General features: G+C 41.7%; 1 protein-coding gene across 6 annotated transcripts; it reads left to right on the forward strand.

Moving 5' to 3' along the window:
- Positions 1 to 747: 747 nt before the first annotated feature.
- SPEN (spen family transcriptional repressor) lies at positions 748 to 106,752 on the forward strand. 6 transcript variants are annotated; one of them, XM_073316860.1, is made up of 15 exons: positions 748 to 1,080; positions 30,515 to 30,835; positions 34,824 to 35,300; positions 69,642 to 69,802; positions 73,439 to 73,639; positions 74,974 to 75,125; positions 78,483 to 78,608; positions 79,246 to 79,359; positions 80,557 to 80,670; positions 82,030 to 82,130; positions 92,054 to 99,956; positions 100,784 to 101,197; positions 103,148 to 103,342; positions 103,901 to 104,059; positions 105,634 to 106,752. In XM_073316860.1, the coding sequence occupies exons 1-15, from the start codon at positions 998 to 1,000 to the stop codon at positions 105,763 to 105,765; spliced, it is 10,653 nt and encodes a 3,550-aa protein (XP_073172961.1). In that variant the 5' UTR covers positions 748 to 997; the 3' UTR covers positions 105,766 to 106,752. The 6 variants fall into 6 exon arrangements, with proteins under 6 accessions (XP_073172961.1, XP_073172962.1, XP_073172964.1 ...); XM_073316861.1 differs by having other exon boundaries at positions 69,645 to 69,802; XM_073316864.1 differs by lacking the exon at positions 748 to 1,080 and adding an exon at positions 1,301 to 2,138.
- Positions 106,753 to 116,434: the final 9,682 nt, after the last annotated feature.

Genomic DNA, 116,434 nt, shown 5'->3' on the forward strand with positions numbered 1-116,434 from the left:
CTTTTCTACTCTATGGCCAGAGATTGGCTGCTGTGTGTGTGAATAATTTATTCCTAGATGTATAAAAAAAGGGCCCGATGCTGTGCTGTTACACTGGTGTAAATGCTAACTCCCTCCATTTCCATGGAGTAACCCCGGCTTCACACTGGCATTTCTGAGATCAGCATGTGCTTCCAAGGGCTTTGTCGGTGCCAGAAAATTCAAGAGGCCAGGTGGGTGAGGTAATATTTTTTTATTGGTACGGCTCCTGCGGGCGAGAGGAGAGGAGCGCTGGAGCGAGACAGAGCTCTTCTCCGGGAAGTGCAGACCCTTAGTGTCCCTGGCCCTGGAGACCCAGCCAAAGTGGGATGTGGTGCTGCAGTAGGGAGGGCACCAAGTCATAAAGGGTTAAGCGGGCTCCCTTCTCCCCTGGATGCAGCCCTCTGGTGTAGAGAGAGCATCAGAGGCCCCAGTCCACTCCCAGGGCCCAAGTGCCCTCCTGAACTCCATAGTACCAAGTGCCCCCCTTGGACGCCAATGGGAGCGGGAGGAGCAGGGACGCCTCGCTCCCTTCCCCCTCTTTCGTTTTTTTTTTTTTTTGCGCAGGCGCAGTGGCGTGAGGAAGCAAGCCGTGCGGGAAACGAGTCATTCTAGCTCGGCGCGTGCGCAGTGGGGCCGGGAGGCTGGCGGCCCAGGGCGTTGGGAGCGAGCGAGCGCTCCCCCCTCCGTTCTCTTCCCCCCCCCCCCGCCCCACTCTGGGCCGGGAGTGCGCCTGCGCCGGGCTTGGCGGCCGTGTGTGAGGGAGCGGGGAGAGCGGAGCCGCCACAGAGCGCGAGAGAGCGCGAGGGGGGAGGGGGCGCCGCGCTGCCGCCGCCGCTGAGGGGAGCCAGGAGAGGAGCCGCAGCCCGCCGGCCCGGAGCAGGGGCCCCAAGGGATGGTGTCCGCCGCCGCCGCGAGGGGAGGCAGCTCCTGGCACTAGGGCACAGGCCGGGGCGCGGGGGGGCCGGCGCGGCGCAGCATGGTCCGGGAAACCAGGCACCTCTGGGTGGGCAACTTACCGGAGAACGTGCGCGAGGAGAAGATCATCGAGCACTTCAAGCGGTGAGTGACCGGGGGGGGGGCCGCTCTTGGGGGGGCAGGAGGGGCCCTGAATCCGGGGTGGGGAGCGCAAGGGGGTATCTCCGCCAGGCTCGGTGCGCGCTGCGCTCCCAGTGTATGTGCTGGGGGGAGATCTGCGTGTGGCTCCCCCCCTTCCTGCCCACGGAGCTGTTAAGGGAGGGGGCAGGGTCTGTGCATGCCCCCCTTTCCCCCCCCCAAAATAGCCCAAGCAGCTGGGAGAAAACAGGATCTTCTAGGGCTTCCCCTCACCCAGCCTGGAGCCAGCGGTGAAGGGATGGGAAAATCTGTCTCAGGGTATCATAGCAACTCCTGCGGAGACTCACCCCCATGGACTGTGTGTGGAAATCGCTCTGATCCCAGGCAAGAAGGTGTGTGTGTGTGGGGGGGGGGGTTGTGGGTGTCAGAGGAGAACAGAAATATCTGTACGCGTCCCTGCACCGCGGTGAAGATCTTTGTGGTCTCCTGTAAGATAAAATCCTGGAGGTTTATAATGCGGAAGGAGTTTCATGGAGAAATATTGGAGCCTCGCAGAGCCAAGGACTAGCAGGAGCAAAAACAGCCAAGGATGGAAAAGCCAGGTGAAAAGAGGGAATTCGCTATTTTCTACATGGATTGGATGTTTTGTGAGGTGCAATGTATTGGAAACAATTTTTAATCTCCGAGGCTGGTCATCTTCCTACTTGGTGCCATGATTTTAAAAATCCTTTCTCAGTGTTCAAATGAAAAGGGTTTTTGTTTTACATTTTTTTTTCTTCATATCAACCCATTCCATTACTGAAGGTAGCTGGATGCCCTGCACTCAGGTGTGAGCAAGTGACTGTAACAGCGGTGCATCTTTGGTTAGATGCTTTTTAATGAAATTAACTAAGAGGTTTGTAAAGTGGATGGTGGGAACTTAAGTGCTTGGAAATACAAAGGTGAAATTGAAGATCATGGAAGTGTTTGAAGAAGCCAACTCCCAGTGGATCCTTTCACTAAGAAACAGTGTTCTGGAATTTATAATACTGGAGCGTGGACTGGTATTGTTTTAGAGAGACAAGGTGGGTGAGGTAATACCTTTTATTGGACCAACTTCGGTTGGTGAAAGAATCAAGCTTACACAGAGCTCTTCAGAGCTGGTGTTGTTTTTTACGTTTATAAATTCTGTATTTATTCTCTCTGTCTCTCTCTATTCTGTAACCCCCATCACATAGGCCATAATGGAACAGTAGTTTGCATGATTTTATATTTTTCCTCACCTCTTCCATATCTTCTCTTAAATGATCAAAGTTTAAAAAAAAGGTTTGTGTTCATCTGTCTCTTAGTGGTATTTACGCAAATATTTTTTTTACCTGTTTTGAGGGATTACATTTAGTTGGGTGGAAGAATAAACAGCACTCTTTGGAAATGTGGTCATTATAAGGTGAACAAATTGCACTAGAACCTTGTTAAAAGTGTAAGGAAAAAAGTAGTAGTTCTAGGTGTGTATTATAAATAGCCAGGATTGGGTCTGCTCTCATGCTCCAAAAGGGTTCTTAGGCTTCTTTTTAATCTTTCTTACTACTGCTTAGTGTAGGAACATTATAGAGCGTCCTTAATAGTGAGTCACCATGGGAAAAATAGACTTGGTTACTAACACATGAGGAGCTTGGACAGGGAAATGGAAGAAGGAGCAGGAGAGCTGCCCTATGGCTTTTTTTAAGCCTGATTATTTTGGTTGTTGCTTGATCTAAGATATTAAATCTTCATCTTGGAAGCATACATGTCTGCATGTAAAGCAGGGTTTGTGAATAGTAAGTTCATTCATAACCACTTAAACTAGGCATAGTGTGTGTGTGTGTGTGTGCGCCTGCGCCCATTTGTAATCAGTCCCCCATTATTTTAAACTAGGAAGTGAATAAAGCAAGGGATTGTGATTTGAATAGGAATTAGGCAGGGTTATTTAGTAAGAAGCGTTAGTTGGGCTTTCCCCGCTTGCTACCTTAAAATCCTTGCATATGAAATATTTAATTTGTAGGCGAATGAGCAGATTTAATGCATATTGTTGGAGTGGATATATGTAAATGTGTTAGTATTTTGCTCTCAATCATCTTCCTCATAAGGGATGTCTGTCTTGTCATTGCACTGTTTTCAGTGGATGGGAAATTCACATGCATAAATGTGCAAACACGTGCATTGCAGCATTTGCTGATCGGTGACATGCTGCTAGCCTTGTCCCTTGGCAGCTCTGCCTATCTGAGAGAGGCATTTGCATGCTTTTTGGTGTGTCCCTTTTATAGTGCAGAGGCAGGGAAAGGGAAGGAGGAAACATTCAAAGAGATTTCTTTTCAAGTGGTGGATGGTGCAGTGGTCTGGCTTGTGTGAATGACTTTCTAAAATGGCGGCTAGGACTCAGTTTATGTGGGAAAGAGCAGAGCAGATCTCCTACTGCACAGAAGGAGGTGGGGAAACTGCAAAAGGAGGCAGCAGGAGCTGCGTAGCAAGAGGGTTCGCTAGGCTCCCTGATCATAACTGCATTTAGTTGCAAGACTTACTTTTATTTTCCTTTGCACATCTTAGACTGTCAAGAAATGAGTAGAGTTGTGTGTGTACAAGGATGTGATCTCTAAAGGAGTCCCTTCAGGTCTTTTTAGGCACCAACTAGGTGGTTTGGTAGAGGCTCATTCCTGATATATTCATACTTAGTGTTCAAATTTGGATTGTATGAGTAGTGTAAATTGTGTTAGGATGGGGCAGAAAATTAATCAAAATGGTTTAAAACTAGGTACTAGCATAATAATTACTCAGAGCAGGGAGGAAATACAGCCATACAGATCTGTTAACATTGTATGAAATTAAAGGAAACAACCCTTCTCTGCCTTTGGATCCCGATCATTAATTACATTGATAATATTAATCAGAAATTAATATTCCTGGGATTAAGTTTTACATACAGAACATTTACATTTCTCTTCAGGGTAGTGAGAGTCTGTATTAACCATAATTTTAGTTACGTAGGTGATCAGGGAATATATAAATACTTGGGTTACTCTAGAATATATACTCTAAAACTCTTAGTTCCAAGCACGATTGAATTTAAATAGCAAAGATGAGGAGTACTCAAATGAAATGGAAAATTTGGCATTCTGGTATTTTTCCTTTTTTCACGTGACATTTTTAAAGCAGGAAAAAGCTGCCATGGTACTGTTGCTTAGAGAGGGATCAAGAAAATGGCAGGATTTGAATTGTTAATTGCTTTTTTTTTGTTTTGTTTTTACCTTTCTGAATTTTGATCAGTGGTTTTGGAAGGAAATGCAAGTTCGCTTAGCCGAAACCTTTCATTTCTGCACAACCTGAGTCTTTTTTACAATTTAGATTTTTAGCTGTTTCTTAAAAACAAAAATCCCACTCCCAAACCATGCATTTATATATATGTGTACACACTCCAAATAAGTAAAAGAGGTGTGAAAATCTAAACATTTGGTCACTGATATAGGTATTTAATATTTTTATTTAATACATTGTTTTGAGCTGTGTTTAGCTCTCTAAATTACTAAATATTTGTTGCTTAAAATGGTTAAGTACATATCTGTTGAATGAAGTTTCAGTTAGCAGCGGGATCATCAAGGGTACTGTATGTGCACAATGGAGCAAGCCTTTCTTTGTATGTTGGTTAGTTGAGTGGGGGAAGGGCCAATTTACCCAATAATTGTATTGCAGTCTTGTTTTATTGTGGCAGCAGCTTAGCTGTGCTGGACATATACATATGAAAGGCAGCTTGCCTGAGCTTGGATATGTAATGTATAAGGTTGGCTTCTTGGAAAGACCAGCTCTTTAGTTTGGAGCTCTTTTCAGATTTAGCTGATCTTGGCTAAATCAAGTTCCCACCCATCCCCCAGTCTGAGAACAGGAAAGAATATGCAAAGAAGCTGACCAAGCAGTATTACAAAGTTGTAGTTACAGAAGCAGAAAAGAGAATTTGTCAAAAATACATCACTACAATAAATGCTTGCCAAGGAACAGCCAATGTCAGTTATATATATATAACTTCAGTGTACCAATATTTATACTAATTTTTCCAGTTGATACCTGTAAAATATATTGCAATTTCCATATATAAGCATGTGTGCAAATTAAATCTTTGCGATTACAATCTTATGCTAAATATTTATTTTCAATACTGTACTGTAACTGAAATGGCTGGTTTTAAGAAGAAAATTGATACACCCTTTAAGACGCAGTAAATGTACTCCCGTGTGAGAGACTTTCATTTTTATTTATTGTAACTTAGCCAAATTTGCTCACTTTGTTTTGAAGTCTGTCTTCGTATTTTGGGAGGGTTGTTTATCTAGGCACAAATATAAGTGCTTTGTAGCAGCAGTTTCTTCCAATATTTTATCTATACTGTTCTTTTTAAATTCAGTTTTCTTTTGCATAAATTGAAGTGAGATTCTTTGGTGGTAAATGCTGGTTTTAAATTGGAGAATAGTGGAGTTGTCAAGAATTGTGACTGATGGTTGACTTCTGTGCCTAGGGTATCTTTAAAAATCTTTTTTCAAATCATATTTCTGTCTTGCTGTTTTGAAGAGGTTGCTGATAAATTACCAGTTGTGAATTTAAAAATATTTGGGTCAGCTTGTGTGTGCGCACATCGTATTTGTGTAGTTTTCATGTAGGTTTCAAAATATACAATTACTGACCGATTACATTTAGTTTTCCATTGTGTCTCAGACCTTTTCTTTAAACTCTTGCAAGGCTTTAAACTAGCACAGGAAATCAGGGAAGCTTGTTCTTAAAATAGTATATTTCATGCTATGATCTCTGATGCTGGAATTCAGTCTTCATTAAAACAGTAGTTAGCTGTGAGTGAAGGTGTTTCTTCATTGCAATAATTAAAATGAGCCCAGATTATTGCACTCTTGAATAGTAGAAAAAAGTCATTCACCATTACTGAAACAGATGCACAGCAGCTTGTGGAACAAGGAGACTAAATATAGTAACATTTGTCCATAGCACAAATGCTACTCTTCCATACTTTTCCCTTGTTTTTACCCTTTGGTTATCCAAAGACCTGTTGCTTTGCCTCAGCTATTTGCATTTTAAATGGAAAAGACCAGTGAGACCCGTTAAATCATTAGGAGTCATGTAATTTTGATATGCAGACTTTTATTGTGTGCGAAATATTAGCCTGTGTAGAGGGAAGATGTTCTCAGAGCCAATATTGTGAGTTTGAGAAACACAAATACTATTTTAAATTTCAGTTCTTATGGTTACAGCTCAAAAAAGGCCTAATGCAAATATTTTACATAACTGTTAATGTTCTTCTAAGCCCGTTTTAGAAACCTTGTGTTCTTTGGCTTCAGGTTGTCTTCACTTCATTGTTGAGGGCAAGGTGGAAGTAATATGAATTGTTAAATAATAGATTCTACTTTGAAATATGGTTACTCTTTGAAGAGTCAGTCCGTAAAAGTGGCATTGTGGCAGTTCCATGTTTGTTTTCATTTACTTCCATATCTCATTTTGCTCAGTTTACAAAAAAACAATAATTTTTTTTTTAATGGCCAACACTGCAAACTCATTCTAGCCTTGCAACATAAAGTCAAGCTGTGTGCTTTATGGCTTATGAGTCGCCACTGGTAAATAAAGATTATACAGTTGAAGTTGGTCGTCAATTCTGTGAATGGTGTAAGGGGCAGAATAGAATCCAGTGTGGTCTCCAATGACTGTATTGGCTCTGTACTGCTAACCAGAGCAAACTTTGCTTTGTCAGAAAGCCAGGCAGATATGATCTGGAGCGTGTACAGGGGTCAGAACTGTTGACTAAGAAATTACCATTTTTTTAACAGAGATGCTTTTCTGAACATAGCATTGGCAGACTTTGCCATTGATTTAAATGAGAACCGGCTTGGACAATAATAGTAATAGTTTTCCTAGTAAAACTCTCCAACCATGCAACCAAAGTACTATGTTCCCAGGTCTGCAAAACAAGTTTTGTTACTTATAATTAGCAATGGTTCTTTGGTACGTCAGTTCAAATGTAAACATAAAGATGACCTCACTAAATCAACTATATAGTCAGAATAAAACTGAACATTCCTGTCCAGGCTTAATATTTGGGGAGAATTTTTTTATAAAAAGGGGGTCATAGTGAATTCTGATCTCTTATTTTGAATGAAATAACATTTTGTGGCTTGTTTTTAACTTCAAACAAGTAAAAGTGCTTTGGTATTTCATTAACAAATCCCCTCATCAGCAGTGAAACTTGTGAGTAGTTTATGGCTGTACTTCCTTGTTGAAAGCAGCCATTAAGCACATTTTAAAATATGCTTCAGCACTTAATTTAAAGGTGGGCTTTCTTAAGGTGCAGGGAGGGAGGAATAAAGCTAAGGGTAGGATGTGTTTTATTACAGTAGTGCCTAGAGTCTCTGGTCAATTTCAGGGCCCACTTTTGCTGAGCTCTGTACATATGCATAGTAAGACAGTCCCAAATCCAAAGAATTTAAAATCTAGATAGGGAAGATGGAGGAAAAAGGTGGGAGAGGAAGTAGTATTCCCATTTTTCAGGTGGGGAGCTGAAAGATTAGATGACTTGCCCAAGGTAATTCAGGAAACCTCTGGCATACAGGAATTTGAACCCAGCTCTCATGAGTCTCAGTCCAGTGCCTTAAACCACAAGACTTTTTCCCAAATAGGTTTCCCCATTGCTAAGGCTATGTCATCAGAACTTTTGTGGCTCAGAGGTGTGAATAAACAACCCCCGAAGGGACATAAGTAACACTGATGTAGGTGGTGGTGTGGATAGCGCTATGTCAGTGGGAGAGCTTCTCCCATCGACATGGCTTCTGCCGCTCACAGAGGTGATTTTATTATGCCGAGGAGAGAGTTGTCTCCCATCGGCATAGAGCATCTTTGCCAAACGTGCTGCAGCTCTGTATGTGCCTTAAGTGTTGAATGAAGCCTCATTTGAATATATCTATCCATGGGGCAGTTAGTGTTACTGGTCCCAGTGGAGTTTCTCCTGTTTCTTGATGATTTTGACTTAATCTCCTAAACTTGGTGTGCATCTGTTCCTAACTAAGCTTGATCCCCTGAAGGCCATGAGCACAGATTTCTAAATATCCTTTTAAGTTTCTGTGTTGGAGTTGCAAGTGGTTGTCTGCAACCACCCACTTCTTCCCCAAGACTTAGTCATTTCAATAGCTTATGATCCATGAATCTTCCAGCTGCTTCAGACTTTATTTCTCGTATATAGGTGAGGTGTTGCAGCTTGTTGAGACCAGACTTTGGTTTGGGAAACTCCTGTATATTTGTATTAGCAAGAAACTCATGAAAAACTGCAAAAAACACAAATCTTGACTGAGCTTCCATTAAGCATTTTTATATCATTAGCTGGCTAAGAAAGATGAAGTGGTGTCACTGGACTACAGTTTTCTGTAATCTGGTGAGCCTTTTTAATATCTTCAGTGAAGTATTTTCACAGATCCTTGTTACATTTGATTTGATTTAGCATAGCTTCTGTTATCACTGCAAGGGCTACTTCTAAGTTATGTCATATTTTAGTATTTCTGTGGGTCCTTCCAGCTCCCTTTGATGTTGTTATAAAGTAATCCCATGTTTCCATAATGTTTCCGTAACGGCTTTTCAGACAGATTGTGCTATTATTGATGCTTTATTGTATAAGTTGCTTGGTTTATTCAAAAACTAAGCATCGTACACACCTCTTTTGGTGACATTTTTGAAGTAACTGTTTAGAACAGTGTTCTTCACTGCAAGGCCTGTGAGCCAGTGGCAGCTCCCATGGACCCTAAGTGTGGCTCCCTGTTGATCACCCTCTCCAGTGGCACAGTGAGGCTGCAGCTAAGGCAGGCTCTCTGCCTACCCTGGCCCCACGCCACTCCTGGAAGTGGCCAGCATGCCCCTGTGGCCCTAGAGAGGTAAAGGGGGGAGCAGAGGTCTCTGTGCACTGCTCCCATCTGCAAACACTGCCCCCACAGCTCCCATTGGCTGGGAACGGGGAACTGTGGCCAATGGGAGTTGTGCGGGTGGTGCCTGCAGAGAGGGGCAGTGCTCAGAGCCATATGCCCACACAGATGCACGTTGGCCCCTTCCAGGAGTGGCGTGGGGCTGCCCAAAGTAGGTGCCGCCCCCTTCAATGGGCAGGTTCTGAATAGCTCTTCCAGCAGCCTCCCGGAGCCAGCCCCCCATATACCCTCTTGTACCCCAAGCCCTTGCCCCAGCACTGAGCCCCCTCCCAGAGCCTGCACCCCATAACCCCCTCCTGCATCTGAACACTCTGCCCTAGCCTGAAGTCCCCTCCTGCACCAAACTCCCTCCCAGAATTTGCCCCCTGAGCCCCCTCCCAGAGCCAGCCCCCCATGCACCCTCCTGCACCCCAAGCAATATTACCAATAATGGTAATATTACCATATCAACCAACAGAGAACTCTGAATGCTCAACTGTCTGTGTCGACTATGTGTTCAACCGTCTGTGTCGGGTTGATGTGACTCTCACATTGAAGGTTTCTTTGCTGAAGTGGCCCCCTCTTCAAAAATAGTGAAGAGCACTTGGTTAGATCATATTAACTGCTAAATTTTGGTTCTGTTGGGATAATTGTTGGACTCTGATTCCATTTGGATCCTTTCTTAAAGATTTATTCTCGTGCTGATTTGTGGTTATGGAGATTTCATAATTTTGAGTGTCTTGGGAGATGCACATATATTAAATCCATTCCTCAATTTACAGTAGTGGAATATTATTTACTTCAAAGTTTTAACGTTGCAGTGCAAACAGAATCCTGATGCCATGTCATTTTACATGCAGTGTAAACTCCTGTAAAGCTCTTTGGGCATGTGATCCTGTCATCCCAAGGTGCATCCATACAAGGGCCTTGGCTTCATTAATGGGGAAAAAAAAAAAGTGTGCTCTTACCTGGTCCACTAACAAGTAGTAAACACAAGGTAACATCCTAGTGAAGGTAAGGTAATTTGCAGTTGATGGATAATTTGCAGTGTTTACTTCATATGGCAGCTACAAACAGCTTTGTGTATGATTTTTACCTTGGGTTAGTTAACATATGTTGGCTAACATAACGTAAGAATGCACCTTGCTTCTTATTGAAGATGCACTGTTGAAATAGTGTTTTCTTACCATGTGTTAGTGAACGCATTCAGTTTGAAGTAAACACTCAAGGAGCAGTGACGGACAGTTACGTGGATGACTTAAACGTGCCAGGAGGGGGAAAAGGTAAGTCAGATTTAAGATTTTAGTAACCCAGAACTACATTAGATATGTTAGAGAAATAGGCATGTATGTCTCTCAGTGATAATGGATTACTCTGGATTCTTTACAATGTAATCTTACATTTTTGGATTGCATGTTGGTGATCAGTGACTTCCTGCACCACCATTGATTCTACCAGCAAAAGGAAGAATATAACCAAGAAGGGTGCTAGGTTGTCAGTAATATGGTATAAGGTAACCCATCTACTTAAACCACGTCAGAGAGCATGTAAGAGAGTTGGTCCATGAGCGAACATGGACATTTTTTTTTAATATTGAAAACTCAACTAACATCTAATAGGGTACTGTGATCAGTATAATTTATGCTAGAGGAGTAGAGTATACGCCGGGAGTCCTACAGACTTTCAGCATTACAAGAGGCTGCTGAGGGTGTTGATCATATTTCATTTCCTAGAAACCTGTCTGTATCCTATCTATCCAAATATCAGCGGTCTCTCTAAGAATGTGCAACTGTTTTCTCTAAGAAATAGAGAAGATGTGTGAGATAATTTCTTTTATTGGTCCAACTTGTTTTGATGAGAGAGACAAGCTTTCGCACTTACACTGACCACCTCTTCAGGTCTGGAAAACTTGCTCAGTGATATAGATACAAGTCACAGTGTCATACAAATTGGAACAGATTGTTTAGCATAAGTGGCATCCATCAAGGGTTGAGATGATTATATATCCGTATAGCTGTAGCACCTTCATGTTTTCCCAGCAAACAAGGACTGGCCTCATTAAATCCACTTCCAAAGTAGAAATAATCAGTTTAAAAAGATTATTCCTTGGTGAATCCTTGAGGAAGTGGGGAAACGTCAGAATAAAGTTGTACAGATATTTCTGTCCCTTCTCCACTATCTTTCAGCACTGTAGTGAAGAGCAGATTGCTTGGTTCATGGAGGAGGAGTTTGGAACTGAGACTTTCAGAAGCTGCCTTGTGAAGCTGCTGCTGTGTTGGTTGAGTTTTGTTTTTGCTACCAAGTGCCCACTAGCAAAAGCTGTCTTGTTAGTTATTTAGTGCATTCTTCATTGGAGGGTGATTAATTGTGAGCTTTCATGGTGTTCTTAGATGACAATAATTGAAGAAAAAGGAAAATATTTAAACAGTGAACTAAGGAATAAATTGAAAATATAATTATTTAATCACTATAATCTGATTTGTTTAGCCACCTCTTCAGCATGCCAATTTAAAACTCTTGGGAAACGTGATCCTGAAGCTGGAAAATCAAACATTGTGCAACCAGTTAATGGCTTACATTCATAAGATCTTTGTGTTGTTCTGTTGGTCATTGTAAATGGTTAGCTTTAGACAAAGGTCACTGTTTTGTAAACTGGACTAACAAATAGCTTGCTTGTCATCTTTAAAACCTAATGATCCTACTGGGATAATAGTGGAACTACAGAAGTGTTTCACCTCCCTGTTTGTTTGAAGTATTCTCAATATTCTGTTTGTGGGTTTTCTTTAATATTGGGCTCCCCCAGTATGACTAAAACTTCATTAATGTTTTACAGTGATGTCTTAGGGTGGAGTGAGGGCTTTACTTAAAGTGCTAATTGTGTCATAGCTTCAATATTTTGATGGTTTTTATTCAATCTGCTGTACTCTATAATTGCAGCACATGTTATATAAAAACTTGTAATGAAGGAATAAAAATCTAAACTTTTTTAGAGAGGCCTGTCCATGTAACAAATAAAAACACAGTGGTCCTTAAAAACACAACACAACATTAAAGTCTTACTCCTAGATTTCAAGGTCAGAAAGGACCATCATGATGATGTAGTCAGATCTCCTGCACATTGCAGGTCACAGAACCTCACCCACCCACTCCAGTAATAGACCCATAACCTCTGGCTGAGTTACTGAAGTCCTCAAATAATGATTTAAAGACCTCAAGTTACAGAGAATCCACCATTTACTACTTTAAATCTGCAAGTGACCACCAAGGCTTCTGCCGATCTGTCCTGGGGGAAAATTCCTTCCCAACCCCAAATAGGTTGATCAATTAGACCAGGGGTCTCAAACTCAAATGACAATGAGGGCCACATGAGGACTAGTACATTGGCCTGAGGGCCGCACCACTGACACCCCCCACCCTGCTGCCCCAGCCCTGCCCCCACTCCACCCCTTCCGTGAGGCCCCATCCCTGCTCCACCTCTTCCCACCCCTTCTCTGCCCCCATTCCAACCCCTTTCCTGAACTCCCCACCCAACTCTGCCCCCTCCCTGCCCCCAGGGGGTGCAGGAGGGGGCTCAGGGCAGGGCGTCAGGGTGCAGGAGGGGTGAGGCAAGGGGCTTAGGGCAGGGGGTCGGGGTGCAGCAGGGGGCTCAGGGCAGGGGGTTCGGCTGCAAGAGGGGTTCGGGGGGGGGTCTGGACCAGCGCACACCAGGGGCAGGGCAGTCTCCCTCTCCGCCCTGCCCCCTCTCCGGGAAGCGGCTGGGACCTGGGAGAGAGGGGCACAGGGGTCTGTGTGTTGCCCTGGCTGCTGCTCTGCCAATGGGAGCTTTGGGGGAGGTACCTGGAGGAGTGGCCAGGGCAACACACAGACCCCTATGCCCCCCTTCCTGCAGGTCTCAGCTGCTTCCCGGAGCGATGCAGGGGTGGGGCAGGCAGGCAGGGAGGGAGCCTGCCCTGCCCCTGGTGTGCAGAGGGCCGGAGCCGCTCTAGGTAAATGCTGGGGGGGGGGCAAGGGGGTCATGGGGAGCTGGCGGGCCACAGAAAATAACCACGTGCACGGGCCGCATGTTTGAGACCCCTGAGTTAGACCCTGAGTATGTCAGCAAGACCCAACAGCCAGACCATCTGGGAAAGAGTTCTGTAGTGTTCCTTCATCAGCCACTGTAGATATTTGCTTCTTTTTAAAGAATAAACTCCCATGTACCAAAGTATAAAGGACAACTGGTAACTAACCTGGTAACAGAATAAAATTGATAATATGAAGACTGTGTATGAAGTAATCTGAAACATATTTCATAAAACAGAACTCTTGGAAATGCACTCTGTGTAAAATTTATATTGTTGGCATCTGCTATACTTTTCTCTGGCTCCTACATTAGCAAAGACCCAAGTCTTCAATGTCAACCTAAAGGTAGGTTGTGACCTGGCCCAAGCCGGGGAAGCTAATGATCCATCCAGTAGACCAAATCCTGGTCATGTGCCACCTAAGGCACGTTGTGCATACACTGAGAAGAGTGGGGAATCATGAAATATGTAGTGTGTTTGAATTGGAAAAGTTTCTTTATTCTCTTAAAAACTAGCTACAAAAGCTCACCACATAGGCAAGATGGTATTTGACTTGCATGTGATCTAAGAGCCTTCATCAACAATGTTAGCTTCTGTTTAAAGATACAGACTTTTGTGTTAAAGGCAAAGGAAACTATGCTTTTGTTCGCATTTTTTTTTAAAAAGGAACAGTATGACAAAGACAACTTTGAAAAATATTTTAATTCTGTAAACTAATGCTAAAACTTTCTTAGTCTCATTTTTGATGTGATGTACTAAGTGTGTGCCTAGTCACAAAGCATGAACTTCTAAATCTTATCAAAGCAATATTGGAACTGCTCAGCATAAACCATTTCAAAGCCAGAAGATTAAATAGTGGCAGAGCTGTTTTGGCAGAATAATAATTGATCTCCAGCATCATCTTATACTACACCAAGTGGGTTTACTTCCGTATACCCATAGCTGGAGACAGTACCAAATTGGTTGTAGGGACCTCTTGTCCATGAGTTACGGAGGATGATGGTAGGCATATAAAGTACATAATTGGGAGTCAGATCTGGATGCCAGCTGGGTTTTCATCATTTAATATCATGGGTAGCTAATAAGTTCTCCTTTCTGAAATGGATCCTCCTTTAGCTACCTCAAAAAAAATCAGTGATTTCAAATTTATAATTTCATTTAGCATATGTTGGCTTTGGAGTGGTGTAAATTTGAGTGAGAGATTCATTCCATCTAGATAGGTAAAAGTATATTGCTTTCAACCAAACATGAGATTGAGCTAATATTAATGTCTCCACCACAGGGTGGATGAAAATAATTTAGGAAAAATGACTGTATTTGAATCAACATAATATTTTAATTGAGATTTTTTTTATTTATATGTTGCTGTTTCTTCCTGTTCTATAGTTGTAAATGACAAACATGGATGTTTTGTACTTGATTCTTGTTGGCAGAATTTCAGATTTTACATAATTGTTTTCTAAGAAGTTTCACATTTAAAATGCTCATCCATGCTACAAAAGATATGTAAAAGTTCTCATTAACCTCCTTACTGTGAGACCAACACCAACTCAAACAAAATTGATAGGCAACTACCCTCTATTATATTTGCAATCTACCTTCTGATTGAATTTTCATAAGTCAACAAAGCTGAAATACTTTAACCAGGCTATACTGCTCCTCCTGGGTTTGTAGTCAGTGGGACTTGTTCTTTTAAATCACTTAGGTTGTTTTGCAAATCCTACTTAAATAGGCTCATAATCCCATATTTAGGTGGGATTTCCAGAATTACCAAACACACAGTGGCTGTGAACTGAGAAATAACTCTTAAGTTTCAGGGTGATAGGGGAAGTTTTCCTCTTTGAATTGAAAATTAGTGAAATTCCAGGAGTAGGTGAACTTCCAGAATTCGTGACTATGCCTGCAAGTCCTGTGATATGTTGTAGCTTTTCCTACTTAAGAATACTCGGAAATGGCATGGAGGCTACCAAACTATCTTGGTTACAAGGCAGTTGATTAACTTTTCCTATAAAGACCACTTTACAAAGATAACAGGAATGGGTAGCCTCTCAACAGCAATGAGCAGTTGCTGGGAGGAAACTATTTATTTTAATAGGTCCATGTGAAATCTTCCCTATAGCTAGGGCACTACCACATCCAGGTCCATTTTGGTCAATTTCATGGCCATAGGATTTTTAAAATAGTAAATTTCATGATTTCAGTTATTTAAGTCTGAAATTTCATTATGTTTGTAATTGTAGGGGTCCTGACCCAAAAAGGAGTTGTGAGGTGGTCGCAAGGTTATTGTGTGTGGGGGGGGTTGCACTACTGCTACCCTGACTACTTCACTGCTGCTGGTGGTGGCGCTGCCTTCAAAGCTGAGCAGCTGGAGAGCTGCTGCTGCTGGACAGGAGCCCAGCTTTTAAGGCAGAACCACCACCAGCAGCAGCGCAGAAGTAAGGATGGCATGCTATGGTGTTGCCACCCTTACGTCTGTGCTGCTGCCGGCGGGGCGCTACCTTCTGAGCTGGCAGCCTGGGTAACAGCTCTCTGGCCGCCCAGCTCTGAAATCAGCACAGAAGTAATGGTGGTAATATCATGACCCCCTAAAATAACCTTGACTCCCCTGCAACTCCCTTTTGGGTCAGGACCCCAATTTGAGAAATGCTGGTCTCCCCCTTGGAATCTGCAAAATATAGAGTAAAAGCACACAAAAGACCAGATTTCACCGTTGATGTATGTTTCATGGCTGTTAATTTAGAGAGACTGGAGAAGAATTACAACTGTGTTCTTTCCTCAGTCTGCTACTGAATGGATGTAAACCCACTTGACTGGAGGTCTTGGAGAATCAGACTTACCAGATAAGGAGTGCAGCAATGAAAACTTCATTATGATGTACTGTGTCTTTAAATGTAATTCAGACAAATCCTAGCATATACTACAAAAAGGAAAAATTAATTTATGGAAGTTTTTTTATTTAGAAGATGTTTTATGCACATTACTAATTTAAACTTCTATAGAGTACATTCAGAATTTACACAAATGAAACTACATCTGAATGTGATGGCTCTTTTTCTTGTACACAGAATTGCAGTGTTACATTATTATTTCTAACCTAAACAGCTGAGTATCTCTTTGAGATTACAGGGCCAATTCAAGTTGATAATCTAATTCTAAAAACTAGAATAAAGCCAATGCACCTCTAATCCTAAGAAAAATTCATTGGGATTGTCGGGTCTTGTCTGCATGCAGTTATACTGGTATAATTTAGGATGTGATTTCTTCCCCCGCCCCGAAATGTATATGCTGCTAAAACCTCTTGTTTGAGTGCCGGTATGCTGGTATTGTTTATTTTCTTTACTGTATGGGAATAGATGTATAGTATATAGCACCTTTAATACAGATATAAGTGTCTTTAGTAGGGGATTGTACTGCTTAACTATACTTGTATAGTTAAAGCAGTACAACTTTTGCGTGTAGACAAGCTCTCGGTTACCACACAGTCAAAATTTTGGTTTTACCCCTGCAGCATCAGTATTCTGAATGTATTGTGAATTCAGTAAAAATTCTGAAACAATTGAATTGCAATTTATACAAGTAATGATCTATCACATTGTTAAACTAGATATAGCAGAGTGTTAAGGTTACATGAAAATGTGGGTGCTAAAAGGACTCCTTGTTTGTGTTGTTAGCTTTAAAAGTTTTGATACAAACTTAAGTTAATCCTGCCTTTTTTTAAAAAAGACACACATTAATGGAATTTGCTTCAGAGCCTCTTCATTTCAAGTCGTATTGCAGTATTTCCAAGAATCCTTTGTGTTCAGTCTTTATCAACCTTTCCTCACATGTGAATCACTACTGCACTGGAAATGTTCAGTGGCTCAGAGCAGGTTTGTGTGCATGTGTATGCCTGCAGAGCCATGCTATATTTTCTGTGTGCGCTAAGAACATTACACTGAAGGAATGAGGGCCAGAACTGTGGCTGGGAGTGGGGCTGGGGCTGCCCATGGGGGCTGGCCTGGGCTACATCCCCATACCAGGTTGCGTCCCACAGTTTGGGGATCACTGGACTAGATGATCACAATGGTCCCTTCTGGCTTTAAAGTCTGAGTCTATGGACTTCGCATCTGCAGTAACAACTCCATTTACTCCTACCGTTTGTTCTAACGCTCCTCTTTTTCCTCTTCCCTCTCCTGAAAAAGGCCCTAGCTTAAGAACTAACTTCCAAACTTTAATTTATTAATAGTGGCTAATGGTCTAATAGTAAAACTCTGCACAGAAAGATTAGAATAGCTTTTTAAAATGGCTGAGACAGCACTCCTTCAGTTCTAGGGGATTGGGGATAAGTGAACGTCTGTTCACTCAATCACAGGGCTTGTCTTCATGTACAGCGCTACAACAGTGCTGCACTTTAGTGAGGATGATCCTATGCCGCCGGGAGAGCTTCTCCTCTTGGCGTAGTTATTTGACCTCCCTGTAAAGCAGTAGCTATGTTGATGGGAAAAGCTCTCCTGACGAAATAGTTCTGTCTACACGGGGGGGATTGATTTAAATCAGGGAAATTTAAATAATCAAATTGAAAGCCTTGGTTTAAATAATATATTTTAATCAACTTTTCCATTTGTACTTAATTTCTAAAGAAAGATGCATTCTCATTGGTTGAGATAAGCATGTCGATTTGCAACTAAGAGCCTTCACATTATATTTGGTACATCTTTTTACTACCTAGGAGGGTACACTATAAGTATATATTTAAGCAATTATATAGTTTAATATTTTCAGATTCTATCAATTTTTCATTTTTGGTATGTTAGAAAATGGTGAAGAATATATTGCTTATTTACTAGATTAACTTTTTGCTCATGATTTGTGTCAAGTTGTATTAGGATGGTAACTGGAATTTATATGTTTTGTATGTTCAAATAAATTTTATTTTTATTGAACAAAATAAGCCCTTAATACAGTACATGAACTATTGTGCCAATTGGTGAAGCGTGACCTCAAAAGTTGGATGTTTCTTTTCCTGATTCTTTCTTTATATAGAAAAGTAGCCTTTAACTCAAAGCTTTTTTGATAGAGGCTCATGGACTTATGGATTTATTTTTTTGTTTAAATGTTTTAAGAGTTTATAATTTTAGGCCTTCTATTTTGTATTGTATTCAGATTTCATTTTAAGCAAGTTTATTTGTAAAAATTTATTATAACTTAAAATAAACAATTTAAATAAAACAAATTTTCTTTATTTAAATCATTAATATGTATCCACCTTGGCGGCTGGAAGCTCAATAAAAGCCTCTGTAAATAAATGTTGGAGAAGCAGAGCTGGAAGAATATTGCTATCCAGAAGCACTGCTACTGGAAAACAGTAGGAATGGGATAATTAAGGCACTTTTCTGAATCATTGCCTTCATACTGTCTATTCCCATAGTAAAATCAGGATGCTAGCGTTCCCATGATGTCAGTAGCTTAATTCTTGCATGGTATGCTGATGAAGCTAATATAAAATTTCTCAAACTTTTGTATAGAGTGAACCAGATCTAAAGAGAACTCTCCCAGTCATAATCATGCAGACCACCTCCCCTCTCACTCACAATTGCTTTAACATCCCTATGGCAACTACAGCTGCTTACAGGGAAAAGTAATATTAGAAAAGTCTTTGATATATATTTTAGCTGTCTTTAATGTGATATACCATCTTGGAAACATGGAAAGCCAGCACCATGAGACCAGTCTGCTGTACAGAGCCTTTCAGCAAGTACTCCATAGATTACTGGTTGCCTCTGTTACCTTTACTTTAAACCTAGTGCTTTAATTTTACACCCCAAGTTTCTCTTTACAAGGTGTTGGTCCAGAAATCTGCTCCACTTTGGACTTCTGGTGTTGAGAAAGATACAGTATTTGGATCAGTGGTATAAACTGGCCTTGCTGGTTGCTTGCCTCTTAACATCTATATTTGTTTTACAAGAATGTTTTAACATCATTTCAATCCTGCAGTATTTTGTTACATTTCAAAAGAAAATAAAAACTTGTTCAGTAGATCAGATCAAGGATATCAAAGGGTATCATTTGATATTTGTAATAAGCAGAAATGGTTACATTAAAGATATTTTCCACATTTCCAAAGTAGGCAGATTTATCTTGAAGGGACAGCAGCATGAATGAGGTTAGTAGTCTGCTACAAGTAGTCATTAAATCAAGCTGTTTTTGGTATATCTGTGATGTCAAGAACCAATATAGAACCTGATCCAAAGGTCATTGAATTCAATGGAAAGTCACCTATTGACTTCCGTTGACTTTGGATGAGGCCTGTAGTAATTAAGATTTGGATAGAGATGTTTATAGTAGATAGTGCTCTTGGCTTCTTTTAAGTTCAGCTGCTTGGCGGGTTCAGCAGCCGTATGTAAGTTTCTGTATTTGTAAATCAGCTTTTGAGATCTAATTTAACAAATTATAACACTCTCTCTGAGGTTGTTTTGAGTGGCGGTGCAGTAATGATTAGCAGCTGAATTCATCAGGTTACTTTTCTTTGAATGTTTATTTAAACTTGGCTTGAAATGTACATTTTAGTGGATGTAGTGAATTCAGTTTTGTATCTATGATAATGTAGACAGAATTGAATTGTTAAAATTTGTATATTTACAAGCTTGGGAATATAGTTCTGATTAACTTGTTGGTTTTTTTCCCTTATGAATGAAAACGCCATGGAAATATTTTTTCACCACATGGCTCAATTTGAAGTAAAGCAGAAATCAAATTTTAGGCCTGATATTTAAAATGGAAAATTTTGGATTTCCATTTGTTAGAAACCAGATAAGCATATTTCATTCAATTTCCAAAATATCTGATGGAGTGTTCTGTAGCTATTCACCAGCTATTAACGTTGAAGGAGTTGCACAGCTAAAATCAACCACCTTAATTTGGGGTTCTCTGAAAATTGAAAGAAGTTGGCATTTGTGTGGTGCAAAGAAATGTAAAATATCCTGTTGGTCTAATGAAAGTGCCAACTAAAGTTTTATGCGGGCTTTAACTGTAAAACTCAGCAGTCAGTCCTTGTGTATTTAATAACCTGCACTTTGTATTTATAACATCAGTTAGTTTTCAGGTTGCTTAGGGTCAGATTAACAATTATGAATATGCACTGCAGGATTAATTTGGAGACCAAAGAAAAGCTGATTCTAGCAGGAAAAGAACTCTTAACCTCTTCGTTCTCCTTTTATGTAATTTCAGAAGTCCCAATATAAAAATGCAGAGGTATTTTGTTGGGCTGTATTTTTCACCAGGCTAATGGAAATTGCATAATGATACTTATCTTTATATAGTGTTGTCTGTAGAGCACTGTGCAAAACTTTGCATATAGATATTTTGGAAATTGAATGAAATATGCTTATTCATAGATACTAAGGTCAGAAGGGTCCATTATGATCATCTAGTCTGACCTCCTGCACAACGCAGGCCACAGAATTTCACCCACCCACTCCTGTGGAAAAACCTCTCACCTATATCTGAGCTATTGAAGTCCTCAAATTGTGGTTTAAAGACTTCAAGGAGCAGAGAATCCTCCAGCAAGTGACCCGTACCCCATGCTACAGAGGAAGGCGAAAAACCTCCAGGGCCTCTTCCAATCTGCCCTGGAGGAAAATTTCTTCCTGACCCCAAATATGGCGATCCGCTAAACCCTGAGCATATGGGCAAGATTCACCTGCCAGATACTACAGAAAATTCTTTCCTGGGTAACTCAGATCCCACCCCATCTAACATCCCATCACAGGCCATTAGGCTTATCTGGTTTCTAACAAGGAATCCGGTGTTTCTAACAAATGGAAATCCAAAATTTCCTAATTGCCTAGGAAAATTGCCTAATATTTGTTTTCTGCTTTACTTCAAATTGAGCCATGTGGTGAAAAAATATTTCCATGGCGTTTTCATTCATAAGGGGAAAAAACCCAACAAGTTAATCAGAACTATATTCCCAAGCTTGTAAATACACAAATTTTAACAATTCAATTCTGTCTACATTATCAGAGATACAAAACTGAATTCACTACATCCACTAAAATGTACATTTCAAGCCAAGTTTAAATAAACATTCAAAGAAGGGTAACCTGATGAACTCAGCTGCTAATCATTCAATCAAAGACATCCTTTGCAAATAGACAAGGACACAATTAAAAAAAGAATCCACTGTGTCTTGTTCATTTGACATGTAGTACTTGATGTACGTAAATGCAAAACTCAACCTTAATTATTGGACTGCAACTGGAAACTTCATAGTGTAGTATGGTGGGTAATTTGGTAGAGTAATGAAGCCTTAATAATAGATCTCACTACAGCATCTGTTAAGTCCTTACTAAGAAGTAGAGTGCATCTGCCATTTTTCATGTGAATTATGGAGTTTGTAAATTAGAGCATCTAGAGTTGAAGCTTTTCTTTTTCCCTCCTGCCTGTTCTGAATTTTACACCAATAATCTGGGTAGCCTGCAAAGGATGGGGACCAAGGTTATATTTTTGTTTACTATTTGCCTCCCAGGCTACTCTGTCTTAACGGCAAACTTTTCAGTTTTGGCCCTGGGCAACATAACTGAAGTTGATACATTTATTTTCATGCCATCTTTCATCTCAGAGTATCCCTAAGTGTTACACAGCCTATATGTATCTGATAATTACTATGTAAATTGCTTCCACACCACTGAAATGCAGCCACTTCTGGGATGGAAAGGAAGTACACTCAATTTTTAAAATATTTTTATATTATCTTGCTTCTCCCTACCCTGAAAATCTTGTAAAGCCATTTTTAAAATTTATTTTTCCTTCCTTTTTTACCATTTTCAACTTTTTCACTTTTTTTTTCAAGTCACCTTGATTATTTTAGAGTTCTTGTTTTCTTCTGTTTGCTGCTTTTTGTATCCATATTTTAAAAGTTTTCTTCCAGATTCAATATTTTCCAGTATTTCTATCAGTGCCTCTTTCAAGCTTCTGTTTGTTTCAGATTTGCTTCAGGTCTTTTTCTGTATCTATTTATAAGCTCTCTTCTCTTTTTTCTTTCCTACCAGTGCATTACCATTTTGTCAGATTTCAAGGGGAGCACTGGACTTAGCAGAGTGGAATTCACAACACTTGTATTTCTGATGCTCCTCTGGTCTCAGGGTGACTAAATGTGTGCAGGGTCTTGTAAGTTTTGTGCCACTTTTGGCATAATGTAACTGTTGATGCAGAAAATAATAAAATTACAAACAGAAAAATACTTTGAGATATGTAGTATATAGGACAAGTAAATGTATGCAGCGATTAATACAGATGAAGATAAAAAATATACACAAGTATCAGGTCAGGCATGTTATTTTTATTCTGTGGTGTATTTTTATTTCATATTTATATTAATGCCCAAAGGCCCTAATCAAGATCAGGGCCATATAGTGCTAGACCATGTTCAGACACAAGTCACAGCTTTCTCTCTCTCTCTCCTCTCTTCCCCCCCCCCCCCCCCCCCGGAATCTCAGATCCCATACTGACTTGGGCTAGCACTATGGGGCTAAAAATAGCAGTGTAGCTGTTGCTGTTGGGGCTGGAGCCCAGGCTTGGAAACTTGGTAAGTGGGGAGGCTCTCCAATTCTGGGCTCCAGACTCAGCTGGAATGTCTACACTGCTATTTTTAGACCCTTAATGAGTCCAAATCAGTTGACCCATGCTCTGAGACTCGCTATGGTATTATTTTTTACATTGTTCTATGCATACTCTAAGTCTCTTCATGTTGTAGTCTCATGGCCTTTGTCTTCAGCTGTGGGTGTTGAAAACTTTTACAGATTGTGTCGACAAGACCGTTTTTGGTACAGTTCATGTAATGGTGCGGAAGATGGTTTTGTCCCTTCTACATTGTTAGACTTTTAAACCATAAACCATAGTTAAACCTTTTAAGCACTGCTTCCTTGGGATTTGTTCGTGACAGCTGTTGTCAAAAGTGATTCCTGACTCTGTACTAGGTTATAGACTAAGCTAGGGTGTGCAGTGATTCAACTGGAAATTCTGTTATTCCTCTGGCATGTAAGAAGCATTTACATTGATCAACAGTAGTTCCTTATTGTCCTGTTCTGCGAGGCAAAAAAATGTCACAAAGGATTTAGGAGTATAAAACTGATGTGTCCTGAATAGCGGAATACTCTAGAACTCAAGTGAATAGAAGCTCTGGATTAAAAAAGCTCTGCTAGGCTAGCTAAAAAAAATCCAAAGGAATGAATCTATAAGCCTGTGTTACAATATAGCATGTGTATATTTTCCATTGCTGTGCCTTTTAACCAGTAAAGTTTTCTTTAATATGAAAGAGAGCACAGATTTAGAATAGTCCCTGGCATCTAATTTTTGGACTAGTCTAAAGTTATAAAATGGGTCAGGCTGATCTAGCCATCTGGATAATGATTATATCAGTTAATGTTGTTTTATTATAAAAAATATCAGTGGGAAAAGAAGAATGATTGGTCAACAAAGCTTCAGACTGTGAGAGCACTCGAACAAGTCAGGATCTGTGTCCTTCAGTTATATCATAATTTAAAAAGAGGGAGAGTTTGGGCATTGCACAGGTAGAATAGCTGCATTTCTCAGGAGGCTGAAGGTATTTGCCTTTTCATTTTGTACCTTACAAATGAATTTCAGATGTACAGGTGTCCTGCTGTAACAGCACACCTTGTGATGTGTCATGGTCAATATCTAGTGTTGGAGAAATACATGGAAATGATAAATTAGTTTTTTGTTTGCTGTTGTGTCTTGTTACTGTAAGTAGGATTTTTATTATGCTAACTGATAATGAGATTGAAGCAAAATGTAAAGAGGCTTTTCTGCACCTGGGATTGAAATTACACATTTTTGTGGTGTTGAAAATATCTGCATATGGGGCTGGTGTACTTGCTGAGAGCTCCTCTTGAGATTACAGGAGTTAAGGGGATAAGGGAGGCAGGACATTTTATTTTATTTCTATAATATGTCTAATTCAAGAAATGTGTTTTTTTTTTTGAAATGTCAGTAAAAACTGGTTCTTTGCCTTCTATTTCTTAAAGCAGAATTTGCCTGAAATACAGGTAATAAGATTTGAGAGCCTAACTAATTTATATGAGTAAAACCAAATTAAAATATTTGTTTAAATCTTTTGCCATCCAGCTCCTTTACAGTAGCCCTGTGTTTAAAAATATTTACTTAAGGAATAGTTGAAACTGTTCAGAAGAGTGAATAGTTGTGATAAATATCTAATTTGTGGTGAAACCAAGTGGCTAATTGTTGCAGTGAAAAACGTCAGCCATGCAAAGGTACCCTTCTGACCCAGCAATGGCTATAGCCTTTAGCTTTTTAATTTCCTTGTTACTGATTTGCTTAAAGAAAGTTGTTTAGGGAGAGATGACTTTGGCAAACTGCTGCCTTGTCTCTTCTGTCTCCTCCCCAGTCAGCAGGGCTTTGTCTCAGTGACACGTTGGTCCTAGGGAGGAGGAGAGAGGCTGGCTTTGGATTGGTGGAGGGAAGTGTTTCCCAGACTGGCCATTGTTTGCCTGTTTGTGAGGCAAAGATGCGGGCGGGGGGATGATGTTGAGGGACGGAGAAACGGGCGCGCACAGCAGCCATATCGAGAGTCCAGAGACATTTTAGTTGCTTGATTATAGAGATGCTGGCTGTACAATGAATACAACAGAGTTTAAATCATTAATTCCTCTTCCGCGTTTGAAAAGCTGGATTAGTGTAGGTGGAGCTTAGTCGGATTGAACAATAATGATCTAGCAATAAAAAAAAAAAGGGCACCCCACTTTTGTTTACAGTCCCTTGTTGCAATCCTGCACTGACAGCGAGGGGGACTCAGTGACCTAATCGGTCTCTTCCATCTCTGTATTTTAGAATTCTAGTTTGCTTCTTCAGACAGAGAAAGATATGGCCTCTGCATTCTTCTTTACAGAATAATCAGAAAACAACAGTTCCTGAAGTTTCAGCTTCCTGCTGCGAGTCACTGAAATGCTGCATTGTGTAGCGAGATTAATAACTGCCCGTCGACACCCTGGTAGTTACTGATTAATCAGCATGAGGTAGACATGGGAAGAGGCATTAAAAAGCCTTGTTTTCTTTAGGGTTGGTAGAGTTTAGAGCACAGCAAACGATCTTCTTTGTTTTCAGATCTGTCTGCCTGTGATTGTGAAACAGTCTTATTGGAAAGGACTGACGCATAAATATAAATACACGACCTGAAGCTTTCAGAGGAGCCCCTCCCTCTGCCAACGTTACCGAAGGTCGTGACGGCTTTTGTTGTCCTCTTGTCCCCTCTTCCCAGCCCTTCCGATTGTGGACAAAGGTTGCACCACACGAAGTCCCTGTTTGCTCTGCTGCTGCTCCTTGCAGTGTATCTCCCGCCATCTTGCATTAACTTGCGACCACAATATTGAAATGTATCCTTAGTGCTGCTTCTCCTCCCCCAACTCTCTAGAAAGTATCATTTTCTTGTAATGTATTGTTCTGCTGCAGTAACCTGCCTTGTGATGCAGCATTGCAGATCTCCCCTCCTCTCCCTTTAGGATCAAATAGCATGGAGCAATGCAGTTCCCCTTCTATCAGCAACTGCAAAACCAGGAGCAGCCCGGAGAGCAGCCAATGGGTGGGGCTGGATCGGATCACTAGACAGATTAATCTTCACGATGGGGTACTATAGAATGTGTGTAATCAAAGGGCATAGACCGCGTTGGGGCAAGGAAAATGCAAATCTTCCTGTGTCAGCAACTGGCTTTGGATGCTTAGCGCGCGCTCTCCTCTTTTTTTTTTCTCTTTCTTTTTTCTTCTCCCCTTGCTTGCTTGTCAACCCCCGGCCCCCTCCAAGAAAGGCAATTATCACAAGTCATCCCCATTGCACCTCACGGCTATAGTGCAGCATACTCAAGCTGCACATACATTTTAGCATCTAGATGGTGGAGAGATTAAAATGATTCATCTCAATTAAAGTTGGATTATTTAGGACTATTGCTGCCATAGAAGTAGGATACCAGAGTAATTTAAATTGCTCATGCTTTTGCCTGCCTAAACAGCCCACTGGGAAAATCCATGGGTTTTTGTGCAGTGAAGTTATCTGTTCCTCTAACATTTAAGGACGACTATTTCAGGCATTCAGCAAAGATCAATTGTATTATCAGACTATTTAAAAGTATTGCACTAAATCTCCTGTAAATTTGTAATCTAAGATACAAGAGATTGAACAAAGTATTTTTTGTTTGAAATAAATAAAATTATGATTCTGCATTTCACAGCACTCAAAGTAGTTTTTTACACAAGAATTAAAACCATTTGTCAAGCAAATTGTTGTTTGAGCATGCCATTTTTAGTATAAAACTTGCTAATAGATGATTTGGGTATAAAAGACATAGTATTGTTCTTTGCTTCTTTGGTGTGCATGAGGATCAAATTCTGTTGATGTACGGCATGTACTGCACTTCTTGTTCTCCCATAACTTAAATAAAAGTATAGATGAACATTTGGTAGATTACTAGATCTCAGTTTATCCTATGGTGAGTACAAGCAGCTCCTGGATTTTTTTTAAATAAATTTTTATAAACTTGAAAGTGCCATAACTAGCAAAATGGGAAAATAAAAAGCTTGTCAGGATAGTAAGTGGAAACCAGTATTTTAAGAGCACTTGTGTGAAATGTAACTGACAGATGGCACTACTTCATTGTTAGCTAGGCTATATATAATTGTACTCACAAAGGTCCTTGGGATTATATTTTTTGTGAGGAGTTCATGATTCAGTTGTTGCTGAAAACAAAGTATGGAAAAACACTGTCAATTTGGATTTGTGAATGTTGAGAAAATAAAAATGCAAATTGATACACTTAGTACTACACGCTGAATTCATAAACTCAAAGGAAAACAAAATCGAAACACTCAGCGCTGTCTCATCTTTTCCTTTTTTAGTCTTGTAGGGGGCCAGTGTGGTGGGTTTTTTTTTTGTTTGTTTAAATGTTCTGGTGGGAATCAGATGATATTGACTGGTTTGACTGAAATACTAGATTGCCATAAATGACCATGAGGACAGTTAATCTCACTTTACCCAAAGGGCCTCTGCTCACTTTTTTCCTTCCATCCTCTCCTTTTTACTCTTAAACATCTTGTTTCTTTGTACGTTCTTATTATCCCCCTCACTATTTCTCTACCATATTCCTTTTTCTTTTGGTCTCTGCAAATATTGTTTTAAATGCAAGTCCTAATACAACTATCCCACGTACCACAACCTCTGAGCTGGCGGGAAACTTTGAGAAGCCCCTCCTTCTGAAAGTAGCCTTCGAATATTCTGTAAATACAGAAAAACTGAGAGTGAAAATTGTGGATTTTGAGAATTTATTCCAGTGCAATTTTTCTAGTGATTTTGGTATAACCTTCTGAGGGTTTTTGTAAAGTGCTTTTAAATTGTAATATTAATATCTGTGATACCCCCCCAGGGTGCCATCTGGACTGTTGAACAACTGTGTCCCGTCAGTTCTCCGACCGAGGGTTCCTTTTATGCTGCGAGAGCAACCATTCCTGATCTGCTCTGACAATATCTAGCATGTAAATTACTCCCAGCTACGTTGTATGAGTTCTGTGGCCAGCCACTCTTGAATTACACTGCAGAGTAACACCAGCAAATTCCCAGTCCCAGACTTTCCCCAAGAAATGTGTGTCTTGGCCAGGAGAGGGCTGGGTAGTACAACACAAGCGCATATAAAGTCTGTCTTTTTATTAATAGAAAATGATATGCACAAATCCTGTTATCTCAAATGGAGTTTCCCAAGCACTTCAATCCAAGCACACTGGTTTAAATAAAACAAGTTAGATTTTTAAGTGATTACAAGAAATGAGGCATAAAAGTCAGAATTTGTATAAGAAAATGAAAAGTAAAACGTAACTAATATCTAACTTAACACGCTAAGTGAATTCAAAGCAAAGGTCTCTCACCACATGTTTTAGCAGTCTTACTGGCTGGACTCTTTTCGGTCAGGATCTCTTCCCCCAATTCAGTGCTGCCGCCTTTGTTCTTCAGATCTTGTTGATGTCATGTGGGTAGATAGAGAAGCAGAGATATAACTTGAGGTCTGACCCTTATTCTTATACTTGAAGAATTTATTCTTATTCTTAGAGAATCTTCTTCAGTGAGGGTTCAGGAGACGACAGATTGTGGGGATAGGAACCTCCAGCTGTTTGTTTGCCAAGGTGTAAATTTCTCTCTCACCGTTTTTCCTGCCAAAGAATTATCACTAAACCAGGTGGTGGTCCCTTGGATTTTGTTGACCCCTGGCTAAGGCATCAGTTTGCCTTTTGTCTCTGAGGAACTGGTTTGTGGCTGCTTTTCTAAACTTGGACTATGTCTCAGTAATGTCATAAAGTAGAATTTTATAATTTTACATATAGTGTTGCTGATCATTATTGTTCTGGTAAAATGTGTGTGGCAAATTGTGTTTTCAAATGATACCTCACAAGGCATACTTTGTACAAAACTTCATAGTCTTGTAAAAGGGGTGAACATCAAGGTACAGACTGTTACTTTTCCTTTAATTTAAGGCAAATGGCAGTACCTGTATCTGTTTTAAAGTGCCAGACACTGGAAGCTCTGTTTTCACACTTAGGCAGTCTACACTGCCAATTTCAGCGCTAAAACTTTTGTCGTTCAGGGGTGTGAAAAAACACCCCCTCGAGCAACAAAAGTTTTAGCTCTGAAAAGCGCCATTATAGACACTACCACCATTCATTTGGGGTGTGTGGTGTGGTGTTTTTGTTTTTTGTTTTTAAATTGCTGGGAGAGCTCTCCTCCGGTGATAAAGCGTGACTATACTGCCCTTCTCACAGTGCTGGCGCTGCTGTGGCAGTGCTGTAATGTGGGCAGTGTAGACATACCCTAAGTTCTGTCTCCTCCATGCTGCTTTTCATTCACAGTGCTGCCCAAAGCTTTTATGGTTAACCAGCAACCTGTTCACTTAATTTTAAAGATGCTTTTGTTAACTACATGTACTATTTACTGAATAGTGAATAGTATGTTTGGTACTGTATGAAACAGAGGAAGATAGAATCTACATCTAGATTTCAATAGCATATGATTGGGAAGTCCACTCGTGGAGTAGCTTTTGCAATTTTATTTAAACTGTTAATGAAATTCATGCATGTAACGCAGTTAAACATAGCTCCTGAAATAATCTTCTCCCATGAGATGCTTGCTATTGATTGTGACCTCTTTTTCCTCCTGGAGCAAGTAGCTGAGAACAGTTTTGATATTGCTTAAGGTTTAACTGTGTGTAATTTTACCTTTTTATCACAAATTTTATAACAACTTACTGTATCCTCATGAATCAGTCATACTAATTTTTGTAATCCTTGTCTTTACGATTTATAAATATTTCTTACTCTTTCTCTTGCAAATTCCAACCCAGTTTGTCAAGAGCTTCCAAATTCTACATTTTACATTTTGGAACTCTTTTATTTTTTGTAACTGATTAACGTATGCAATAAAATGCCATTATCTGCTTTTTAAAAACGTCTTGACTGAGTGAATTGGCTGTTCAAAATTTTAATGTGGAGCTTGGCATACATAGTGCCTCTAAACTGTTTCAAAAATATACTTAACACTAGATAGTCTTCATCTTCCTGTCTTTTAAATTTTTTTGTTTATCAGTTTATACAAGTTATTGTAGTATGTTGCTTGTAGTTTTTTTGCAAGGAGGTGAATTCATATCCATAATTGATTAAATCCTTGCTATTATTAATAAGCCATGGTTACAACTTATACTGCGTTGCAGTTACTTAACATCAGGGTCATGTCATATTACGTAAAGCTTTCATGAATGTAACTGGTGTGTTGTTGTTTCATAGTGGGGAGTTTAAAGTTGAATTCTAGTAGCATAGTTCAGTGGTGAATTTGTAGGTCACACTTTAAAATCAAACTGAGAAGCTATTGTAAATAAGTTTGAGATCAGAAATCAGTATCAGAATTAACAACATTATTTTAACACTGAATTATCTAAATTTAGATCAGAGTAGTAAAATAGCTGTCAAGTTTTTTCTTAGTGTTACAACTTTATTTGTAATTATTTTTGCAGTTTTGGAAGGTTAATTATGTCGAGATTGTCAAATCAGATTAAAAATTAGGAGTACGTTTGCAACTATAAATGCCTTTTTATTTCTTAGGATGTTGTTGTTTGGGAATATATTCTATTAAGATGGATCTCTTAGTAGCCTAACCAGAAATGCTTCTCTGATCAAAAAGGAAAGAAGCCTGAAAATAGTTACTGAAAGTATAAATGGTAATTTTCCTCTTAAACAGCCACCTAGAAAAACAAACAAATCCTTATTTTGAAATTAGTTTACTTACTATTTAGAAGACTCAATTGTTTGAATATGTATTTTTTTTACACTTCAGTATTTTTAATGTGATCTTTTGTATTAGCATTAATATATTTGCTTTGCTTTGTTTTTTTGCAGATATGGACGTGTTGAAAGTGTCAAAATTCTCCCCAAAAGGGGGTCAGAAGGTGGAGTGGCGGCCTTTGTGGATTTTGTGGACATCAAAAGTGCACAGAAGGCACACAATTCTGTCAACAAAATGGGAGATAGAGACCTACGGACGGATTATAATGAACCAGGAACCATTCCGAGTGCTGCTCGGGGATTGGATGATACAGTTTCCATAGCATCTCGTAGTAGAGAGGTTTCTGGGTTCAGAGGAGGTGGGGGGGGCCCCACTTATGGCCCCCCACCATCACTTCATGCACGGGAAGGACGTTATGAGCGGAGACTTGATGGGTAAGTTCCAAGGTTTCTCTAGGCAGGTATTTTGTATTTGATATGGTGAGAAACGCAAACTCATATATAGGGCCCCCAGATGGATTTAAAAGTTTGGGAATTATCTATGTTTCCTATTTTGGGTTGGAAACGGAAGTGATTCCTATCCCAGTGGCTGGTATCTTGTGGATCCATAGAGGATGTTTTCTGCAGCTGGTTGGATATCTACTCTTGAAATAAGGTGATCTTAAGATTGAAGATTTCCTGTGGCCAGCATCGATATTGGAGTTATTCTTCTAGAAGTAATGATTACATTTTTTTGGATAAAATTCAGGCCTTATTCGGATGTATCCCGGCTACCAGATGGAACTCTATTGCTGCAGCACAAGTTCTATATGGAGTATCTTCGGAATATTAGAAAATAAGATTTGAAAGCTTGATGCTTAGCCCTCAGTTTTTACTATATACAGTTTTTATATATTAATTGGATTGTCACCAAAAATTTCTAGTAGACTTCAGTGATGCAGCATCTTGGATTCTACAAACAACATTTAGGCATGGAAACATGTATTGGATGAAGAAGATTGAAGGCAGCTTTTGATGTTTCCATTTTGGATCTACATCAGTTCCAGATTTTTGGGATTATTCTTCCTGATGGTATTGTCAAAAAAAAAAAAAAAGATGAACATTTCTAAAATTTGGAAATTATAGTCATTCTAAAAGTACTGGAATAAGAACCACTGCCTTGAATTTATGGGATGCTTTACAGCCAAGATGTATATGATGGTGTACAGCCAAGGGGAGTGGATTACTATCTAGTATCTTAAAAAGCCATTTGCTACTGCACAGTTAAAGGTACTTTAGTTTTAAGGACATGGTGCTAATTATCAGTTTGTGGATACATCAATCAAAATTGACTGGGCTGGATGGTTACAAAGATGGATAGAGGATACCGGCTGGCCAGCCATGATGCATTCCCTCAAACATTGGGTGTACTTCTACCAGCTGCTTGATTCAGACTTAGGGCTGGAAATTAAAATAATGGATGCATTTCTAAGTGTCAACTCTCAAGAAAGAAGTCTGGGGGTTTCAGAGTTATGGTTTCAGTTTGGGACTACTTGCTTCCTGTGGATTTTTTTTATCTTGTCACTCAGATGTTTTTCTTGTTGGTTCATCTAAAATATCATTTGACACCCTTACCCATTAAGAAGGTGGATTACCCCTATAAGAGGGGCCAAAATTGGGGAAGTTATGGTCACAGTTCTCTCCCTAGATTTAATTGGGAATATAGGTCGTGTTTCCACACTTGGAAAAGGTTGGTATGCCCTGCCCTGTGTATATTAGCCCCTCTCCTAACCCAAGTCAAACCCTCTCTTTCCACTAACTCCAGTAGTTCTTTGTACTAATAGATAAATCAGAAAAGCACTGTAGCCATTAGATGTTCAGCTCTGCTAGCTCTTGTCTGTCTTCTGTGTCCTTTTAATGGATAAGGACTTTGTTCTTTTATGTCAGCTATAACAGTAACCTTCTAGCAGTATTGCTTTTTCTGTTACATCATTAAATTATCTTTCACTGGCTAACATTTGATAGGATGCTAAATGCAATCATTGATAAAATTGTTGATCTTGTTCCTTCAAAAGGGTGAAAGAAAGAGAAACTCTTATTTGTTAGGCCTGGAAATAGTGTTCTAATCCATAGTTACAAGCAACAGACATGTAAGTAGAAGAATATGTAATGAATTTTAAATAGGACAGAAGTTTGTAAAATAAAATTCCAATTTTTGTTAGCGTCGTTAGCTTTTTTTTTAAAGAGAGTTGGGAGGAAAAAATGCAGTCTAGGCAGGCACTTACTGGTATGCAACCTTAAGGTGAGGCAGAGTGTAAGAAATATAGGATAGGTATAGTGTAGGAATTATGGATCCAGGGCTTCCGTGGGGCATATTTGTAAATTACTGAGGTAACTTTTGAAGATATTCATCAAGGAAGATTCTAATCCAACTACCAGTTTGAAAAAACTGAAATATTTCCATGATTTTTGATAGAAGACAAATCCTATGATGTGGCAGAAGAGGAGGAACTATGGAGTGAGTTGGGTTATTAAGATCCAGGGAATTGATAATTAATTGGTTCTCCAGGAAGAATCTGAGACGGTAGAGGGGAGAGGTTAAAATGTTCCTCATAAAATGGATAATTAGAGTTTGAAGTTAACATAGACACTGGCATATTTATAATTGTGAAAATATGTTTTTCAATCATTTGATGTGTTCTCTATCATTCTTAATCTGTCATTTTGTAGACATGTCTTGAAGACGTACCGTCCTGGTACCTGACTAAAGTAGAATACTAAGCTATCTGAAATATTCTGTTAACTTCATCTTTCAATTTTTGTTTTACCCTTAATTGAGATAGCACACTAACATTCATAGAACATACAGCTGTCCTCCAATGATGTACAAAATGTTTTTAATATTGAAACACAGAATGGGCCTTAGCTACTTTAAACCAATGTGTTTCAGTGGCAGAGGGAGGATATATAAATCCTTTGACTGCAATAACGAATTGAAAATCTTAATTAAATTAGCTTTTTTGGGTATGTTTATATCTCTTCATGTGAGGTTTTAATACTTTTTGGGACTTCCATCCTCTTTGATAGTTAGTTATCCTTGAGATTTAGCCATTTATTTTTTCTGATATTAGCAATCAAAATATTTGTTTAGGAGGAGCAACATACCCAGGACTCTAGGTGTAGAATTCTGATAATATCAAAACTCCTTGTAATGAGGATGGAAACATTTTAAAGAAAACCTAATTTTCTGGGTTTCTCTGTGGGAGCTAACTAAGACCGTATCTGAATCACGGAATGATCTTCAAATAATTGTGGCTGATTTGTGGACAAGACATGGACAATTGTGGAAAAGTAATAATGGGCCTTTATTAACAGCAATAATTTGGAAAAGCCACAGTAGACCTATTTGTTTAAAAAAAAATTTGCTGGAACAATATAAACACTCAACTGTTATGTTATCCTTGTGAATTTTTTGATAACCAGACAATTTGCTGCAAGTACAGGGCTGTAATGAGGGCAGGGCAAGCTGCCGGGGGTGTGGGGAGAAGGGCAGAGAGCATAAAAATGAGGAAGGAAACTGGTAGGGGGCAGAGCCCTGCAGCGGGCATGGTAATGCCCACCTTACTTCTGTGCTGCTCTACCCCCTACTGTTTTTTTCCCATAATTTTTCTGCCCATTCTCTTCCCCCCACTTTGTGCCTGGGTGGCTGCCCTGCTCACCCCACCCTGGTTAAAAGCCCTGCCCAAAATGCTCCAAGATCATTTAATGTACTAATGGGGTGGGAAAAGTGTGTGGTGCAAACCTTAAAATGTATGCAAAATTGGGGACTGCAGAGCAAGCGAATTTAAAACAAAATTGCGGTGGAAGCCTAATATTGCTGAATCTGCAATGTCCACAATATCACGAAAGAAGTAGGACCTTAGATATAACCCCTTTTGAAAGCAGCTTCTTACTTCCGGGTCATGCTTTGCACTGAGGCTTTCATGGCTGTAGCCTAATTTGTAATGATATTTCTGCAGAAACATAATCATAAAATGGAAAATAAATGTTAAAGTTCATTAACATTTTTAAAAATTAGACGAAAGATGCGGAAAAAAATGGTTTCACTTAAGTTATAAAGGCTTACTTTAAAAAAAAAATTCAAATTCCACATGAAAATGTGGAAAAAAAATTGATATATTTGTGCTTTGAAGGACACTGGTCATGAAAGCCCAGTTTATGATTAAAGCAAAATGGTTGCTCAGCTCTACTGTGTATAAATATAACTTTGGAATCAAGTAAAACGTTTAAGTGTGTCAGTGTTTGCTTAATAGGTTATTGCTGTTTAGTGGAGAACCAGTTGCAAAAATAAAGTCAGTGCTGAAGTAAATGTTTGCATGACTTGCCTTTTGTTTTGCTTACCCTTCTCTGATTGATTAAATATTTTTCCCCCTTATAAATACAGGGCTTCAGATAACAGGGAGCGTGCTTATGAACATAGTGCCTATGGACACCATGAACGGGGGACGGGAGGATTTGATCGGACAAGACATTACGATCAGGATTACTATAGAGACCCTCGAGAGCGGACATTACAACATGGGCTCTATTATACTTCCCGGAGTCGAAGTCCAAACCGTTTTGATGCTCATGACCCCCGTTATGAATCTAGGGCCCGGGAGCAGTTTACATTGCCCAGTGTGGTACACAGGGATATCTACAGGGATGATATTACGCGGGAGGTACGAGGCAGAAGGCCAGAACGGAATTACCAGCACAGCAGGAGTCGGTCACCACATTCGTCCCAGTCTAGGACCCAGTCTCCCCAGAGGCTGGCTAGTCAAGCATCTAGACCCACCAGGTCCCCTAGCGGCAGCGGCTCCAGAAGTAGATCGTCAAGTAGTGATTCAATCAGCAGCAGCAGTAGTACCAGCAGCGACAGGTAGGTTAACAGCTTTTGGTTATCATGGGTGCATTGTTAAATGAAACCAAACAGTGATCAGCTCGGTGTGAAGAAAATTGCTACAGAACAGTAATCCTTTTCTCTGGACAGCATCCGTAGTAAGCAAACATGAGGAACAGAAACCTCAGCTATCAAAATGTGGCACTAATCCCCAGTAATATCTGGGGAGGTCCACTACAGATTATTCTGAATTTTGTGCATGAATGTAGAAGTGAACAGGCATGAAACATAAGGACAATGCATTGTAAAACAGACTTGAATTATTAGACAAAAATGGAGTGTAATAGTTACTGATTCTTCAAACACTAGTGAATTTTCTGTAGTATACTGTGTAAAAATAATTAAGTCATATTAATGAGATGTCACTACAGTCCTTTGAGAAGTTTTATCAATTTCTTTACAAGAAAACCTTACACTTCTAAAAGAGTGTGCTTGTCGAAAAATCTTTAATATTCAATTCCTAGGAACTTCATATAGTCAGCTGCATGATTGCTTCAATATTTCTGCTATTTCAGTATTGCAGTATAAAGTGTATGTGGTCAAAATTAGAGTAGTAATAATAAACCTATCAAGGAGCTGAATTTCTTTCAACAAGCTGAAATATCCTGTTGAACTCCTCCTTGTTCACCTTCTTGAATTGTGATCAACACTGTAAATGGATTTAGAGACTTAACAGCCTAACAGAAAAGTAATCATAGAAAAGTAGGGCTGGAAAGGACCCTGAGAGGTCATCTAGTCAGTCTATCCTTCTGTGCTGAAGCAGGACCAAATGTACTTAGACCAGCGGTCCTCAGCCTTTCTGTGGGAATAGCATATTGCTATTCCCAGATGACTGTGGCCGGCGCCAGACACCATGCCACTGAGAAGCAGCAGCGGCAAGAAGCACTGCCACCGAAATGCCGCTGAGAAACAGCAACGCTTCTCGGTGGCATTTCGGCAGTGCGGTGTCCTGCGGGCCCCAGTGGGTGCTCAGGCGCCTGCGGGCACCGCATTGGGGACCACTGACCTAGACAGTCCCTGAGTGATGATTGTCTAGCCTGTTCTTAAAATCCTTCAGTGACAGGGATTCCACAATGATGGTATTGCAAAATGTAACTGAACTGTTCGGTAAAGAGCTCAGTTGCTGAGTAAGTAAGGCAGGTTTAGAGCTGAAAATATTTCTCTTGCTGGGCAATTATTTTCCAAATTCAAAAATACTGAAAACTCTTATTTTTAAGACATTCGTTATGACCATAATATTAATTTGGATAGTCTGATTATCTCTTAGTGAACAGAATCTTACAACTGGTAACTCTCTAATCAAAATAATTACTTTAATCAAACATAACGGTTTGAACTCATTCCAGAAGATAGAATGATTTTGAAGGGAACCTGTAAAGGGAAAGAAAACAACTGAGTTTCTGCTCCTTTTGGCTTCTTCATGATGTATGAAAAGGCCCCAAGAGGGTTTCTTTCCTTGTGTTTTTCTAATTTATTTTAAGGAGTTTTTGCTGTGTTTTTTTTTTTTTAATTGAGAAATTCAGATATTATCTAGGCTGGAAGACTATGATGAGTGGAGAATTAGTGAAATGGTGACATCACAAGAGCAATTAAGAAGAGAAAGAGACAAGCCAACCATAAAACAGCCTCATTTAGTATCCTATCTCCTATTTTTCAGCGACAAATTAACATTTTAAATAAAGGAAACATTTTGTTAAATATTTAACACCTTCAGACATGTTAGAACTTGAAATAAACATCACTGAGACCTCTCAGAGGTCTCCAGCAAAACTAGAGAGGATCAAATGTGACATGCCTGATCTCTCTTAGGCTTAAAATATAAGCAAGAAAAATATCTGTACTTTGGGGTGAGTTTTATCCATCATAAAAAAAGAAAAGAAACAGCAGAAGCCCAGCTCACCTACATATTTACTGGATACAAGTGTTGAGGCATTAAAATCTCCAACCTGGGGTGAAGAATTCAGAAATTCATAACACGAAGTATTGCTCCAATGGAACAAAATGATATTTTTAATAAGAAACTATCAATATCAGTTATGTTTTGGTAGTTCATTTTCCCTGTAACTTTTATCTTAATGTTGCAAGATTAGATGTGTCTCTGGAAAAGAAATGTTGATGCTCTGATCTTATTAACCAGAGCAGTGAATTTAGACTCAATGAAGTACTAGTAAGTTTTAAGGGTAGTGCCTTACATCCTGAAAGAACACACAATGCTTTTTACACACTTTACAAACTGTGGAATAGAAAATAATAAACATTATATCATTTGCATTATAAAACATGTACATTACATCATAACATTACATTTCAAGAATAACTACTTTTTAAAGGGTTTCAGAGTAGCAGCCGTGTTAGTCTGTATTTGCAAAAAGAAAAGGAGTACTAGTGGCACCTTAGAGACTAACCAATTTATTTGAGCATCGGATGAAGTGAGCTGTAGCTCATGAAAGCTTATGCTCAAATAAATTGGTTTAGTCTCTAAGGTGCCACTAGTACTCCTTTTTCTTTTTACTTTTTAAAAAGAAAAAGCACCTTCTTACTCAGTAGACCTCTTGTTACTTTTTTTTATTCCTGTTAACAATGCAGAGCTATGGAGAATGAAATGCATCCTGTTATGGTTTGTATAATCTATAGAATTGTTTACCAAGTTCCAGATGCATTTCCCATTGTTTTCAATGGGATTGTAGAGATGTAACTGGACACAGAATTTCTCCTGCAATAAACATAGATGCGATTGGTTGACTCAGAAATTAAACTCTGAAACTATAGTAGGGTGTCTCAGTGCTTTTGGAATACTTGAGATTCTTTTATGGCTTGGTTAATAGTGAAAGATGTGATCTTTTAAAAATATTTGGAAATTTACAGAAACACTATGAATTCTGTGGTTAATTGGCAATAACTAGTTAAAATCACCGGTAGCGCTCAAGATAATTCTCTACATCAAGCCTCTTTTTCATGTCTGTCTCTCACTTTCTCCATTGTCAGTTGTGAAGTTAACTGTATTTTTGTACAGCGGTAGGTCACTTCTAGACCCAAATGTACGTATTTAGGGTCAAATTTTGGGAGCTACTGGGAAAAAAAAAAAGGGCGGGGGGGTTTAGGTAGTTTTCCGAAAGCTACCATGGAAAAATGATCAGAAAACTAACTGAGTCAAAATATGGTGTATTTTAGTTTCATTCTTTGAAAGACATAAACTATAGCAAGGGTCATACAGACTAAATATAATGTTAAGATTAGAAGATTTCCCCTAATTGGACAAAGTTGTGAGGAAAGATGCTCTGCATGTTTTCAAAATGTAAACATTTTGTCTTACGTAGGTTTGGAGTGTGTTGATTCCACTTCAGTTAAGCTTAGTTTTATGTATATGTTTTAAGAGGTCTTTTGTTACTGTTGGATGCTTTCTTTAGGGTTTTGTGATGAGAACTGCAAATAAGTAAATTAGAACATAAAAGACCAAAAAGGACATTATTCTCTTTCAGAATATCAGAGAGGAAAGCTGACTTATGTGAAAATCTCTGAATGATTCCGTTTTTTTAAGTAGTAATTTTGTAAAGTCAAATGAGTTAGCACATTTCTTGTAGTTGCATGTGTTATGTCATTGATTTTAAAATCTTCATTTAGCAACATATTGAAGCACGTGGCATTGAGGTCCGTGCCACTGCTTGTGTTTAAAATGTGGAAATACCTTTTCAATCAGGGCTTAAATGTCTTCCCAAATTCTGGTAGAAGTGTTTTAGATCTCCTATGATACTTCAGTTCAGTGAGGGAGCTTTCATGGCAGAGACTAAAAACGTAAGAGAAATCATTCAGAATATTGTGTGCACACATATAAAGTAACTAGAGTTCCTTCCACTTCTTTTTTGCAAGAATGTTTGGTCAGTGTTTAAGTTCAAGGTACAGTGGTTGTTTTTTGGTTTATTAGCTAGTTGCATAATTAGCTGTGATTCGCACCATAAGCTGCAAGCTCCTGTCCAAATATTATAGCACCAGACTCGGCATATATGCAAAGTAGTTATGTTCATAGGGATAGGATACAGAGGGACCTAGACAAATTAGAGGATTGGGCCAAAAGAAATCTGATGAGGTTCAACAAGCACAAGTGCAGATTCTTTGCATGGGATTCTACCATCCTCTGCTACAGAATAGGGACCGAGCGGCTAGGCAGCAGTTCTTCAGAAAAGGACCTAGGGGTTACAGTGGACGAGAAGCTAGATATGAGTCAACAGTGTGCCCTTGTTGCCAAGACTGCTAATGGCATTTTGGGCTGTATAAGTAGGGGCATTGCCAGCAGATCGAGGGACGTGATTGTTCCCCTCTATTCGACACTGGTGAGGCCTCATCTGGAGTACTGTGTCTGGTTTTGGGCCCCACACTACAAAGAAGGATGTGGAAAAATTAGAAAACGTCCGGCGGAGGGCAACAAAAATGATTAGGGGACTGGAACACATGAGTTATGAGGAGAGGCTGAGGGAACTGGGATTATTTAGTCTGCAGAAGAGAAGAATGAGGGGGGATTTGATAGCTGCTTTCAACTACCTGAAAGGGGGTTACAAAGAGAATGGATCTAGACTGTTCTCAATGGTACCAGATGACAAAATGAGGAGTAATAGTCTCAAGTTGCAGTGCGGGAGGTTGAGGTTGGATATTAGGAAAAACTTTTTCACTAGGAGGGTGGTGAAGCACTGGAGTGGGTTGCCCAGGGAGGTGGTGGAATCTCCTTCCTTTGAGGTTTTTAAGGTCAGGCTTGACAAAGCCCTGTCTGGGATGATTTAGTTGGGGATTGGTCCTGCTTTGAGCAGGGGGTTGGACTAGATGACCTCCTGAGGTCCCTTCCAACCCTGATATTCTATGATTCATTCTCAGAAAGCATCTGTATAATTCGTTTTTGTAGCACTGAATGAAATGTACAGCAGGAAATTCTACTTAGTGTCTGAAAGTGAATTTGAGTATTATGCCATTTATAAGGTGTTCCCAAAGTTGTAATAACAGGGAATTTATAGATTAATTAGGTTGTTGTTAAAAAATTTACTTGAATTGATCAGTATTGAAGTTCCTCTTTGCAGAGCATCAGAAACTGTAGAAAATAAAAGCATTAATGTTGCTTATGATACTTTAACACAAAATATACAAACAAAATCAAGAACTAATGCATTTTAATCACAGGAAAAACAAGTGCAACAAAAAGTTGGGGAGCATGGAGTCTAGACCAGTGGTTCTCAAAGCCGGTCCACCGCTTGTTCAGGGAAAGCCCCAGCGCGCCAGACCGGTTTGTTTACGTGCCATGTCCGCAGGTTTGGCCAGTCGTGGCTCCCACTGTCCGTGGTTTGCCGCTCCAGGCCAATGGGGGCTGTGGGAAGCAGCGGCCAGCATGTCCCTTGGCCCACGCCACGGCCAGTGGGAGCGGCGAACTGCGGCCAGTGGGAGCCGCGATCAGCCGAACCTGCGGACATGGCACTTAAACAAACCGGTCTGGCGCGCCGGGGCTTTCCCCGAACAAGTGGCGGACCAGCTTTGAGAACCACTGGTCTAGAATACATTCTGTTTTGTTTGTTTGGTGAATGCAGAAATTAGCAAATTTAGTTTCGTTACATAATACCAACTTTTCCCTATCATTGTCCCCTTCTCCTTCTCTTCTGCTTAGTTTGTCTTCCAGCTAGTGATGAGTCGTTGATTTAAAATGGGATTTATGATTTTTGAGTGGGTTAGGAGATGTCTCTGCATGGGACAGTTGAAAAATTTATTTGGGATTTAGGCTAACTGCAAATGTAGATACTTGGATACTTTTGGGCTGGTTATGGTGATCACTGAGTAAAAGAATTCCATACAGATAAGTTATATGGAATGAAGAACTTTACTGGAATGAAGAGTTTAGCTGAATGGTACTTTTGTATCTCTTTCTTTAATACATGAAAAGTAGGTCATGGCTGTTTACATTAATTTAGTGTATATTCCTATAGTAGTGGAGAGAGACTGGGGCAGAGAATTTTTTTTTTAAATTGCTTTCATTTTAAGTATTTATAGCAAAGGCAATAATTATCCGGAAGATGAAAATTTCTGATCTTCACCTTTTTGTTCAGATAAAGCCATATGCCACTTTGATGTTATCTTAGACTTAGGAAATGTGAATTATGGAAAGAAATATTAACTATAAGAAATCCAACTCTCGTGTCTTCAGTTTTGTAGCAGCCATCCAACAGTCTCATTTTTTTCTTCCCTGTGCTTTTGTTCATGTTTCTGTGTCTGTGCTATGTCTAATCTAAATATAACCAGATCAGCCTCTTAAAAAATGTCACCCTCGGGAGTATATCAAATTTCTTCAAATTGACTACAAGCAGAAATTTTTCAGATGGCTTTAAAGAAGGAAGAGGTGCCTTGCTCTTGAGAGACAGAAATAGAGAGAGTAAGACATCTCTTCCTTCTTTTAAAGACATCTGAAAATTTCCTGCCTGTAGTCTGTATAAGTCTATATGTATATATATGTATTTTTTGTGTGTTGGTGTATACATAAAATAGTTTGCTATATGATTTACACAGATGGTCAGTAATGCTGATGTTGACATATGCAAAATACATTACATGACCATTATATGATTTCCTCCTAGCTGGTAAACTAATTCTAAAGCCATGTCTGCACTATCACTTATGTCAGCAAAACTTATGTCGCTCAAGGGTGTGAAAAAACCATCCCCCTGAGTGACATAAGTTTCATCCGCAAAAGCGGTAGTGTGCCGCCACTCGTTGGGGATGGTTCATCGGCATAGAGTGGCTACATGAGACATCTTACAGTGGCGCAGCTGCATTGGTATAGCTGTGCCTCTGTAAGCTCTCTAGTGTAGACATAGACTAAATGTTGAGGTTTAGGCTCTTCTCCGGGATAGAAACCAGGATAAGGCTATTCGCCATCTCATTGTATGAGGGTGATGACTATTTCTTTCTCGTTCAGAAATACATAAATTTGACACTAAAACTGTTGGCTGTTTACAGAGAAGACGGGAGAAAACATGCACATTGTATTAGTTCATCTGGATCCCTTTAGAGTAATCAATTAAAAATAAATATTGCATAATAGGTTTTACCTTTTTCTGAAAATCTGCTTCTTTTAGTTGCCTGACACTTTCCAGAGACATAATCATTTATTGTGTTTATACCCTACTGTGAACTAGTCAGCAAAATGGTGTAGCTACTTTGGGGCGTTTTTGGTCAAAAATACAGCAGTATTAATCACTTTTATTGCAAATAGTATATTATTGATGTTCAAGTGCTGAATAAACAGCATTTTGGATTTGTTATTCTGGGGATTGCTGGCATTTATTCTTATATAGTGCAGCCTTTATTTAGCTCTGTTAAGTGATATATTCAACATCATTACCCATATTTGTGACACATCTTCATTTGTGATTAAAAATACCCCATTTTTAAGTGTTTCTCTGGGTTTAAACCTCCCAAAGGTATATTTGCAATCAAAACGGGGACTGAATGACTGTTCAGCCTCTTTTCTGATAGAGTTCATGTGAAGCTTTGCTACAATTTCTTGAACTGGTTACTTCAGTGCATGTGGGTAGAGGAAGGTATACCTGTGTTGGGAATTTCCCAGTCTCTTAATATGTACTTTAGAGAGCTATGATTTTTCTGGGAATAAAATGAGAACAAGTCAGACAGCAGTTTTCAGAGTATATAAACAGAGAGGATTGTATGCTGAGAGAGTTTGCTGCATTTGAATAGTGGGGATTGGGGAAGCAAGGAACTGCTTGTTTGTGTCTCCAGAACCAGTCTGAACTGGAATCATCCAGTTTGATTTGGCTGAATGCCACCTCCCAGAGGCTGTATGTGAGCTGTGCTTCCTCCTTCTGCCTAACTTCTACAGAGCAGGAGGGGGAAGGGCAGGGAGAGAGCCAGCAGGGTTCCAGCCATGTGACAAGCAGGAGTCTTGTGGTTTGCATTGTGGGGGAAGGGATGTGCTTACAAATGCTAAGTGAAATGGTAGCCAATTAACCCGGATATGTTACTGGGAAGGTGGCATTTTAGTTAACAGCAGTGATGAGCGTGGGATACAAAAATAAGCAGAAGTTACTTCAGAAGCCTCCCACCTTACCTTCTTTTTGAATGAAAAAGTTAAACTTGTAAACCCCCTTCACACTGAAATTTTCCTTCTGCCATATGTTGCATGCGCATTGCAGTGTGTTGAATGTGTAATTAGAACATCAGAAATTAATTATAGCTGCCCCAGTAGGGCCTTTATAGTTAGAAGAAAAGGAGTACTTGCGGCACCTTAGAGACTAACCAATTTATTTGAGCATAAGCTTTCGTGAGCTCACGAAAGCTTATGCTCAGATAAATTGGTTAGTCTCTAAGGTGCCGCAAGTACTCCTTTTCTTTTTGCGAATACAGACTAACACGGCTGTTCCTCTGAAACCTGCCTTTGTAGTTGGGTCTGAGTAATTTTTTTTAATCAATTCCCTTATTTTTGTTAGGGTTTAAATGTTGCTGTTAAATTGTGCTTTGGACTAAAAATTTCCTATATACATTTTTGGCTTAGAAGCAATTCATTTCAAAATTACTTTTTTAAAAATAAACTGAATACCTTTCAGTTTTATACAACACCCTATTTAAAAGATTTGAGGGTCTGATATAACTCAAAAGCAAGGAAACTCAGAACAAAAGATGAAATTTGGTATTAAACATATCCTTGTTATGCCTAGGTATTTTAGCATCCTATGAGGATTGTAATGACTATACAATTCAAATAAAGTATCATCATTGTACTGTGAAATGTTAATATTTGAAGGTAAAGCTGTGTAATAAATTTAACTATGGTAACAATACTGAAATCTTTACATTTGTATCAGACTTTTTAACTATAATGGATTATTTCATTTTTGGTTGAAGTATCTCTTGGTTATCTAGCATTCGCTGTGTTAAATAAACAAAGTATCTCTTTCACGTCTGACCAAAAGCAGACTCTCGACAAGAGAAGAACTTCCCAAATTTATAGACATGCAAGTTATAAACATAGCACAATATGAAACCACAAAAAAGGGACAACTTCAAAGCACTTTGCCCTATTGTTTTATGGTAACCCCCAGTAGTTCTTACTCAGTAGTAGTGGAAAGCTGCCAACACACAGTTGCAAAGGAGTACAAGTGATTTTATGTAATCTAGCGCTGGCTTCTCTCTTTTGAAAAACGTGTTAGGACTTTTCTGTATTGATAAAAGTCTAGATCACTTTGTTATTCATATTGTCAGTTTAAGTCATCCTTACTATGGTCTTTTTTTGTATTTAAATTTACGTTAGTGTGCATATTCTCTTAATATTCTCTGCTTGGATTAGTTATAATTTCAGAAGGGGGTGGACACTTTCTGTAGTTTAAAAACTGGGTTGTTACCCAAACATAGTTTGTATGTTACACTAAGTGTTAGCTCTGTTTTTGTTACCTTTATCTGTCACTTTCTAAATCTGTAACTGTAGTAATTTATCTTATTCATGACCATCAGTCTTTACACTGGATTTCCCTTCTGCACCTGTACTTGGTAACAGAGACCAGAACTTTACAGCTCCTGTTGGGACTTAAGGCTCCTTTTCAAAAAACATTCCCAGAATTCTTTGCCTCCAAAGGATTGCATACAGACAAAGCCAGACCTCTCTTTGTGCAGAGCCCTTTTCTTACCTAAATTTAAAGTTTGGAGTTTAACGAATGCATCGTTTAGGGAGTCCTAAGTTTATATGTGTGTATCTTATTAAAATTATGTAGATATTTGAATGGGCTTTGGGCTATTCTGTACCCTCTGAGGGCATCCTTGTGTTGGGGATAGACCTATTTATTTGGGTCTGAGGACTGTCAGGAGTTCAGACTTCTTTGGGATATGGTGCTTTGTTCCTGATAGTTAAGCCCCCTGTTTTATCACCTAGGCCCTTCACATGAGATTCCTTCATCTTCATTGGTTCCCCTCCTTTAAGAGGAAGCACCACAGAGGTTGGTGCCTCAGGTTCATCAGTAAGACACCACTTCTTGCTCACCTGCAGGCAGCAGCTGTTCTAAAGAAGTGGGAATTGGTATCTGACATGGAGTTCAGCAGTCTGCAAATTCTGGCTGTCTTACGGGGGTAAGCAATTCCTCTTTCTGTAGTTTTATCCTTTATAGCTGCCACCTTTCCAGTAATTCTGCTACAATGGCAAAAGCAATTGAACTCTGTGTTACAACTTCCACAACTGCCTTCATTGGGGCTGCACATCTAGTGAGTTACAGGTCCCATGTAATCTTTCTGTTCAAGCCATGGAATGGAAATTTCCTTCTGTGAATCATGAAGCTACTGGAATTGTATTTTCTACAAATGATATGTTGAGCACGTGGGTGGATTTTATTATTATTTTTACTGCAGTCTTCTGGCTTCAAGTTTTGGTCCAAGAAGTCTTGCACAAAGGATCTAGACAAGGCCAAGAAAAGGGAGATAATTAACTGAGGTCTTATTTGCGTGATGAAGAGCTTCTGCTATGCTCTAGAAGTGAACATCATCACTCTCTGGGACCGGTACTCAAAGGCAGGAAGAGATCTGGTTCTTCTGATTCGTTTTCTAAAGAACAAAAGAGAAGAAATCCATATCTAGGTAGAAAAAATGAGTAAAAGAACATCTTTCCTTCTCTTTCAGGAGGGATATTCCCATCTGGAGAAGGAAGAAGTACAGGGTAGGCTGTGAAGTTTTTGAAAGAGTTGGCAGCATAGTAGTTCACGTTTGATATTCACATGGAAGAATTAAAAAGAAAAGAAGAAAGGCCTACTTAAAAACTTCCTGGAAAATACGAGCCATTACAATTAAAGGGAAAATTCTCATTCCGTGTCCATCTTGCCTTAAACGATGCAACTAAAACAGAGATGGAACATCCCTGTAAATCTTGGATTAAAATTGCAAATTTAGAGTCTGTGTTGTCCCCAAAAATAAAACAATTTTTTGATTTCCCTGAAGATATAGATGTAGTAGTGGACATTCCTAGTTAGGCACTGTAATACCTTCCATAGGAGAACTTCCTCCTTAAAGAACTAAGGTACAGGAAGGTAGAGTTCTCTGTGAGCCAGGGCTATGAGGCTGTAGCACTCATCTTAAAAACAACATGCTATGCTCAAGCTGTTCTGGCCTGGACATGAACTGATGGCAATCAACCTGCAATGGAAAAAAGCTGAAAACCATCTCCCAAAAGATCTTACAGGCGTTATCCTTCAATTTGGATGTTTCATTGGATCAGATTTGCGGGTTACTTCAAATCACCATGCTATAGAAGACACATCTGAGTTAGCTCCGGGAATGCAAATTCTCAAGTGATGAAAGTACTAATGATTGCATCAAAGTATTTAGTGGTACAGCTTTTAGTGTGCCACTAGATATCCCTCTACAGAACATCAGACGGAATGTCAGACCAATCTATTTGAGTAGGTAGCCATTTCAGAGCTAACCGTACTCTCAATTTCTGCAGAGAGACTCCAACGATGGGAGAGGAAAAGAAAACAGATTTGGAAGAGGTCATTTCTTTGGTACACAAATAAATCTGCCTCCACTCAGAAAAATTCTGTGTAACTGTGCACTGATGCAACCATTCTGAGTGGAGGTTGTAACATAAACATCAGTAGAAAATCACAGCCTTGTCCCCTAGGGCAGATTCTTAACATCTCAGATATCAAGAAAATAATGAAAGCAGCGATGTTCAAAAGAAGCAACATCACACTTTTTTCCAAAAAGATACCACTGCCAGATCTTGATTATGTGCTATATTTTTGTAGTGCACCCCAAAAAAGGGATCAGAATTATACTGGAGTCAAATCTTTAAACAATCAACAAGGTCAAGTTACACATGGAAACTGAAGTCTGTTGTAGCCATTTCCTCCAGATTTCTTAACCTCAGTAGATGTGAAAGAAATGAATGTGGAAATCCACAAAAAATTCTTCAAATCTTTCCACACTTCCAATACAAAGTTCTTATCTTTGGCAACTAGTAGAGAGAAGAGGATTCACATCCCTTCTACATGCTTGTCTGATTCCACCTGGAGAAGATTGCTAAACCAAATACCAGCCAGCCCAGTTGTCTGTCTTCCTATTTGCAGATTCCTGAACATCACCTCAAAGAATCCACTTATTACTATATTGTCCTATTTCAAGTCTTCTAACATAGTAATGGAGAAAATCTTTACCTCCAAGGAGAGACCACTCATATCAACTGTTCAGATGATTTAGTAGTCGCCAATAGATATCTAATGTGACTCTCTTCAGGAAGTTTTGTTTTCTGTATTGACATGGCTCCAGTTCCACATGAAACTGCTTCAGATGTCTCTTGCCTCTTCATCTGTAGATATACTCCAACATCAGCCACAAAGGTGGTGGTTATACAGGTCATAATCTCATCCTACAAATGATGGCTACTCCCGCACAAGTTTATCTGAAAGCTCTCTCCTGGAAGTAGAGAGAATTATGATAACTGTGGACATAGAATCATAGCATTTGATGGGACTGCAAGGGTAATTTAGTCTAATCCCCCGCCAAGATGCAGGATTTGTTGTCTAAACCAACAGACCTGAATCTGTTCAGATGGGAATCCACCTACCTAAGAAGGCCAAAACCAGTTCCTCATGGACATCAAAAAGCACCAGCTGGTTAGAGCTCCGGTCAGATCATCTGGCACTTATAATGGCCAGGAAGAGACAAATCAGGCACATACTGGTATGACAGAAAATACAATGGCAACATGTGAGTGTGATGTGGGGAACAAAAATCATTTCCATTTCACAAGGAAGTAGAATAGTCCATAAAAGTTTTTCCTCATAAAAACAAGAGACAAGTGCAGAGTTGGCTGGTTACTCTGCCCCAGAAATGAGCAAGTGAAATTGAGCTTCTGTTCTACACTACAGCTGTATGGGGACTGAGTACTAAACTCTTGTACACAGAGCAAACCCAATGACATGTATTCCCCTGCAGGAGAAGGAATTCATCGGCTCTGATAACATGAGCATCAGTCCAGACATAACCCGAGTAGTATCTGTCTGCTTTTCCATCTATTCCATTCCTCCTGAAGATAATAGTAATAAACAAAAATCAGAGAGAAGATGCCATGGTAAATACAGTATTTGTAATTCTGTAACACCATATTGATCTTGTAGAATGTTGTTTTTAAACTAATCCAGATGAAAGAAAGTTAATCTGTCAGTTCGCAAGAACCTTCTCAGACAGGGACTCTTGCGTATCCACATTCAGCTGAACTGACATTGACTGCATGGAAATTGATGGAAGCTTCTGTTGAAGAAGGGCTCTTAGACCATTGGAGACCCTTCTAGCAACCAGAAGGGAAGCGTACCACTCTGTCGTATGTCGGAATCTGGACGAAGTTTCAACATTGATACTGGGAACCTGCAGAGGAGAGAGAAGAGTTTTACCCTATTTTTGCACCTTTATGATTTAAAAAGAGGGTGTGAAAGTATTTTTAAACTTTTTTTTAATACTGGAAATACCAGGTCTTGCTTTAACCTTTTTTTCCCCCGTTTAACTTTGTAGATGTCAAAACCACATTAATTTTCCAGTCATCACAAGAGGCTGAGATCTGAGTAATTGAGAAGGGATTTTTAGCCACACTTTTTAAAGCTCTGGGTTTCTTGTTAATTGGCACTATTAATGCTCCTGTTGTTTAGTAGTAAAGCTCTCTTCATGACAGAGTCTCTAGTCCTGCAAGGAATCCTGGAGCAAAAATAGGGAGACTAGATTTACTATTCCTGATATAGCTAAGGTAAATGAACAGTGGTTGTTTGCAGAGGTGTAGCTGTGTTGGCTCAGGGTACATGAGAGACAAAGTGGATGCAGTAGTAACTTTTACTGGACAAACTTCTGCTGGTGAAAGAGGCAAGTTTTGAAGCTCTATAGAGCTCTTCTTAAGGTTGTCTTCCCTTTCAAAGGTTTCAGAGTAACAGCCGTGTAAGTCTGTATTTGCAAAAAGAAACGGAGGACTTGTGGTACCTTAGAGACTAACCAATTTATTTGAGCATAAGCTTTCGTGAACTACAGCTCACTTCATCGGATGCATACTGCGGAAGTGAAGAAACAGATCGATAGAGCCAGAAATGCTCCCAGAAGCCACCCACTACAGACCATGAAAAAATGGCCAGTCCTTGCCTACAAACAGCCCCCCAACCTGAAGCAAATACTCACCAGCAACTACATACCACACAACAGAACTACTAACCCAGGAACCTATCCTTGCAACAAAGCCCATTGCCAACTGTGCCCATATATCTATTCAGGGGACACCATCACAGGACCTAATAACATCAGCCACACTATCGGAGGCTCATTCACCTGCACATCTACCAATGTGATATATGTCGTCATGTGCAAGCAATGCCCCTCTGCCGTATACATTGGTCAAACTGGACAGTCTCTACGTAAAAGAATAAATGGACATAAATCAGATGTCAAGAATTATAACATTCATAAACCAATCGGAGAACACTTCAGTCTCTCTGGTCATGCGATTACAGACATGAAAGTTGCGATATTACTACAGAAAAACTTCAAAACCAGAGTCCAGCGAGAGACTGCTGAATTGGAATTCATTTGAAAATTGGATACAATTTACTTAGGTTACCTTGCATAATGACTTAGCCACTCCCAGTCTCTATTTAAGCCTATTTCCCCTTTGATTTTTCCTCCCCCCTCTCCTTCCCCCCCTTCCTCAGAAGTTCTTGTTAAACCCTGGATTTGTGCTGGAAATTATCATACACATTGTAAGGAGAGTGATCATTTTAGATAAGCTATTACCAGCAGGAGAGTGGGGTGGGGGGAGAAAACCTTTTGAAGTGATAAACACCCATTTTTTCATTGTCTGTGTGTATAAAAACATCCTCACTGCATTTTCCACTTTAATTATGCATCCGATGAAGTGAGCTGTAGCTCAAGAAAGCTTATGCTCAAATAAATTGGTTAGTCTCTAAGGTGCCACAAGTACTCCTTTTCTTTTTCCCTTTCAGAGTCATGGAATTTATCACCCATTTCCTCAGGCACTCCTTTAAAAAATGTGTAAATAACAGCATGTTGGATTTTTTTTTGAGGGGGAAATTACCTGGGATATACACTGAAGGTGGTAACTAATTAGAAGTATTTAAGGATAGCTTCAAAAGGCTCTAGAGTTAAGTTTTTTTTATATGTTCTGGTTTCCCTTAATTTGTACAAATCAAAAAGATTACATGAAATAGAAGGCTGAAGTCAAATTATTTTTATTATTTGTCTGTCTTGTAAAATATTTCCTATTGCAATATATAGTAGCTGTTTTAAAGTCTATTCTACATAAGCTATAAATGCTGTACCAGTATACACCCTGAGCAGGTGGGCTTTGTATTCAGGAGTTCCTTGGGAGTTGGGGAAGAAATCTCCTTCCATCCCATAGCCCACAGTGTGTCTGGTTAGCTTCTTCATGGCTTCTACTTCATGTTCATGGGTTGAGTAGCTTTTGCTAACTCCATGCCACCAGTGCCATATGGTTTGAAGAGTGAGAAGGAAAAGCCAGTGAATCAGTGTAGCTGTGGATACATAAGTCCCACCTCTATAAATTCTACTGTGTAGGCTCCGAATCATGCCCCCCCACCTCCCACCCCCGTTTGGCAAAATGGAGCTGTTCTAGTTTTGCTGTGGTAAGGGATCTGAATTTACTGCTTAGTTTACTGACAAAAGTCTCAGAGTAGCAGCCATGTTAGTCTGTATTCGCAAAAAGAAAAGGAGTACTTGTGGCACCTTAGAGACTAACCAATTTATTTGAGCATAGGCTTTGGTGAGCTATAGCTCACTTCACTGATGAAGTGAGCTGTAGTTCATGAAAGCTTATACTCAAATAAATTGGTTAGTTTCTAAGGTGCCACAGTACTCCATTAGTTTAAATGACTACACAAGGTGCAAGGCAATGGAGAATCAGAACCCATGTTTCTGGGGTCAGAAATATCCCTTACATACGTATTAATTCTCATTGTGATTATGAAAGTTACTTCGTCCATTTTTCTTTTCCATTTCAATGTTTTGACAAAGACTACCATTTTTAGAAATGCTAAACTTACACAAAGTGATATCTGCCATAAATGGAATTTCTATATTAAGCCCTTTGCATGTTCCAAATTTTACTTAGTAGGCATTTGTTTATCAGCTGTTTATCTTGGCATTGGTTTTAAATGCAACTCCCATCTGAAGAACAATTGTGTTTATGCCAGAGAGGATACATGATTTCACAATCACTTTAAACCCTAGCAAACTAGAAATTAAACAAGTGATATTTTGTTCAGTTGTTAGAACAGCATCTTGAAGATAGAGATAAATATGAATTCTGCCGTCTTTAGGCCTGATTCACCACTGCATTATTGGAGTTTTACCTTGAAATGAAGCTACACCAGCATAAGACTGAAATATCTTAGTGGTGAAATCACATCCTGCATTTTTAAGAGACTAAAGGATGTTTTTAAAATGATACAGTAATAAAGTTCACTTTTTGATCTCTTCATATTTTTAATGTACGTATGAAAAACACTTTCTCCCTGAAGTATAATCAGCAGAGCTTCTAGACAAAGGTACTATGTTTGACATAGACAATATAGTTTAACCAAAATGTTTTTAGAACTGTTTTTAAGAAATATTGGCTCTCCAGGGAACTGACTGACTGGGGGGGGGGGGGGGGGGGGAATTCCCCCAATCTCCACTTACTCCTTGACTCAACAGACAATAAAATACTTAAAAGCAGAAATTCTTTCTTTGAAAAAAATGCAACAACCCCCTAATTTGTGTATAATTCTTGTAACACACATCTTTTTACAATAAATTAATACATCTTTTAGTGAAAGCACTCTAGAGTTATATTTTTAATTCTCAGAATTTGCTTCCTTTACTTTTAAAAGGGATTGTAGTCTAGTGATTAGAACACGAGTGAGAGAAGGCAGATCATTTAGCCTTTCTGCCTCAGTTTTTCCACTGGAAAAATAAGGATCATAACACACACATGCCTCTCACGGCTGTTGAACTTGAATCATTTTGAAGATTTAATCAATTTTTAAGGGGAAATTGCAAAATATCAATTTAGGTTGTGTACAGATACTTGATAAAAGTTGTTTGTTTGCTAGTTTATGTTCATTTCAACCCGAGGGGTTGGAAGCAATTATCCTAAATGGAATAGGGCCGCCCTCTAGTGAATTATGCTATCTCTTTTCAAGCATTTTTCTTAATATTTCCCATAATTGAATTATCACAAAGGTGAGCAACTGAGAGAGGGAGGACTAGTGGAGATCAGTCCACCAACATTTTAAACACTGAATGAAATCATAGTCCCATAAACGTCAATGAGAGTTTTGCCATAGACTTCAGTAGGGCCAAGCTACCACCCTTTGTCACGTAAACCTGGTCAGAGCAGGTTTAAACACTGTGGTTAAGATGCCAGCAGCCTGTCTGCCTTAGTGCTCCAGTGTGTGGTTGTAAGCACCAGTAGAGATGCACCTGTGTGGAGATATTTGTAGGGCAATGGTGGATTTTTTTTTTTTAAAGCCGGTATAGGCAATGCCATAGTGTGTATCTGTCACTGGTGGTTATTCACAAATAGGGCCTGTTACTTTAACTTAATCAGATTAAAAACAACAGTTTCATAAAAATACTTTTTATGCGAGTGAAAATCAAGGTCATGTACATTAGAAATTACATAGACCATATCCATTTATCATGTGTTCTCCATTATTTTGATATCCAAGTACCTCGGACTTTTGAAAGTTATACTTACAGGATGGTTTTCACAAGTGCTCAGCCCTGGTCTAATTCTGCTTCCACTGAAGTTAGTGGTGAAAGAGGAGGATTGTGGGTTGCCCTCACCCCTTTGCCCCTTGTGTTGGTGGGAGTTTACTTTAGTTGTGGACAAGTTCTGTCAAGAAGTGGAGTTTATGCTTTGTTTGGAAAGTGGTGAGCTTCAACATTACTTTGTTTCCCTAGCATTCAATTCTGTGGTTGTGGCCAGTTGTTGAGAGAGCTCTCTTTCCTGATTTCATGAGTTTTATTTTTGAGCTTTGTTAGTTCCGTTGTTCCGAAGTAACATACATGTTTTAAAAGGCCATGATTGCAGCAGTGGTTTCTCAGGGAACTTAAACCACTTATAAAGGGCTTTGAAGATTAATACAAAAAAAACCAAAAACCCGCAAACTCCTTGTCAACATAGCTATACCGACAAAACCCACAGTGTAGATAGAGGTATTTCTGACAGAAGAGGATTCTGTCAGCATAGCTAATGTTGCTCAGGGAGGTGGTGTTTCTACACTGGTAGAAAAACTCCTTTATGTTGCTGTAGGGTGTATCTACAATAGGAGGCTATGCAGACATAGGCTTTGTAGCGCAGACGTAGCCTGCTGCATTTTCAACCAACTGGAAATTTTAAGCAGATGGCTTTATGGATGGGATATTTTGGAAGTGGCAAATTCTTTGAAGTGATTTCCTCTGTCCCATCAGCATCACTTTCATCTGTCCCATGATTGGCTTCAGCCAGCTGTTTTTTCATTATTTTTGATATTTCCTAACCATACCAATATAATTAGTAAAAAGGATATTCAAAAAAAAAAAGTACTTGTGGCACCTTAGAGACTAACAAATTTATTTGAGCATAAGCTTTCGTGAGCTACAGCTCACTTCATCGGATGCATGCAGTGGAAAATACAGTGGGAAGATTTATATACATAGAGAACATGAAACAATGAGTATTACCATAAACACAGTCGCGAGAGTGATCACTTAAGGTGAGCTATTACCAGCGGGGGAGGGGGGGGAACCTTTTGTAGTGATAATCAAGGTGGGCCATTTCCAGCAGTTGACAAGAAAGTCTGAGGAACAGTGGGGGGGGGGGAAAATAAACATAGGGAAATAGTTTTACTTTGTGTAATGACCCATCCACTCCCAGTCTCTATTCAAGCCTAAGTTAATTGTATCCAGTTTGCAAATTAATTCCAATTCAGCAGTCTCTCGTTGGACTCATACAGGACAATCCCAACAAAGAAAATAACAGAACGCCACTAGCCATCACCTTCAGCCCCTCCAACGCATCAAGGATCTACAGCCTATCCTGAAGGACAACCCATCACTCTCACAGATCTTGGGAGACAGGCCAGTCGTTCTTACAGACAGCTCCCCAACCTGAAGCAAATACTCACCGGCAACCACACAACAGAACCACTAAGCCAGGAACCTATCCTTGCAACAAAGCCCGTTGCCAACTCTGTCCACATATCTATTCAGAGGACACCATCATAGGGCCTAATCACATCAGCCACACTATCAGAGGCTCATTCACCTGCACATCTACCAATGTGATCTATGCCATCATGTGCCAGCAATGCCCCTATGCCATGTACATTGGTCAAACTAGACAGTCTCTACGTAAAAAAATAAATGGACACAAATCAGACGTCAAGAATTATAACATTCAAAAACTAGTCGGAGATCACTTCAATCTCTTTGGTCACGCGATTACAGACCTAAAAGTTGCAATTCTTCAACAAAAAAACCTTCAAAAACCAACTCCAACGAGAGACTGCTGAATTGGAATTAATTTGCAAACTGGATACAATTAACTTAGGCTTGAATAGAGACTGGGAGTGGATGGGTCATTACACAAAGTAAAACTATTTCCCCATGTTTATTTCCCCCCCTCCACCCCCCACTGTTCCTCAGACGTTCTTGTCAACTTCTGGAAATGGCCCAGGGGTGGTTCCCCCCCCCCCCCCCCGGTAATAGCTCACCTTAAGTGATCACTCTCATTACAGTGTGTATGGTAACACCCATTGTTTCATGTTCTCTACGTATATAAATCTTCCCACTGTATTTTCCACTGAATGCATCCGATGAAGTGAGCTGTAGCTCACGAAAGCTTATGCTCAAATAAATTTGTTAATTTCTAAGGTGCCACAAGTCCTCCTTTTCTTTTTGCAAATACAGACTAACACGACTGCTACTCTGAAACAGGATATTCATAGTGTCCCGGAATGAAACTAAAAGATAACATTGTAAAACCCTAGTCATCTAGGGTTAAAAATATTGCCGTTCTCAGCCTGGCAAGTGCACCCTGGGCCTTCTGACCAGGGACTGTGAAGGAAGGGACAACTAATTTAAAAAATGAAATACATGGGGTGCTTCAGTAGTGCCAAGAAATTACAAAAATCAACATGCCAGTTTCTCCTGGTGTTTAAACAAGTTTGTGTGTGTTTAGTTGGAGTGCTTCATAATTTGAAATCTAACATGAGATTACTATAGGATTCCTTTCCAGTTATGTGAAGACAGGAAAAGTTGAGGGCTAGAAGGTATCCTAGTTTTCTTCAAGTACTTGCACATACCCATTCCACATCAGGTTGCATGCATGCCCTGTGCATAGTTGCTGGAAATTCGTCCCTCGGTGTTACCCCGTTCGGTCGGCTTCAGTGTCGTCTGCTCATGGCGCAGCATAAGGGGACCAGCCGACTCCGCACCCTCTCAGTTCCTTCTTACCGCCTGTGATGGTCACTGGAACTGCTCTTCTTGCTTTGGCAGACAATTCTCAGTGGTTTGCATTGTTTCTCCATCTGTTTCTTTTCTTTCTCAGCCACTTGTTGTTTTTCTAAGTTTTGGACTTTAGTTCATGGGTGTAAATAGTCCGTTGGACTCTCACAACTGTTAATGGAGTTTCCTCTACTCCCAGAGTGGGGCATGACTCAGTCTCCGTGCTTTAAACCGTATGTCTCCTGTGGCAAGCCCATGCCTCTGAGCAACCTGTACTCCAGCTGTCTAAAGTGCTTGGGTGAGACTTGTATCTGCTGCCAGTTCAAGCCATGTACAGAAAAGGACAGGGAGGCCAAGCTGAAGTTCCTCCTGATGGAAGCATTGCTCAGACTGGTTTTGGAGCTGAGCTGGTCAGACTTGGCTCAGAGTACCTTGGTGCCAGTGCAGAGTGCTGCTTCTGCTGCAGGAGACTCTCAGCAATGTTCCCCATCACCAGGGCTGAGAGAGACGCATAAGAAGCAGCGATCCGAGAGGGACCATTCTCCGGATACAAGCACAGGGAGTGCAGTGGCGTGTGACCTGTGTCAGGCCATTCCCTACCCCTGCTCCTCAGGTTGCACTGTTCGCAGGCTCCATTGAGTCCAGTGCTGGACCAACTGTTAGCACTGGGGGGACATCATGGTGCCAGCAGGCTTGTGATGCTGTCTACCCTGGAGGGCAGGGGTGGCCCTTTGGAGGAAGGGTTGGAGTGGGGATGGGGCCTGGATCAGAGCCAAGACTGAGTACCCCTGGCACATTAGAAAGTCAGCGCCTATACCTCTGAGTGCCCGGCACAGTGGGCATTGGCCCATACAAATGCAATGGCCTTTTTGGAACCCCTGGGATTTTACTCTGGTGCCTGACCCTCCTTCTAGCCATTCCTACTCTGTGGTGTCAGAGAGAAGGGCTCATCTGTTGCACCAAACAGGGCCCGACCCGGACTCTGGTACCGAACCCAGTACAGATCCTCGGGACCTGGAGCTGTGGGTTTTAGTCGGTACAGAAGGAAAGGAGGGCCTTGTGCCAGTTCAGGCTGCCGCTGCCACCACCTGCCTAGAAGAGGCAGTGTTGAGGATGGGCAGTTTGATGCCCCAGGATGATTACAGTCACCAGGAGCTATTGAAGAGAGTGGCCTTAAACCTATGGCTGGAAGTGGAGGTAGTTAGTCCTACCACAGTCTGGTTGACATCTTGGCCGCAGTAGCCCCATCAAAGGTGCCTCTACCTCTCAATGAGGCCATCATAGGTCCAATCAAAACCCTGTGGCAAACACCATCCTTTCTGCACCCCACTTTGAAGAGGGTAGAGAAGAAGTACTTTGTTCTCGCAAAGGGGTACGAATACTTATACTCCAACCCCCCTCCCAAGTCCCTTGTGGTCTCGTAGGCCAATGAAAGAGACAGGCAGGGGCTGCAAGGGGAGATCTCCATAGTGAGACTCAAAGAATCTGCACTTTTTTGGTAGAAAGGTGTATTCTACTGGTTTACAGTTCTGCATCTCCAACCAGCAGGCATTGCTAGTGAGGTACAATTTCAGTGTCTGGGACTCTTATGTCAGAGTTTACAGACTTGTTCGCCCAAGAATCCAGGCAGGAGTTCTCCGCTCTGGTGGAAGAAAGGAAGGCTATAGCTAGGTCTTCCCTTCAAGCTGCCCTGGAGGCAGCGGATATGTTAGCCAAAGCCATGACATCAGTGGTAGCCATGCAAAGGTGCTCTTGGCTCCAGTCCTCAGGCCTACCGACTGGAGGTTCAACAGTCCCTTTAGGACTTTCCATATGAGAGAGCTTTGCTCTTCTCAGAGCACACAGATCCAAGGCTCCATGGTCTGAAGGACTCCAGAGCCACCCTCAAGTCCTTGGGTGCATCTGCCCCAATTCCTTCAAGGAAGCATGTCAGGCCTGAACAACCGGCCTGCTTCTTGGCTCTGCCACCCTGTCAGGACCTGGTCAAAAAGCAAAGCAGAGGTTATAGGTGCAGACTACTGTCCCTGTCTGCTTCAGCCTTGCTACCTGGCCCTCCTGATACTCAGGAGGCTCCAAGCAGAACTTTGGATAGGGGCGCCCAAAGGCATTATACCAGATCCTTGGCGTGGTCATAAAGTCATAGAATATCAGGGTTGGAAGGGACCTCAGGAGGTCATCTAGTCCAACCCCCTGCTCAAAGCAGGACCAATCCCCAATTTTTGCCCTACATCCCTAAATGACACCCTCAAGGATTGAACTCACAACCGTGGCCAATGCTCAAACCACTGAGCTATCCCTCCCTGCTCCAAAAACTTTAATACATTTACCCTCATAGACATCCTGTGCAGCAGGACACTATATTACCCTCTTGTTACACTTAGTCTTTCTGTGCTCAGTTCTCTAAGTGACTTGCCCAAGGTCAAACAGGAAGTCTGTGGCTGAGCAGGGACTTGAACCTGGATCTCCCAATTCCCAGGCTGGCGCTCTGACCACATCACCATCCTTCCTCTTGGTCCCTTATCACCAAAGACTGTTGGGTGCTGAGTTCAGTGGAGGAAGGTTATATGCTTCAGTTTATTTCCACCTCTCCCTCCAACCTCACCATCCCTGTCCCTCTTCAGGGACCCTTCTCGTGAGCAATGTTTATTCTAAGAGGTGCTAACCCTCCTCATGATAGGAGCCATGGAGGAGGAACCTCAGAACCTGAGGGGGAAAGGGTTTTACTCCTGTTGTTTCCTAATCCTAAAGGCCAAGGGGGGTCTTCAGTCTATCCTAGACCTGCATTGCCTCAACTGTTATCTCAAAAAGCTGAAGTTCCACATGGTCTCCCTGGCCTCCATCATTCCCTCCCTGGATCCAGGGGACTGGTATACTGCCCTCGATTTGAAAGATGCCTATTTCCACGTCTCCATTTTCCGAGGCCACAGAAGGTTTCTCGTGTTTGTTGCGAACCAGACCCATTCCTAGTTTACTGTCCTCCAGTTCGGCTTGTCAGCAGCCCCTCGGGTCTTCATGAAATGCATGGTGATAGTGGGGCCTTCCTGAGATGGCGAGGGGTGCAAGTATACCCTTACCTCGATGACTGGCTGATCAAGGGCTGGTCCCAGGCCGAGGTGGAAGCCAGCATCCATCTCGTTCAAGCAACCTTTTGAGCACTGGTTTTGCTGATTAAACAAGCAGAAGTCAACACTCATCCCAGTACAGAGGATAGAGTTTATTGAAGCGGTGCTTGATTGTACCCGGGTCAGGGCCTTCCTCCCAGTGGGCTTGTTTGGAAGCCCCCTTCCAAACAATTGTCACTGATACCACAGGTCAAGGCCCACCCTGTCATGACAGCCCATTTCTGCCTCAGGCTATTGGGTCATATGGCTGTGTACACATATGTGGTGCCTTAGACCCCTTCGGGCTTGGCTGGCCTTGGTGTATTTACTGAACAGTCATCATTTGGACTCAGTGCTTACAGTTCCCACTCCAGTCCTTGCCTCCCTCGAATGGTGGAGGGATCCCTTGTAGGCAGGTTTGGCATTCCCTTCGTCAGACCCCAACCCTTGGTATCCCTAATCTCAGATGCATCCGAGCGAGGTTAGAGGGCTCACCTGGGGCACCTCAGGAGACAAGGTCTGTGCTTCCAGGAAGAGCTCTCCTTGCATATAAACGTCAGAGAGCTCAGAGTGGTCTGCCTAGCATGCCAGACTTTTTTACCCCACACAGCAAGCAAGCTTGTATGAGGCCTTATGGACAACATAGCAGCCATGTTTTATGTCATCAGGCAGGGAGGGGCCCGCTCTTCCCCCGTGTCAAGAGCCCATTCACTTGTGTGAGTTCTGCATGAAGCACTCAATCCACCTTGAAGCTTCTCCCCTTCTGGGAGCCCAGAAGAAGCTGGCAGATCACCTCAGCAGGTCTTTCTCCTCTCACAATGAGCGGTCCCTTTGCTCCAATATAGCAAGGACCATTTTCCCGCAATGGGGGATTCCCCTTATAGACCTGTTTGTGACCAAGCAGAACAGGAAATATCAGTTTTGCTCCCTGTGTGGCCACAGCCTGGGCTTACTCACAGATGCCTTCCAATTCCCTTTGACAAAGCACCTGTTCTATGCCTTCCTCCCCCGTTCCTTTCATGTACAAAATCTTACTAAAGGTCAAGAGGGACAGGGTGAGGGTTATTCTTATAGCCCCCAATACTGGTTCAGCATGTTACTAGACCTGTCAGGAGCAACCCCAAGGTGCCTCCCCACCCCCAACCTGATTTTGCAAGATCATGGTCGAATGCTCCACCCAAACCTCAGTGCCCACCACCTGGCCTCATAGAAGCTCCATGGTTAAATCCTGTGGAGCCGGACTGTTCGGAGCAAGTCCACCAAGTTTCGCTAGGCAGCAGGAAACGATCTACTGGAGCTACTTACCTTGCCAAATGGAAGCGTTTCGCCATTGGATCATGCCATTGAAACTTCTCACCCACTAGGCCACCTCTCCAGACTGTGCTGGAGTATCTGCCTCATCTGGTGAAGTGAGCTGTAGCTCACAAAAGCTTATGCTCAAATACATTTGTTAGTCTCTAAGGTGCCACAAGTACTCCTTTTCTTTTTTTAGTAAGGCCTAACTATTTCATGTGTTAAAGTACACCTAGGAGCCATCTCAGTTTTCCACCTTCCATTAGATGGTATGTCAAGTTATTCACATGAAATGTCTGTTTGCTTCCTTATGAACTTAGAAAGGCTATACTGGCAGATTCGGGAACCCATTCCTTTGTGGGACTTAAACCTGGTCCTGACAAGACTTACGGGCATTCCCTTTGAGCCACTGGCATCTGTCATCCTTTTCCTGGAAGCTTTTCTTTCTGATAGCAATTACCTTGGCCAGGAGGGTCTCAGAGATCAGGGCCCTTACTTCAGAACCCCCATACACGGTGTTTTTAAGGACAAGGTACAACACCCTATGTTCTTCCCAAAGATGGTTACATAGTAATCAGGCTATTTTCCTGCTAGTTTTCTTCCCGAAACCGCACAAGAATAGCGGGGGAGCAGTGTCTCCACGTGCTGGATGTTAGGCGTGCCTTAGCTTTCTATATTGAAAGGATCAAGCTGTTTTGTAAATCCATGCAGCTCTTCGTGGCAGGAGCAGATAGGATGAAAGGCCTATGCATTTTGGCTCAGAATTTCATCGTGGATCACTTCTTGCATTCACAGATGCTATGAGCAGGCAGGTGTCCCACCGCCTGCCATCCTGACTGCCTATTCTGTGAGAGCACAAGCCTCCTCAGTGGTGACCTGGTTGTTGGTGCATTCTTTTTTTTTTCCTACTATGTCATCACCCAGCAAGCTTGAGATGATGCTGGGTTTGGTAGGTCAGTGTTGCAATCCGCATCTTCATGTATTCTGAACCCACTTTCTAGGATACAGCTTGGGAGCCACCTCTGTGGAATGGACTTCTGCAAGCACTTGAAGAAAAGACAATTACTAACTCTTCTGTAACTATTACTCTTCGAGATGTGTTGCACATGTCCATTCCATGACCCACCTTTCTACCCCTCTGTCAGAATTCGCACCCTCTCAGTTCCTTCTTGCCAGCTAAGTCAGCTGGTCCCCTTATGCTGCACTGTAAGCATGCAGCACCAGAAGGTACTAGAGCCTGCCCGATGGGTACCACTGAGGGAAAATGTCTTGACTGTGCACAGGGCATACATGCACCTAATGTGGATTGCAACACATCTCAAAGAACAACAGTTACAAAAAGGTTAACCATCTTTTATGTGATTGTAGCATTTTTATAGATTTGTTTTAATGATTTTTTCCCTTGAAAAGTATACAATTTTTTTTGTATGCACCAGAGTTGCTTGATGATTCCCTGCTTATGCACAGTCTGATTTTGTCAATACTTTCAGATTTTGCACATCTGTGCTTTATTACTTTATTCTATAGATATATAAGTGTAACATTTACAGACCAAAATTCCTTGGGCGGCAAGTTTTCAGAGACACAAGAATGCCACATTTGCATCCCAGCATCCTTTTGAATACAAACATTAAAGTGCTGTAAGGCCAAGATTGTGGACATAGTGAACTATGTGGAAAGAGGATTAAATGTAGCACCCCATCTATTTCAAATCCTGGGTCCTCCAGACATTTGTACATGCCAAATCTACTTATGTACTCGTATTAAAACTGTTTATGAAATGGAAGATCAGGGTTCAAACACTCTGTTATGCATTAGTGTGCTGAACCTACCTCAACTATTACCCTCTAATCTAAAAATAGAGTAAGAAAGTCTAACATTTTGGTCTCAAAATTAGGAGAATCATTAATAGCTTGACTCAGTTTCTGTTGGCATTCAGTTTAGGTTAAATGACTTCTTATCTTAACCAGTAAAAAGCCATTCTTTGTCACAGACTTGAGGGACAGGTTATTCTTAGACATCTGCTAGTGTTGCCTTACAGGGCATTTAGTATATACAGAGCCACCAGTGGCCGATCCTCTTATTTAGGTCAGTGTTATTAGAGCAAAGTGAATCATCTCTGAAGAAGAGAAATGTTAACCCTCCACACCACACCTCTTGAGATTACAGGAGCTACTCTTTTCAACATTTGAAATCTAGTTGTAATAATTTCTATCTGGTTATGGCAAAACAGAAGCATGGGTTACTAGGGACCGATGGTGACTGAGTTTTGTCTTGTTGCAAATCCTGTACTTAATCGTCTTACAGTTTATTGGAGAGAGACTTAAATAGAACAATAGATCTGAGTTTGAGTAGGTTTCAAGGGGTGGCTCCTACTAGAGGTGTACAGGAGATACACAAATATCTGTAATAGTATATGTATGGCAGTTATAATCAACAGAGGCATTTGAGCTAGAGAAGCCCTCAGTTTTGGAACTTATTCCCTATTTTGGTCCGATATAATCTGAACTTGTTGACTCTGCAGGCATGTGCAGAAAGGTGTATCTCTTTAATCTAGCACTGAGGAAGGAGGAGCTTGACGAGCTATTGTTTGTGCGGACGATTAAATGTCATTTTAATTTGTGTATTGTAGTGTAAATTGTGCATTTCTAGAGTACTAGACCTCTTGTATGTATTAAAAGAAATCTGAATAACTTATCTGTCTGCCTATTTAAATACATAATTTTTCATCCAGAAAAGATCCCAGAGTGCTTTACAAAATGTGTAAGGGATGACTTACTCTACTTCTGGCATGGAATATGACACATCTCTGAGCCAGCAGTACTAAACAATTGGGAACATTTTTTCTTCTGCAGTTAGTAGTAACCTTTCTCCCCTACCCATTTAGCAGTAACTGTTTATTTTTATAAGCAATAAATTAAACTTTTCAGAACTGTATGTCAAGCTTTCTGGCGGTGTTTTCTTGAAATCTACCATGTTAGGTCCATGGAGCAAACTGAGAATTCTTCAAAAGCATGTTGTGTATCATCAGGGGAATTAAAAGGGGTAAACTTCCTAATGGTGAAAATCAGTGACATATGAGTAAATCATTAGCTGGTATATTTTGCATACAAATAATCTACCACTATTTAACACTGGTCACGTGATAAGGAAAAAATTGTTTTCATGTTCGAGCTACTTGTGCTTTCCTGACTAAAATTGGAAATCTTCTGCTGACACCAACCTTAGTGAATAACCTATTTAGTAAATTGGGCTTTATGCTGATAAGGGTTGTCCTGTCTTATTGTCCTTAATAGATCTTGGAAGGAGATAGCAGTCAGGATAATTTATAGGAAAAGACTGATTGAAATCAGCAGCTCTGCCTAGATCAGCTAGAAGTCCGTTAGTTTTGGAGAAAAATTAATGTCTGAGTACTGGTAAAAGAATTAAGGATAAGTTATAAATTATCCTTATAAGCCCTTTTTAAAGGGAGTTATAAGAAAGTCATTTTAATATTTATTGTTTTGCAATTTGGCATAAATTTCCCCCTGGAAAAAATCACAAGGATTTCAGATGGGTTTCTTACCCAATCTGACTTCATGAGACTAGATTTTAAAACCTGAAGTTTGTCGGTATGTTGCCTTCAGCATGCATTAATGCTTCTTTGTAATTTATTTTACATGAATGGCTGCAGTGTTTCCTCATTGCTGTAGCTGTAACAACAGCAGCTGACTCAGAGTTCTGAAATCAATTCGCAGACGCGACAATTGTCCCACATTTTAAAATTGCAAAAGGGTATGGCAGGTTGTGAGATCCCTTGATTAGCGCAGCCTGCCATTGACAAGAAACAGCAGGTATCCTTGTTACATTGACTGGTTTGGAGTCTCTCTCTTATCTCCTTTTTGCTGGGGAACAAAGAGAATAACTTTCTTTGTGTTCATTTTTTTTTCAAACGCATTCATTTTTCATACATAAATATAAATTATAGTATAATTTTATAATTTGTTGCCAGAACTGAAAAAATACAATTACTCAAGAAGATGGTATTTTCATGGAAATATGGGTATAAACCTTTTCTCTCAAGTCATTGAAAGAATAGAGTGAGACCTGAATATATGTTATGATACTGTAATATGACTTGGGATTTCCCCCTCACAATTTTAAACAAGAAAAAAAAGGCTTTAGATTTTGTGTAAACAAAAATGTTCTAGGTACTTAAACCAGTGATGCAAGTAAGTTTTGGCCTCCAATTCTGTAATCTGATCCCCACAGCTAGACCATTACACAGTGACAGAATCCCATAAAGCCTGTGGGGTTCTGTACGGGTGCAGGAGTCTACCCACCATGAATAAGATTGCAGTATTGGGCTCCTTTTTTAGATTTTTTTCCCTTGATTTAATAGAACATAAGGACAATGGAGAAGTTTATCTTGTTTATTTTCAGGTATGTTTTCAGTGTTGTTTAGTTATGAGCACCAGCCAGTTTTGTAAGGCAAATTATTATTTTAAGGACTTTTACACTAGAACCAGCTTGAAGAATGAAAAGTAAAAAAAAAAAAAAAAAAGTCACCTTTTTTCATTCATTTTTGGCAGCACGGAAACCCCACCACCACCACCCTCCCACCCCCCGCGCTACATTTCAGAACATTGGCTACTGTTTTTTGGTAGCATTATGTACCAGTAAGTTTACATAGATGCTGAAGAGTAGATCTTCTCATCCTGAGGAACGGCTGTGTGCCAGAGCACATTTTATTTTAGTTTATGAAAAAATTAAACATGTACATTCTGATTTTTGCTTTCTAGTTGCTGGGGGAAAACAAAGTTATACGTTTTGGAACCATTTTCTCTCTTTTTGGCTTGACACAAGTCACTGATTAACTGTGAAAAATTTGTCAAGGAGCGTGATGGGAAGGATTCTTTAAGGTCATCTGTTTTTGTCTTTTATTAAACTTCCTAGGTTCTGAAATAGTTATTTTTGTAATTGCTTTAACTATAAAGCTGTGAATTGCTGCTGTTAAACAAGTTTTGTTGGAAGAAATCTTAGTAAAATACCTTTTTGTTGTCAGCTTAGAAATGAAGGAATTTTACATACTGTTTGCTAGAAAACTAACAGCCAAATTCTAATCTTAGCTGCATAGGGCACATTTCTATATAGCTTGCACAATTCAGTTTTGAGGGATGGCTTAAAAGGATATCTGTTTTTCCTTTGAGATTATATGTATTATTTGCTATCAAATGCCTTATTTTAATTTTGTTTTCCATGTCTCTCCTGGAACACAGCTGTAATTAAGCATTCCATCATACCCCAACTCTCAGAGGTTGAAAATTCAGGCATGCAAATATTTTCCATGCTTACCTCTGTTTCTTCAGCTCGAAAAATTCTCTCTCTCTCTCTCTCTCTCTCTCTAAAAAACGAAACAAAAATACACAATCTTCTGCATACTGGATCATTTCTAGTATTTTTTCTCTTTAAAAACTAAGGAAATGATGATAAAACTTCCATTTCTGGCATGTCTCAGGATTATGCATGAGTGGGTTTATCTTTTTCAATATATTTTTAAAGACCAGTGGCCTAATTTGCAGAGGAAGACGCATACTCCGCTCCCAAAAAATGAGTGGAAGTTTGTGGGCATGATCACCATCTCTGAAAAATTCTTCTCAATAGTTCAGACATTTGCATTAGTTCTTCTGCTAAGGATGCCCCAGGTTCCTGAGTGCTGAGGTTCTTTCTCTTAATGGAACACTCTACTAAAATCAGAATGGTCTGTATTTAAACAATCTGTCCAAAAATGCTATATGTGGCTAATCCAGTTAAAAAAAAATAAAAATAAAATAAAATATGAATTAAGTGCTATTGTGGATAATACTTGATGTCCTCTCATTCCTTTAAAAAAAACAAAAACAAGTATCATATCACTCGGGTAAAATTTTAGTAGAGCTAAGTGTAAAATGCAAAATATTGTGCTGTTTAACTGTGTGGAAGATTTAATTAAGTGTAATACAGAGCTTTAACAGCTTAGGAGGATTGAAAATATATAAAAAGAAAAGGAGTACTTGTGGCACCTTAGAGACTAACCAATTTATTTGAGCATAAGCTTTCGTGAGCTACAGCTCACTTCATTGGATGCATACTGTGGAAACTGCAGAAGACATTATATACACAGAGACCATGAAACAATACCTCCTCCCACCCCACTCTCCTGCTGGTAATAGCTTATCTAAAGTGATCACTCTCCTTACAATGTGTATGATAATCAAGGTGGGCCATTTCCAGCACAAATCCAGGTTTTCTCACCCCCCCCCCCAAAAAAAAAAAACAAAACACACACACAAACTTACTCTCCTGCTGGTAATAGCTTATCCAAAGTGACCACTCTCCCTACAATGTGCATGATAATCAAGGTGAGAGAACCTGGATTTGTGCTGGAAATGACCCACCTTGATTATCATACCCATTGTAAGGAGAGTGATCACTTTAGATAAGCTATTACCAGCAGGAGAGTGGGGTGGGAGGAGGTATTGTTTCATGGTCTCTGTGTATATAATGTCTTCTGCAGTTTCCACAGTATGCATCCGATGAAGTGAGCTGTAGCTCACGAAAGCTTATGCTCAAATAAATTGGTTAGTCTCTAAGGTGCCACAAGTACTCCTTTTCTTTTTGTGAATACAGCCTAACACGGCTGTTACTCTGAAACCTGAAAATATATAAAATCCCTTTCAGCATTCTCGCTTCTAAAAGGGAACAATATGATATTAAGTGCTGCCTCATCTTTCAAAGAAGTTTCCCACATTTTTTGCCAATTTGTTCTGTAATAATTTATATTAGCAGCATTCCCTTTTAGACTAATAGAAACTTATTTGCACCATGCCAAGAAGGAATAAAAGATCACAGGGCAAAAGATTACCAGTGGGTTGCCATATGGTTTATTTTTAGGAGGGAATTTTTTTCAATTTTTTAATAGTCTGGAAAAAAAGGGAGTGAAATGGTAAGGTGGCAAAAAACTGCATTTAGTCAAGACTAGTATAGACAGTGAGAAACTTCTGAGGGGAAATAACAAAGCTAGGTGAATGGGCAACACGGATATAAAATTCAGAGGGTAGATAAGTGCAAAGTAATGTGTACTGGAAGAAATAATTTTAACTAGTTCTTTGCATTGCTTGGAAAAAAGACCTGGGCATCATTGTGGATACCTCAATGAAATCCTTTGATCCATGGGACACTTGGGGGATCAGGGCTTGGATCATATGGGCCACTTGCCCCTAGGGATGAGCATGGGGCACGGCTCCCATCACAGGGAATGGAAGTGACTGCAAGCAGCCATTCACTCACTCTTGATAGTTTATTATTCCTTCTGTCTCCCAGAATGAGACTGTCTTTCTGTGGAGCCAGGGGAGAGTAGGAGGAGGATACTTGGGAGGAGTAAGGACTGTGAAGACGTTTGGCTGGCTGCCAGACATGGGAGGTTGGCAGGGGTGGGGAGCTGTTATGTAAAGGGAAAATTGGGAAGAAATTAATTTACAAGGTGTGAACTTCTGGTAAGTTTTTTTTTGTTTGTTTGTTTTTCTGTCTTGTCTTTTAAATTGTAATTAAGCACTTTGGGGCAGAGACTCTCTTCTGTGTTTTGTATGATGCCTAGCAAGATGGGACCTCAGCCCTAACTGGAGCTTTAATGGTGTAGAGAAGGTAAATGACGTGCTCTTATTTATCATTTTTCACAATATAAAAATAAAGGAATAGTAAGTGAAATTAAAAAGCAACAAATTTAAAACTGATTCAAGTACTTTTGTACATAATATGTTAACTTGAAGATGATATTTTGATTTAGTGCTCAGCAGAATTCAGAAAAAGGAGTTAGGTGTTTGTTAGAAAATGAGACCGTAGAATAATTTTTTTCCCAGGGATATAAACTCTCATGCTTCAGTTTAGAGCAGTGGTTCTCAAAGCCAGTCCGCCACTTGTTCAGGGAAAGCCCCTGGCGGGCCGGACCAGTTTGCCAGTGGGAGCCGCAATTGGCCGAACCTGTTGACATGGCAGGTAAACAAACCGGTCCGGCTCGCCAGGGGCTTTCCCTGAACAAGTGGCGGACCCGCTTTGAGAACCACTGGTTTAGAGCATAAACCAATGGCCAAGAGGGAGTAAGAAGACACTTCCAACGTGAGCAAGTTCTAACACAGTTGTCCACTATGGTGGATTCCTTGCATTCTTCTGTGGAGCATCTAATAGTAGTCACTGTCAGTCAGGATACTGGACTAAATAAATTACTGGTTTGATCTGGTGTGCAATTCCTGTTCCACTGCTTATACAAATGTTCTTGGGACCAAAGTCCTTTACCCTGAAGTTTACTTTTGAGATGGAGGCTTCCATGTAGGGGCTGTGAACAGTGTTTGATGGGTCACGTACGTTTAGCTAATTGTTGAACAGTTGGCAAAAACGTGCGTTAGTTTTCTCACAAGGGACGTTAGTTTCCAGTATCATCTGTTTAGAGGTGGGGCTCTTTTAAAGATGTGGCTGCCACATTGGGGAGAGACTATGAAGCCAATTTTCAAACTGACAGAAGCACCTGGCAATGCCATAGCATTTCCTTTTATGCGTGAGAATGCTGAAAGGGATTTTAAGGCCTCAGCAGACCTGTATATTTTTCCAGTCTTCCCACACAACTCCTAAGCTGATGAAACTTTGTGTTACATTCCATCATAATGCAGAAGATTGAATTAAGTGTAACAGGATCTATTTGACATTTTACCCATATTCTGTTTCCTTGACTGTCTCCTCTGAGGATTTTGTAAGAGAATATTTGGAAGATGAGTATGAGTTTTTGTATAAGCAGGGGTGTACTCGGGAAACTGGGTTTTCTGCATCAGCGAGGAAAAAGAAAACTTTTAAAGAATCCAGTCCAAGTAGTTTTCTTCATTAGCACAGTTTAGTATTGATCAGGGGTTCTCAAACTGGGGGTCAGGACCCCTCAGTGGATGGTGAGGTTATTATGTGGGGGTCGCGAGCTGTCAGCCTCCACCCCAAACCCTGCTTTGCCTCCAGCATTTATAATGGTGTTAAATATATAAAAAAGTATTTTTAATTTATAAGGGTGGGGTTGCACTCAGAGGCTTGCTGTATGAAAGGGGACACCAGTACAAACGTTTGAGAATCACTGGTATTGATGATTGCTATTTTAAAATATAAAATAATTTATATATGGGAAATGAATTGTTACTGTCTTCATGCTTTTGTCTGCTGCTATGAGATGGTATGTGGATATGAATAGTACCTTAGTATTCAGTAGCATGCACTTATGGCTTTTGATGGTGAGCATGTACGACTGTTCAGTAGTAAAAAGAAAAAATAAACTGATTTATGTTTTTAATTTTAAAACCATCAGCCTCCACTCATTGTCTGTCTGTCCTTTTCTTTTCACACTGAGTTGCTATTTCTTTTACCTGTTTCACAGCAGTGACTCCAGCAGCAGCTCAAGTGATGAGTCTCCAGCACGATCAGTTCAGTCTACAGCAATTCCAGCACCCACATCCCAGCTGCTTCCATCTCTGGAGAAAGATGAGCCCCGTAAAAGTTTTGGGATCAAGGTTCAAAATCTTCCAGTGCGCTCAACAGGTAAAAAAAATCCTTATGTGAAAGAGTGTCTCTTCAGAGTTGCCAGTAAGGGAGAAGAAAAGAGGGATGGGAGCAGGCTGATTAGAAAAAATTGTCTTTATCATGCATACCTGATATTAAGTAAATGCAATTTATTAATTACTCTCATAATATTTGCCAGTATCATTTAATAGTGAATGGGAAAATATAAGTGCAGTTTAATGAGCCATGCTTTAGGAAATTTAGTTCCAAGGTTATTGCTATGATAATGTTATAATAAAATTGTCAGATAATATGTGAAAAGCCTTTAGTTTTGAACAAAGATACATTCAGGAGACTTCAGTTATCTTCTGTTGGAGATAGAGAATCAGAGGGGTAAGATGTTGTATAATTTTTCATTCAGTTTAACGTTTGAGTGCCTCTGGCCAGTCAAGGGAGTGGCCCTTATGTGGCCTTTGAATATCAGAATTCCATCTGCTCCTTGCATCATTGAAAATGAAAATATGTACCGTGCTGCAGTGGCACAGCTGTACTGATACCGCTGCAGTGTATCTGGAGAAGATGCTCTATGCTGACAGGAGAGAGCTTTCCCGTCAGCCTGAATAAACCACCCCTGTGAGCAGCAAAAGCTGTGCGAGCAGGAGAAGCTCTCCCACTGACGTAGCGGTGTGTACACTAGCACTTAAGTCGCTTTGAGGAGCGGAATATTCATGCCTCTGAGGCAACATAACTTTCGCTAACATAAGCGGTAGCAGTGTTCCCTCTAATTTTTTACATCCATGTGTGGAATGAATTTTGTTATGTGCACCAATATGGAGGTGATGTGACACATCACCTTCATATTGGTGCACATAACAAAATTCATGTGTTGGGGGTGGGGCTGAGGGGTTCGGAGTATGGGAGGGGGCTCAGGGCTGGGCCAGAGGTTCGAGTGTGTGGGGGAAGGAGGGCTCTGGCTGGAGGTGTGGGTTCTGAGGTGGGGCTGGGGGGTGCGGGAGGGGGCAGAGGTTTGGGGTGTGGGCTCTGGGGTGGGGCTGGGGATGAGGGTTTGGGGTGCAGGCTGGCCCGGGGCTGTGGTAGGGAGAGAGGACTCCCCCCAGCCCTCTCTCGCCGCAGCAGCTCCAGGCTGCGGGAGAGGCACCTCTCCCTGGCAGCTCCCACTGGCCTGGGCTGGGCCGGGGGAAGGGCTCCTCTCCCCCAATCGTGGCAGGTCCAGGGCAGGCCCGTGCTGGGGGGGGGGGGGGGGAGAGGCGCCTGTGCTGGGGCCGGGGGGGAAAGGCACCTCTCCCCGCCGCAGCGCAGCTCTGAGTCCTTGCGCGGGTCTTAATAGGCAGCTGTGCACCTTAGAGGGAACTTAGGGCGGTAGTGTAGACATAGCCTAACATATAAACGAGGAGTCTGGTGGCACTTTATTTGGGCATGATGCATCTGAAAAAGTGGGGTTTTCTACTAACGAAAGCTTATGTCCAAATAAATCTGTTAGTTTTTAAGGTGCCACCGGACTCCTCGTTGTTTCTGTGGATATAGCCTAACATACTATTGGCAGAGCTGGTAGCATAGAAAGAAGTTTGCCCAACACTTCCCATTATAGGACCCTGGGTTGCTCCTGTGTCAGGGATGTGTCCTTTGCTGTCTCTGGAAAAACTGCCCAAATTTGACCAAGTTATAAGCCTTTGAAAAAAATTCTCAGCTTGTGTATGCTGAATAAACTTTAGAGTTTGTCAGCTAAATTCTATGAAGATTCTGTCTGTATGGAATATGCACCAGCCCAAGGCCTCACTCACGGAGCAGGACTTTCCTTGCAATTGCTGTTGTCTGCTGCTCTGAGCCACTGTGATGCCAGGTACTGGAACTGAGAGCAGATAGGCTCTCTTCTCTGTTCTCAGTGCTCCTGCTGGCCCCCAGGCAATATGGAGGAGGAGGAAGAAAAATGACTAAAATGCAAAGGGGTGGGATAGAGGGAATAGATGCAGCAAGGAGCCTGGAGGAGGAGGGCTTGGACCATATTAATTTGGCCTCCTACGTATGCATTCATTCAGCATTTAATAACAATTTAATAATTTAATAACAAGACATCACACTTTTTTTTACCATAGAACCCCTGACTTATTAAGTGCACATGATGAATGGTGCTCTGGGAATGAATATGGGGTTGTCAAGTTAATGAGACTGTTATCTTGAGGATCACGCCTCATGTTGCAGCACTTGGAAGGTGTATAGTGAATGAAGCAGAGGGCTAGGGGAAGAGAGGAGAGAGTCTCGTGGTTAGGGCAGTTGAATGTTGCCCTGGACAACTGGATTCTATCCCTGTTTCTGTCAGAGTTCTGTGTTGCTGGACAAGTCACTTAAAGCATATTTTTCTTGGGTGGCCACTAATTGTGTGTTGCTCATTTTATGGCTGCCCAACTTGAAACTCTGTGGCTGCGACCACTAGTAGCTGCAGCTGAAGTCACTGGGAGCTGTACTTTGAAGATCTGAAGTATTAAATTATCTGAAAAATCAGGCTATATAAGCATCTCAAATTGGTCACTGGAAATTAGTGGTGAGCTCTGACAACTGTGTCTCTCTGCCTCAGTTCCTCATCTGTAAAAGGATAATAATACCACCTTACCTCACAGGGTTGTTGTGAAAATACATTCATTAATGTTTGTCAAGCACTCAGCTGCTATAGTGATGAGCACCATAGAAAAGCCCATGAGGAAATAAATAATTCTGTATTCAGAGTGGGGTTTGAATAGTGTACATTAAATAAGGCATGTGATCACACATTGAGCAAAGAGGACGAAGTGAAATATTGAATATTTGCTCATTACATGATCACCATCCATCCTGCACCTGAATGAGGGAGGGATTCGGTGAAAAAGTAGTATGTGATTACAGACTATATCTTAATACGAGGAAGCTGAATTAAAGTGGCACAGACATTTTGGCATTTTCTGACCTTTTCAGTGCTTGACTTTGCAGTTTTAATATTCTTTGAATGTATTTGTTTGAGTAATATATATCCTAAGGAAGCGATATGCAAATCAAGGCATTCTGAGTAAAGGCTGCTAAAATGCCCTTTGTTTAGCATTCTTCCCCCCACCACCCCCCCAATGCATAGGCAGCTTGTGAAATCCCAGATCAGTTGTTTTTGCCAACACTGGATGAGCCTCAAATGTCTTTCCAAGAAGATTAGCACAAGTGATGCAAACAGTGGTATTCATAGATATGTGTTCAACCCAGTTTTGCAGGATTGCTGTTAGTAATATCTGCTCACTCATATTGAGAACAGCAAGGATGTTAATGAGATAAACAGTGATATTTTACATGTCCCCATACTCATTGTCTTAGGGCTGATGCCATTAGCAGTAGTTGTACCCTCTTCAAGTAGCTGCTCCACTGGCTGCAGAGATGTGGAAATCTATATGGGTGAGGCCTCAATTCTAAAGAGAAACATGAGGGCCAGTTGGAGGCTCCTAAATATGCAAAATTAACATAAAATATATGTTTTTAAAATATTATTGTAACTTCAGTGAAAATTGAAGGTCGGATAAAAACAAAGTGAAGTCACAATTTGGATAGAAGATCAAAACCTGTTTGTGGCTTTGATAGCATTGTAGCATTATAATGTTGGGAAATAATATTTGTATTTTACTTGTTTCTGTGTGGGTTTAGATACAAGCCTTAAGGATGGACTTTTCCATGAGTTCAAGAAATATGGAAAGGTGACATCAGTGCAGATTCATGGGGCCTCTGAGGAGCGGTATGGACTGGTGTTCTTCCGACAGCAGGAGGATCAGGAAAAAGCATTGAATGCATCAAAAGGAAAATTATTCTTTGGAATGCAAATTGAAGTGACAGCCTGGATAGGACCAGGTAAGGGAAAATATGTTGACTTCTTAACTTTCCTCTAGGGGTATAGTCATTATAAGAGTAGTGTATATATATAGTAACTGTTGTAAGATGGTAGCAAATTGAGTAAAAGAAACATTGTAATTACTCTGCCTTGCTGCAAAGCTATAATTTAAATTAACTGGTAAACATGACCGAATAAATCCCAGAGCAGGAACTGTGAATGCCACTGATCTATTCTAGGTACATCAGACAAGAAGAAAATTCTACAGTCGCAAACCCTCAGTGAAGGAAGCCTTCCATCCTTGCTAGATCGTTTCTTGTAGTGCCCGTACATTGTGTTCTGCTACTCTTCATTTCCACAGTGAAACATAGGGCAACACACAGTTTAGTTAGCATAGTCCATGCTTCTTAAGGGATATATTACATGTTTAACTTCCTATGAAGTATAAACACTTTTTGGTTACACAGAATAACTTGTATGATTTCAAACTTGGTAAAACGACATTACTTTTTTAGAGTAATTTATCTATATTTATTTTCTTTCTATGTTCTAATTAATTAATTGGTGTGTGACTTTCAGCTATCCTTTCCATAAAAATATCATTAGCCTCCCTTTCCCCAACTGTGGTAGCTTTTTCATTTTACTAAGTAGGCGTTATGGCATGATTACTGCATGGTTAGAAGGTGATGGGTACAGTACAAAATGGAATTTGGATGATAGTACTTGAAGTTGCCTGTCTCCCAGCCAAAACAGTTCAGATGTCTGTTTGAATCCTCACGGATTTATTTTCTGCCTTAAATGGCAAGTGTTGCTGCGAAAGGAGGACAGAATCCTTAAGGCCCTGAGAAATATGAAGTAAATGATACAACTTATGAAAGCCATAACTTTGGGTACACAAATTTGTGCTTTTATTTATTTGCCTTTAGCAAGTGCAGTGGAATCTACTGTACTTGAAGTTAATTGTTAAAGAAATAGATCCATCAAAACATTTTTCCATGTACCGAATCAACACATACACGAATACAGTGAAGCCTGTTGATTTAATTCCTGGTAGTAGAAGACATTTTGTTAAAAGAATAAATTTATAGAGCAGCAAAGGTAGAATGCCATAACTTTTAAACTTAGGGGCATCTAAAGGTCCCATTTCCTTGGCATTAGTATAGTAGCATGACTTACAGATTTCAAACCCCTAGCATTAATGGAGTTCACAGATATCTAAGAGGGCGCAGCTGTATTTTTGTCAAAGGCAGTGATAGCACTTCAGACAATTTCTAATATTCCAAAAATAGGTTTTCCAAGAAACTGAGAACACCTCAGTATGTTACAATATGCTTTTCATCTCTACGGTGTCTAGAAACGGAAAGCGAGAATGAGTTTCGCCCTTTGGATGAAAGGATAGATGAATTTCACCCGAAAGCAACAAGAACTCTCTTCATTGGTAACCTTGAAAAAACAACCACTTATCATGATCTTCGCAACATCTTTCAGCGCTTTGGAGGGATAGTGGTATGTGAATTCTCTTTGGTATAAGTTACTTTTGACCATTGCCTCAGTACAAAAACTGCGCATCAGATTATTGAATGATGTAAGAAGCAGTAAAATGTAATGATGATCACTTTGAGCATGTGAAATATAGTTATTGACATAAGTTATTTTTCTTGCCAGAATGTACTCCAGAGGCATTGTTTCGAGTTTGATGTGGTTTTAGCACACTTGTATTGCAGTGGAAATAACCTTGGGATGAAAATGGCCCTTGTGTGTGATTACAAGAAGTACGTTAGGTGCAGTTACAAGAAACGGTTAAGGATATTCTACAGGAGAGCAGTGCGGCAGAAAAGTTATTAATGGTCATCATGGATGTAAACATGTTCAATTCCATTTTCATGTCAGCATTACTGTTATGAAGTTAGTTTCTTGTTTTTTTTAAACAAAAAGTTTAACTGCTGCTTATGAAATCAGTCATCAGCTATGACTCTCTGTTCTGTAACAATGGGGCAGAGTGAGACAATGAGTTAGAGATGACATGAGGGAGTTGAACAAGCTTATCTGAGTGAGACAGTCACAGGAACGTTAATTCCCTTCTTTCTCCCACATTGTGCACTCTCTGTGGAGTAATAGCAATGTTAAGATTTAAGAGATTTTCCTGATGAATCAAATATCCGTCTACAGTACAGACAATAATATATGGTCTGCAGTATCAGACTTTCTGTATTGATAGCATATTTTGTTTACAACATTATTTTAGTAACTCTTGCTGTTGCTGTACATTCAGTACTGTTTTCAGTCTGTCTAGAAATATTTCAGTTATTGGCATTTGAGGTATTAGTCTTTCAGATTTGGAGGAGGAGATCTCATACTTATGCAAAATGCCATACTTTTTCTATCTGATATGCACAAATATGACTTACATTTTATTGTGAGATTGCATGGCAGCTCTGTGTATTGCAACACCTTTATAAACTCTGAAGACTGATTTATGAATCTGCACACTGTATGTAGCTCAGACCCTTTTCTGATGCAGAATTTCATGTTATACCATTTGAGCTGCCCTGAGGAAACAAAAATTAGTATGGGTAGTCAATAATAGTAGTGTGAAACATAAAATCATCACTGATAAAGTTTGCAGATGCGGGGGTAAATAATGAAGAGGACAGATTCCTGAGAATATGCAATGTAGATTGCATGGTAAAATGACCATATGTGTTTTAATATGGCTAAATGTGTACATATAGGAACAAAGAATGTAGGCCATACTTACTGTGAAGTAGTGACTGAAAAAGATTTGAAGGTCATGGTAGATAATCAGCTGAACATGAGCTCCCAATGCAATGTTGTAGCCAAAAGGGCTAATGCAGTCCTTGGTTTTGGAAACGAGGATTCTCAGGTGAGAGTAGAGAGGTTATTTGGCACTGGTGTGACCACTGCTGGAATACTATATCCAGTTCTCTTGTCCACAGTTCAAGAAGGATGTTGATATATTGGAGAGGGTTCAGAGAAGAGCCACGAAAATGAGTAAAGGATCGGAAAACCTGCCTTATAGTGATCTCAATCTATTTAACTTAACTAAGAGAAGACTAAGGGGCGACTTGATTATAAATCTACAGGGGACTAAGTACCTACAGGGGAACAAATATTCAATAATAAGCTCCAGTTTAGCAGAAAGGTAGAACATGATCCAATGCTAGAAGTTGAAGCTAGAAAAATAGTAACTTTTTTTTTAACAGTGAGAATAATTAACCATTGGAGCAATGTACTAAGGGTCATGGTGGTGTGTCTATCACTGACCCTTTTAAAATTAAGAGTGGATGTTTTCCTAAAAGATCTGCTCTAGGAATTATTGTGGGGAAGTCCTATAGCCTGTGTTATACAGGTGGTCAGACTAGATGATCACTTCTGTGAATCCTTGGAATCTGTGAATCTATGATGTCTTGTAAAGTGGTTTTATGTGAAATAGTGCCATATTATCAGTGTTATTAGCAGGCCAAAATTCTAGTAACAATGCAACCTTGCAAAAGTGTCATGAAAATGTAGCAGCCTAGGCACAGAGTAGACTTGTTTTTTACCCTTTTCAGTGCATTAGGAATATACACGAAATTTTATTCTCCTGTCAAAATAAATTGCTTGCCAAAGTTGAGTGGACAAATATAATTGCCCAGGCTGCAGTAATGCTACTCTAGACACTTGGAAATATAGCCCTTTATTAGTATTCCACTTTAATCATTAGGTTGCATCTGTAGAACTCCCATTCTTGAGTAAATCTCTTACAGTTTACTTAAGTTTCAGAGTAGCAGCCGTGTTAGTCTGTATCCGCAAAAAGAAAAGGAGTATTTGTGGCACCTTAGAGACTAACCAATTTATTTGAGCATAAGCTTTCGTGAGCTACTAAGGGCTTCAAGATGAGTCTCATGTTAAACTATGGCCTTGTCCCTAAATTTATTAACTATGAAATTAGTCTATCTTGAGCATTTGAACATTTATACTCAAATTAGTGTGCTAGCATTGGCGTATGGCTCACAAGGGAAGCTTGTGCTATTTAAAAGATCAGATCAAATCTCTACCTTCTATTTTCAGCGTGGAATGAATCATAATATGATGGGTTTGTTCTGACACTTGAGTATGCATGCCAGTACAGTAAGCCTGAATGCTGACCAAATGTCAGTTCTGGACCTGCTATTATTTAAGTTAATTAAAACCAGGTTTTGTTATACATAAATTGTTTTCCTCTGATTGTATCAGTTTTTGAACATGCCTGAGGTCTCTTGGGTAATGTGTCAGCAGCGGGATGTAGTTCATCTTTTTTTGCCTTCATCTAATCGGTGCCAACTAGTTTTAAGAGAATAGTTCAGTATTGTCTATTTATAGGAACAGGATGGATGGATAGAGTTTATTTGGAAAAGGAAGCCTGTTTGGCTCTTCCCTCACAAACCAGTTATTGGTTTGAGGCAGGTTGTTTCCCTTTAGGCCTTCCCAGGTGAAAACTAAGTTGTATTTCTGTGTGTTGTTACCGTTCTGAATACCTCCATTTGACACAGTATTAACAAACAAAAGCTGCTATTCTGTGAGAAGATCACATTAACAGTCTTGGGTATTCAGCAACATCCCTTTTTAGCTTTAAATTTTCACTGTGAAGAGCTTTTGTTGCATCAAGAAGGGTTTGGTTATACCACTGGAACGCGAAGCAATAAAGCAATGCACCTCACTATCTGCTAATGTTTAAATCAGCTCTGTGATTAAAATGTTAATTAAGCAATGCTTGCTATGGTACGTGGCTTTTTTAGAAAAAATATCCATTTAGATCTAGTTTATACAGCTGAATCTGTTTACTTGCTGGCATATTGCTGAGCATTGCCTGCTTTTTTTCAGGATATTGACATTAAGAAAGTGAATGGAGTTCCTCAGTATGCATTCCTGCAGTACTGTGATATTGCAAGTGTATGTAAAGCAATTAAGAAGATGGATGGGGAATATCTTGGAAATAACCGTCTCAAGGTAAAGAAATCCTCCTATAAACACATTATCCTTCTGGTTAATTTTGTTTTCAGTGTTATATAATTCTGTGTGTCAGCTTAGACTGTGGAAGTGAATCAGGTTTTTTTTGTACTACTTTTGCCTTTCTTGCTGCTACTTTGTAGGTCAGATTAGATAGTGATATATTTTCAACCACCACCACGACAGACATTATTTGGTAACTTTATTGGCAATTGCAGCAGAGAGGCCAAGGATTGAATGGACATGGAGGCTGATTCATCTTCTCATTTTTAAAGGTAGTCCCTCCAGGTCAGTGTTTGGTGGGGCAGTGTAGAAAGATTGTACTGCTCCTGCCAGTGCTGCACCTGTTCTGGGGAAAAGAAGAAGATTTCAGTCCCCGGAGTTGTCAATCTGACACCTTTCAGAAGCACTAAATTTGCAGAAAACCCAAATATTTTAAATGAACGTTGTATTTTTTTAAGCATGCAGAATTATTCTTATGATTTTTGAGGTGCTTTCACCTGCGTGAGATGCTAATTTAAAAAAAACTATACCAATTAATAGTTTTCTTCAGATAATTCTAAATTAGGCATGCTCTGTTAAATTAGTTTAATAATTGTGAATTGTACTGATGGAAGTTTTGCCCTTTTGTGTTCAGCTGGGTTTTGGAAAGAGCATGCCTACAAACTGCGTGTGGTTAGATGGTCTTTCTACAAACGTAACGGATCAGTATTTAACGCGACATTTCTGCCGATACGGGCCTGTGGTAAAGGTAGGTGGGAGGCTTTGGTGTGTGGTTTGAAGTTTACTGTCTTCCTTTCTTTACATCCTGTCCTTTCAACCCTGACTTCCAGGGTTTTATAGCTCAGACACAGAATTTCTCTCTGGGTTGAAATTTGGCCTACAAGGTGCTGTAGCTTTTCAGCCTGTTGGTCCAAAACATAGACTAGTTGCTTTTGGTATTTTGATGACGATATTTTGAATGAGCCGAGATAATGAACTTTAGAACTAGTCTGCAGCTCTTGTGCAGTACAGTTTCTCCCACGACAAAGTTTCTTTAGGTTTCTGAAGTTGTTTCATGTTGGAACAATGCAGTCTAATTATATGATTATATTTATGCGTGTTAATTACATAATTAGACATTATGTTTTTTGCAAATAGACCAGAAATGACTCTGAAAAAAACCTGCAGCAAATTCACACAAGAAAAGGTACATAAAAATGTCAGAGTTGCACAACATAGTGGGGCACTTGAACTGTGAACTACCAGGTCCCATTGCATATAGGTATTTGAGATTTAGGCCATGACATTGCAAGCTTTTGAGCACTTGCTTAACTTTAAGCACGTGAGTTGTCCAATTGACTTCAGTGGGACTATTCATGTGTTTAAAGTTAAACTTGTGTAAATGTTTGCAGGATTGGGGCCTTAGCACCTTAAGATTTCTGTGGGTACATGTTGCAGCTTTGACATTCTTTTAATGTAGCTTTTGTTGTTTGAATGTATGTGTTGCAAAGACAAAAGGTGTTTCTAAATTGTGCACATTTAGCAATTGAAGAATGGTACTACAGTTTGTAACAATAAAAACTTGTTTTCATTTTGTGATTAAATGTTCCTCTTACCTTTTTTCCCCCCCTATAATTTATTGGAAATTTTTCAAAAATATTTACGTAAACTATGACACAGCCATACTCAGTCACCAAAGAAAATAATACAAGTAAAATACAGAAAAACAAAATAAAGGCATAATATACCTCAAGCCACAATATCCACAATTCAAAGCAGTCCCTTGTCCTTTTACTGTCTCTTCATTACAATGTGTCTCATCAAAAAAGCCTGAAAATTATTTTCCTTGATGAAAAATTATTTTCTTACCGGTGTCCTCATGATTTAGGATTTTGTTGGGACTGACATTAAGTCCTGTGGATGAGGCTCTTATTTGGTTTTTGTTTTGTTTTTTTGTTTTTTACAGGTGGTGTTTGACCGCTTAAAAGGCATGGCCCTGGTTCTCTACAATGAAATTGAATATGCACAAGCAGCTGTAAAAGAGACCAAGGGGAGGAAAATCGGTGGGAATAAAATTAAGGTGTGCAGAATGACCTCTAAAAAAAGAAAAAAAAATTGTATTCAGGTCTTACCCCTTAAAATGCTGGCATTTTGCAAACTGCCAGCCAAAAGAATATATAGGGGGACATATATGTCCCAAATCTCTAAGGGTTAAACTAACTTTTTACACTCGGCTTAAGCTGTTAGGACATTTTGAACTGTTACTCGGAAAGCCTTCTCCAGTGTTCTGTCATTTTTTTTTCACTGAACTTGCATCTCTAAGCTTCTGGGTGTTGGTGTCTATATTATTATTAATCAGTTGCTAGTGACTGAGAAGCAATACTACAAAGGCACCAAACTAATCCAGGAGTTTGAGGTGTTAGCCCAATCTCTGAATTATCTTTCTCCTCCTTTTCCTCCTCTCCTAAAGAGTGGGTAATCACTTCTAGCATGATCTTTCATCAGGTGTATTCAGCTAGAAATTGGATGTTCGTGGTGGTTAGAAGTTTTGAATACGTTATATAGTTTTCTAAGTGTGGTGGTTGAATATAATAAGTAGCCTTTATATGGAATAAAAGATATGGTCATTAAAGAATATGTATCTTGTGTTTGTAGGTCTTACTCCTTAGTGATTTTGACACAAAAAACACCCTTATTATGTGTTTGTGCTCTGTTACTGTGGTTATACCAGTTTTCTTTTAAACAGATTATTTAAAATTCCTTTTTTATGTAAAAACGGTTGCATTGTGTCAAATGCATTTTGACAAATCCATTCTAAATCTTAATTTTTTATTTTTTCCTCTGTAAATTTTGCCCTTATTTTCTCAGTGTTGTAGCAAGCAGTTGGGAAACAGCATGTCGTGATTAGAGCAAAGAGCTGGGAGTCAGGATTTCTGGATTCTGTTCCCATCCCTACCGTTGCCTTTCTATATAACCTTGGGCAAGTCATTTATACTCCCGTCTGTAAAGGGGATTAATAACGTTGATCCAACCTTCGTAAAGTGCTTTGATATCCTGGAATGAAAGGCACTATATAGCTGCAAAGTGGTGGTGCTATTAGTATTTAATCATTTTGCTTTTGTTCCTTGAAACAAAATTATTTCAGTTGACTTTTCTTCACTAGCTGAAAGAAAATATCCTGACCAGAATTTGTGTGTAGCTCCATAAAAATACATTGTGCTTTGCAGCACACTTATAATAAGGGAAAGGTCTTTCATCTCAGCAGGAGTAATTCCAGTCCTGAGGATTGGTGTGGTTTTTTTTTTTGTTTGTTTTTTTAAACTATATTGCACCCACTCTTTCCCTTCTGCTTCCATCTTGAAGAACTGCAGGAGACATTGAAAACCTGTCAAAATGGAATATTTCTTTTACTGAACATGTATTATCCTTTATTTTTCAGGTGGATTTTGCAAACCGAGAGAGTCAGTTGGCGTTTTATCATTCCATGGAGAAAACGGGTCAAGATATCAGAGACTTCTATGAAATGCTAGCAGAAAGAAGGCATGTATCTAATACAGTGATTCCATTCTCTTGCTTTTCAAATAGGATTTTAAATGTAGTTAAAATTCCAGGACATAACACCCAAATAATAATTAAAGTAATCTTTAAAATAAAAAATTCTCACATAAGCCTACTCTCTCCCACTGCAGTACTCTTTATCTTGTTGGCTCTCCCTCCTTTTTAAGATGTAAGTTTCATTGAAAAGTCACTGTTAGCTTTCTGCACCAAGTTCAAACTCTTCCTGTGGTCATAATTGACACAAATGATGCATTGAAGCAGACAGGTTGCTCTCATGGAATGTGCTGTAGTTTTTTGTATATATTTCAGTATCTTAGTTTTAATTTTTAGCTTTTTAAACTTTTTTTCACAGATGCGAATGATCAGCCTTGAGCTACACAAATTGGCAGATAAAAGCTAGGCAATGGATTATGGCTCTGAACTCCTCCATCGCATACTAAAATTCTTATATGGAGTACAAAAAAATTAAGGTGTATGTGAAAAATTTGACAAAGTTTTGGTCATCTAGTTTGTATATATGCTCAGCTACCCGGCTGACTTGCTGCTTCATCTATAAATAGCTAGGGAATGGAAAGAGTGCTTTTTGTAACTCCTCTCCCCACCCTCAAAATAGTATATAAATTAACAAGCAACACGTGCTATTACAACAGTCAGATATTTTTCTAATCTATTGAGCTGAAAGTGAAGTTTACACTCAGACCACCACTTCCCCAGTAGTATGATTTCTAGTATTGCTAAAATAGTAAAAGCTCTGAGCAGGACTTCAATTTCTCTTGCTATTTGTCATGACAAATATCTTCTATCTAGATATTTTTCTATAGCATCTGTCGTCATGGTGTGTAGGGATTGTACATGGGGTTGCAGAAGGGTCACTCATTTCTCTAGACCCTGGTTTAATGCAGTTTAACAGAGTTCCATGCAAAATTTTTTTGGATGGTTAAAAAAACCTACCAATTTTTTCATTACCAGTGATTGTGGTAAAGGATGGGCAAGTCCATATGAGTTGGTAAATTTTTGACTGTTTAAAAAAAAAAAAACTGGCTTATTTGTTAAGATTCTGAATTTCTTGTAAATGAGTCCAGCATGGTATCGTTTGCACTAATAAGCTACACATTATCTCAAAACGTGCTGCTCTTTAGATCAAAGTAGATCAAAATAACATATGTAATGTTGCCAGCTTTTAAAAAGTGAAGATTAGTTTGAAAATTGGAAATCATAATTCGCATAATGGAAATGAATTGATGTGTTCCCAAATCATTGCCAAGAATTGTGATCTGCCAGCAGGCAGACACTGACAATTTTTCCTCTGGCTGAGCTACACTGAATTAGAAAAAGAGAATTGCATTTAGTATAGACCATTTAGTAATGGTCTCAAGTTGCAGTGGGGGAGGTTTAGATTGGATATTAGGAAAAACTTTTTCACTAAGAGGGTGGTGAAACACTGGAATGCGTTACCTAGGGAGGTGGTAGAATCTCCTTCCTTAGAGGTTTTTAAGGTCAGGCTTGACAAAGCCCTGGCTGGGATGATTTAACTGGGAATTGGTCCTGCTTCGAGCAGGGGGTTGGACTAGATGACCTTCTGGGGTCCCTTCCAACCCTGATATTCTATGATTCTGTATATGTCATTTGAGCTGATCTTTGCTGTGAAATACTTCTGACTCAAACACAATTTTCTAGAACAAGATGAAAGTTAGGCATCTGTTTTTCTTTCTTTTTTAAAAAAAAATCACTATCATTATCAAAACTAGTGTCTGATTTGAGTGTTCACATAATCTTTACTTGGGAGTAGTGAACCAGGAAGCATAGATGTCTGTTGGTGTGAGGTTGGGGTGAGCGTGTTACTCATGAATAATAAAGCCACGACTTAAATTATGCAAGACACCATTTTGTGTAACAACTATCTACCACATTATTATATAATCTGCATGTGACGTGCATTTTACAGAAAATCTTTTTTAAATGCTATAGATAATTTCTAAACGTTTTATTGGGACTGTATCCTTCTAGCTGTAAAGCCAGGTTCTTCTTTGAGTGCTTGCTCATATTGATTCCAATTAGGTGTGTGTGCGCCGCGTGCACAATCGTTGGAAGATTTTTACCCCAGCCACACTCGGTGGGTCAGCTGAGGCACCCCCTGGAGTGGCGCCTTCATGGCGCTGGATACATGCCCGAGCTGCCCCCTCAGTTCCTTCTTACCGTGGAGCGCAGTGTAGCTGATCTCCACTCTCCCTAGCTTTCTCTCTTGGTACCTGTTAATAGTTGTTAATCATTGTTTACAGTTGTTAGTAGTTAGTTAGATTAGTGTACTTAGTAGGGTGGAGCGGGGTCTTCTCCTCTCTCCCCGTCCTGGTACCGGGGCCCATGCCGGGGTCTCTGGGCTTCAAACCCTGCTCAGTGTTCCTGAAGCCGATGCCAGCGGGAGACCCCCACGACTCTTGCCTAAGGTGTCTGGGGGAATCCCGCCAAGTGGACAAGCACCACATTTGCAAAGCCTTCAAGCCGAGGACCAAAAAGGAGCGGGACTTTAGACTTAAGCAGCTCCTTATGGAGGCAGCACTTAGCCCAGTCCCTTCCTCCGTGCACTGGGACTCAGCGTTGTCTTCCGTGTGCAGTGCCCCTGCGGCACCGACTGATCCGGCATCGCGTTCGGACTCTGCTAAAGACTCGCAGTGTCAGGCCTCCCCCAGCACCTCTACCACCGCAGCGCCGGTCCCTGTCTTCGGGCCAGAAGAAGCAACAGCCCAAGAAAGTGCCGACTGCTTCTTCTTTGTCAGTTCGACAGCCACTGACGCTTCCTGCACCGCAGCCGGAGCCGCATCCATTGCTGGAGTGTACAGGACAAGTAACAGCTCCTGTGCCATTGACTCCGGAGTTGCAAGGGCCGTCGACTCCGGTGCATGTTAGCTTCCCCGTGCACACCACAGTTGAGCTAAGGTTGCCCTCCACGCCAGAGACTTGATTGCGCTCACAGAGCCGACTCCCCTACAGAACAGAGGCATCTCTGATACGACCGCCATCACCGAGTGAAGCAGGGCAGCACTGGTCCCAGTCCTGATCTTGGTCCTGGCACAGATCCTGTTCTTGACACCGGTTGTACTCACGACGCCGCTCCAGCTCGCGAAGATCCGAATCGCGGTACACTCCCAGTACCTGTCAGAGCAGCACTTGACCTGGAGCTGATCCCAGCGCCGGTCTCGCTGAAGGTCACCGTCGAGATCCAGATCAGGCTCATGGTACTGATACAACTGCAGGCACCGATAGACATCTCGGTACCGTTCTACATCTCGCCACCAGTCCCCAGCACCGTACAGCACCGGGGGACTCCGCGCCGACATGTTCGGTGCCATCTCGCTCCGCCTCCCTGTCGTCAGACTGACAGGGTGGCCACCACACCCAGGGTGAGGATGGTGCAGGACAGTGGCTGGATGAAGGCCAGGACCCGGGCCAAGGACCTCCACAGTGGTCTTTTTGGACCCCCTGGGCATACTATCAGGCCCAAGGGGTTCCTTCAGGAGCTTCCCATTCCACCCCTTTGGAGCCCCGAGTACCGGAGGCCACTGTCGTCTTCCCCCCCCTGCCCCCCTGGGGTTCTGAGGGGACTGCTCCAGCACCAACACAGGCTCTTGCCGCTAGCGTGGTGGACCTTGGGCAACAAGTTCTTCCACATGAAGACCCCACACAGGATCCCTTAGTCCTGGGGGTATCTTCCTCATCCTCGCCTGATGAGGCAGTGGCAGGGACTATGGTTTCAGGCCCTCTTCCTATGGACTTCTGCGCCCACCAGGAGCTGCTCCGCAGGGTGGCGTGCAATATGAACCTCCAGGTAGAGGAGGTGGTGGAGGTAGAGGACCCATGGTTGATATTCTGTCCACGGAGGCACCGTCCAGGGTGGCCCTCCCAGTCGTATGGACTATAAAGGCCAAAGCCAAGACAATCTGGCAATCACCAGCCTCCATTCCACCTACGGCCAAGGGGGTAGAAAGGAAGTACTTTGTCCCCCTCAAAGGAGTACGAGTACCTCTACATGCACCCCCAACCGTGTTCCCTTGTCGTGGCTTCGGTCAACGAGAAGGAGTGGCACGGTCAGCAGGCCCCGGCGCCAAAATCAAAGGACGCTAGACGCCTAGACTTGTTTGGGTGCAAGGTGTACTCAGCAGGAGGCTTGCAGCTCAGGGTGGCCAACCAGCAGGCACTCCTGAGCAGATACGATTATAATTCGTGGCACTCTATGGAGAAATTCAAAGAGTTGGATCCACAGGAGTCCAGAGAGGAATTTGGAGCTCTGGTGGAGGAGGGCAAGAAGGTGGCCAGAACCTCCCTGCAAGCCTCTCTGGACTTGGAGGCTAGGACCCTGGCCTCAGGCATAGCCAGGCGCCGCATCTCGTGGCTGCAGGTCTCTGGCCTACCACCAGAGTTGCAGCAGACCCTCCAGGACCTACCCTTTGATGGCCAGGGCCTATTCTCAGACAAAACAGACTCAAGGCTGCAGAGTCTGAAGGACTCGAACTATTATGTGCTTTCTGGGAATGCATACCCCAGTAACGCAGAGAAGAACCTTCAGACAGCAGCCTCAGAGGTCCTACCTTCCCCCTCGGCCAAGACAGGATTTCTTTAGAAAACTCTGCCGAGGTGGTAGAAGAAGACAAACTGGCCACCAAGCCATTGGCTGGGCCTAAGCAGAACTTTTGAAGGTGCGCCCAAGGACGGAGCACCAGTCTCCATTCAGGATCCTTTTCTGCCTTTCCAAGATCTTCTCTCCCGTTTCCTCCGTGCGTGGTCTCACATAACATCAGACCGTTGGGTCCTTCGCATGGTGGAAAGGGGTTACTCCCTTCAATTCCCCCCACACACACACACACACACCCTCCTACCCCAACCCTCTTCAGGGACCCTTCTCACGAGCACCTCCTTCTACAGGAGGTCCAATCACTCCTAGCTGTGGGGGCAATAGAGGAGGTTCCAAGAGAGTCAAGGGGCAGCGGTTTTTACTCCCGCTACTTCCTAATCCCCAAGGCCAGCGGCAGGCTTCAGCCCATCTTGAACCTACACGGACTCAACAAATTCATGGTAAAGTTGAAGTTCCGCATGGTCTCTCTCGGAACCATTATTCATTCCTTAGATCCTGGAGACTGGTATGCCGCCCTCGACATGAAGGACGCATACTTCCACATTGTGATCTACCCAGCGCAGAGATGCTTCCTTCGCTTTGTGGTCAATCAGCAGCACTTTCAATTCACCGTCCTTCCTTTTGGCCTATCTACGGCCCCCAGGGTGTTTACCAAGTGCATGGCTGTTGTGGCTGCCTCCCTTCATTGACAACGGATCCAAGTGTTCCCATATCTCGACAACTGGCTTATTCGAGGCCGCTCCAGGAATCAGGTCCTCCAGGAATCAATTCTGAAGCACTTAGAGGAGAGGAAAGTGATCAGGAACAGTCAGCATGGATTCACGAAGGGCAAGGTATGCCTGACTAATCTAATTGCCTTCTATGACGAGATAACTGGCTCTGTGGATGAGGGGAAAGCGGTGGACATGTTGTTCCTTGACTTTAGCAAAGCTTTTGACACAGTCTCCCACAGTATTCTTGCCAGCAAGTTAAAGTAGTATGGGCTGGATGAATGCACTACAAGGTGGGTAGAAAGTTGGCTAGATTGTCGGGCTCAACGGGTAGTGATCAATGGCTCCATGTCTAGTTGGCAGCCGGTATCAAGTGGAGTGCCCCAAGGGTCTGTCCTGGGGCCGGTTTTGTTCAATACCTTCATAAATGATCTGGAGGATGGTGTGGATTGCACCCTCAGCAAGTTTGCAGATGACACTAAAGTGGGAGGAGAGGTAGATACTCTGGAGGGTAGGGATAGGATACAGAGGGCCCTAGACAAATTAGAGGATTGGGCCAAAAGAAATGTGATGAGGTTCAACAAGGACAAGTGCAGAGTCCTGCACTTAGGACGGAAGAACACCATGCACCGCTACAGACTAGGGACCAAATGGCTCGGCAGCAGTTCTGCAGAAAAGGACCTAGGGGTTACAGTGGACGAGAAGCTGGATATGAGTCAACAGTATGCCCTTGTTGTCAAGAGGGCCAATGGCATTTTGGGATGTATAAGTAGGGGCATTGCCAGCAGATCAAGGGATGTGATCATTCCCCTCTATTCGACATTGGTGAGGCCTCATCTGGAGTACTGTGTCCAGTTTTGGGCCCCACACTACAAGAAGGATGTGGAAAAACTGGAAAACGTCCAGAGGAGGGCAACAAAAATATTAGGGGACTGGAACACATGAGTTATGAGGAGAGGCTGAGGGAACTGGGATTGTTTAGTCTGCGGAAGAGAAGAATGAGGGGGGATTTGATAGCTGCTTTCAACTACCTGAAAGGGGTTCCAAAGAGGATGGATCTAGACTGTTCTCAGTGGTAGCTGATGATAGAACAAGGAGTAATGGTCTCAAGTTGCAGTGGGGGAGGTTTAGGTTGGATATTAGGAAAAACTTTTTCACTAGGAGTTTGGTGAAACACTGGAATGCGTTACCTAGGGAGGTGGTAGAATTTCCTTCCTTAGATATTTTTAAGGTCGGGCTTGACAAAGCCCTGGCTGGGATGATTTAATTGGGGATTGGTCCTGGTTTGAGCAGGGGGTTGGACTAGATGACCTCCTGAGGCCCCTTCCAACCCTGATATTCTATGATTCTGTGATCAGGTGCAGTCTCATGTTCAGCTCATCATGAACATGTTCAATCGACTGGGCCTCCTGCTCAGTGTCGTGAAATCTACTCTGGTACCAACCCAGAGGGTAGAATTCATAGGAGCAGTCTTAGACTCAGGCCTAGCCCGAGCACTTCTGCCGGAAGCACACTTCCAATCCCTGGTAAACATCTTCCATAGCCTGCAAAACTTCCCAACCTCGACCGTGAAAACATGCCTATGTCTCCAGGGACATATGGCCTTTTGCACATATGTGACCATGCACACCAGGCTGCGGCTACTTCCACTCCAAGCCTGGCTATCAACAGTATACCGCCCAGGTCAGGACAGCTTGAGCACGGTGGTTACCATCCCACCAGGGATACTGGCCTCTCTAGACTGGTGGCTGGACCCCAAATCAGTGTGCGAAGGGGTGCCATTTCACGCTCCGCAGCCCTCCGTGTCCCTAGTCATGGAAGCATCATCCCTGGGATGGGGAGCCCACCTCGGGGTCCTCTGTACACAGGGGCTAAGGTCGGCAGGAGAGTTATCCCTGCACATCAACGTACGGGAACTCAGAGCTGTGCGCCTGGCATGTCAGGCATTCCGAGTGTGTATTCAAGGCCGTTGTGTTGCAGTCCTCACAGACAACACAATGGCCATGTTTTACATCAACAAGCAAGGGGGAGCCCGGTTGTCCCCCCATGTCAGGAGGCCACTTGTCTGTGGGAATTCTGTATAGCCCACTCGATCCATCTGTTGGCGTTATTTCTCCCAGGAGTCCAGAACACCTTAGCGGACCACCTCAGCAGATCATTTCAGACTCACGAGTGGTCGGTTCGCCTGGACGTCATCCACTCTGTCTTCCTGAAGTGGGGCTTTCCCCTGATAGACCTATTCGCCTCTCGTGAGAATTGGAAATGCCAAGTGTTCTGCTCTCTACAAGGACGCTCTCCAGGTTCCCTGTCAAACGCCTTCCTCGTACAGTGGGAGGATCACCCATGCTACGCCTTCCCTCCATTCCCACTAGTCCACAGGGTCCTGCTCAAGCTGCGCAGAGACAGAGCCTGTCTGATTTTGGTCACCCCAGCGTGGCCCAGGCAGCACTGGTTGGTATACAACTCTCCTAGAGCTGTCAGTAGACACTCCAATTCCATCATGCGTACGATAACTTGGCTGGTGTCCCAACTACACACCTTACCGCCCACTCTACGCTGGCTCAGGCTTCATCTTCTGCTTTCCTGGCACACGTACCCATACTGGAGATATGTAGGGCAGCGACTTGGTCATCGGTGCATACCTTCGCTGCCCACTATGCAATAATTCAGCAGTCCAAGGGTGATGCTGCATTTGGTTCAGCGGTCCTTCACTCCGCGACATCTCACTCCTACCCCACAGCTTAGGTAAGGCTTGAAAGTCACCTAATTGGAATCGATATGAGCAAGCACTTGAAGAGGAAAAGATAGTTACTCACCTTTGTAACTGTTGTTCTTTGAGATGTGTTGCTCATATCCATTCCAAACCCGCCCTCCTTCCCCTCTATCAGAGTAGCCGGCAAGAAGGAACTGAAGGGGCACTGGGTCAGCTGGGACATATATCCGGCGCCAGGAAGGCGCCACTCCAGGGGGCGCCTCAGCCGACCCACTGAGTATTGCTGGGGTAAAAATCTTCCGACAATCGTGCACGCAGCACGCAGTCACCTAACTGGAGTGGATATGAGCAACACATCTCAAAGAACAACAGTTACAAAGGTGAGTGAGCGTCTTTTTTCTTAGTATTATGAGTCTAAGTGTACGCTACTCAGGGGGAGAGAGAAATTAGAACTAATGCATTTTATCAAATTCTACAAATACCTTAGATAACTTTTCTACATAAAAATGTCACAATTTTAAGGCCCCACATATCAGAACTTCCTAGGATGAGAAGCAAGTGATATGTGCCCTTTTGAAAAACCAGGAATCTTCTTTCAAATAGTACAGAGCACCTGTTTTAAGTCTTTAGGGTCATGAAATATTTGACCCTAAACCTGTTAATGATTCAGAATTTTTGTGTATTGCACATTCTCGGTCTTATGTAAGTTCTTTGGGAACATCTGTGTCAGGCTGACTTTTTTAAAATGACAGCTGATCAAAGCTGCCTGAGCTATTGCAGTTGTTAGACACTGGCCCAAAGGAGACGGGTTAGGGGCAGAGTGCAAGTGAGGCAATCTAAGGCATATGATAAATGCAGTTTATCATTTATAAAGCATTTTGCCAGTTGAACAGACCCACTTGGGTGACAGTCTGCAGTGCAAAGGGTAGCCATTTTTTTTCAGATTAACTTTTTGATTTTAAAGAGACAGGTTTTGGTCCTGTATGAATTTGGCCTAAACCTTCCAATGGTGGACTCAAGCTCATTAGCATGACTCCACCTGTCCCCATTAGCGGTCTCCTGACAGTTGCAGTTCATAAAATTCTGTGATCTTTTGCAGAATGGAAGTGTGTATTACTTTTAGGGGGGTGGGGTTGTTTTACTTTTGTATACTACTTACAAGGTAGAAACATTCCACTTTTAGCACTATGTGCAAATGTGTGAAAGAGAGGGTGTAAAACGTACTTTTAAATGGTTGGGGAATCAGTACTGCATGCACTTTTAATGTAACAAAGATACCAAAAAAAAAAAAAAAATCTGCCAAGGAACTGGTCTTATTTATTTTTGGAGTTTTGAAATGTTGACACAGTTCCCTCTTACTGGTTACAACTTACTAGCTGAGAGATGGAAAGCTTGATGTTTGATCTGATGTATGTTTTCAGAGCTAACTACTGCTCTCTCGTTACTAACAGCTTTTGAAAGTGTGGGGTCCACACACACACGCTGAAGCTTTTGCGCTGTAGGGCGCACTTTCATTAAATTGGTTTATATTTGTTCCCTGAATAAGGACATAAATACTCGTTTGGCCAAAAAAAAAAAAAAAAGATAATTGGATTGATTCAAAGGTGTTCACCTAAGCTATCTGTTTAACAAAATGACTGATTTACTATGTATCTGAGACTAACACATTGATTCATCCACTATGCACTTATTCATTTTTGTTAAGTCTATGGGTACAGCTATGAATATCTGCCAGGATATATAACTAAATAAATAAACTATCATAAAATAATTTTTCATGTAGAAGAGTTTCATAATTCAACACTTTTTGGTTAACAGGGAAAACTAACCACTGTATTGTTCTTGTTTTTGGCAGAGATGAAAGAAGAGGATCTTATGAATATGCACCTGATCGTACTTACTATGAGACTGTTAGAACTCCAGGGACGTATCCTGAAGATCCTAGGAGAGAATATCCTGCACGAAGCAGAGAATTTTATGCAGAATGGGATCCTTATCAAGGAGATTACTATGACCCGCGATATTATGACGATCCACGTGAATACAGGGATTACAGAGGAGATCCTTATGAACAAGATATAAGGGAATACAGTTACAGACAACGAGAGAGAGAGAGGGAAAGAGAGCGGTTTGAATCGGATCGAGACAGAGATCATGAAAGGCGGCCAATTGAACGCAGTCAAAGTCCAACTCATTCCAGACGTCCACAGAGCCCTGGAGCGTCTCCCTCACAGTCAGAAAGGCTTCAAAGTGATTCTGAAAGGAGGATCTACAGCAGGTCTTCAGATCGTAGTGGGAGCTGCAGCTCACTTTCTCCTCCAAGATATGACAAACTTGACAAGACGCGTCCAGAGCGTTATGCAAAAAATGAGAAAAATGATAAAGAACGTGCATTTGACCAAGAGAGAACAGACAAAGACAAACGTTTGGTGAGGAAGGAGAAGCCAGAAAAACTAGAAAAGGATAAAACTGATAAGCAGAAACGAAAAGCAAAAATTCATTCACCAAGCTCTCAGTCTTCTGAAACAGACCAAGAAAATGAGAGAGAACCCAGCCCTGAAAAATTAAAGGGCAATAGTAAACAGAGTAAAGAGAGAGCTGATAAAGAAGGGACAGCTAAAAACCGTCTGGAACTAATGCCATGTGTGGTGCTGACTCGAGTAAAAGAAAAGGAAGGGAAAGTTATTGATCAGCCTGCTTTGGAGAAACTGAGAGCAAAGCTTGATAATGACACTATTAAATCTCCACTTCTTGAACAAAAAGTCCAGACATCTCAAGTTGAGCAAACAAAATCTGACCAGTCTAAACTGGAACCTGTTAGAACTAAGGTGCCAAAAGAGAAGGTTCTTGCCAGTCATGTAGAAGTAGTTGATAAAGAGGGAAAACTAAAGTCCAAGAAACACTTGAAGACAGAGCAGACTACAGAAGGGACAAATGCAGTAGATCTCGACAAGTTAGAGGCTCGTAAAAGACGTTTTGCTGATGCAAACTTGAAACCTGACAGGCAAAAACTGGACGTTAAAAGAAGCAGCCAAGACGAGGAAGATGCTGCACGCATGGTCTTGAAAAAGCAACTTGATGTGACAACTTCATCTAGAGAAGTTACAGTGTTAAGGGAAGGAGAATTGGAAAGAAAGCCCTTGAGGAAAGAGATGCTTAAAAGGGAATCTAAAAAAATTAAACTGGAAAGACTTATTACTGTTACCAGCCCCAAAGATACACAGGAGCCTGCTAACGTTTCCGTTGGGATTGGCTTGCGTCCCTGTTTAGAACTGCAGCCTAGGCTAGGAGAACCTGTTGATGAACCAGTGGAAACTCAAGAAATCCTTTCTAAAAAACTTAATCCAATAAAACCACAGCACAAGCAAATGCAGCTGTTAGATGATCAAGGAACAGAGAGCGAGGACATGAAGAAAAATTTCTGTGGTCTTCCCGAAGAGATGCCTGACCATAAACTTGGCCAGGAGAAACCTCAGTCAGCTGATACAGAAGAGAAAATTGGTATTGACATTGATTACACACAAAGTTACAGAAAACAAATGGAGCAAAGTCGCAGATTAAAACAGCAGATGGAAATGGAGATAGCAAAGTCTGAGAAGTTTGGCAGTCCAAAAAAAGAAGTAGACGAATATGAAAGGCGTAGCCTGGTTCATGAGGTGGGCAAACCCCCACAAGATGTCACAGATGACTCTCCACCAAGTAAAAAGAAAAAGACTGACCATTTTGATTTTGAAATTAGCACTAAAAGAGAGAGGAACTACAGAAGCTCTCGCCAGGTGAGCGAAGATTCTGAAAGGACTGCCTGTTCACCTAGTATCAGACACTTTCCTTTTCATGAGGATGATGACACCCTAGATTCCCCAAGGCTAATGCCGTTAAAAGAAACCAAAGAATCACCTAAAATAGAAGAAAAGGGTCTTTCATATTCCAATATGACTGTGAGGGAGGATTCCCTAAAATTTAATCCCTACGATTCCAGCAGAAGGGAGCAGATGGCAGAAATGGCCAAAATAAAGCTATCGGTACTTAGTTCTGAAGATGAATCAAGTCGATGGGAATCTCAAGTGAAACAAGAGCCTGGTAAAGTTGATATTAGCTTCCCAAGTAGTATAGTTAAAAGAGACAGCATACGAAAACGGTCTGTACGGGACCTGGAACCAGGGGAGGTGCCTTCAGATTCTGATGATGACAATGAAAATAAACCCCATTCTCCTAAAGCCTCATCATTATTAGAGAGTTCCAGGTTATCTTTTTTATTAAGGGACAGAGAAAGAGAAGAAAGGCTGTCAACTTCTTTAGAAAGAAACAAATTTTACTCCTTTGCATTGGATAAGACAATCACACCAGACACAAAAGCCTTGCTTGAAAGAGCTAAATCTCTCTCTTCATCTAGAGAAGAAAACTGGTCTTTTCTGGATTGGGACTCAAGATTTGCTAGTTTTAGAAACAATAAAGACAAAGAGAAAGTTGACTCTGCTCCAAGACCTATTCCATCTTGGTATATGAAAAAGAAAAAAATCAGGACTGATTCAGAAGGAAAACTAGATGATAAGAAAGAGGATCATAAAGAGGAGGAGCAAGAGAGACAGGAATTGTTTGCTTCTCGATTTTTACATAGCTCAATCTTTGAACAAGATTCCAAGCGTCTACAGCATTTAGAAAGAAAAGATGATGACCTGGACTTCATTTCTGGTCGAATATATGGGAGACAGACTTCTTCTGATGGGAGTAACAGTGCATCTGAGTTGGTGCAAGAACCAGTTGTTCTTTTTCACAGTAGATTTATTGAGCTAACCAGAATGCAGCAAAAAGAAAAGGAGAAGGATCAAAAACCAAAAGAAGTGGAAAAGCAGGAAGACAATCAGCCTAAGACTCCAGAAACTGTTCCTGATAATAAAGAACCGGAACATAAGTCGTCATTAGTTGGGCCTTCTTCAGTCACAGTTGTAACTCAAGAATCAGCAGCAGTCATATCTGAGAAGGTAGCAAATGAAAAAACAGTTGTGGATATAACGTCTGCAAGAGAAGAAAGGCCATCTGAACTTGCTTCAATAACAGAAGAACCAAAACCTCTTCCCGAACTTGTTGCTCCTATCAAAGTAGAACCACCTGAGCAACTTGAACCTCCCCAAGTAGTAGAAGCCAATAAAGATGTCATTCCTGCAACTCTGGCTTCTGAAGAAGACTCGGTATCTACAGAGCATCCTTCATATTTGGATACAAAGCCGCCTACACCAGGAGCTTCATTTTCACAAACAGATATCAACGTAGACCCGGAACCTGAAAACACACAGTTGATCCCACCACCTCCCAAATCAGTTCAAAAGTCTGATGAATCTAGCAAATCTAAAGAGGAAAATGCCCTACCTGCTGCTGACACTGATCCTAATTCAAGTCAGAAAGCAGAGGTAGTTGCTGATATTCTGCCTCCTGTTTCTGACAATGACATGGAAGTTGAACCCCCAGTTGTAAAAGATAAAAAATCATACAAAAGTAAACGTTCCAAGACTCCTGTTCAATCAGCCACAGCAAATGTCACAGAGAAACCTGTCACAAGGAAGAGTGAAAGGATTGACCGTGAAAAACTTAAAAGATCGAGCTCTCCTCGTGGGGAAGCACAGAAACTTTTAGAATTGAAAGTAGAAGCAGAAAAAGTTTCAAGAAATGCTGCTAAATCTCCTAGTGCTGCAACAGAGCCAGAAAACATAGAGCCAAGTTTGCCAGTAGGTCGAACTAGACGCAGAAATGTAAGATCAGTTTATGCTACCACAGGAGACAATGAAGGCCCATCTCCAGTGAAGGACTCGGCAGAGGTAACTAGATCTACCAGAAAAAGAGGAGAGAAGGAGCCTCAGGAGACTGCAACAACTGTTCCTACCACACCAAGAAGAGGAAGGCCTCCAAAGTCACGCCGTAAGCCTGAGGAAGAAATCTCTCCTATTAAGACAGAACCAGTACAACAAGAAGCAGAAGAGACTGAGACTAAAGAAACAGTGGAAACCCCTAAACCTGCAGAGGGATGGAGATCTCCTAGATCCCAAAAACTAACACATGGTCATTCATTAGCTGCAAGCAGTCAGCAGGGAAAAAAAGGGAAAAATGAACCGAAAGCAGATATCACTGTAGAATGTGAAGAGGCCACTGAAACAGCTGGTCAAGAACCAAATATTAGTGAGAACAGTAATAAATTAAAGGCTACAGACAAAGAAGCAGCAGCAAGCGAACAGAAACGTGACAGAAAAGAACTTGATATGGACAAAAATCTTCCAGAAACCCCCACAGTTGAGATTGTAGAGAAAAAAAATCCCTCAGAAAAAGCTACTAAATCCAAACGAGGAAGATCTAGAAATGCCAAGACAGTTGTAGATAAAGCATCCTTGTGTCTGAAAAATGTGGAAATACGTCTCAATGTTGATGAAGTCAAAGGTGCCCTGCGACCAAGTGAAGAGGAAGTAGAGCCTGTGGCAATGTCACCAGCAAAAATCAAAAGTCCACAAAAAGAGGACAGTTTGTCACCCCATTTTGTAAAGAATGAGCCAGAAGATCCATTCCAGGAAACAGAAAAAGAAATTATGCATGAACCAAACCAATCACCAGAAGCTGCCCAGTTAGCAAAGCAGATTGAACTTGAACAGGCTGTGGAAAACATTGCAAAGCTCACTGAAACACCATCAGTTGCTGCCTACAAAGAACAGGCAACTGACGTGTCTGAAGTTCGTCAGGAGGAGGAGGGAGACAAACCTGCACATCAGGCTAGTGAAACAGAACTGGCAGCAGCTATTGGATCCATCATAAATGATATTTCTGGAGAAACAGAAAGCTTTCCTGCTCCTCCAACTTATCCTGCAGAATCAGAATCTGAGATACCTCCAGAACCAGTGGTGTTGCCATCCTCTAGGGAAGAAATGGAGCCTGAAACTGATCAGGCAGTTAACAATATCTTGGAAACAGAAGCTGCTGTTGGACCCTCTGGCACTACTCCATCAACAGTAGAGGCAGAAAATAAGGAGGCTGAAGTGAGCTTCAGTGAATCTTCAAATTCTGCACAGGAAGCGGAAACGTTACAGGAAACCGAAGTTTCTCGGAAGGAAAAAGGCCGTCAAAAGAGCACGCGGCAAAGACGTAAAAGGAGCGTGAGCAAGAAAGGGGATACCGCCGAAGTTAGTGTTTTTGAGCCTGAAAGGGTACAAAGTAAGTCTCCTAATGCCAATGAAGTTAAGGCAAAACCAGAAGAAACCTTGAAAGATGAAAAGCAAAATAAAAACTCTGTTCAGGTTTCTACTGAATTGAATATTACTGATGCAAGCAAGGCTGCAACCACTGAGAGAATTTCTCATGAAGCTGTTTCTGAGAGCAGTGTCCCTCCTAAAGCTCCTCCTGCTCTGGATCTACCTTCCCAGCCCGTTCCTGTGGATGATGTGAGCCAAACTGGATTCAAGCTACGGTCAGCTATTGAAAATGCACCCGTTACTCCACCGAGTGTTTCAAATACAACCGTTCCTGCAGTTTCTTCTGCAACTGCGACAAAATTACCCACTCCTGCACCAGCTGGGATAGTCCCCCTTCATTCCAGCACCACCAGCGTGACCGAATGGATTGTAAGGCATGATGACACCCGTGCTCGTTCCACCCCACCACCAGCTCTTCCCCCAGATACTAAAGCATCTGATATTGATACAAACTCCAGTACTCTGAGGAAGATACTTATGGAGCCCAAATACGTTTCAGCAACTAGCCTTGCTTCTACGAATGTCACAACTTCTGTTGCTGAACCACTTAGTGCACCTCGTTTGGAGGAGGCACCTCATCCTCCAGTAGAGGCCATAAAACCAGTGTCAGAGGAAAAACCAGCAGTTCCTATCACTAATGCTTTGGATCCCCCAGTAGCAGAGGCACCAGTTTTCAGTGAGAAAGAAAAATTAAGTACAGTTATTGCCCCCAAAGCTACTTCCGTTATAAGCAGAATGCCCCATAGCATTGATCTAGAGGAAACTCCAAGGATAACATTGATGAAGCAAGTCCCCCAGACCCAGACATGTCTAGTTAATGCCCCTTCACCAAAATACAAGCAGAGACCTAGCACAAATGATAACAGCAGGTTTCATCCAGGATCTATGTCTGTTATTGAAGATAGGCCAGTGGAGACTGGATCCAGCCCAGGTCTGCGAGTAAACACTTCAGAGGGTGTTGTACTTTTGAGTTATTCAGGACAGAAGACAGAGGGCCCTCAACGAATTAGTGCAAAGATCAGTCAGATTCCCCCAGCAAGTGCTGTTGATATAGAGTTTCAGCAGTCTGTGTCCAAGTCACAAATTAAACAAGAACCTATTACTCCATCGCAGCCAGCACCCAAAGGCTCTCAAACTCCCACAGGATATGGGAATGTGTCCACCCATTCTTTGGTACTAGGAACCCAACCTTACAATACATCACCTGTGATCTCCTCCGTTAAACAAGAACGGACTACCTTAGAGAAATCTGAATCAGGCCACCTTTCTGTCCAGACTCCTGCTTCTCAGTCGGGGCCTGTTAAAGTCCTCTCCCAGACGGTAAACGCTCCACCTGTACTAGTTCACAACCAGATGGTACTCTCTCAAAGTGTAGCTTCCGTCAACAAAAAACTTCCTGATCTGACTGCTCTGAAAGTGGAGACTAAGGCTCTTCAGCCATCAAACTTGAGCCCTGGGGTCAGTCCTCATCACCCTTCCCTATCTGGTAAAATGCATTCAGAAGCAAACCATGTCAGCTCAGGACCCAACACCCCAACAGATCGGGCTATTTCTCATTTGGGGGTTACAAAACAGGAGCCACATTCCCCACGTACAAGTGGGCATTCTCCCTCTCCATTTCCAAGGGCTTGTCATCCTGGCAGTACCTCATCTCCAGCTTTATCTAGTAATACCTCTGTCATGCTGGCTCCAGGAATTCCTGTGCCTCAATACATATCCAGTATGCATCCTGAGCAGTCTGTTATAATGCCCCCCCATAGTGTAACACAGACTGTATCCCTTGGCCATCTGTCTCAAGGTGAAGTGAGAATGAATACCCCTCCTTTGCCTGGTATTCCTTATGGCATCCGCCCAGAAGCGCTCCACTCTCCCAGAGCAGCTCTACAACCTCAGTTAGAAATTAGACCTCAGAGATCCAGCACACCTCAGCCAGCTCCAATAAGAGACATAGTCATGCCTCCGTTATCTTCTCAGCATCCCCCAGAAGATGAGATGCATTACCATCATACTGTGTGTAGAGGGTCAGCCCCTGTACAGTCCGACGTGTTAGTAATGCAGACAGATTATCGCATGCATGCTACAGGTATAAGACTCGACCAGTACAATGTGCCTCGAGATGTGAGGATGATGATGCACCCACACATGGCAACAGTGGGTGACCACCACCCTGAAACTAGACAATCCAGAACACCAGAAGGGTCTGTGAAAACTCCCCCAGTCAGCAAGACTCCACAACCTGGAAAAGAGGCGCCCAAGTCTTCTGAAGTCAAAATGGCGCACTCTCCCCACAGTGAGCCCCGGCTCCTCAGCGTCCCTCCCAGCAGCCAGCTTCCTGGACTGCCTTTGACACAGCCTGTGGTTGTACCTCATGGAGTACAGATCATGCATCCTGCAGGGAGTTCCTTTCATGATTATAGATCTGTGTATGGCGACATGAGAAATTACCATGCAGCAGCCCAGCTTGGTCATCCTCAGTTCCCTGGAGCATCGCCAATTGGTCTGTCTTCACGGAGTATGACCCCATCTCAGGTGAGAAAATTATGATTTCCTCTGTTTGGTTTTCTTTACCTGAGTTTAAAACATACTATGATAAATATAGTCCTAATGCAATTGCATTTGACTGCAGTGGGAGTTACAACTGGGATGAGTTTAGCTCATTCCTCATACACTGTGCCCTCTCCATTTAGGGTTGTGTTTTAAAGTACTACAATGCTAAAAATCAGTTATTTTTGTTTGAGACATATGGGATAAACACCTTTTTGAAGCTACTGGGAAGGAATTAAGGGGGAGGATCCCCTAATTTATTTTCTTTTTATCATAACAGGGCTCCATTCTGGGAGTGCTTGAAATCTTTTATAAATTCCTAGTTGTAGTGATATAAGAGGGGAACAATTCCCGACATAGGCAAGCTGGAACATGGTTTGAGATAATCTCACTTGTAGCTATTTTCCTCTCCAGTAATTACTGTATTATACAGACCAATGGCATGGGAGTGAGAGAGAGATCCACTGGGTGGATGGTGTGGTCCAGCAGTTTGAGGTCCTGAATTGGGACTTGGGAGGTCTGGATTCAGTTTCCAGCTGTGCTTGATAGTCTCTGTGCTTCTCCTCCTTCATCTATAAAATACGGGTGATAACTCCCATTACTGTGGTGAGGATAAATTTATTAACAGGTATGAGGAAGTCAGATAGTACAGTGATAGGGAACATACTGAGAGCCAAATAGCTGTCTAGAAGGATTTAAGCAGGAGAAATCATTTGACTGTTTCCCAACAGTCTAATTGTTAAATGAGAAAGTTTTGTGCCATTCATGAATTCTCCAAAGTTTTCCCTTTCTCTCCCATTATTGCTTTGTAGGGTCTGCCAGAAGGTGAACATTCACATACCAGTCAGCCAGTGCGCAGCAAAACTCCTCAGATTTCCCAGGACTCTAAGGGGTCACAGGCAGTAGGACCTGAACAAACCCACCACACCACTGTAAATAGGCATGCAGCACAGATAGACCCTCATGTACATCTTCAGAGGACACAGGCAGATACGGGCCAGACTTCGTATCCTTCCCCTGTTGCCATTTCAATGAAACAGGAGCTTCCATCACCTCACCAGCCTCAGGCAGTTCAGAAGCAATCTTTGTTTATCCCTACAACTTCAGGCCCTGGGGCCCCACTGGGGCTGCCATTGTCTCGCTCCGAACCTCAGTCTGCTCTAATACAAGATCCATCTCCTCACTCTGTTTCTCAGAGACCTGTGGATATGGTTCAGCTTCTAACAGTAAGTATCACTCTTTCTCCTTGAGCTGCTGTGTGCTGCTTGTTTTTTTTAATGCCTGAACCAGGACTAGGGCAAGGGGAAAAATAAGCAGTAGTCTTCTGCCAAGCTCCTCCCACTTGTGACACCAAAATGTAGTGTGCCACTCACATTAGGTAGTGCAGCTCTTCATAATGTGACCATCCCTCTACTTTCTTGGGTGCTTCTATCACTAGTTGTCATAAATATAAAGGGAAGGGTAAACCCCTTTAAAATCCCTCCTGGCCAGAGAAAAAAATCCTCTCACCTGTAAAGGGTTAAGAAGCTAAAGGTAACCTCACTGGCACCTGACCAAAATGACCAATGAGGAGACAAGATACTTTCAAAAGCTGGGAGGAGGGAGAGAAACAAAGGGTCTGTGTGTCTGTCTATATTCTGTCTTTGCAAGGGATAGACCAGGAATGGAGTCTTAGAACTTTTAGTAAGTAATCAACCTTAGGTACGTGTTAGATTATGATTTCTTTAAATGGCTGAGAAAAGAACTGTGCTGAATAGAATAACTATTTCTGTCTGTGTATCTTTTTTGTAACTTAAGGTTTTGCCTAGAGGGGTTCTCTATGTTTTGAATCTAATTACCCTGTAAGGTATCTACCATCCTGATTTTACAGGGGGGATTTCTTTATTTATATTTACTTCTATTTTTATTAAAAGTCTTCTTGTAAGAAAACTGAATGCTTTTTCATTGTTCTCAGATCCAAGGGTTTGGGTCTGTGGTCACCTATGCAAATTGGTGAGGCTTTTTATCCAACATTTCCCAGGAAAGGGCGGGTGCAAGTGTTGGGAGGATTGTTCATTGTTCTTAAGATCCAAGGGTCTGGGTCTGTAGTCACCTAGGCAAATTGGTGAGGCTTTTTACCAAACCTTGTCCAGGAAGTGGGGTGCAAGGTTTTGGAAATATTTTGGGGGGAAAGACGTGTCCAAACAGCTCTTCCCCAGTAACCAGTATTAGTTTGGTGGTGGTAGCAGCCAATCCAAGGACAAAGGGTGGAATATTTTGTACCTTGGGGAAGTTTTGACCTAAGCTGGTAAAGATAAGCTTAGGAGGTTTTTCATGCAGGTCCCCACATCTGTACCCTAGAGTTCAGAGTGGGGGAGGAACCTTGACACTAGTGAAATTAGTTAACAATGTTGCCATTTATATGGATGTTCCTAGAGTCCAGTGATAAGAGTTACCACCTCATTGAGATGAATGAGAAGAGTCCATGAGTCTGAGTTAGTGTTTGACTGTCTACAGACTCAGGCAGGCATCGCTGCCTTGTTTTCCATTCTGTTCACATTTTGGAATATTATCTTTGCAAACCATGAAGGCTAGAGATGATTTATTTAAAAAAATGTTAGATTCTGGAGCATGAGGAGAAGAGAGAGGTGGGTAGAGGAAGAATGGTGATGTGGTTAGAGCGCCAGCCTGGGAATTGGGAAATCCAGGTTCAAGTCCCTGCTCAGCCACAGACTTCCTGTTTGTCCTTGGGCAAGTCACTTAGAGAACTGAGCACAGAGAGACTAAGTGTAACAAGAGGGTAATATAGTGTCCTGCTGCACAGGACGTCTATGAGGGTAAATAATATTAAAGTTTTTGGGTTCTCCGATATTAAGGTAATGGGGACCTTGGATAGACAGACAGATGGCCACTGTGATGAAATAAGGGTTGCACTGATGATTTGGCAGGATGTGGCCCAAATCAGTCCTTGTTGGGAACCAACTATGAGAAGGCATTAAATGTACTGCATTCTTAAAACACTATACTTGGTGTCATAATTGCTACTGAAAGCATATGAGCAGCACAGATGTGATTTGCCTCACAATTAAGATCACTTTTGAATACAAGTAGAAGCACTTTCCAGTCCATGTTTCATTATATCTTTATTTTACTCCTTCATTTGTTTGTATTAAGATTTTTTCATCCTTTATTTTCAGAAATACCCAATCGTGTGGCAGGGCCTTTTGGCTCTAAAGAATGACACAGCTGCAGTTCAGCTCCACTTTGTCTCTGGTAACAACGTCTTGGCGCACCGGTCCCTGCCAGCACCTGAAGGAGGACCTCCACTAAGAATTGCTCAGCGCATGCGACTGGAGGCTTCGCAGTTGGAGGGTGTGGCACGCAGAATGATGGTAAGGGGTAATATTCATACTGCCTTGTGGTCTGCAGTAAGTGATGGGGCCTCTGAAATATTGCTAGGGGCAAATATGTCTCCTTTGACATAAGAATTAAATGCAAACATTAATGGGTGTCTAGTCTTCACTTAGCTCAGGTGAGGGAGTGGTGTGGATTTGGGATCATACACCTCTTACGTTACTCTGCACTGTACGGAAAGGTAGAATGGCAATAGCAGACTTGTCAGACATTACCCTTAAGAGTACTTGGAACTAACCTGTCTTTTGCCAATGTAACAGACTTTTACTAGCTCAGAAGTGTCTAAGCAACATGGGAAGTGGAAGTTGTTAGGTTTGTACATTGGAAGCTGAGAAGTTTCCATAGTCTCGTCTCTTCTATTTTTTTAATTGGCTGAGAAGTCTACAGTGGCCTTTCGCAACACCCACAGCCAATTAATTCCTGAGGAGTTCAAAGAAAGGATTTTCCAGTAAAGGTTTAAAGATAATGAATGTGTGTCAAGAACAGGCATGTCCCTAGCAAATGCTTGTCTGTTAATTGTCCTCTTTTCTTCCCAGGTGGAGAGTGATTACTGCCTATTACTGGCCTTGCCTTGTGGACGAGACCAGGAAGATGTGGTGAATCAGACTGAGTCACTTAAGGCTGCATTCATCAGCTACCTGCAGGCTAAACAAGCTGCAGGAATCATCAATGTTCCCAACCCTGGCTCTAATCAGGTATTTGCATGGAAACAGTGAAACTTTGCAGTTAAAAATGAAATTAAAATGACACCATTATATGGTTATGGGATATAAACCAAAAAAATCCTTTTGTGGTTAGTGTCAAGGTGCATGCTTGTGTCTTTAAAAGAATTAGCATGTGAAATGCTAGCCTTTTATTTCTTTGGTGAAAATATAATGGAGTAAATCATTTAATTCTTATCGGTGAACTGCTAAGACAAAAGAAAAAAGTTTGTTTTGCCCTTTCATGCTTCTTTGATTCATAAATTTCTGTTTTTTAAAAACAAAACTGATCTTTGCTCTTTTTGAACATTAGAAATCTGAAGTCCTCACTTCCCTGTTTTTCATGTGATGTCCCAAGAACTTTTTTTCAGGACACCTGAAATATGGTTTTCATTACATCAATCAAAAAGTGTGTTTTGTATAACTACAAAACGCTTGTATTGCTGCACTGAGTTAGATTTGCTCTGTGTTTAACATGAACAAACTGTCCATTAGAATGAGTGTTCAATGTGAACAATGTGGAAGAGGAAAGTCGGATAAATATAGACACATAGCTGCTCCTTTGTTCAAAATGAATATCAATGACACTTGCTTAGTGTTTCATGATAAACCCGTTCAGACACTCGGTTACTGGGAAAAAAATCCTCCCCTCTGAGACGTGTTGCTACTGTGTCAGAAGCTGGCTTTAGTAATGTGAGCATGTGCTTTCAAAAAATGCCCTTTTGTGTGACTATTCTGCAACCCTAGAAAATGTTGCCACCAGTGTCCCAGTTTTTGATCACTTTACATAAGGCTCTGTAACCTTAAGCTGCAGCTTCTCATATCTCTTCCCTCATCCTCCACCAACTGAGGTCAGGTTTACACTAAAAAGTTAGCAAAAAAGAAAAGGAGTGTGTTTGGCGCCTTAGAGACCAACAAACTTATTTGAGCATAAGCTTTCATGAGCTACAGCTCACTTAGCTGTGTCACTCAGGGATGTGAAACATCCAAACCTCTGAGCGATGTAGTTAAGCTGACCTTACCCCTGGTGTAGCCAGCGCTAGCTCGATAGATCAATGGACATATTCTTCCAACTTCTGCTTCCTGGGGAGGTGGATTAACTACAGTGATGGGATAACCTCTCCCACCACAGTAGTGAGTGTCTACAAGGAAGTGTTCCAGCAATGCAGCTAGTGAATACAGCCTAAGATTGATGGGTGATATTGATTCCTAGAATGTCTGAAGCTCAGTTTTAGGGATGAAGAGCTGCAGCTCAGGTAACATCACTGTGTGATATCACAACCTAGGTCCTCTAAAGATCCAGCAAAGAGAGGGAAGTAAGAACTGCATTTAAGGTGGCTTTTTAAAAAATGGATATAAGCTTTTAAAAGGCAAAGCTTTCTCTGTCACACTATTTGCGATTCACAGTTCACCTTCCAAATTTTTGGCATTGTTTGGTAGGATTTCCTCATTATGGTGCCAAATAAGTTGTCTGGGTGCTTGCCAATGAGCTCACGGGAAAAACAAATAAATACAGGGGTTCTTAGCTGTTTTTTCATCCTTGTCTTTATTTTTTCATTCTTTCCCAGCCTGCCTATGTTCTGCAGATATTCCCACCCTGTGAATTCTCTGAAAGCCACCTGTCCCGTCTAGCTCCAGACCTCCTAGCCAGCATCTCCAACATCTCTCCTCACCTTATGATTGTCATCGCATCGGTATGAGCTGTTTGTTGGTTACTGACTTTTCCAAGGCCCTGCAGCAAAAAAGAGAGAGAGAAATTAATGACACAAGAAAATGCTGCCAGACTACCAGCCTCCTGCCCTAACCGGCCTCGATCAAACTGTTGCTGGGTAGTGATTCTGCTACCTTGTATGTTTACATATTGCTTTAGGTTATGGACAACTGATGCACTCAACAGGCGGACTGGTATTGGGTTTCTGTGCCTCCTTTTGGGGAAAATAAAGGATGGCTATATTTTTTATCAAAAAAGAAAAGAAAAAAAAAAAAGAACCTGAACTGCCTTTGCACTAAATTAGTGACTTGGACCTTTGCACAGTTGAAGACATGCTGTGACGTTATGGATGTCTTGACACACATTAACATGCGTTGTGGACTAAACGCAGGACCTGGGAACTTCTGCTGAAATCTGTGGGTCAAGGATCATTTCACACATTATCTTTTTTTTTTTTTTTTTTGGATGTGACCCTTCCTCTCCTCCACTTCCCTCTGCTGCAGTCATCTTCTCTTCATCTGGGATGTACAGTTTACACTGAAAAAAATAAAACAAAAGGGAGAGCTATTTTCCTTCCTGGTGGGATATGCAGAACTGAGTGGGCGTGTGTGTATATATAAATATATATATATAATATATATAAATATATATAATACTGACTTTAAAAAAATCAAATCCCCACAACATACATTTTTTTTTAATCTGTGCCAAAAATGTGTTTTCAGAGAAAATCTTATTTTCATACTCAGACTTTGTATTGTCACTCATTTGTAAGTGCGCTTCATTTAAACATTACCTTTCCTTGTCCCTCGTCTCACAATAAGTGGAAGTGTTATACACTTGTACAAAGACTTTTTACCTTCCTTCCTCCTCCTCACCTACCCTAACACTTATTAATTTATGGAACTGTTTTCTCAACGCAGTTTTGTTTTGTGTGTCCATTGGATTACAAACTTTATTAAAAAATACAAAACATGTTGAGCCTGGATGTGATCCATCAGTTGCTCCGGAGGGGGAGGGAGAACACAAGGAGATTGAGAATTTGTGTGCAAGTTTGGGCCAGCCAGCATTGCTAATAAGTCACGTCTCCTACTGTGGATATTTGCTGTTTCCCAAGTGTTTGTACATAGGAGCTTTTTAAAATTTTTCTTTTTTGTTGGTGAGTTTATCTTGTTTAAAAAAAGAATTTTATCAAAGATCAAATCAAACTTTAGCCTTTGTTTTTTGTGGTGTAAATATTTGTAAAACTCCAAAGTATGGGTTTTTTTCTGGGTAATGTCGAAGGCACTTTTAATTTTGATACACAGAATAAACTACAAAACCTTCAACAGCACAAATGAGCACATTCTAAGAAAAGCCTTGGTTTATTGTTTTAAGCAACTGTATCTTGTGTGTGTTCAGAACACACATCACTGAAATACTTTTGAAGACTTGTGTCGGGAGTTGTAGCTAGAAAGTCCTTAGTGGTTTAAACAGCTGATGCCGAGGGTTCTGATCCTGCCATCGGATCCAGCTGCACTGGGTTGGTGGGGGCTGTGTCCAATTGCAGGATCAAGGCCTAAGTGGAAAGTGGCTGCTGGGACAACTGATTTCAGTGATGAGATTTATATGTGGCTTCCTATTTGTGAAACCCATCAGTAAGAAACTGTCTGTTTGGATTCTCTCCAATGTGATGAACCTCAGCTGAACTGGTCTTGTTAAAGGAAAACTCCAGTGTGATATAAGACATTTTAATCATGACATCTTATTAAAAAGAAAGCACTAAAAGAAAGTGTTGAATTGTATTTAACCATCAAGCAGGGAAGGTGCCACCTTGACATTCTAAAGCAACGGTTTTTAAATGTGTTTTTCTAACTGCATTCAAGTCTTTAAAGCCAGCTGTTAAATTAACCCAGACCATGTTTTAAATGGTTAAACAACTCTTAACGTTAACTCAAATAAAAAAAAAATAGAACTTCTGTTTTCAATACTTTTCTAATGGGGACATTGCTTCTCTGATTCCTACTTAGCATCAGTAGGCCCTTCCTGGGAAGTCTCTTTACAACAGCAGTCCCAGTGTGAGACAGCAATTCCACGGAATGGAAATAAAGACAAGTGACAGACTTGTGCAAACAGTTTCACAAATGTCTCTTTCAATAATTCTGTAGTTCTCAAAGAGATCATCATTAAGCGCTGGAGTCTTCCTTTAAACTTTGTGCTGGGGGCGAGCTAATTGATGATGGAAATAACATTGCAGTTGCATGGTCAGTTTAAAAAGGAAAATCTGTGGAGAGCATTGCAGCCAGTGCTATGAAAAGGATCACACTACATGGTTAGCAGCCCACAAATGCAGACTGGACTGCCATTGCCTGCTCCAGTTTTGTCTGCTTTAAAAACGATAAAGGGAGCTTGCGTCTCCTTTGAGTTAAGCATAGATTTATGTGCTAAATCTCCCAATAACCAGGTGGTGATGGGTGTTCAGCACAGGAATAAATTTTAACTGAGCTTTTAAAAATTTGATGTTTCCTGTGTCTGAAATCCTGCTCGGTGCTTCCTGGCTCACGGAGGAACGAGGAAGGCTGGCCCAGTGGTTATGATGATAGTCTGGGGCTCTGGAGATCCTGCTCCAATTCCCTGCTCTGCTGCAGGTTTCTTGGGTGACCTTGGGCAAGACAACCAATGTCTTTGTGTCTCAGTTTATCACCTATAAAATGAGGGTATTTTTAAATCTACATGAGCCTCAGATTTGTTAATCAATGCACTATTGGTGTGCATGCAGCTAATGAGGCAGAACCAGACCTGTAAGTCACCGATAGAAGAGGGCATGGCCAGCTACACTAAGGAGCCTGCTGACTTTTTGTTCTGCCTCAACAGCTGCAGAAAGCTTTCTTGGACCTTACTAGCAAAAGCATTATAAAGAGAAGAAAGAGGTTTTGGCTGTAAGTTTGCCTTCTCCAGCCTTCCCCATGCTGAGGATTTAAGGGTCCAGTTCCTCTCTTCTGCTGAGACCTCATTGGTGGCCCTGCTCTCCCTCGCAGAGTGCAGCGTGGAGGAGAAGGCAAAGGCACAGATGTGTGCTATCTGCTCCACCCCACTTGTGGAGTGCCTGGATGGGATCTCTGCCTATTCTGTGATCAGGAGCCCTGCACATCTCAGCTGGGCCAGGGACTTTGATGGAGTCCCTTTGCCAAACTAGGAGCAGCAAATCTGGACCCAGACCTGCAAGAACGGAGAGTCCTGAAGCAGGCTTCAGTTCCTTCTCCCAAAACAGAGAGGGAGGGAGGAAGGCTCCCCTTCTGAGGAATGGGACAACACGCATGCAGCGTGTGTGAGTGTGGCTCCAACTGTAGCCCACACAGCCCCTCCCGTCCTTCCCTCTCCTCCTCAGAAGCAGAAAAGGCTGAAGAGGACTCGGGGGCCAGACAGCATTGAACCCCCTGTGGGCTTCCCCAGCAGCATGCTATTAGTTTGTGCATGGGATACCTCAGCCCCTGTGTTCCCAGCCCACTGCCATGGGGCTTCCCCTCCAGTGTTCAGTCCCAGCATATAGACTCAGAAGAGACCATCATGATCATCTAGTCCGACCTCCTGCAGACTGCAGGCCACAGAACCTCACCCACCCACTCCTGTAACTGACTCCTAACCTCTGGCTAAGTCACTGAAGTCCTTAAATGATGATTTAAAGACTTCATGTTGCAGAGAATCCACCATTTACACTAGTTTTAAACCTGCAAGTGACCCGTGCTCCTATGCTGCAGAGGAAGGCAAAAAACAAACAAACAAAAAAACCCAGGATCTCTGCTGATCTGACCCAGGGAAAAATTCCTTCCCAACCCCAAATATGGCTATCAGTTGTCCTGAGCACATAGACAAACCCACCAGCCAGACACCTGGGAAAGAATTCTCTGTAATAACTCAGAGCCTCCCCATCTAGCCTCCCATCACTGGCCATTGAGGATATTTGCTACTAGCAGTTGCAGGTCAGCTACATGCCATTGCAGGCAAACTCATCTCCATAAACTTACCAAGCTCAGTCTTGAAGCCAGCTAGGTTTTGTGCCCCCACTGCTCCCCTTGGAAGGCTGTTCCAGAGCTTCACGCCTCTGGAGCTTGATCTCTCTGGGAAGTTTTCACCTGAGCAGAGGAGTCAGTGTGTTGAATCCTAGGATTTACCATCATGGACCCAAACCTGGCAGCGATTTTTCTCCAGGGATAGTCCCTTTGTGCACACTTGGTCAAAGCCTTCCTCTCAGGAAGTGCAGGCAAGGGATTCAATGCTGGGCAGCAGATGGATCAGGACCAGGATATCTGGTTGTTCTCCCACAGTCAAGAGATCCCCTTAGCTCTCCCAACAAGAGATCTTGTGAGAATCTGACGGCAAGCATCCATGGGGCAAAATAGAGAGAAGAGATAGGGGAAGGAGGAACAGGTACCAGTTCCTGTGGTCATTGGACTTGTGCTTTTTCTCCATGTCCTCATGGGAAAAGCAAAGACCCCTACAAAGGTTGCAGTACTCAGGAAGGCTAAACCCAGGTACAGAAGTCCTTCATCTCCATTTGTTTGTCTTCTGATGCTGATACTCCAGGAAGGGGCACGAAGCACAAATCCAGACCCTGCAGGCCCACGAGTCTCTGTCTCTCCCTGGGAGGAGGGGCAACTTTCAGATTCCGACCAGGAAGCAGGAATAGGAGGAAAAACTCTAGTTGGAATTCTTTGAATCCATGCTTCAGAGTGGAGTATCCAGTTCACAATCCCCTCCTGAGGACCCTCTTGATCAGAGAAGAGGCAATGACGCCACCTAGTAGTATCCCGCAGGATAAAACATGGAACTTGGAATTCCTCTGGACTCAGCCACAGTGGATGTGATCAACGAGAGAAGGGGAGTTCCCAGGAAAGCAGGAGAGCCAGGTGGCTAAGAAGTGTCACCAGGTGCACTAGTCCTGATCAGATTTTGTTTCCCAAAAGCCAGTGTGACAATGATGTCCTTAGTTAAGGACACAGAGATACCAAAGGGCTGCATAGACAGGAGATGGGACACAACACTCAGGAGAAACTTTGCTTCCTCCATCCCTGTGAGCTCTTGATGCATCCACATGCTTAGCCTAAGCAGTACTGGCCTGTACAGATGGCCTATCCTTCGAATACTGGAAATGCCTTTGTTGGAGGCCATGCTCAGAAATATCTCCCTTTATTTCTGACTCTTCTTGGGATGCCTTTCAGGAATCAGCAAGAACCAGGGGCTCCAACATGCTGTCAGCGTGTAGGTGGTCATCCCCAACCATTTGCAGAGTGTTGGCTCAAATTTTCCAGCAAGGGTGTGCACTGGATCTATTCAGTTCCGCTTCCAGATTTATCCTTTCTCTCACCCCAAAGGACCCTCAGGAGAGTGGGGAAATGCAGTCAGCTCTTTCACCTCCTGCAGATGTGATAGAAAGGGGACAAAGTTGGTACTCTCCTTCCCAGTTAAAAAGCAATCCAAGGGCACAGGGCACTGCTCAATTGAGAGTGTCTCCTTAGGTAGAAGAGGTCCCAGAATGCTTCAGTCGGCAACCTAATAAATACCAGAAATCTCATTTATGAGCCAAGGTATATTGGATGTCACACACTAATGCTTTCCTGATGTGATCCAAAACATCCTGAGATAATTACAGCAATACTTCATAATGGGAAACCCAAATTCCTTCTGAAGTAGCACAATCAGCTTGAAATCTACATAATAGTTTTTAGTGAAAAGTATTTTCAGTGTGATTGGCCTGAGTCCCCTGTGACAATTGTGGTTTTGCAATCACACTTTCCTTAGTTTTCAAAAATGGTTTTCACCCCTTATTGCTGCGTGAAAGACCCACACAAGCAGGGGCTGATGCCTAAACAGGAGAAGCAGTGAAGGTGCTGTCACATGCACAAAGCAAACAGGAGGAAAGCAGACAGTACATGTTTTTTCTCCAGTTTCTTGGGTGCTGTTTGTACGAGTAGTAGTTTTGTGTGTAACAAGCAGGTAAACACGTTCAGATGAGTATTCACTTCATTGTGCCCCCTTTCACTCTTGCAGCACCACTGTGACATCGCGAGTGCACTTAATACTATTCTCTGTAGCTTGCTCATTCCCCCAAATGACTGGGAGGCCCAGTGTGCAGGACTGCATCTTGCAAATGGAGCGCACTGTTCAAAAATTGGATAATCCATTACAAATTATGTAGCACTTCTGAAGCACTGACAGTGTTAACACTGTACAAGTCACAAAATACAGACCCCTCCTGCCCTGAAGAGCTTACAATCAATGTACTTTGGGTGTATGTACAGGAGAAATGTACCCTGTTTAGTTTGATAACACTAAGCCCTGATCCTATAGGAATAGCACCACTGGGTTCAGTCATAGGCGTGGAGCCTTAGTTTGGTTTAAATTATTCGATTTTATCATGTACTACTGAACATGCTGTAATAATGCTGTAAAGATAATGGAATCAGGAGACCTCACTAAAGCAGCTACTATCAAACCTTTGCTGAGAAATGGGGCAGATACTGCCCTTTATTTATGGTTTCATTCAAGGCCAGAAAGGACCATTAGGTCCTCCAGTCTTACCCGTATATTATAGGCTATTAAATTTAATCTGATATCTCTATAAAACCCAAAGACTTTAGTTAGCTCTCCTGTGGACTATAAATTTTTAGTCTTTGTGCCACAGGGCACAGGCAGAGGACAGGGGAGGCCCAGGTGCCACCAATGCCCAAGGCAAGAATCTGGGGAGAAGAGCAGATGTTTAAATGACCTCTGTGCCTACGGGTAGGCAACATGTCTTTTGCCAGTCCACAGTCACCATGGGCAACAAGCATAAAAAGACGGATTCTTTAAACCTAGCATGGGAACCTAGTGAAACACCGTGATCCCTGGAGTGGGAAATCCAGGCCATCCCAGCACAGGGTAGAGAGTGGGGCTGGGAACACCCAGCATCACAGAGGTAGCATGTGACTAGAGCCTGTCTGATGGTAATGCAGCATTGCAGTCGGCATACGCATGACAGAACTTGCATTCATTGGAGGAGGGATTAAAATACCCCCACATGAGTACCCACTTTCTCTCCTGTCCTACCCCAAATTCTGTGTTTAAATTCCTCAATCTTCTCTCCTTAAACCCAATCCTTCCCTCCCTGCATTCTCCGAAGTCAGCCTACTTCCTCCCTTCAGGCCCTCCCGGTGCCTGCACCCTGGTTCTTCCCTTGGCCCATTGCTGTCATGCAATTCTGGTTGAAACTGACCGTCTCTCACCCTGCCTGCTGCCGGTTCCTAGCTCAAGCTTTTGGTGGGAAACTGGCAGCAGAGAAGTGAGTTACGTTGCATTATCCACTTTAGACAGAGCCTTAGATGTGGCCAGTTTCCCAGCCTCATCTGCTTGGGAACTAAACCGCTGCCAAAGGGCTAGCTGGCTGGCTGATCTTTGGGGCAGAAGTGGCTAGAAGTGCTTTGTGACTCTGCCCATCCATGCATCTCTGCATCCTTGGGTTTGCTTGTGCTGAGCCCCTTGCTGAGAATTCTTGAGACTGAGCTTTCCTGCTGTGGCTGTTGCATGGAAAGATCCTGTAGCCAGAACCAGTGCACGGCTGAGGGAATGTTGCTGATGTGTGAACCCTGCCCCGTACACAGGTGCTTCTGGGATTCACCAGCCCTTTTAAAGCCATAATTGGGTTTAACAAGAAGGAAGTGGAGTATCTGTTGTGCAAAGGGGAGAGGGGCTGTGGGAATTGTCATGCTCCCTGGATGGTCTGTGACCTGCTCTCTTCTCTAGCCAAATGCAATGTTATGGGCTGTGGGCCATACAGCTTTCGTGCACTTTCTTGCACCCCAAACCCTGCTTTTCCTCCAGCATTTATAATGGTGTTAAATATAGAAAAATGTTTTTAATTTATAGGGGGGGTCCGCACTCAGAGGCTTGCTGTGTGAAAGGGGTCACCAGGACAAACGTTGGAGCGCTGCTGCTCTAGTGGGTGTAATATCAGCAGGCTGCAGGGCGGAGAGAGGCTGTGGGCTCGGGGTAGGTGTGAGGGGTATCTTCTGTTCTACTCGGGTACTTGGACCGCGCTCACACCAGAGTAGCCGAGTTCCTTCCATTCGTGAATTCAGTGACGTGACTGACAGCTGTCTCCTGCCCACTTCGGAGCATGTGGGGGTTAGAAAGCCCCAGGATTCCAAGCTAGAGTTCTGGGCAGCAAAGGACCCAGAAACAGCTGGAGGCCACTAGACCCACAGGAAACCAGCGTGGAGGGGGTAAAGGGAAGAAGAAGGCCTGGTCTATACTGTGAATTTTGCCATATAGTTATATTGGCCAATTTCTAGCATACACGTGATTTTGCTGCTCTAACTTATACCAGTTCCATGAATGAAATAAACTACACTGGTAAAAGGATTTTTAAACCGGTATAATTGCATCTGCACTAGGACTGTTGTGGCTATAAAAACATCATAAAAAAAAAAATCCCCTGCCCCCTTAACTTACCTTACTATCGGGGAGAGACAAGGTGGGTGAGGTGATATTTTATTGAACCCACGGCTGTTGGTGAGACAGACAAGCCTCCAACTTCTCTCTCTCACCACAAGAAGTGGGTCCAATAAAAGATTTTTACCCCACCCACCCTGTCTCTCTAACCTCTTGAGAGGGACAGCTCCACAACTCTGCCAGTGACAAGAGTTTGTTTAAAGGCTGTTCCAAAGACTAGATTTGCTCAAAGCCTGTTTGGGGCTTTCCCCTGGGTCTGTGCCTGATCAAAGAGGAAGTTAAAGGTGTTTTGTTTGTTGAAACCCAGCAGACAAGCGGGGTTGGGATTTGGTTTCTCCTTAGAAAACAGAAGAAACCTGAGACTTTGACCCTGATTACACAGGCAGCCGAAGACTTGGCTCCCTGAACACAGAGGCTCAGTGATTTGTGATTTAACTCACACCCAAGGGAAAAAAGAACCTGATTCAAGATAATCCATATAAAGGAATTTGGAGAAATTGCAATTTGGTGCTATGGTTCAGCTGGGAGTTGGGGGGGGGGGGGAAGAGGGGGGTGTGGATAATGGAGGAAGCCAGCACTATGGAGAAGTTTACATTTGCATCAGGATTAAAATTCCTTTGTATCCCATGTGAAGATTGAATTTATCCTCTAAATTAGATACAGAAGCACTGCAAGGGCCATCTGAATTTTCTATGTATTTTTTTAAATGTAAAATCTTGGCTTTGCTTTTTTAAAAACCCCTCCTCTTTGAAACTTCGGCTGGTGTTCCAGCTCGCTGGGTTCAAGAATGGCTGGCCCAAGACAGCCACACACGTGTCTGTCCTAGGCCGGAGTTAGGCCCATGCATCACTTAAACCCACTGCATAGGCCTCACGCTGGCCCCCTTCTGCCATGCTGTGGATTAGGATTGTGATCCAGCAATGCAAGGCTCTGCTCCTACCATCATCTTATCCTCTGCTGAACTAGCTTTGACTCCTGACCTGGTTTGACCCCATGAGCTGCTCCCAGAATGTGTCCTCTTACATGTGCTGTCCTAGGCTGTGCACTATTCCACATGTTGTCTTACAAGGAGGGTGTGTGGTAACCAGAGGGTGCAAGCCCTGCTCAATGAATAGCTGTGGATATAAAGAGCTTTGAGATCCTTGTTTAAAATGTGCCAGGTTGAGGCCAGGCAAGGTCCCCTTTATCTCAAGCCCCTTTCTCCAGCATGCTGTTTCTCTTGCTCAGCAGAGTGGGATTCCCCTGGTACGATTCTGGTGAAGTGTCAGCTCCTAGATGGGCCTTGGAGACACCTGTCTCTCCAACAGGGCCATTGGCTTTTCCCTGCTTTCAGGGACAGCACGGCCATGATCAGACCCCCAGAATCCCTTGACAGACCCCGTCAGAGATGATTGTGCTAAGCTGCTGCAGAGCAGCAATGGGTCCCTGAGCATTAGCTCACCCTGGGCTTTGCTGCTAATCAGCCTCTTCCTTGTTCCAGCTGCTGGATCTTTCCAGTGAAAGAACTGGGAAGAATCTTCTCGGGCCTCGGGGCCAGCAGGAGTTCATTAGGGTGCCCTTTGAAAAGGGGGAGGAGGTGCTTGTGAAAATCCAGGTCAGCGGGCGACGTCGGTGAGTCTTACAGCTATCGAAGTAGCAGCCAAGAGCTGCAGTTGTGGACCAGGACCCACTTGGGCTAGGCTCTGCGTTGCCCCAGAACAGAGAGAGGTCCTGCCCCGAGGAGCTGCAGATGGCAGCAGTGCAGGGGCCTGCTGGAGCAGGGTAAATTTCACCCAGCAAGATGGAAAAAGCCCTTCCATTACATCAGCCAACCCCTCGCACCTTGCAGGAAGGTGCACCATGGCTCACCCGACCTGCTGCCAGTCAGAACGTAGCTCGCAGCCCCTGGGATTTGCTCTCCCTACACAGCACGACAGTAATGCCCTGGGCAGCAATCCCAGGGCTGGTTTTGGTCAGTTTTACACTGGAATTAAATAGAAATTTGTATTTCAGTTCTTGTGGGCGTCGTCAACCTTCCATCGAGCTTGAAACGGTCCACTTAGCCGGAGAGCTCCCATAAAATCCACTGAGCTGCCGGTCTTGGTTCCTGGGTGACCCCCCTCACGGCTGTATTTAAATGCCTAGGAATATCAGCGCATCCCTTAGAGAACAGGATTGGCCAGTCCAGTAGCTCCTCTGATCTGCCTTGTGGA

The sequence above is a fragment of the Lepidochelys kempii genome, chromosome 18, assembly GCF_965140265.1.
Source record: "Lepidochelys kempii isolate rLepKem1 chromosome 18, rLepKem1.hap2, whole genome shotgun sequence".
NCBI classification, from domain to species: Eukaryota; Metazoa; Chordata; order Testudines; family Cheloniidae; genus Lepidochelys; species Lepidochelys kempii.

Coding starts and splice junctions, on each gene's coding strand:
- SPEN (XM_073316860.1), top strand. CDS start 998: ATGGTCCGGGAAACCAGGCACCTCTGGGTGGGCAACTTACCGGAGAAC. Junction 75,126..78,482: donor AGCGCTTTGGAGGGATAGTG/GTATGTGAATTC, acceptor GCTTTTTTTCAG/GATATTGACATTAAGAAAGT. Junction 103,343..103,900: donor GTGTGGCACGCAGAATGATG/GTAAGGGGTAAT, acceptor TTTTCTTCCCAG/GTGGAGAGTGATTACTGCCT.